This window comes from Cricetulus griseus (assembly GCF_003668045.3).
Source record: "Cricetulus griseus strain 17A/GY chromosome 1 unlocalized genomic scaffold, alternate assembly CriGri-PICRH-1.0 chr1_1, whole genome shotgun sequence".
NCBI classification, from domain to species: domain Eukaryota; kingdom Metazoa; phylum Chordata; class Mammalia; order Rodentia; family Cricetidae; genus Cricetulus; species Cricetulus griseus.
This window is the reverse complement of record NW_023276807.1, coordinates 4,688,893-4,829,809: the sequence shown is the minus strand read 5'-3', so window position 1 is coordinate 4,829,809 and position 140,917 is coordinate 4,688,893. Positions and strand designations below refer to the sequence as shown.

Genomic DNA, 140,917 nt, shown 5'->3' with positions numbered 1-140,917 from the left:
GGTACGGGGTCTCACACCCACAGCCTGCAGCCCAGGCTGCTCAGCCTGCTCACATTCCCAATCTGTCTTTGTTATGTCCTCAATGTCACATCCTCACACTAGATCAACACGTGCAAGTTGTCATCACAATCCATCTTGCACTTTCCGAATCACTTCAGAAAATTCTTCTCCCCTGTGAGAAGGCAATTCACAGCAAAGAACAGTTGCTGGAGGGGGTCTTACTAATCCTTGGCCCTTTTCTTTTCCTTTCTGTTTTTATTAACAGTATCTGTCTCCTTTCATAATTCTTGCCAATAGACTGCAGGTTTCTTGTAAGCTAGGACTCTTTATCTGGCTTTGGGCCTTCTCTGGTGCCTGCACAAGGCCTGACACCCACAGCCCATTTCACAACCTTACACAGTGAACACTTGTGCCTGTGCACACATAAACCAGGTGTGCACACACAAACCTGGGGTGTCCCCAGATGCCCTGCCCCAGAGCTGTAAGATGCCCGATGTTGATTTAATTCATGTGGTGGGCCAGGCACAGGAATAGGCCAGGAGGATAGGAAGGCATCTGCCATAGTCATGTGGATGATGCCTCGGGGCCAGTCAAGTTGTTACTTGCATATGACAGACACACATTTTACTTACCTTATAAAGAGAAAAATACTCAGGTGTAGGGTGTATTAAGAATGGCTCAGCCATTAAGTGCACTGATAGTTGTTCCAAAGGATCTGGGTTCAATTCCCAGCACGCACATGGCAGCTAACAACTGTCTGTAATTCCAAGAGCCGACACCCTCACACAGACATATAAGCAGGCAAAACACGAGTGCAAATAAAATAAAATAAATAAGATTAAAAAAGAACTGGCATGGTGGAAATTATAGATTATAGTAATATAAATTATTTTGTTATTATGGATTGACATGTAATCCATAATATAGACTATGGGCATATATTCCTTTGTGGGGGTGGCTCACTCTGGTATCCCAAGGCTGAATTAGCAAGAAGCTGTTATAACATTAATTGTCAATCACTGAAGAAAAGCCACTTAGAAAAAAGTCATGCTTTCCCTGTGTTTTTAGGGGAGTATGTGTGTTTAAATCCATTCTTCATCTTCCAGAAATTTGAAGATGATGTCAACTATTGGCTAAACAGAAATCGAAATGGACATGACTACTACGGTGACTACTATCAGCGTCACTATGATGAAGATGCAGCCATCGGTCCCCGCAGCCCAGAAAGCTTCAGGCATGGAGCCAGTGTCAACTATGACGACTATTAACCTCCCTTGATGAGGTGCCCCAGAGCCTGTGCCTTGCTTCAGTAGGCCTTCTCCACCCACACTGTGTGAGCATCAAGGGATAAAGGAAGGAATATGCATTTTATGCATGCGCTCAACAATATGTCTCATTTAAAAATAGAAATAAAAGCATTTTTTTAAAAAAAAGAGCAGTATCGGAATTCACTTGGGAGAAAACTGAGCCATGACAATTCTAATCACCTCCATGTTTGAAGTTGGCACACCACTGAGGGCCTCTACATTTCCTTCCAGGAACCCCATCAGCATCCAGGCAGGGCAGGAGTGAAAGCCAGGGAGTCTCTGTTTATTAAAATGCAGTCTGTGTTAAATGCAAGATATTGATTCAACTAGTTGATTCATCTAGTTGGCAATGACTTTTAGTTTTGGGCACAATTTGGAGAAGTCTAATCACTGGACAGGCAATTGGCGGGGGCTTTTTCTACTCTGGGCCACAGGCCAGAGCAGGGCCTTTTTAACAACCATGCAGGAAAGGAAGGGCTGCAAACTGACCTGAAGTTTGGCAGATCGCAGAATCACACTCACCTATTTTTTTCTAATGTGCATCAATCAACGAGGAAAAAAAATTGAAAATTACTTCCCACTGCCTGGAAACCACCTGAGTGAAGGAAAGAAGTGGTGTTGGGATGGGGAGAGGAGACGGTGGACAGAAAGGGATGGAGATGAGGCTGGTGATGAGAGCCAGGTGTAACACCAAAGGCCTGTAGGAGGTGAGACGGATGGGCAAGGACAGCATGGAAAGAGGCCTATCAGTCATATTTTCGTATATCACAACACTCTCTGACATCCTCATGAAAATGGGTTACCCTTTCCCAGAAAGTTTGTTACAATAAATCTTTCCGCCAAAAGCTGCTGAGTCCCACTGTCACGTGTGCACTTTACGCCAGCCGCCCGCCCGAGTTAGGCCCAAATGAATACACAGAAACTTGTATTAGGTTCAAAGGTGCTTGGCCAATGACTAGGATTCTCATCTGTTAGCTCAGTCTTAATTATCTTAAATCTATATACTTTATAAGACTTATATCTTATCGGATGCCTTATTGGTGTCCCTCCAATTGGTGTCGCTGGAGCAGGAGCGGAGGGGAAAAGAGGGCCCTTACTGTTTCTCCTTCGCTTAAATATGAGTCTCCTTGCTATGTCACTTTCTATGTCACTTGCTATGTCACTTGCTATGTCTGGATCAGCACTTCTCTACTACATTTCCCAGAATCCTCTTTGACTCCTAGTCTTGCCTAACTTGCCGTTTCATTGGCCAAACAGTATTTTATTTAACAATCAATAAGATAAACATACACAGTAATTCCCCATCAAAAGTTGTATGTCATTTTTTGCATATTATCTCTGAAAGACTCTGACTCACAAGCCCTAGGGAGCAAATCAACTCTACTTAGCAGAGTCTTGCCTCCAGGATGAAGTATGTCCTAGCAGTTATCGATGAAGGCTTTTCTTGGGAAACATGGCTTCTACAAACCAAGTGTCATATAAATATATATGACATAAAATTTCCCATTTAAAGCTGAGTGTGGTGGCTCATGTCTGTAATCCTGGCACTTGGGAAGTTGAGTAACAAAGATGGCTTGTGTCCAAACAGTGTGAGAAGCTGTCTCATGTAAACAAAAAGAAAATTAACACGTAACAATTTCTAGGTGTCCATCTCTGTGGGATCAAGGGCATCTTCATTGTTGCATAGCTACCACCACCTTTAGGAACATTTCCATCACAACCAACTCTGTCCCAATTAGACAGCAACTCCCCATGCCATGTCGTCACCAAGTCCTGACAAAAACCCATCTTTCCTCATTTTAAATTTAAATTCCTAAATTTAATTTTATTTACCATACACAGTGATGGGTTTCTTCATGACCTTTTCAAATGCAACCACTTTACTTGTGTTCACCCTCTCACCAACTTCTGATTCCTTCATCCCCCAAATTGCCTTCCTCTGTTTTTGTGTCTTGTATATTACATTGCTAAACTGAGATTCTGCTGGAAAGCAAATATGTACTGTTTGTTTTTCTTTTGCCCCATTCCCCTCCATATCCCTCACCCTCTAGACTGCTACCTCCCCACAGACAGTCCCCTTCTGTGACAGTCAACTTGCATGTCATATGTATGTCATGTCATATGTATGTAAATCATGTCTAGATTCCACTCTGAGAGAATACGTTCAGTATTTATCTTTCTGTTTCTGCTTTATTTTGTTTGCTATAACCATCACCAGTTCTATACATCTCCTTGCCAAAGACATAATTCTGTTATTTTATATACATATATGCATGTGTGTTTAGTATGTGTGTGTGCATACACACATGTGGGTGTGGAGGCCAGTGATCAATGTTTCGTGTCTAATTTGGTCTATTTTCACCATGTTTTTTGTTTGTTTGTTTTACATAAAGTGTCTTAGTTACTTTTTTATTGCTGTGATAATATACCCCAATCAAGGCAACTTAAAGAAAAGTTTATTTGAAGCTTACAGTTCAGAGGGTTAGAGGCCATGGCTATCATAGTGGGGAGCATGCCAACAGGAGGACACATGAAACTGAAGCAGTGGCTGAGAGCTTACATTTTGAGACACAGATGAGAGCTAAAAGACAGAGAGAGCTAAAGGAGAAAGCTATATGCTTTTGAAACCCCAGAGCCCACCCCCAGTGACACACCTTCTCTAACAAGGCCACACCTCTTAATCCTTCCCAAATAGTTCCACCATTTTTGGGCTAAGTATTCAAGCATAGGAGCCTATGGGGGCCATTGTCATTAAAACTACCACCCAGGGTCTCTCACTGATCTGGGAACTAATTAAATAGATTGAACTTTGAGCCCCAGAGATATTCCTGTCCTTGCCTTCACCCATGACTCCTGTCCCTTCATCACAAGAGTTACAGACATGCACCACCACACCAGGCTTTTACATAGGTATCAGGAAGTGGGGCCCTTACATTTGTGAAGCAGGCACTCCACTTACTAAGCCATCTCCCCACAGCCCTGTTCCCCGTTATAGCACAAACAACTCTGCATTAGTACCAAACACGAATAAAGAGAGTCTTCCTTTTGGAATAGGTTGACCAAGAGTGAACCCAAATTTGGATTCTCCACGGCTCTCTCATGTCTTCTTTCTACCTGCAGTTTGTGATCCATGGCCAGCCTGTTGTCTATCTAGTTTGTCCGTTATCATACCCCGTTGTCTCTCCCTAGCAAATGGCTCTGTTCTATATTTATTGAACAAAATGGAAAATACAGTATAGGAAAGGGATGTGGCATTCTTTTCTACAGAAATCTTTAACAGAACTTTGCAAGGGAAGAAGTTACTCGATTGACTCAGAAGAGCACTGAAAACCACACACAGAGGTTATCAGCCTGCATCCACATGTTGTTTTAACATGTAGGGTGCATGTTTTCTTTGTTTAAGGACTCATTTAACCCACTGGCTGTTTTCAGCAAATGATTACCACAACACACACATACATTGTTCTAGGTCAGGGCTATGGAAGAGCACATGGTTTAAGATTAAAGCTATGTATTTAGATTAGGTGGTAAAAGCCACGACACAGGAAATCCAGGCATGCAAGGCTGGTTACAGTGTTGATTGATGATAGTTTTAAAGGGTCTCAAGACAGCAGGCAAGGTCTGCCCAAGTTCAGTTTCTGAAGGTAAGGGGTATTTTCAGAAAAAGACTTTGTGTATTTATATAGCATTTTCTTATCAATCTATCCATTGATAAACATTCTAGCTGGTTGTATACCTTGGTCATTGTGTGTAGTTATTGCCACAGTCAACATTAATGTGCAAGGGTCTTTGTGACACGTTGATGTAAATTCAGGAATGGTGCAACTGGGTCATGTGAAAGTTTCTTTTTTCTTTCTTTCTTTTTTTTTTTTTTTTTTTGACTCCACACTATTTTTAGGACTCTCCACTGGCCACACTAGCCTTATATGGAAGAGTTCAGTGTGTAAAGGGCCCCTCACTTCACCTCCTCTCCAGCATTTGTGGGTGTGCATAAGGTTGCTTTCTGAGTGTAGGAATTTGACTGCTCTGGCTACTTCACCTACATAGAGTCTTACAGTGTTATGGTTTAAATATAAAATGTTTCCCACAGGATCACATGGTGAATACTTGGTTCTTAGGTGGTGGTGGTGGTGGTGGTGGTATATAGGAGTTTGTAGTAATTTTGGGAGGTGGGGTCTACATGGAGAAACAGTTTCTTAATGGCTTGTGACTTTGAGGTTTTCTTATGGTTTCCAGTGCCTTCTCCTATGTTCCTGACTGCCATGATGGAATAGCGATATTCCACCATGACCAGCCTATCACAATGGACTGAACCCTCTGATACCATGAGTCCAAATAAAACCTTTCCCTTTAAATTACATTTGTCAGATATTTCATTAACAACAAAATGACTAACACACACACACACACACACACACACACACACACACACACACACACACACACACACACACAGAGTATCTGTCTTTCTGCATGTGGCTTATATCACATTGTAGCATATACAAATTCTTCCTTTCATTCCAAGGCAGGATAGCATCCCAGTGTATCTGACACTGCCCTGCCCATCCTTCACCTGCCAGCAACACACAGCTAAGTAACTACCCTTTGGAGCTGGAGACTGATGTCACTGTGTTCCTGTTTTAGTTCCCTTGGGGCCTGGTGGAACACACAGTGATTCCATGTTTAATTATCTTTGAAGAAGGTACTGCACTCTTTCCTGTAATATAACGGTTCCCCTATTTTACATTATCACTTGGTTTTCTTTTTTTTCTTGACTCACGATGGGCTGGCTCAAATGCCAATACAATGTTAAAGAGGAAGGAGGCTAGATCATTGTGCCAGAAGACATCTTTTGTGTTTGTTCCTGACCTGAAAGAGGGTGTTATGTTCCTTTATGAATTATATTCTTTGGTTTTGGCAGAAGTCCATATTAGCTGGTATTCTCTAGAGAACAGAACCAATAGAACCAAAGAAGCTGTCAAGATAAACCCCAGTCCCAGACAGAAGGTCCATGGCCCCTGAAGAGACATTAATACAAGCACCTTAGTCCAAACGGCCAAGGAACCTGGGTTCTGTTGGCCATGCATGCTGGAAAGAGTTATTTTCTCATTTCTTCTGTCTGTCTTTCCCACCTGGACTCTCACCTTACCAAACAGTGCTTCATGCATTCAAGGCCCACCATGCCCATTTATGTCACTGATACACATGCCAACCCTTTTTTTTTTTTTTTTTTCTGATACAGGGTTTCTCTGTGGCTTTGGAGGCCGTCCTGGAACTAGCTCTTGTAGACCAGTCTGGTTTCGAACTCACAGAGATCCGCCTGCCTCTGCCTCCCAAGTGCTGGGATTAAAGGTGTGCCACCAACTCTCGGCTAACATGCCAATCTTTAGAGACACTGTAGGAAGGACTCTCTACCAGTGCTGTCATTGTCACCCAGGCCAGAAATGTTACATCACTGTGTACTTTCTCCAGTCAAGAAAATTTCTTCTAAAATATACTAAAAGACTTGAACTTTTCTTTCTTTTCTTTTCTTTCTTTCTTTCTTTTTTTTTTTTTTTTTTGGTTTTTCCAGACAGGGTTTCTCTGTGTAGCTTTGTAGCCTATTGCTCTGGAGACCAGGCTGGCCTTGAACTCACAGAGATCCACCTGCGTCTGCCTCCCGAGTTCTGGGATTAAAGGCATGCTCCACCAACGCCCGGCAAGAGTTGAACTTTTTAAGTGAAATAATATAAACTTTTTGTGGTGATATATTGTTTATGATCTAATAGAGCCACTGAAAATCAGAATGCAAAGTTAGCCAGAGCCATAAAGGCTAGGTGGTGGTGGCACACACCTTTAATCCCAGGACTCAGGAGACAGAGGCAGATGGATCTCTGTGAGTTCAAGGTCACCCAGGGCTAAATGAAAGTGAATCAGTTTAAAAGAGAAACAGAGCTCACACCTTTTAATCCCAGCACCAGGGAGATGGAGACAGGAGTGACGTGGCTGGGCAGAGAGAGGAATGTAAGGTGGGAGGAGACAGGAACTCAGGGGATGACAGTCTGAGAATTCATGGAGACAGGATCTCTCCATTTCAGTCTGAGGTAGAGGTAAGAGCTAGTGACTGGCTGCCTTGCTTCTCTCATCTTCAGCTTGAACCCCAATATCTGTCTCTGGGTTTTAATTATTCATACTATGCCTATTCTTTAAAAACAGAGAGAACTTCATTCATAAGAATTATAGTACTAGTCAAGTAAATTCAATCAGTTTAATTTCTGGGATAAATTGAACTTGACGATGATGGAGTTTTTGCCCATTGGTAGAAATGTTTTGTGATATCTGTTTGCAATTTCACATCCTGTCTGGCTTCTGCTTCTGCTGAATTCAGTTCCAATGTCAAGGTTACGTACGGGAAATGAATTGGGTGTTTTTCGTGAGACTCTCCGTGCATGAATGATATGAAAGAAACTTCTCGCTACAGAAAATGGAGACCATCACACAAAACCACAACTGGACACAATGCAGAAATCACTGGACTGTGGGAAGCCAAGCCCCAGTGGATATATCTACATCATGTCTCAGGGAACATCACAGAAGAGCAACACCAAGACTATAAGAGCCAGAATAGCAGGAAGACTGCAGTGAAACAGTTTCTTCTAGAAATGGCTGTATAAACAAGGTCAGAACGATGGCAATTATCAATAGACATGTTAACACAGAAGGGAGAAATTTCCCAGGATCCCACCACTAGACAAAGGACAACAAGCATCTATTTATTGACTTGCAGGAGAGGGACAATTAGCTTCTCCCAGGGTTAATCCCCCTTACTGGTTATCCAGTTCAGAGAGGTCAGCCTTGAAACTATGTACACACCATTTACATAAATGGTCTCAATTGTTGTTGTTATTGTTGTTGTTGTTGTTGTGTGTGTGTGTGTAACAGACATAATCAAATACAATGAAGCTACCAACTTGAGAGTAGGGGGGGTGGGAGAGGTTTGAAAGAGTAGTAAGAAAAGTCTGGAGAAAAGAAAGGGAGGGGAAGGGATGTGATTTCATTTCAATTAAAAACATTTAAAAAAGAGATGGATATGACAAACTTCAATGATGCATACACATGTATAAAAATACCTTAATGAAGCCCATTATTTTGTAAGCTAATTAAAACCAAAGATTTTTACTAATTAAAAAAAATAGCACAACAGGCTGTTTCCCTAGTGTTTGGTAGCATTCAGAACAAAGCTGTTTATGTACAATGATTTCTTCACGGGAAAATCCTGGCTATTGTTTTTGACTACTGATTTGACTCTTACTTTACAGTTAAAAGGACTGTTCTCATTTTGTGTTTCTTTTTGAGTCTGTTTGCCTAACTCCTGTCTTTCCAGGAAGCCATTCATGATCTCAGCACTTTGAAGTGTGTCTCAACTTCTCAATATCCACGTACCGGTTTTATCTGAATCCATGCTTATGTTCTGGTCCACTGTATTTCATCCATGCCTTTACAAATGAATCACACCCTTTGAAATATGAAGCTTTATTGTGTCGCTCTCTTCTTGTGTGGGTCTAGTTCATGATTATCTCTTGTTTTAATTTTTTTTTTCTGCCAGTGTGAGTTTCTGGCTTAATTGGATGTCTGTTCCATTCTGAGTTTTGTTGTGGAAAGACAAACACACAATGTTACAGGCATTGTTTCCTAACCATTTGAATGAAAAAGTAGATGGTAAAATCTTCTCATTTCAATTATGATTTGTTTGAATCTAGGCTATGAGTATTGTTAAGTTTCCAAGTAAATAGATTTTTCTAATTGTCATTGTGGCTTTATATTCAGGCCTCATTGAGCCGTGGTAAGCAGTGAAGTGGGCAAATTCTTTGACAGGCATTGCAACCAGCTGTGTGATAGGGGTCCATTTCCCAGCAACTCCTCCTGTGTGCCAGAAAAGAAAGTTTTTTCCCACATGTTAGACACAGCACAGTCACAATTCAAACTCCATGGATTTATGGTTTATTTTTTTACTGAGGTTTTTGGTTTCTGTTATTTGTTTGTTTTTGTTTTTGTTCATTCGTTTTTTTTTAAATCCCTTTTTACCCCGAAATTGCTAAGAGTTGTGTTAAAATCTACTGTTATTGTGGCTTGAGTAATGTATCCCTTTAACCTGTTGATTTGGCTTTGCATATATTATGTGATAAAACATACACTTGGGGACTACATACATGTTTAAATGCACACATTTCCCAGTGATTGGAATGATCTTTTCCTTATTTTGAGTAATGTTTCTTCCCAATCTCTCCTTTGTTGTGACTATTTTTATCCTTGCCGCTAGTTTGTTACTATTTTCCTGGCCTGTCGTGTCTAGTACTGGACATCTACTCTTTCCTTGTGCTTTAGGGATGCCTGTTGTAATAAATCCATGATTGGATTTTGTTTCATTTCTAAATGATAACAAATACTTAACTGGAGAAGAGAATCCATTTACCCTTGCTGTCAGTGTTGATTGATTGTTCTGGAATGGAACCCAGGGCCTCCTGAAGGCTGTGAATGGATCCTACCCCTGATCTGTATGTAATTCCAGCCCCCATTCCCAACACCACACTTGGGACTTCTGTTCCATTTTATTATCCACTTTCTTACTTTGTTTGGACAGTTTTGTTTTCTTTCCTGATTGACTTTTTTTTTTTTTAAATCCCTTTGAAGGTCCACATTGGTCTAGTCTACTAGCATTTGCTCTTTCTAACACAGATTAACAGTTACAAGCCGTGTATGGCTGTTGCCTTTCCCTGGACAATGCTTGGGCTTGGATCCTATCTATCCCTTATCTATATGCTAGTGTGCCTTGGTAGTTCAAGTGTAGCCTGCTTTAGTTTCCCCATGGATTGTTTGCTAGGTCATCTCCATTCTCTTTGAATCACGTTCCTCAGAAACTGTCCAGTGAGGGTCCCTTATGATATCATTTGACACTTTACTGTATGCTTAGCATGAAATTCTTATAGAATTATTCAGTTGGTGCTTTTGAAATATTACTTTCCTGCTGAAGTTAATTATAAATTTCACCCCTCACTTAATTGTCATTAGACATTGATACTGTCTTTCCCAACAGACTTCTATTGGCTCTTCTTTCTCATATGCCATTGGGTTTGCCCATGTCTGCTAATATTGCTTGGCTGAGCTTCCCAATCTGAAGATCTATGTCTTCAAAAGTTTAGAAAATTCTCACCCATTATTTCTTGAAATGTCATTTATTTCTGGAGTATCATCTTCAAATACGTACTTCAGCATTTTCTTTCTTTTCCAAATGTGCTTGGCTATGTTTCCTGTTCCCTGGCCGTGTTTTCTGCTCCCTCACCGAGTTTCCAAGCTTCTTTTTTATTTCTTTAAAAGCATATTATGCTTTTATATTTTTGTCATTTCATATTTTGTCATTTCCTGTCTCTGAGTTCACAGGTGTCATGTCACATCAACCTATTTTTAAAAGTACTGAGATTAAATTTTTTAGATTTATTTGTTATTTTATACAAATGGGTGTTTTGCTTCAGTGTGTGAATTTGCACATGTCTGGTACCTGTGGAGCTCAGAGGTACTGGAGTTATGTGTGGTGGCACAAGCTTTTAATCGAAGCACTGCAGACGCAGGAGCATAGACATGGGATCTCTGTGAGTTCCAGGCCAGGCTGGTCTATATACTGAGTTCTAGGGCAGTCAAGAGAACTTTGGATCCCCTGGGAAATGAAGTTACAGATGGCCATGTGCCGCCTTGTGGGTGTTTGGAATTGAACCCAGGCCCTCGGAAAGAGATATTCTTAAATGCTGAGCCCACTTTTCAGTACAGATTTTACACAGTTTATAACCCCTATCCATTTATTTTCTTTGAAGCCTGAGTTAATTCTTCCTGAATGTACCTGCATTTCCTTTCACTTGGGTGGCATAGGGTCCACCATACTGCAGTCACTTCAGATTCTGTACTTGTGAATGGGCAGTCAAGTCAGGCCCCTTGTGCTTTCTCTACACCCACTCGTCATAGCCCTCAATGACAAGTTTGAACAGACGCACCCACACTGCCCTCTTCTGTGTGATGCAGTGATTTCCCATTGGCTGCTACTTCAAGACAGACTCAGCTTGGTCTAACTGGCTCTGCCCGAAGCCCCATGCAGCCTTCAAATAGGTGTGGCTCTGTATGATATGTTAGAGTCCTAAAGGCAATGGTTGGTTGATTTTGGTTTTGTAGATGCCTTACTTTTCTTCATCATTGGAGGGATGCACCAAAAAGATCTTGCAACACCCAAAACTCGTTGCTTTTTGGAGGGAATGTGCTATGTTGCCAGGGTTACCTGAAATGGAAGACCCTCCAGCTTTGGTCCCTTGATTGTTAGTGTAGCTTGTTGCCTATATTTATAACTGAAAGGACCACTAAGCCTTAGTTAGGAATTTGTAGAAATATTTATGTTTGATCTTCATCCCCATTAATGAAATCCCTTATTTGAAAGACCACATGCTTTAATGCATCCTTGAAAGCAACCTGTGCTGCAAGCTGTATGCAGCAGCATTTGGAGGCAACAGGTGATTCACGCCATTCTTTTGAGTGTTTTGATGCCATCCTAGGAGTGAGTTTGTCGGAAGAGTGGTTTGTCCCTTTCTTTGTTCTCATACTCTCCTGCTCCTCTGTCTTCTGCCACAGGAGGCTGAAGCAGGAAGGCCCTCAGGAGAAGGCATTTCTTTGTGCTTGGATCTCCCAATGCCCCAGAACTGTAGCAAATAAATCTGTTCTAAGTTATCCATCTCTGGACTGACACAAGGGACGCTGGTCTAACTCCTGTAATACACTTAGAGTGAGTCCTTCTAGTAATCTCAGGAGAAAGATGCTGTGTGCTCTTGCTTGTCTCTTCAGCTTCCTTATTTTCTCCATTTTTTACTTCGTATCACAGTCCTCTCTGCTGTTTAGTCTCTCGATGTGCCATGCTACTGTTAGCTTCTGGAAGGTTCCTATGGGCCTACCCAGCTTCTAGACTTGTTGAGCACTCGCTGTTGTCAACTTGTCTCCCTGGCTCATCTATGCCAGCTTTCTCTCTGCACTTGAGAAAACCATGTGTCATTGACGTCACCAGTGTCTCCTACTTCGTTATATGGAGACCTTCCTGACAGGGTTCATACTCATCTTCTCACTGGTAAATCCTCAGAGTCCAGCTCTGTTTAGGACGTGCAGAATGGCTTGTGACTATATATAGGGAAGAAGAATTGTGAGTCTCAATGTTACACATGAAAATCTCGGCAAGAGAGATCTAAGATCAGAAAGTGCCTGGGCTATCAAGTGAGTTAGAAACAAAACAGCCTATTTCCCATATGATCTCATTTCCTACCCTCCCACCTGGCTGAGTGGTCCGTGTCAGCCCATCTATTCCTCTCATCACGGAGCTCTGATCGTCCTAAAGTGTACTAATTACCTTTCTGTTGTGGTTCAAGATGTGACTCCTCAGCCCTCGGCTTCCAGCTCCAGTCACCATTCCTACCCATGGTCACACTTGTCCACCATGACAGCGATGGACTCATAGCCCTCTGCAACCGTAAGCCCAAGGAAACCCCTTTTCCTGCCAACGGCACCGGAAGAATGCAGTGTACTGCTGCCCTCTTCTGAAGCTTCTAGCAGCTACAAAAAGGAGCAGATGTGGTACCTTCAAAGAGCACATGGAAACTCTGCTGCTACAAATGGCCATCCAGTGTGACTCGGAACACTGTTGCTGCTGCTGTTTCTGAATTGAGCTTGCTGTCCTACCTTTGTGATTTTCAGCTCCCTTTTCTTGCTGAGAAACAAATTTTGTAAAGCAGGAAACAGGATGTTCTAAATACTCTTTGTGGAAGAGGCCCTACCAGGTACTCAAGAGGCTCGGGCAGGAGAGTGACCTGAGCCCACGGGTTTGAAGCCAGTCTGAGCAACCCATTAATAGTCATATGAACAACGACAAAGGAAAAGAAAGATGGTAATGAAGAAAAATGCCAAAATGCTGAGAGGAATACTGCGGAACGTGGCTGGATTACACAGGTAACAGATGAATTTTAGTTCAGGCCATCTGATTGTGAAGCTGAGAAAGAAATGTGATGGACTGTCAAATCATGAACTTCTGGTGGGCCAGTAGACGCAGGTGCAGTTCTGCTCTGGGAAGTAAGGAAGGGACACCGTAGCCATCATTTCTCTCCACTGCCATTTTGTGAGGGGGGGGGGAAGCTAGGTGCCAGTCACCTTTTGTCATTTTTAGTTTGCATCTTTGTGCTGGATAATTTTAGCCAACTTGATGCAAGCTAAAGACAACTGAGAGGAGGAAACGTTAGGAAAAATTGATGGGCAGGGACCAGCACATTGTGGGTGGTGCCATCCCTGGGCTTGTGGACCTGGGTTCTATAAGAAAACAGGCTGAGCAAGCCAGTAAGCAGTGGCCCTCCATGGCCTCTGCATCAGTTCCTGCCCTCGATGCTTTTGATGAACTGTTATAGGGAACTGTGAACACAATGAACCCTTTCCTCCCCAGGTTGCTTTTGGTCATGGTGTTTCATCGCAGCAATAGTAACCCTAACTAAGACAGTCTTCGATGTCTTATCTTCATAACGTGGGGACGAGTTCTAGTGAGCCTTCTTATTCCTACACTCTCAACGCCGACTAAATTTCCCCCATTTGTTTAAAAACTATCTTTCTAATTCAAGTTTCCCCAGAAAGATGGCATATGGCACCCATCACAGGTAATTCGGCTACAATATTCAACATGATTGATTTTTCAACACTCAATAGGATCATGAGGCTTTTTTCTTTAGCCTGTTAAGATTAAATATTGCACTAGTTAAAGGTTTTCAATACTGAATCAGTCCTACATCCCAAGAACAGACCCCACCTGGTGATACCATGTAATTCTTTGCTTTTATTTTGCATATGTGTCCATGCATATGTGTGTGTGTGTGTGTGTGTGTGTGTGTGTGTGTGTGTGTGTGTGTGTGTGTGTGTGTGTATGCGTGCGCGCGCACCACAGCCCAAGTGCAGAGCGCAGGGATAACTTGTAGGAGTCAGTTTTCTCCTATGATTGTGTGGGTTCTATGGTCCAGACTTGGTGACTAGCACCTTTTACCTGCTGAGCCATTGCACAGTCCATATATTACTTTATTTCTGGGGTTCTTAACCTTCCTAATGCTGCCACACTTTAATGCAGTTCCTCATGCTGTGAGGACCCACCAACTATAAACTTATTTTTGTTGCTACTTCATAATTGTAACTGTGCTGTTCTGAATAATGTAAATACCTGTGTTTTCAGATGGTCTTAGGCAACCCCTGTGAAAGGGGTCATTCAACACTCCCCATCCGAGTTGTGACCCACAGGTTGAAAATCACCGCTTTCTTCAATTTGCTGTTTTAGTCTCCTTTCCTGTTGCTGTGTTAAAATGCCCTGACAAAACAACTTAAAGGAGAAAAAGGTTATTTTGGCTCAGCTCAAGTCCATCATAGCAGGGGAGTCAATGACAGTGACAGGAAACGGAAGCACCGGCCACATTGCAACCTGTGCCTGACTTGCTTCTTCTGCTTTATGAAGTCAAGGATCCCTGCCCTGGCAATGGTGCTACCCACAGTTAAAATGGATTTTCCCATATTAATGAATGAAATTAAGAACATCTCTAAATAATATTCTCAGCAGTTGACCTAGATCTAGAAAATTGCCCACAGATGGTCCAGAAAGAAACCTCTCAGGTGATTCTGGAGTCTTCAAGTTGGTAATTAACGTTACTTATCACACCAGTATTTCATTAAAACTTTGGCATCTAAATTATTGGCTTGCACTTCTTTTGTTGTTGTTCCTGCATAGTCTTTGGTTTTAGGGTGAGGTTGGTTTTATAAAATAAATCCTCCTCTTCCACTTACTGGAAGAATTGTGTAGGACTGGTGTAACTTCCTTTCATGTTGTGGGGATGGCACCGTGACACACCGGACTGTTGATAAAGTTTACCTTGAAGCAGAGACATGGAGCCAGTGACTAGCTGACCAGAATTGGAAATAGAGAAGCCAGAATTTGGATAGAGAAGATGCACAGGGAGGAAAGGGCAGGGAATAGAGTTTGAGCTTCCTTTTGGTTCTGGGACGAGGGAAAAGATGCATCATTTGTGGTGTCTCAGTCCAAAATGCAAGTCATGTCATGGCTTCTGTGATCTAGCAGGTTTTCACTCCCACATATGACTCCCGTGTCTTTGTTGGTAAATATGACAGAGACTTATTTGAGTCTACATATTGTGATACCAGAAGCCTTGCCAGGTTGCAGCCTTAGTGATGGCTGCTGGGTGCTGACTGTGGTATCACAGATGCTAATTAAAATATCAGTAGGTTCATGGGCAGCCACTAAGCCAACAAACAAACACCACTTTGGTATCTAGTAGAATTGTTCAGTGAATCTTTCTGGGTCTGGAACTTTCTTTTCCATTGGGTTTTAAATCATAAATCCAATTTCTAGTGACTATTCAAATTAGTTCCATTTTGAGTGAACTGTATAGTTCATATTTTTTTCCAAAAAATTAGTGCAACTTGTTTAAGTACATCGAACTGTTGGGAGGATCATCATTTTTGTGTTGGAGAAGTGGCAGCCTATGTTTGCTTTCTGTTTTCTGGGTCAGCCTCAACAGAACTGGGTGAAATTAGCTAATGTTTGAGAAGAGCCTGCTGGTTCTCATACTGAGTTTTCTGTGTTGAGACTTGACTTCTGATGAGTTGCTTCCCTCTACTTTCTGTTGGGCTCACTAATTCAGACTAAGGAGAGCTAGCTCCTAGACCATGCCCAGGGTAATGAAAGAAATCCATGGTGTTGGCATAAGCTAAGACTTCTATCTGAAGGATATGGGGAAAGAAAAACAGACACTCCTGATGGTTTCTCTCTTTATTCTCTCACATTAAATTCTCAAATTCTTTGTTCTTCTCAGCTTAATTCCCGACAAAATCTTTCAAGTGTTACATTTGAAGGTCACATTTTATTTCTAAGAAAATGGTAAGGAACAGAGTCCTCTCCACAGCTCTCATGCAATAAATCTAGATGACTTGTTACAGAGCAAGGAAAGAGCACTTTCTCTCAGTCAGCTCCCTAATTGGTGGGCTGTAACTTGCAGCTGTAAAGAAAGGATTTTAAAGGAGTTATAAACCTACTAAAGAATCTAAGAAAAATAAGGAAATTGTGTGTTATATCCTTTACATTTTGTGATTTAACAATTTTAGAAATATTGGGGAGAGAAATGCATTATCAAGGAGAGTGCTGGGATGAGCATCGAGGTGAACCCCCACTCCCCACCCAGCAGCATGAGTTGCAGGGCAGAGGGCGGGGGCATGAGTGACATTAAGTGTCTTAAATCCTAGAATATATTTTTCTGTCTGTATGTAACCCTTGACCATAAAAAGGGAAGTGTGTAGCTCTTCCACAGGGCTATGCAGCTAGTTTATTTTTTGTAGCCCTGGCCAGTTGGAGAATCTTTCCTCATGTTGTATCTGAACAAAAGCCATAAAACTGAGGTTAGGAATTTGTACAGAGAGTTAATCATTGCCCTAAGTTATCAGCTAGACCTAGGAGGGAGACTGGCACTGCAGTTTATTTCGAACTTTTTACCTTGGCTCAACAAACCAGACAGCTGGCTGGATGTCCTTGTAAATAAAATTGTATTTTTTTCTGGGAACAGTTTATTTTAAAATCCATTAATAAGGCACCTGGTCTAATCTAAAGCTACTTTGAAGTTTTAAATCAGCTATCTTGGCAGCTGGGGAAATACAGCTATTTTCTTTCTTTCTTGTTTTTCTTTCTTTCTTTCTCTCTCTCTCTCTCTCTCTCTCTTTTTTTTTTTTTGGTTTTTCGAGACAGGGTTTCTCTGTGTAGCTTTGGAGTCTATCCTGGCACTCACTCTGGAGACCAGGCTGGCCTCGAACTCACAGAGACCCACTGGCTTCTGCCTCCTGAGTGCTGGGATTAAAGGCATGCACCACCAACACCCGGCCAGCTGTTTTCTTAATGTCAGGCTGAACTGTAATCCAAGACAGCTCTTAGTGGGAACTCACAGCCCCTAACTTGGGTATCATTTCTTTGTATTCATAGTTACTCATCAAAACTCTGTATAAGTTAACAATATTAATATCAACTGGAAAATACAGTTTAAGTCACCTTCTTGATAATCCACAGATGAAATCATGAGATAAACACACTAGGATACAGGTAGTGGGGGACTCCCCGCATATAAATACATCATATCAGATACCAGAGAAGACCATATAGCAGCAACAATATGAAAGTGCAGTGTAAGCAAAAGACGTTCTGGAGTCTATATTATCATATACCTTGAATGAGATAATCCCATTAGAGAGTTGAACTTCTGGTGGGCTGACACCTGAACATTAATTGCCATCTGGTGTATTGAATGATAATGGCCTCTGGCATTTCACACTTTTAGTTTCTGAACACCTCATCACAACTTCATCAACTTTCTAGAACATATTTCTGAAGGGAAAGTCTAAATCATAACATGAATTTGGGACAATGCGATACAGCCCCTAACACCAGTACATTTTTCACCAAGTACTAGGTCCCTGTGAAGGCTACCGTTTCTCCTCACATTCTGTCTGATGCGTGTCATATATTAAATGTCCAAAATGTTTTACTGTATTAGTTGGAAGTATATGAAGAGTTCATTTAAATTGATCTCTTGGAAATGTTTCTACCTTATATTGTAAATATTTTAAATGGTGTAGGGTCAGGTATTTTTGGCTTTTTATCCTGGGTCTTTATAATACTAACAAATGTACATAAATCAAAAAATGCAGAATCCAGCAAGTACCCAAATAGACTTTTAAAAACACTAAAGTTTGTATACATCTTTTACTATACCAAAACACCTGAAGCAGGTATAAATTTTCTTTATTGATGTTTTATGCTGTTAAAATACTATAGACTTGAGTACCTTTTAGACAAAAGAGGTTTATTTGGACCCCTTTCCAGCAGTCATATGTGGCAACAGCTTCTCAACGCGGTGGTCCACGGCTTCAAACCGAGACAGGACCATAGGCATCTTTTTCCTCCTCTTCGTCACTGGAACTCATGTACGGGGCTGCAGACTGATCTAACCCTAATGAACCTTGGATGACACCACCTTGGATTACCTTCTTCTTAGGCTTGAGTTCCCACCCTCTCAGTACCTCATGAAAGGGAGCTGAACTTTATCACAGGAACCACTGAGCTACATCCCAGCCCCACCCACACCACAGCTCAAGCTTCCTGATAAAAATCTCTGTTTTCCTTCTTGCAACACAGCTGTAGAAGAAAATGCACACAGGACACAATCAAGAAAATGTGTGGGCTAACCTTGGTGATGGGATCAGCAAAGCTGTGCTGCCACCGGATACTGTGGTATCAGATTCTCAGAAAGACAGAATTCTCTAACACCCCATCAAAGGTACCAATTAACCACCAAGAAAGAGTAGGTCAACTAAACAAATGATTTTGATAGACCCATGGAAAATTTAACTCAAGTTTTGTTTCAGAAGAGCCTCCAAATGCCCCAGTCTTAACTAGACAAAACTGACAGCAATTACAGGAGTAATACTCCACCCAGTCCAGCTTTGGTCAAGGTCACATGACTTGAGGTCCACCCATCTGAGACCAGGGTCACAATCAAATACAATGCCATGAGGTTCCACCTGGCTGGTGGGCTGGGCTCGGTATTCAATTCCACAGCTGCAATCCAGTTCACTCAGACTATGACTGTACCTTGCTCAAGCCCAAGTGACTGTCACTCAATTAACAAGGGAACTATAGCACTCTTCCCCGTATAAGCCACAGCAGTGACACCCCAACAGGGGACTACTTCCAAAATGCAGGCTGTGCATTTCATCCAAATTCCAGGCTGCTCTAACAAAATGCTATAGAGTCAACAGTTAATAAACAGCGGGAAATCATTGCTCATAGATCTGAGGGCTTCAAAGTCCAAGATCAAGGTGCTGACAAAATTTGGTGTCTGGCAACGGCACTTTCTAGTTCACAGATGGTGTCTTCTCAGAGTAACGACAGAAAGCAAGCAAGAGCCACTGGCACTCCTATTGGAGTTCTTTCTGACCTCCTCACTCTACAGACACCTCATCTCTTAACAGCACTGCACCGGAGAGTAGGTATCCACAGATCCAGAGGGGCCAAACACTTGGACCACAGCAGACACTACCTGTGCATCCCCCAACTCATTTCCCTCTCTGCTCAAGATACTATCATGCTTAACTCAAAGCTCATGTTCTCCTTTACCCCCTTTCTTACAGGAAATTATACACATCTGTGTCTCTTCTTCTACTTGGAAAATATTTTATGGATATCAGAAGAATGAGTCTTATGAAAGAATTGCAGATATTAGTGAGTAATGAGCTAAGAGAATTCTGGGTCCTCGGGCTTCTGGATACTCCTAGATTATACCTACTAGCTTAGCAACACAAAGGGCTGAGCTATTTCTGTCCACATTCTTCTTTGGTCCAAATGCACCGTAACTGATTTCCAAGCAAGCTTCCACTTGCTCACCCCCACCTCTGTAAATGATGCATCACTTAGTTCAGTCCAAAATAATGGGAACTAAAAATAAGAGACTGGGGGGTGTAGTCAGTGACCGAGTAACCATGCTCGGGTGTGTGTGTGGTTATTCTCGATTCCTTTTTCCTACACCGTGTTTTCAATCTTAGCCCCAGTTCCAGAATCTTCTGGTAAATTTACCATGACAGGGTCACAGCATCTTTGGCTGGATTCCAGGGCCTTTCATTCTAAAACAAACAAACAAACAAACAAAACTCCAACAAACAAAAAAAAACATATCCTACTTTTTTTTTTTTTTTTTTTTTAAAGCCCAGCATGGTTTTGAAGGACAGATGAAGCTGAGATATCCCATGTGTTCCTGCCTGCAGATACTTCTACCACCTGGGTCTATACCTTTATCTCTTGGGCATCTATCTGTGCAGGTTTCTGCTGCTACCATGCAGGACCAATTTGCTTGGGGACAGGCTGCTGTTGTGAACTGTGTTGTTCTTCCATTTATTTTAAAGGGCAAAATTAAATCCTAGCACAAACCTTGACAGAGTTCTTAATGAAAATAATAACTCCTAAAGTTTTCATTTCACTCAGCCAAACTCACTTGAATTCTATACCAGAAGGGTGAAAGGTTTTGTTTCACCTGGTTTGTGCTGCTACAGGACACAAAGCCTATCATAGCCCTGGCTGAGTTCTGAGACCCTCACCATAATTAACAGAGCCTGAGTGCCCCTATGCTCCAGATCCCCAGTGCTGAAAGGGCACTTGGATTGCAGGCTTCAAAACAATCCAGGTTTGGGATTTAGGATGCTTAAACTATACTCTATGAAAATGTTCTGAAGTTAAACACAGTAAATTCTGAGATTTCAAACACCTGAGGCTCTCAAGCATTTCCGATAAAGACACATGCAGTGTGTAGCATATGCAAAGATTCAGACCAAGTAGCACACGCATGATTCCAACAGCCACACATGAAGTCAAGTCTGGGGTAAAATGGATGTTCTCAGAATTTTCTCATCTAAGATCTCCAACATCTGATGCAAAGCAGAAAGCCAACCTTTGTAGCTCAAAGTCGATGACCAGCAAGTTTCAATATTTTATTAAAATAGCATATTCAACCATGGTTAACCAAGAATACGTTAAAGTTGTTTCCCCCACCCCCACCCCACCCCAATATGCAGCACAACACAGTAGTGATTTCAAATATCCTTGATCAAGAACCAACAGAGATGTTTCAAAGTCAAGTCTGCAACTGAAAACCAGACCTTCAGAAATTTCTAAATTAAAAAAGAAACAAAACTTTCCAACAGTTTTCATTTGTTCCCAAATAAACGCTGGTGCACCGCCCACCTGACAATACCACTAGGATTTTTATTCTTTATGCATAGTGTAACATCTCATTTATAAGTACCCACTTTTATAAATAAAATTGGCATTTTCCACCCCATTTAATGTTTCTTTTCAGCTTCACAAAGAAACCAGTAAATAAAACTGTCAATGACAGTTACAGCATACACTCTAACAGCAAGATAAAAAACCTGAAAATAGCAGAGATGCATCTAGGCTGTTGTACATAAAAAGACAGATTTAAAAAGTGCAAGGCAAAGTCTGCAGGTTTCGAGGGAGCTTTTAGGCACATCCATGTCTTTAAAGCAAGCTTCAGAATGAAATTCCAGTTTGTTCTTCATGACACCTGTTTAAGTCTTTAAAAAAAAATCCCACAAAAGTTCATCTCATTAAGTGTAAAATGGAGTCTCATGTCCTAAGGCTAACTTAGTTGTGGCGCGTCCGGCCCTTCTTTACTCTGGCGGGCTTAGGCTTGGGGATGTACTGGTTATTGGCCTGGTACTCTAGCTCCTTCCGGAAGTAGTGAATGGCTTTGTTCAACCCTTCCTCCAATGGGACCTGGTGGAGACAGTGAGAAAAGGAACAAGTTTCTGTCAACAGAAAGGCTTCCTTGAAGCAAACATCAGAGTGCCCTGGAGATAGGAATTTGTAGTCAGCTGTCCACTTCAGGAGGACACTCAAAACCTCACTCTGCCAGGAGTATATCAAGGCCACTTTGGAGATGCCTGAGGTCCTTAGAGCTACTTTCAGAACACATTCTGCAACTTAGCAAGTGATACTGGCTATCAATGCCCTCACATTCCAAAGCCCCCAGTCCCTCTTGCAGGCATGCTTACTACAGTCAGCTGCAGAGACTGTTTCTGAAATGTGTGTGGGCCCACTCTTATGAGGAAATCCTCCAAGGACTGGGAGGAAGATGCTCTGAGGAGGCTGTCTACACTTGCCTCCCCGGGTCTCCCCCATGACACACTTGCACTCACACTGACAGCATAGGTAGGGAAGGAAATGATGACATTTAAGCAATCTTAACCTGGAGCTGGAGACAGGAAACAGAAGTCAATTAGCTGCTAAAGAGAAAGCTGTGGAAGGAGGCTGATGGGGGAAATCCTTCTGTGTATATGTTTGTCTTATTGGTTGATAAATAAAGCACTGTTGGCCAATAAGAAAGCAAGATAGGTGGGGCTAGGAGTTGAGGAGGGTTCTGGGAAATGTAGTAAAGACATCGGTTGCCATGTGATCCCGTGAGGAGAGGACGCATGCTGCTGGCATCCTCGATAAGTCTTTATAAAATATATAGATTAATGGTTATGGTTGATACTTAGGACAGAGCTAGCAAATGAGAAATCCTAGTCATTGGTCAGCAGCACTGTAACTAACATAAGACTCTATGTGTTGTTTGGGGGCCCTAGTGTGGCGTTAGAAAGTGTTATCATTACAGGAGGTATTGCCAGGAACTATAGTACATTTGCTGGTGTTTGTTTTGATTATGGTGATAGTTTTATCACAAAAGACATTGTATTATATGTTTTAAATCTGGGCATTTCATTCCACAAGACCCTAAAAGCAGAGGAAGCATAATTAGACAAACTCTTAGTAAAATAAAAAGTGTGCAGAGATAGCCTACAGCATGGAAGAGAATACTTGTCAACTATGTATCTGATAAGGAGTAAAAACATATAAGGATCACAATTTTAAAAAATTAGATTTAAATAGGTATTTTTCTCAAGGGAACACGCAGAAATGGCCAATAGGTATATGAAAATCCTCAGAATCGCCAACTATCAGGGGAACACACATGAAAACACCTCCTCACCACGTTAAGATGCTTTCTCTACCTCAATAAATTGCCCCCACTCACATGCATACACAGCAATTATTTTGAGATGCCTAGGTGTCTTTGGATGAGACTCTCATATATTTCCTATCAATTAAGCCTCCTATTACAAAGAATCCAATGGCAATGCCTCATATTCTGTATCTCCATGTCTTTTAGATGTCTCACAAAATACAAGTTCTAAACACATATCCTGGCTTTCCATACACCTCTAAAATGAAGAGTGCATATTTAGTAAATATACATCAAATATTTTCCTAAAACATTCTGTTTAAAACACATGCTTTGGTGACAAAAGGACAAATGACAAATTCTTGCAAAAACCTGGAGAACCTGAGGTGCTATAGATGGCTCAGCTGTTGAGACCATTTGTTGCTCTTTCAGAGGACCTGAGTTCAGTTCCCAGCACCTACATAGTAGCTCACAACTATCTGTAACTCCAGTTGCAAAGGATCGACTGGCCTCTGTGGGCACCACCTGCATGTGGCATACATGTATACAAGCAGTCAAAACACAAATATAAAATAAACCAATAAAAACAAAAACCCCAGAGAAGCTGTACCTCTGCTTCTGCAATTTCCATGTTCGGATGGGACTACTAGATTTTAAGTCTGAGCATACTTTTTATTTCATTTATTGATTTTCTGTCCTTTAGCAGATCCCTCGGACTCAAGGTGTTGCTTTGCAGCATAAGAGTTGGGCTAAGATTCTAACATCCCTTCAGATTCCATCCAGTTAGATCCTACCTCCTTGGCATTTACCCTGCCACACCTTCTAACAGGTAAGCTGAGCTCTGGGCAGTACTCCACCTCCGGTTGGGTCCTCAATTGCTCTTATAGTGAGGCAGCCCCACCTGCCCTGTGTTTATCTTCCATCTGATATCTGCGCCAGCTGTTAGGATGCCTGCCATGATATGGGACAACATGCTCTGCCCAAGGAAGGTCACTTCCAGGGGGGCACAGCAAAGAGCGAACAGCCAGTCACAGTAGATGGAAAGAGGCCTCTTGCTCCTGCAGCCTGGCTGGCCATAGAAATTATCTATGAGGAGGTGGGCCTGTACAGGACAGACACTTGAGGGGCTACATACAGCCCTGGGATACTGGTGTTCACAGACAGGGGGAGCTACCCCACCAACAGAGGGAGAGAGAGGGACTGGGGGTTCAGAGTGTAAATACAGCCTAACAGCAAGAAGCAGCTGGACAGATTTTGGTGTTCAGTCCAGTGTTTCTCAACCTTCCTACTGCTGAGCCCCTTTAATACAGTTGCTCATGTTTTGATGACCCTCCCCCAACTATAAAATTATTTCACTGTTACTTCATAACTGTAATCTTGCTACTGCTTTGTATTGTACTGTAACTATCTGATAGGCAACACCAAAGGGGCCGTGACCCACATGTTGAGAACCACTGGTTTAGTAGGTCAGCCAGTGGAGAGCCTGACAGTCTAGGAGCCCCAGGAGGTATGAAAGTCCACCTTCCTCCATGTCTTTCAGTCTTCATGCTTTCCGGCACACGACTGATAGGACAAGATCACTTCCCTCTATATGAAACCTCGCCCAGTCCAGCCCTGGACACCAGGGCCCTGCAATGAAGCTGTTGTCATTCTCTGATGCTCTCAATCTGAAATGTCACGACACTATCTCAAGGGCAGCGGAGCCCTTAGGAGGCGTGACCTTGCCAGCAGAAGTTAAGTGTATGGTGGGCCTCTGGAGGTGACACCCACCCTGGTTCTTTACTTCCTGCCCCTGTATTCCTTGACACAACTGCAATTGACTGAAGCTCTGGCTGCCATGCCTTCCCTGAAACCCTCTGACAATGTGAACCAAAATAAACCCTTCCTCCCTTTTAAGTTGCTTTGGTAGGCATTTTGTTACAGCAATGAGAAAAACAACTAATACAACCCGTTTTGACACTGCCCTCAGAGATCGACGTAGGTAGTAGTTAACAGTAACTCTCAACCTGACAGACTAAACTACCTGGGAAAGAGTCTCAGTGCAGGGCTAGAGAGATGGCTCAGCAGTTATTCTTCCAGAGGACCCGGGTTCAAACATTCTCAGCACCCATATGGCAGCTCACAACTGTCTGTAACTCTAGGTTAGGGGATCTGATACCTTCACCCAATGCACATAAAATAAAGATTAAATAAATTAAAAAGAAATCCAAAAAAGAGGAAAGTTGTTTCTTTTAGGGGGCTGGAGAGATGGCTCAGATGTTAAGAGCACTGACTGCTCTTCCAGAGGTCCTGAGTTCAATTCCCAGCAACCACATGGTGGCTCACAACCATCTGTTATGAGATCTGGTGCCCTCTTCTGGTGTGCAGACATACATGGAAGCAGAATGTTGTATACATAATAAAGAAAAAAGACTGAAAAAAACCAAAGAGTCTCAGTGCAGTAACGGTCTTTATCAGGTTCATCTATAGACATGTCTAGGAGATACTGCCTTGGCTGTCTTAACTGACAGAGGTCAGTCCAGCCCACTGAGGGTGGTGCTGTTTCCTAGGCAGTTTAACACCGGATGTATAGGAAAGCTAGCTAAGCATGAACCAGTGAGTGGCACTCCTTCATGGTACCTGCTTCCAGGTTCCTGCCTCCAGGTCCCTGCCCTGAGTTCCCTCAGTGACAGACTATGACCTGTAAGTTAAGCCAAATAACCCCCCTTTCCTCCTCAAGGTGCTTTTGGTCAGTGTTTTATCACAGTAATAGAATGAAATGAGGATATTTACGGACTCTCCTGAAGACAGCTCACAGGAGGCCTAAACCATTTTCACTAGCAGAACATGAGATACCACTGGATAGAGAAAACCTCGTACCTGCCTGGACACTCAACCCATCCTACTACCCTGGAACCCTCCCAAAATGGCCGCAGCTTAGGAGGAAAAGGCTATGGGAGGAGGATGCCTTTTTCCGAGGCAGCGGACCTCCTTTGTACTCACCACGGGCTCCCAGCCCAGCATCAGCTTTGCTTTTTTGATGTCTGGTTTTCTTTTTTGTGGGTCATCCTGGGCTTCAGAGAGAAACTGAATTTCACTTCCACTACCTGAGTTTTTTAAAAAGGGGGAAAAAGAAAAGGTAAGGCCACAAGAATCCCTTATCACTAGGGGGCACTCTTTTCCCATCTATGGCAGGAGAAAAATCATACCTACAATAGAACAAGAGCAAGGACCCTACACAAGCAGCTCTGACAAAGCCATTGGACAGTCCTCACAAACCTAGGTGTGTGCCTGAATGATCATTACTATGCAGTCATGTACAGGAATGGTTCTGGTCCCAAAGATTCTCCTAGGAGAACAAAGGGGCTTGTGCCAAGGACAAACCTCCATGTTAGGTAACAAAGGCAGATGTGCCTCCGGGGCACAATCCCACAAACACAAATATACGAATGTGGGTGGAACCTCCTTAAAGGTGGATACTCCCAGTGGGCCATAACTGCATATCTAGGATCTAGGAATCCCCTCCCTGGAGATCCTGTAGTCTACAAAGTTCTTAACCAACAGCATGAAGAAGGTAACTTAGATGACCTGACTATCAGTGGATGCTCTAGCAAGAGCAAACCCAGAACCAACACATAAGATGTCATCTCTGTTGCTGGATGACGCTTGTGAAGGACAGAAAAGCCTGGCCTAGTACCCTGAGCTGGGGAGCTAGACTCCATGGAGTTTCCTAAACTCTGAGGTGCACATGGATCACTGGTACACACTGTCTTCTGGGAGGCCAGGGCTCACATCTACAGTGCCATTATGCCAAAGCCCAAGGTTCCCATCTGCACAGCAAAGGTTTCAAACACATGGTGACTGTGGGCAGATGGTGACCGGAGAGGGCCCTGCCTCACCAGTGGGAATGCACAGCTGCGAAGCAAGCCTGAATTGGACTGCTGGAAGCATACAGCACTGTGCTTGTGTGGCAGAAGGACTTCTGTCTCCACTGTCACACAGAACAGGATTCCAGCTGTCCATAGCTGCTCAGTACAACCCTGATCCAGGAATGTCAACATGGAGGAGCCTATTCAGCCAATGGGGCAGCAGGGTCAAATCAGAGCAGTCCGCAGCACACATACATCATGGTCCGGGCCACAGTGGCATGTCTTGAACTCACATTTCTGGACTGGAGACCAGACTTCCTAGAGCTCTAGCAAGCCTGAGAAGAGGCTGGGGCGCTGGGGCTACCTCCTTGGCACATGTAACCCAAGGGCAGGGCCATACCCGGGAACATCCTGCTGCTTGATGGGAACACTGTTCCAATGTCACACAGCCAAAGCCAGCCTGGACAGAACTGATGTCACTCTGTCCTTGCTCCTGAAATTCGGTCTCGAAGGACGTAGCGCTCAGAAATCAGCGGTGGTCACCCACACAACATGTGCTAACCTAACCGTGCCACACCTGGAGGACAAATCTCTGACCCACGCTCCACCCAGACCTGCCATTAGACCTGAGAGCCAAACTCATCTCACTCCATCCTCTCTCTAATCTCAGAAGATCTGGAAATGTTCCTCATCAATACCGCTCTGATCCAGTCAGTCAGACTGTACTAATTCTCCACTGTTTAGAGACGGTACTACTAACAGACAGGGTAAACATGGAAGAGTTCATTCAGAGTCACCTAGCATACTTACCAACAAGGTTTTTAATTAACTGAGCAAATTCCAGGATCGTGTGTTCTTCTGGGTTCCCCTAAGAAAGAAATGGATTCACCTATAAGCATCATGACAATGGCAGTAATTCTCTACCTGGCCACACATAACTTCAGAGACATTCGCTACATGAATCGTCATTAGTCCCCAGACTAACCTGCCTCCGACTTCACCCCAGCCTCTTGTGCCACTGGAGCATTCTGGGATGGTTTTCATCCTGGCCAGCTGCAAAGCTATACTACCTTAGACCTTTAATCTCTTCTGAAGAATAGCCTTCAGGTAGGACAAGGCCATTTTAAGTGGGTCACACACACTGGGTGCGCTCCCAGGACGAGTTACTTTTTAATCTACTACTTTCCTGTTACTTTAGTGTTACTCTGCATGTTTGGTTTCACATTGCTGTCTCCTAGGGCAACAAACTTCCTCTATGAGAACTGTGCCAATACCTTTCACAGTGCAGGACCAAAGGTCCTATAGAGAAAGCTGCTGCCGAAATGGATACTGTCACAGACCAGTGTCCTGGGCAAGCCACAGGGACAGTCTCCATGGGCTTGATGAAGCCAGCTAACTGGGTTGGGGAAGAGGAGTTGCTAAGCAAACCCTTTCCTTCATCACATTTTCTAACAGTTGCCACCTTCATTTTTGCAATGCTAGAGACAGAACTCAGAGCCTTGCTCTTGCTACGAGCTACTTCATCACTGCTCTAACCTGCTACTCTTACTCCACAAGTACTACACCAGCACAGACTACAGAAAAGCCTAGCAGCTGTGAATTTTAAATTCCTCCAGCTCCCAATTTCCGAGGCTCTCCTGGACCCAGAGATCAAAGTATCAGGAAGGCCCAGGCTTAATTGTAGGCCGAAAGAAAGGCAGAGTGATGGAAGGAGCATGGGCGAAGGGGGCTATGGGAGGCTCCTGGCAGAACACCTTTCTCATTTGAGGGAAGACGTGTTTCTAAATGCTCTTGTGCAAAGCCTTCTAAAGAGAGTAAAGGAGTAAGATGTACAGAGAACATGCAGGCATAAACAACAGAGCAGGGCCTTTTATCACAAGCCTTTATCCATCTGGAGCTTTTATCCACTTTCCAAGTGTGATCTATACACAGAGCCCTTCAGGCAGAGGGAGTTCACTATGCTGCTTGTGCATGCCTCGAGAGTGTTGCTTTTCAATCTCTTACTCTGCTTTGTCTCACTTGAATACTTAGCAAATGCCCGACACAAGCTGGTTGTGGGCCAAGAGAGTCCTTCACCAAAGACGCTCCAGCTGCTGCAAGGGAGAGGCAGAACTGTACTCACCAAGTTCACAGGGCTGCTGACATTGCTGTTCATGAGTGCTACCAGGCCATTCACCAGATCACTGGAAAAGAGGGAGTGCTGGGTCAGGCAATGCTCGCCATAGCGCAGGAATGCCGAGGGCACACACCAAACCTCCCCAGACAGAAACAAAAACCCGAATGGAAAACTGGATGTGGAAACAAAACCCTGTAAATTAAGATGGTGTTTGTAATGCTAACATGTTCATGAATGAAATGAGTCCTGTAACACTGGGATTTGCTTTTGGTGGGTGTGGTGGGGTGGTGAACAGGGTGGATAGAATGGGTTAAATCTACCCTTTCTGTGCATTGCTGAAAACAACCAAGGACCAAAAGTAAGTTAAAGTAGGTATACAGCCCCTAAAGATGGCCAACTGCAGAGTCTCTGATGAAGCCCCAAGTTTAACGTGAGCCTATGTTAGTCAACCGAAACGAAAGTTAGGATTGATTTTTATAAAATAAGCTCCACAGAAATGAATGGACTTCAGTATGCAAACTCCATACTGGCAAATCACAGCGAAAGCCAAACAAACTGAGCACTGAAATCAATGAAGGCTGCCACCCCCTCTCCCCCAGCCTCCAGCCCACCCTTAGCACATCCTGTGACGCTCGCTTGCTCGCTGTCAGGGGCAGTTGGATGTTTCGGATGGATTGTGATCGGCTGAGCCATGAAGGTGAAGAGAAGTAAGCAAACTTCCGCTTACCAAGGTTTGGTTCTTAGTTTCAGAAGCGTTAAAGTGTGGCTCTGTTAAAGAAAAGTTACTTCGTAAAAATGACACCGCACTGGGAATGTAAGCACTTGTTCTATGCCCATGTTCAGCAGCTATGGTTCTGAATGAAGTCCGCTTGCGAACCTCTCCCTCTTTCTCCAGCTTTCCCACAAGGCACAGGCCACCATGGGCCATGATTGGCTTGCAAAAGAAAACCCAAGATACTTTTGCTTTTCTTTTAATTGGAATAAAAAAGATTTTTTTGTGTGTGTCATTTAATAAGGGTATTTCTGCATTTCCGGTTTCAACAATGGGAATTTTATATGAATATGCTTAATGTTCTGTTCTCACAGATCAAATGTAAATATAAACCACCATTGACCTTGAATGATTTCTTTTCTAAGAGAATCTGGCCAAAAAAAAAAAAAAAAAAGTCACTTCATCACCATGGCAGTAGTCACTACACCCACCACGCACTCTTACGGCATCCGTCTGTGTCTGCAACAAGACATTAAAAGCTGCCATTCAGTAGCATCCACAATGGCTCCTAACACCGAAATAAGGGCAGGGTCATGTGGGGTTGGAAGATGACTGGTTCTTAAGCAGTCATCCTCTTTGGGAGAGGAGGGAGGGAGGGCCATGCACCTTGTATGTAACAGGTTGGCAACTTTTAAAGTCAAAATTGTATAAGTCATACTCATTCAGCCTGAAGCTCTTGAAAAGTGTCATTTTGACAAAGTGACTTTTAAGAAATATATAACATGCCTTTGTTATGTGAATGAGGACACAACCCAACCATGAAAGTATCAGACACATCATGCCAGATGTCAATGCAGATGACCATGTAGGCCTTGGGTCCCCGTGGTGCTGCCGAGGCAAGTGAGGCTCTGGGGACAGTTTAACCAAGGACTGTAACTACGGGTTCAAACACTGTACCCTTTTACAAAATAAGAGACTTTCAATTTCTTAAAGTAGTAGGGGCTGTGTTAAAAATAGCAAGCCTCTGGTTAGTTCTCTGTGGAGACTTGAGTCACTAGATAGTGTACAGCAGGTAGTGTACAGCAGGAAACTAACCCACAATATCCCCAAGTCCTGGTGATCTCAGATACACTATGATAGCAGTACTACCGAAAGGGGCTCTGCTCAAAGGGTCCACTCCTATGCACAGGGAAACTACTGACATCCTCTTTCCAAGGTGTCAGATGGTCTGGGATGTGACCATGTATAGGTCACAGCAACTAGGGGGGTGAGCTGTGGCCAGGACAGGCCTGGTGCCATGACAGCATAGGCATTGTTGAATTCTTAAAGTATTTTAATTATCTACTCCTTTTCTCCCCACCAAATGTACCTGAAGTTACTCAACTTAATTTCGTATGAGATGCTGAAGCAAAGTGACCAGAAAGAAGGCAGGCTTCTAACCACAGCCCTTTGTATTACATCAAGTCTATTGATGGTGGACGATGAAGAAGTCTGGGACCCAGTTATGTAATTCAAGGTTGAATCTGTGTACTTGCAGACCTCCTTGGAAGTGCATGACTGGGGGTTGGGGGAGGCAGGGTGTGAAGGGGGATGGGATGAAAACGCATTGTTATTATTATTATGAAGAGGTGGTGCAATACATGGGAGGTCTGGCTAGTTCAGTCCAGCTACAGAAATTTGCCCCAATACATTTCTCCAAGCCCACAGTCTGAGCTCTACACTCTAAAACAGAAACTGTCCTGGAGGGAGGGACGGCCACTTGTCCCCTCCGAAACTGTCTCTTGGAATAAGCTAACCTATTTGGATAACACATGGCCAGCTAAATCTCACTTTCAGGCTTTCGGCCCTGCTTGACAAGATATGCACAGGTAAGGAGAAACAAATACTGACTGTGATAAACATGTATTTCCAGCTTCTTTTGGATCACACATAAGAATGTATATACTTCCAGGGGAAAATCTGTACTGGTTGTTTTAATTTTGGGGAAAAAATTAAAGCAGCATTCCCATTTTTCTAAGTGACTTCTACTGAGCTCCTCAGCTACTGAGACATGGTTGCTTAGGCCAAGGCTAGGGGCTACTCAAACCTGCACCCCGTAGCTATCATCTTACCCTACAGTACCCTTTGGATGGCTCTAAGACACCTGGGACAGCATTTCCTGGTCAAGAGGCATTCAAGTTATTTGCACTTAAGGGCAAAAGTACATGGTGTCAAAATATAGACTTGGGTTTTACAATGATCAAGGATGTTGGAAACTTCCATTGAATTTGTAAACATTACACATGTGTAGTGTGGTAACTGCTTATTAATACCAACTGCATTGACCAACAAAACTCTAGGTAAGCTTCCAAAGACAACAATGCAAGTCACCACGTGAAACTATGCTCAAGAACATGAGCCTGCCTCAGCTTCAACACAAGGTCACCATTAAGAAAGGCTTATCTCCTGTTCTTAAAGACTCTCTCCATGCTAGAAAGCCATAATTTAAAAAATTGGTTGGACAACAGAATCTGCAGGTTTGATGGGTGATTAATTGGCCTGCAGCATTAATTACCCAAGCTACCCTCACAGTGCAACATAACTTCACCTAAGCAACACTAGGTGGCAGTGAAGGATTAGCCAGGAATCACAGAAACGGTAGATGAAAACCAATTTTAACAGAGAAAAGCAAAGGGTTTCTAATCAAATATTAAAATTAACTTAATACATAGTTGAGCTGTGGAAATAACCAGAGTGTACAATATATAATTAGCTGTTATTGCATTCCTCCACTCAGAACCAAGGCTAAGGACCAGAGCCTTACCTGACATACTGGAACGCCCTTGTCTGAGACCCAGATCCATATACCTAGAAGGAAACCAAGAGTTAGATCTGAGAAAAACCACCCTGACACTATCAGTGGGACTCCTGACTTCAGAACCAATCCTCAAAGAGGCACTTACATGGACTTACAATGTCTAGGGGCTCATGAACCCTCTTCCTGATACATGTAACTATCCCCCACATCAAAGAAGCCTCTCTTGTCAGCAGAGAGACCATCCCAGAAAACCACTAGTCCAAACACAGAGAACTGATTATGGGCTGCTCAAGCCTCAATAGACACATCTGTAATACAACTCCTGTACCTAGGCTCATGGAACACTATGGAAAAGGAAGACTTTGAGAGCCAGAGGAACAGGAAACCTGCTGTGAGCTCAGATAGTGTCTCCTAGAAATGACTAGAAAGATAGATCCACAATACTGCATATGGCTTCTAAACAAGACCCAAACAGTAACAACACTGATAAACACATTAAGGCCTCAAAACCCTAGGGGCGGGGCGGGGGAGAACTACAGGCAACTACCAACTACTGAGAGAAGGAAAATTAGTCTTCCCCAGGGATAGGCTCTTAACTGGTTATCCAATCCCACGTGGTCAGCTATGAAATCATATCCACATAGCCACACTGAACGGACTCGGCAAGTGTATTTATCTATTTGTGTTTGTGTGTGTCACAATAATAATGAAAGGAGAAGAGAACATGAATTTGAAAGGGAGTGAGATATGATGGAGGAAAAGGACAAAGGAGGGGTTGAGGAAAGGGGAGGAAAGGGGAGGAAAGGAAGCAATTATATTTTAATTAAAATAAATTATTAAGGAAAATGAGAACATCGTGAGCCACATCTCATACTCTGTACTTCAGCACTGATACTCAGCATGAGCATGTATGTACACATATACCAAGTTTTTTCTCAAAAGATAACGTCCAAGAACTGGCTTCTAGCCATGTCTCAGGGGACTGGAGTCCAGTTGTGCAGCACACACTAATGTGAACATGTACTTCGTGGGGGCTCTACATATACACCTATGCACATACACACATACACATACACACATACACACACGAACATACACAAGAACAGTATTTAGTGGGGGCTCTACACATATGCCCACACACACACATCCACACCCACACAAACACACTAATGTGAATAGTATTCAGTGGGGGCTCTACACATACATGCACATACACAAATATCCGGGGGGCTCTACACACACACACACACACACACACACACACACACACACACACACACACACACACACACACACACTTTAACATGAATAATATTCAGTAGGGCTCTACACATATGCATGTGTGCACAAACACTCTAATGTGAACAATATTCAGTGGGGCTTTACTCTCTCTCTCTCTCTCTCTCTCTCTCTCTCTCTCTCTCTCTCTCTCATGTGAACAATATTCAGTGGGGGCTCTCCACCTATTACAAATGATAGACTTCTGCCTAGACAGCTCAGTAAACTATGTGGCAGGCTTGTTCATAGCTATATAGCTGGCTCCTAGGGAATGTCAACATGTGGCTAAGGCCAAACTGAGACCCTTTAGGAGAGTGATGGGATTCAGAGGTACAGGTTTGGAATACCCGTAGTCAGTCACTCAGAGCCAAGAACTGAGTTAGAGGAGCTGAATGCTGATAAAAAGCCCAGGATGGCAGAATCCAGCAGTTAAAACCGATTAACAATTGGAACCAGGTGGTCCTGGATGGTGGAACAAAACTACTCGTGAGGTCACCAACCCTTCCTATCTGGCTGGGGCTGTACAGCTGTGTTCTCACTGCCTTAAAAGTAATGCCTGAGCACCAGCCAGGATTTAGTTTATGCAAAGGAGATCAAGGTTAATATTCCTCAAACTCCTGTTAAGACTCTGAGGTGCAGTCCAGGCTCAGAACCACTTAGCACACATCCAGGGGCTCCCCAACTCCTGGGCTTACTAAAACATGTTTCACATCTGATCTGCAAGATCTTGGGGGTCGAGCCTGAGAATTCCCCTTTGTGAGACTTCTGATGTGTGGCATTGATGGTCCTGGGTTCACAATCTGAGAACCTTTGTGATAAATGATATGAATGCTTAACAAAAATTCCATACTGACAGAAAAGTGGCTACACCACCACTGAAGCAATGTTTGTCTTGAGTTTTAAATTTTGAATAATGAATACAGGAAAATGCTGTCCCAAGCATCTTAGGGACATCCAGGGCACTGTAGGGTGAAGTGGTGGTTATAAGGACATGGGCTATACAGATCTGGGCAGCCCTCAGCCCTGCCTCAGTTGGAACAACTATCGAGTTTTATTCAGATTAGGTGACGGGCCTGGTAGAAGTCCCTCAGGAAGATGAAAATGATACTTAGAAAATTCTAACAACCACTATAGATTTTTCTGGAAAGTAAGAAAAGGCATAGTTAGTTGATGTGCCTAGACTGTCTGTCATGCTGTAACACTGACCACACATGCCAAGTTCAGAGATCTGTGCTTTCAGATTCTGCTCAAGAAAGGAGGGCCTATGAAAAAAGGGTGAACTACACTGTGTATGGAGTGGTCTGTTGACAGAATACAACAGGTACAGGAGCAAATCTCAGCAAAGGAGCAATAGAGAAGCATCCAAAGTCCCGATGGTCCAGAGTGAGCATGCCCTCCTGCTCACACACCTGCCTGGGGACTGGAGGCCTCTCCTTGACCACGGGCCATGGAGAGGGTGCTCAGCCACACTCATGAGTCTCTACAGCCCCACACTCTTGCATCCACAAGAACCCTCTGACTTCACCTCACAGGATGAGAGAGACTCAAGGAGATTCTGGGGACACAAAGCTGCTCTCAGGGGACTGAGTGCTGTCTGTGTTCAGGTCACAGCAGTGCAGGTGACCCGGAAGTCACCAAGATGTTCAGCAAGTAGGGGTGACAAGAACAACAAAGGGAGCTGTCACAGCACTGCACTCTACCATGTGCACTAGGTACTTTAGCTGTGACAGCCTCTGCTGAACAAGCTTCAGACAGTATCCTAAATGTCTAGGCCCAGCTGGGCACTTCCCACAGAACTGTGTTAACAAAAGCCCTGCTTAGTAAATCCAGCCCTCATAGCTGCCTGGCCTCCTTCAGCAAGAATCTATGAGGTCAGTTTGGTCAGGACCCCCTTCCCCAAATGCTTCTTTCAATTCCTTTCTCTCCACAGACTCACTGCTCTTTGGCTGGGATTCCTCCTCGCTCTCTACTAAAGCTGCACTTGGCCTCCAGCATGTCTCTCCCCACTCTACCCCACTGACTTCTACAGAGAACCACCTGACAAAGGGAGCAAACGCTATCTCAATCCAACAGAAAAGCACTCAAAGTTAGTTCATCGGGTTCTTGATGGGCATAGAATTCTGTGGAACAGCAGCAGCAACAAAACACCCCCAAACACTCCAAATGCCTCCTTGGGCCTTCTGCCTGGGTGGCTAGCAAAGAAGGCGCCCTGGATTAAAGGCATTCAGATGGCGCCAGTGATCTCCCCCTGCATCTCTGGCACACAGTCATGCTGGGTCTGAAGACAACACATAAGGCATGACCTCCAACAATGTGTGCATTCTTGATGCTGCCAGGGGACTTGCTTTCCTCATTAACACAGGGCCCTTGAAGCCACCAAGGAGGCAATAAATTGAAAAGCTGTTTCTTGGAAGGCTGCTAACAGTGCTCTCTGCAAACAAGGCAACTCTGACCGTGGGTAAGCCACTGTGCTTGGTGACTGAAAAGGCATCAGGATGTCTTCCTTCCTGATAGAGATCATCTGAACACAAAATATAACTGTCCCCCAGTTTTCATGGAGATTGGTTCCAAAACACTTCATAGATATCAAAATCCAGGATGGCCAAGTCCCTTTTGTGAAATGGTGTAGAATTTGCATATGCCCACTCTGCATGTAAGAAAACATCTGCCCATGTTATCACAGGCACCATGTTTTCTAACACTTCCTACTTGCAGATGGATGAATCTGTAGCTGGGAAACCTGTGGAGAGATGCCAGATGCAGACACATTCACCTAGCAGTTACAGCTGCAAATGCTGGCTTCTGTTGGCTAACCACTGAACTGCTTTTCCCTCACAGCCACAGAGAGCAGCCACCACATACCTGACCATGAACTTGATCAGCATCTGTCTCACACTGCCTGTGTGCTGGGGCCAGAGACACAGCTGTAAACAGAGGGAACAGAGGTCCTGGTTTCCAGAGACAATGCTGTGCTAGGGCCCTGAAGATGCAGTGTCTCAGCTGGTCATCAGTTCAATGAAAGCAAAATCATCATGACTACCAAATGGTGCATTTATGCAGAGTGGTCCAGCCGGCGCTGTCTATAGAGAATGGAGGAAGAGTGCCCAGGAAACACTGCCAGAATAGGCAAGACAGAAGCTAAGGGAGTCAGTTTGAGGAGTAGTAAGTTGGGAAAGGTCTGTGGCATATGCTATCCCTGAGATGAGGGATCTTTGGGTTTCTCCTCTTCAGAAGGCTGGCTCTAGGCCAGACTGAGAGAACATGACTGGAGAACAAGGATGGGACACTGGAAAAATAGGACACTATGGTGGAAGGGTGGATCCTGAGCCAGGTCACCAGGGTGGACTGGTGGAGAAGCCAGGTATACCACAGAACCTCCATCAAGGGGCAGCAAGGTGCCACTTAGGTAGAGGATGAGAGTGAGTTTGGGCCATTAGAAGCCAGAGCTGAGGTCTAGAATGACCTCTTTCCTGGGATGTACTTATCAAAACTCACCAACCTAGTGTCTGTCTTGAGGGGCCACCCCACTATGGACAGGGGAGGCTGCATCCTACATTGGTAGCAGAGCTAACACATATGAAGGATAAACAAAAGACAGCAGGGATTCAGAGGAGAGCCCTATGTCCAATCCATGTTGTCATAGAAGCTTAGGCACTTTAATCTCTGCACCTCAGTCTTCTCACTTGTAGCCCTGGCTGAAATAGAGACCGTGCAACAGAGAACAGTGCTCGAAATCTGTTGATCACTCCATAGGTGGTGGACACATATGTACACACAGTTTCTGAAGCATCAACTTTACAGTGGGGTTACTTGTTGGGACCGTATATGGAAATCCATTCCGTCCTGAGTTCAGAAAGCTCAACTGGCTCCTATTGTCTCTAGGACATTAGCTTAAGGCACATACATTAGCTTAACCCTACAGGATGCTCTGGACTCGTGGTGAATGGGTCCTATCTAAATAACAATAGACTTGGGCCCAGAAGGTTTAACTTTCATCCTGAAGGCTAGGTGATACATACAGCCAAGTAACATGCAGCTACAAGTGTCTTTAGAATTAAGGGAAGTAATGAATCTTTGCCCCTTATACATGATAATAGAAGTCTTCTGCCTTTGTCCTCACTGTTTGGTTGAATGGTATATGAATAAACTAGAGGCATTCACTATGGACTGGAATTGCCCTCCTGACAGATATTCTGTGTTTCTGACTTTTAATTCTTTTAGCTAGCTAGTCTTTCCCTCATCCACACTCCCCTACTCAGGAGCGGACCCAGGGCTGCTTGACTGGTCCCGACCTCAGTCCCACAAACACCAGTCTGTGACAATCACCTGTGTCAAACCCCTCATGAGTCAAGGCACAAGCAGACCCACGATGGTCTGACATGTAATTTCTGACTTTTCAGTGTGTCTGTCAGGAGGGAACCTGTGGAATGTGGATAAACATGTGACTAGCTAAAATACCTTTTCCTCTGAGAAGTGATCAGTAAGTAAGGTTAGAGAGGTGGCTCACAGGGTAGAGTGCTTACCATACAAATAGAAGGACCTGAATTCAAGTCCCAGCACTCGAATGAAAATCTGGGTGTGGCAGTGTGCACTTGTAATTCTGTAGCACTGGGAGAAGGGGGTGAAGACGAGGGTTCTAGGGGATTCTAGAGGATTCTGGCCAGCCAGTCTAGCCAACTGATTAGTTCTGTGTTGATTGAGAGACCATGCCTCAGAAAACAAGACGGAGTGCAACGGTCAACATCTGGACTCCATATGTACGCATATAAACAAACGTGTGTGCAAGCACATGCATATACACACACTTAATAATTTTAAAAAGAAAATACAATAAAAGCAGTAAACTATTATGCAGAACTTTGAAGAAAAAGGATGTTTAACTCCTACAGAACCAAAGAGCAAAGAGGTGGAGGCAGACCAAGGAGAGACTGGGAAGGCCAGAAGAAAGAAAATAGCAGATCTGGGGAGAGCCAGGGGCACTCATCAAACAAGGGAACCCAAGCCAAGTTATATGCAGGCCAGGGGTGGAGGTCCCAGGGCAGGTGAGGTTTGTGGATAGGTGTGGGGTGCTTAGCCCTGCTGTCTAGATGATACCCTGGACTGATGGGTCTGGAACAGCATAAATTCAGACCACTGAGCTTAGACCATGGGAGTTCCACTGGTTCCAGGAGCCTCTTAGAAATGACATGAACAGTTTTGATCCTTGCTTGTAAAAAGTGTGAAGATCTGACAAAGATATGGCTCAACTTCCTTCCCACATGGACCTGAACATTCCTAGGAACACATTCATTCATATCTCTGGCCTTCAAGAAGAGGCTAAGAAAACAGTGGGAGTTCTAAGCAGGCGAGCGGGCACAGGTGGAGTCCAGGAGTACAGGGTGACTACAATAGGCACCTGGGCTCACTGGAAGGCTCTTCCTGGTCTGTGTTCCACCCGTGTACTTCTATTCCTTTCAGGTAGGTAGCAGAGATACACATGAACATGAAATAGCAACACTGAAAACCAAAGTCCCTGCATCAAGTCACCCGGGCGCAGAGGGCAGTACCCACCGTGAGCGGCTCCCCCTGTAGTGCTTGCAGGATGAAGTTGCTGACCACCCGCCCGTCATTCATGTGCATTCGTGGCCCAAAGGTGTTGAAGATCCTTGCCACCCGTACTTCCACACCTTCCTGGAACAGACAGAAGGGATGTCAGGCATGTGTCTTCTGCACGGATGGAGAACAGGCTGCTTTTCACTCCCAAAAGAAAAGAGCTCTTCTGTTCTGATTCTTTAATGTGCTCACTCTAAAGCACTTGGGTGGTGATGCAGAGCTAAATCAGAGCCCAAGCTGCCTTAGATTTCACTGCGGAAAGGCCAGTAGAATGTGCACTCTGGTGGGGAAGCTATGAGACTGTTGTGTGAGGGTGACTTTACGTAAACTGCTCTCCAACAGGTGCCTAGTTTCCCATGGGGGCTGGGTCATGCCCTAAAATTTATTAAGGAATCTTCTGTCTGTAAAACTGACGACAGAAAACAGACATGTTTGTTATGCACTTCAAGTTACAGCCATGGTGCATGCCAAATGTCTGGTTAAGATGAAATGGCATTAAATTACACAGTGCAGACTAGTCTGTGGTTTCAGGAATCCACCACAGATCTCAGAGCCTATGCTCTGGGGATGGCAGGATAATGTATTAAAGAGGGGAGGAGAGGGAAAGGCAGGGATGCTGCTCTCATCAGAGGATAACTCAAAGGTGTCCACTTGCATTTAACTGATGAGACTAGGAAAGAATTGGGAGATGATGATCAGAATATGGCACTGTTCTCTAAAGAGACTGGAAAACCTCAGCGATACTACATTAGTCAAACAGTGGAGGGAGCTCCAATTGTATGCTCTTGTCCTTTTGTTCTCCCTTCTCAGGAACAAGCATCCAAAGCATGGCCTTATGAACTGACCTCTGCAAACATGTACTGCCCAACACATAAACAGGCAGCCTTGCTGATTTTTCCATCTGGACCTGAAACCATTAGGGAAGCTAACTAGAGTCAGCAACAGACTCTTAAGAGCTCACTAGAACCACTGAAGTAGCTGGAGCCACTGTGCTATCTCTGCCCAGAGCAGCCTCATAGCTTTCCAAATGGGCACTCCTAAGTTTGGAGATCACATCAAGATTAGCTAAACTGAAGGAGATAAACCCAAAGCTCCTTTCAGTTGAGACCCATTCTCTCTTCCCAGACACTGGCATCTTGTGGAATTAGTATGCCCAGCTCTGTCTTCATAGGGTCAGCAGCTTTTGACTCGACACAAAGGCAACCCATGTACAGTTCATCTGACACTCACCCTCTACCCTTGCAGTGGCATATCGAAGGTATAGCCAATAGGTGTCAGCAGGCTGGTTAGGTAGCAGTTGGGCTGCTGCCCACAGAGCCTGGGGAGAGACAGGCTGAAAACTGGGGAAGTGCTTACCAGGGCAGTATGTCATTGAAGGCAGAGCCAGTCTCTGAAGGATCAATGGACAAGCACACCCCTGTGTTCCTGATCACGTGACATCCGTCTGCACAGCCAAGCCCTGCCACCTACCACATTCGAGAGTTTCCATCATGCTGTGGTGCAGGGACTCGGCATGGACAAGGATAACATTCACAGAACTAACTACTGACTCATTCTTAACCATAGCTTCATGCCACTGTGTGCTCTGTCCTTTATGGGGTGCCACGAGTCACGGACCCAAGACTCTGAGCACTGAGGACAAGAACATCTCAACAAGTATAAGCTAGGTCAGCATCAAACCAAGTGGAAGTTAAGAGGACACAGATTGTGTGAAGCCCCATGCAGAGGGCACAAACCTAAACACATGGCTACTGAGCATAAGCTCATGGGCACAGTGGGAACACTCTAGGTTTGTCTCACCATTCTCCAGCTGTATTTAATTTTCCAAGATGTCTCATCCTGATGTTTGAAGTGGGAACGACAGCCATTCTGCTGCCACAAGGATTACACAACAGTGATGCTGCTTTGAGAACTGACCATGTCACAGTTCTTAGCCCAAGACAGATGGATGATTTTGGGTATTCAGTATCCCCTGGACAGAAAAATCTGTTGATGCTCAAGTCCTGAGCAGGATTTGCACAAAACCTTTACAATTATACATGTCATCTCTGGATGACTTCAATAGCTAGTACAATGCAAGTGCTCTGCAGAAAGCTGGTTAGGGTATCAATCAAGGGAAGCATGCATGCAAATTCAGCACTTGCACCAGTTCCCTTGTGCTTTCACTTCATGACTGGCACTAAACACTCAGGGGAGGTGTAAATGCAAGCATTTGTACCTGACCTTTGTCTGTCTCCTGATCATGCTAACTTACCTCGAAGCACCAACCCAGCTACAAACCCTGAGGTCTACAATGGTGACCTGCCAGTATGACATGTTGGTACGATAGTGACACAAACGATGTACGAGCAACCAACATTAGATTTACAGTCCCACTGAGAGATGAAACCCAAGCCAGACAATGCTCGGGTGACCAAGATCCTGAGATTGGATAGGCTAGGGGGGTTAGGGTCAAACCAAACACTATTGTTCTACTAAGGGAACTCGGAAATAAAATGATTCCTAATGATATACTGTTATATCCATAGATCAGGGCCTTGCTCAACCCTCACTAGTGACGCTGCTTGTTGCAGTAGATGGAAATTAACACAGAGACCCACGAGTGTATAATGTGACGAGAGTGAGAGACCTTAGAACACTTAGTCCTAAATGGAATGAATGTCTTCATCAAGCCCCTCCTTTCAGGGATCAGGGAGCTATATGGAAGAGAAGGTGGGAAGATTGTAAGAACCAGAGGGGCTGGATGACACAAAGGACTCAGTGTCCTTCAGACACAACAGGACTGACATACATGTGAAATCAGACTGTGGCAGCATGCACAGGTTCAAGCCAGATGGGGTTCTGGTGCTCAGAGAGCAAAGTGGACATGAGCTCCCATCGTTGACCAAGAGGCTTTCTCCAACTTATGTCTCCTTGCAAAGGAAAAATTAGTTTTCTCCAACGGAATTTCCCTAGGTATATTAACTACACTTAATGGTAGGCCCCATGCCTAGCAGTAAACGACCAATACAAAATGAACTTGGTGGTATTTTTGAAGGCTTTTTTTCTCCACATTTGTTTAGGCAACTTTTGTCTTACTGGTCTTTTGCTTGTGTGTTATGGTTTCTGATTTTCTGTTTGTAGGGTTTTGTGTGTGTGTGTGTGTGTGTGTGTGTGTGTGTGTGTTTCTTGTGATTTCGCTTCGTTACTTTTCTTTTTTAAAATTCTGTTTTGTTTGCTTTGCTTGCGTTTTCTAAAGAAAAAAAGAAGGCATGAGTTGGGCGGTGGCAGGCCCTGGAAGAGTTGGGGGAGGGGAAACCATGATCAGAATATATTGTTAAAAATTATTTTCAATTATAAAAAAAGAGGGGGATCATATACAGTGTTTCTCAGGTACCCCACCAGGATGACAGGACTACATGGTGGAATCCCACAGTACTCTGGGAGGATTATGACAGGCTTGGGGAAGAGCAACTGGATGGGACTAGTGTGCCATCCCATAAGGGTAAGGTGACATCAGACATAGCACTGTTCATTACAGTGGTTAAGTTCTGAGGTAGGGACTCATATGGCTCTGCTCTCCCTCACGACTGCTCTTAAATGTAAGCTATGTCTCTATCAAGCCGTGGATGCTCAAGTATGATCACTGCTCAATGTTGGAAAATCCTCAAAGGACAGAGAAGCACTGGACAGGCTGGGAATGGGTCTACCCAGGAGAGTGTCACCCTCCACTCTACCAAGAGCCGTCCCGCAGGAGAAGCCTGGGGTATGCTGACCTGAAGCTCTACACAGTGCTCCCAGGAATGGCAGCCCCTACTCCGCCATGCTTCCTTAGTCTTCCTCATACGCTGCACATGTGTGAAGCAATGAGAACAAGAGGCTGAATCATCTTATTCTCTGCTGCCTCTCACATTTGTACCTAAGGACAAGGTCTTGGTCACTGTGGTATGCAGCTCATTAGGCTGGGTGACTCTCAAATTCACTGTGGAGGGTGGCAGAAGGTCACATAGGCTGGGTGATGGCAGATGTGAGCCTGTAGTTGCCTGACAATTCTCTTCAATAGATCTACTTTAGCACAGTGGATCCACTATACATGGTTTCAGTCACCCATAGTCAGCAAGAAGGGTGAGTGGAGTACAGGGAGGTATTATGGGGCCAGCATGTCTATGAGTTTTACCACAGCATGTTGCTGCATTGGTGTAATTTGTTTTGCAAGTAATCTCTTACTATGCCTAACTCATATATTAAATTTTATCATAGATACATATGTCCAGAAAAAGCATAACATGTATAGACTCTTGCACTTTCAGCTTCAGATACCTGTTGGGGTTTTGAAGTATGACTTCTTCAAAAAATAACAGGGGACTACTACATGAACAAGTGGGTGGACCCTCTTATGGTTGCTATGCATCAGGTTATTATACTGACACCACTGCAAAGCCAGGAGAGAATGAATACCACACTGCAGATGCCTATGTGGGGTGGCAGGATGTGGGCAGCGGGCACCCTGGGAACAAGGCCAAGGCCAGCAAACACAGCAAGCCCTCTAGAGCCAGTTTTACCCGTGGAACTTTGGGCTTTTTGGCAGCTTATTTTCTTTTGATTTAAGTGTAATATACATAGCAACTAGTATGCTAATGCCAAAAAATGAATGAAAGGCATGCCCTCAAGGTTATTGCCCCAGATGACTTCTGACTTCTGGGTTCTGTTTCTGCTCTGTTGGTCTGTGGTTCTATGAATGGTGGCCTGTTATGCAGACTCAGCTCAGAAAGTGGGTGGGCCATGACTTCAGAGGCAGACTCACAGGGGGCTAGGGGTGCAAATGTACCCTGATCCCTGACCACAGCCCGAGGGTGAGCCCCCACATTATAAAATCTCCATCCCACAGGCACACAGAAGCAGCAAACTAGTTCCTCCCTGACAAGTTCAAACTATTCATGAAGGATGCTCTGCTCTGCCCTTTAATCTCCTAAGAGGTGTTCAGTGAGACAAAACTTGATGTATTAGGGGCTTTCACTAATTATGACAGTATTAGAAGAAGAAAATCCTTAAGAAAAGGCCAAGTTTTATTTAATAAAAACAGCTATCTAGACTTCCGTTTATCTTGTTTACATTTTCATTCCTTAGATTTACTTACACACCATGTAGAGTCCCGCTAAAAGACAATTATTAACAAGTAGACAGGGGCCAAGGACTCCCCCAGAACCTTGTTTCTACATTTTGGTACCAGGTACTCCCATAATGCCCTCTGTTCTTGCCCACTGGCTAGATGTAGACAGCAATCTACATACAGCTGTCCTGAAATGAAACTACATTCAATACCCATGGTTATTTCCCATCATGTCCTGGTCAATAAAAAACAACTTCCCGAGGACCAGAGAGTGCTGGCCCAAGCACAGAAAAAAATTGGTGAGAAAATGCACGGACCAGCACAGGACCTCACCTGGCCATGCAACACTCCTTCTGCTGCTCTGTCCAATGCTACAGGGCAAAGCCATAAGTCCACATCAGAGGTCAAAGGTAAGAAGTTGAGTGCCCAATCATGTCCAACTCATGTTATAGTAGAACCGGCAAGGGAATCTTGGCCTCCTGCTCTGTGCGTGAGATGAAACACCCATGACGGAAGCACAATGAATAAAAAGTATGTAGGAGAGGACAGGGGAATATAACCACTCCTAGAGCAACCAGCAATTCCCTTCCACACTTAATAGATGACTAGAAGGATTTTTTTTTTTTTTTTTTTATCTACCCTGGCTAGGGAGCTGGCTCAAGGGGTGAAGTGCATGCTGTACAAGGATGAAGATCAGACATCCAGACCCAACAGCAAAACCAGATGGGCATGGCAGAGAGGAAACAGGATTCAAGCTGGCTAGCAAGACCAAGTGACCTGCAAGTTCCTGATACCTCCATGAAAGTGCGCCTGCACACACATGTACATGTGCCCCCCCCCCCACAAGAACATAAACGCACATATGTAATAAATAAAGATTAAAAACAAACCACACCATTCAGAGGTCTTTGATGTTAGATGCCAATGGGCAATATGACACTAGGGAAGCATGCAGTTCCCAGACCTCCCACAGTACTGGAAACGAGTTCATCTCATTTTGAAAGCAAGGAGATATGTAGAAACAGTTGGCAATGGCATTCGTCTGTAACAATGGACACCAAGCCTTCTCAACACCCACTGGCAGTTGTCACCAGCCCTGGGGTTTATCCTGTACAGAGAGTGTTTCATATGTGTCTAAAGCTCCAATGTGAGTCTCGACCAATACCTGCTTCATGTAGGCATAGCACATGGTCTCCGCGACTCGTTTGCCCTCGTCGTAGCAGGCCCGGGGTCCTATGGGATTCACATGGCCCCAGTAGTCTTCACTTTGAGGGTGGACCTCAGGATCTATAAGTAAGCATGAGAAAATGAGACTTTGTTTTTCCTCCCCCACCCAGCTCCCAGTTGTCACCAGGAACAATGTCTATTTACAGTGGGCCGAGGTAAACATTTAAAACGAAGAGACGTGCATGAGGGAAGCTCAGTGCTCTACCCCTCTTTCCTCAGTTTCGGGCTTCCTGGTATTCTCTCTGACTCAGGAAGTCACGACAGCAGTTCACACATTAAAAAGCAGATGGTCAAAGCCTCTTAATTTTGTCTTCCCTCTATTCCAGACATTATGTTAATTCCCTAAATTATGCTTAATGTTCAGATTGTGATACATCTGAAGATGTATACATGGAAGATAGATGGCACGGTTTTGTAAAGCATGTGATTAGAATAAAGCAGATACTCATAGAAAGGGTCTAAAACGAACTTTCTGTGGAGCATGATGGTTTTCACACTGGCCTTTTCTCCAACAAATCTGAGGCCCATGACTCAAGAGAGTCCTGGGCTTTGTGCAGGGCAGGTACTGGGGCATAGCATCCACTGGAAGAGAGAATTCCCCATCCTTGCTTTTCTACTGCATACATAAATCAATTCTTTAAGATGTATCCAAGGAAATAAACTATTTAAAACAACCAACCAAACTATTTAACTCATGTATTTGTAGCATATGAATACCTATTTTATCTAGTGCACCAAGACCTTCTTACACATATATGTGCATCCAACCATACTATAAAATGGATAACTCCCAAGAAATCTAGACAAAATCATAAGCAACTGTGTTATAAATCCACAGCTGATTTATTCTGCACATGGCTTGATCCCAGACTTGCCAGGATAAGGGAGAGGAGAATACATGGGTGGACCCAAGCTTGGCACATGGATCTGAGTGGCTGGGCCTTCAGGAAGTGGCTATGAGTCTGCAGTCCTGTACAGTGTAGAGTTTGGCTTGATTCTGTGAGCGGTAATTCCCCCAGCGAGAGGCAAGTTACACTCGAGAGAAGAGGTCTAAGACAAGACTCTCTGAGAAAGAAAATGAATAACTCATGTTCACAAAGATATGACCAAGATCAGGCTTTTCCTAGCTTCTGACAAGCCAGATCCCAGAGGTGATGGTCATACACTTCTGTCACGAGAGTAAGCTGGGCACAGCCATTCAGTCTTGGCACCATTCTGAGCTGGAATGCCTAGGACATCAAGCTTCTCAAAAAGTTCCTTCACACAAATCACTTCAGAAAACCATGTGGGCTGGAATGGGGTGGCGGGGGTAAAGGGCCGGGGCTGGGAAGGTAACTCAGTAAAGTACTCACTTTGCAAGCAGAAGGACCTGAGTTCTATGCCCTGCACCCACTAAAACAGAAAAAAAAAAAAAAAAAAAAAAAGGCTGGGCGTAGTGGTACCAACTTTGTAATCTCGGCATTGAGGAGGCAGAGACAGGTAGATTTCTGGGGTCTGCTGGCCAGGCACCCTACCCTACTTGGGAACTCTAGAGTAGGTAAACAACACTGAGGAACCAGACTCCAAAGTATTCTCTGCCCTTCATAAATGCAACCTGCGTGCACATGGAATACATACATCCTCATGCTCCTATAAGTGAGCATGTGTATGTGACCATGTACACAAAGGTTTAACAAAAATGTTTCTTCATCAGGTGTGGTGGTGAGCACCTATCATCTCAGCACAAGTGGAAGTTAGCCTAGGCTATATAGCAAACTGAAGCCCAGCCTGGGCTGCATTCTGTTTCAAAGGACCAAGCAAGGGAAAACTTTCTGACCCTTGCCCTCCTGGTCTGCATTCTGTGAGGCTGCCAAGGTAGGCAGATGCTCCATGAGCAGCACTGGGGACAAAGTGCCAAATCACAGGAATCACACCACCCTCATACTTAAGACTCCCAAAGACAACGGCTCTTACCAAACATGCAAATAAACACCGGTGGGGGAGGCAGGTGTCACTGCGCCTTTTAGACAGAGAATGGGGTGGCTAGGGCCCCTACTTTGTCCTTTAATTGCTCAGGACCTCAGAGATGAGGAGGATGTGTCACACACTTTCATGGCAGACACAACTGCTTTCTGTAGAATTTTTCTATTGGCTGTGTTGTTTCTTTCTCTATCTGGCAAACTTAATTCAAAAAATGGTCTCTTCCAATGTTATACCTTACCACCCTCATTTCCCTTGTTCAGAACAATAATGTAAAGAGAGAGAAAATGCATCACATAGGTCTGGTGCCCCACAGTACCAGGTGAGGGCTCTTCCACAGCCACCTGCAGCCACCTGGTTTTGGACTGTGTAGAAGCCAACAGGGATTGAAAGTCCAGCTCCCCTCCCCATTCCTGACCCATGTTCCCAGGTGCTGAATAGCTCAGGAGGGACCAGGAATGCTGCCAGCCTGTATCATTTACTGCAGAAGCAGCAGTTCATATTCTAGGTATCAACTCCAGAATATTTGTTGCTATGAATTTGGCTGTATATAGAATATATACTGGGTCCTTTGTATTCTCAAATAGGCCCCAGAGACAGGAATTCCCTTCTCACCAGGGTATCAGCAGTAGGAGCTGCAGCCTCTGGGTCTCACACTACATACCCTTAGTTATTCTCTTCGATATAGCACTGAGAAGTCCCCTCTAATGAGTTAACAGCACGTGTTGTAAGTCACATCCCCCACTGAGACTTTCGGCTGCCAGGACATTTTGCACATCACGTCCAGAGGGAGACGTGAGGCACCTGCTTTTCTCAAGACCTTATCAGCTTTCCTGGCACTAAGAGATATACATGTGCTATTGCCAGAGAGTGGTTAAATGTGCCTGTGGATATAAAAACTAGAAATCTTGTGGGATAAGAAGGAACTTTTGGAGACTTTTTAGAAGGACCTCAAGAGAATTTTTAGAAAGAACTTCTAGAGAATTTTTAAGAACTTCTTAGGAGAGCTTTTATAGAAAGAACTTTGAAGGAGAGAGTTTATAAGGAGAAATCTTATTTAGAGCATGAGAGAACTTTTGGGTACAATACATTTTAAAGAATTAAGAGCCATGAGAGAAACATGTGTGTTAGCTGGTTTATTTCCTTTTGGCCCCCAGATCAGAACTTTTTAGCAAGCCCCTGACTAACCTGCTATAAGCCTCCTCTCTGAACCTGTTACATGATGGTGGTGGGTAGATAAATGGGAACTGAAATTTGCTGGCGCTATCTACTAAAGGCTCTTTCAGCAATCTGTCTGTAACAGGTGAAGCAACGAGCATGTGTTTATCACCACCTAGCTCTCAGGTTACCCTGCAGGCTGTTGGTGGCTAGCTAGGCAGCAGTCATTGCTCTCATTGGAGAATAATGTGCCAGCAAAAGGTGAAAAGTGACTTCATGTTGGTAATCTCTGAGATGTCTTCAGAGCACAATGGAAAAACTTCACCTCATTATTATTGGACAGCTTACGCGACCCGGGTATCACAGAGTAGGTGCCAAAAGAGCGGCTGTGCCAATAGGCTGAGCTTTCTAAATGGAATCCTAGACTCTGATTCCATCTTACCAAGACAGGATGCAAACAGCCCTGTGGGTCAGTGGGCATCTTTCAGGGGTCCCACCACTCACCTCCATATACCTCGGATGTGGAGGCCAGGAGCAGACGGGCACCCACGCGCTTTGCCAGTCCTGCAGAAAGAGTACATGTCATCAGAAAAGCTATGAGCTTACACAGGCCAGGGGGGGTGTGGGTGGGTGGTGTGTGTGTGTGTGTGTGTGTGTGTGTGTGTGTGTGTAATTTAAGCAATGTTTAAGTGCTACAGGTGCCTCAATGTCCACCAAATTATCTACTCCTAGTGCATCTGCTGTGGAACCACAATGAAAACATTAAAAAAAAAAAAATGGCCAACAAGAAAAATTCAAATGGGCCCTTTAAAAAAGCAGCATTTAGGTGAAAAGTGGGAGCTCTAAGCAGGGCCAGATCCAGACTCTGCTGAGCACAGTGTGGCTCCAAGAGCTTTGCATATAGATGCCTAAGCTCCAAACATGTTACCCCACACCATTGTTTTTGTCTTTTTAATTGAAAAACTATTTTTATTCATGAAATATATTCTGATCATAGTTTCCCCTCCTAACTCCCCCCTAGCTCCTCCCCCCACTTTCCATCCACCGCTTTCTTTCTCTCTCTGTAAAAAGTAGGCAAATGAAAAGCAAACAAACCACAATTTAAAAATTCTGAAAGAAAAAGCGTAAGAAACACACAGGCAGATATCCATTCAAAAACAAACACATGCAAACACAAAATTTTGGCAACCATAATACATAAGCGAAAGATCTGTTCGACATGAAATGCCCAAACAAAGCATTATGAAACAAACAAACAAACAAGACTCTCTGAGAAAGAAAATGAATAACTCATGTTCACAAAGATATGACCAAGATCACATCTTTTGTGTTGAGCATCTCTGCTGGGCTTTGGGCCTACCTTTAAAGTCTGGTTAATATACCCAGTGAGAATCCATTGGAGAAAAGTAATTTTTCCTTTGCAAATTGATGCCAACTAGAGATAGCCTCTTGGTTAGGAGTGGGAGCTTGTGTCTACTGTGCCCTCTCAGTCTGGCTTGAACCTGTGCAGGTCCTGTATGTGCTGCACAGTTTTTGTGAGTTCATATGTACATCGGTCCTATAGTGTCTGGAAGACTGTTTCTTCTGAAACACCTTTCGTGGCTACCCTACATTTTACTTAGTAACACCCTAGCAGGTTACATAGCAAGACAAGATGCTTCTCATCCTACCTTCCCAAATGGCACACCTACCGCCTCTTCTACATACTCCACCTGGGCAACTACCTGCATCCTTCTGCTGTCCTCCAGGCTCCACATACAGGCTCCTTCCAGAATGTAGCCCACAATCCCCTGTCCTGCCCCCAAACCGCTTTCCTACACTCAGCATCCACACAAGAACAACTAGACCATCGCTAAGTGTGAGGTCAAGCAAATATGGAAAGTCCTCCAAACTTACCCAGACTCCCAACATAGAGACGAAAAGCCCATCACTTTTCCTCTTAACCCTGATGCTTCCTACCTTCAAGCTGAGGGTGAAAAGATCTGTACTAAGGATGAGTCTTCTATTGCAGTAGTTGTGAAGAAAAAAGAAACGTACTAGCTTTTGCTGGTGTAAAAGTTAGTGAACTGGGTTTGAGTGCTGACTCAAGATGAGGAAGATATTAAGTTACAGGATTTGGTACAATCAAAGTTTGAGCAATCACAGTGGTCTTGAAATACACATTATGGATAGAAGTCTCACTAGCATGCACATTTGGAATTGCTTAAAATATTCCCAGAAAGAAAAAAAAAACAGGGAAAACTTACTGACCCAACATATTCAATGTTCCAATTGTATTAGTCTTCAGAGTCTTGATGGGGTTGTACATGTAGTTTGGGGGAGAGGCTGGAGACGCCAGATGGTAAATCTGATCAACTAAAGGAGGCAAAAGAGAAGTGTGTTATTTTTAAGAAAAAACAGTTTTGTTTCTAAATCATGAACTCTTGGGCCGTGACAGTTTGGCTTATGCTGAAATTCTACTTGCTAATATATGGTTGCCACTAGACACCAACTACATTCTTAAGAACTTCAAACAAAGCAAACACTAATAATAAATCACAAAGAAATTTATTTTAGAAAAATGCTTTAGTATGTGTATAATTACACTAAAGAGATGGATGTGACTTTTCCTTTTACATAAAGAATCAAATCTTGGTTGACATTGCTACTGTGGGGCATAAGCACCTTCGATGCTTTTCAGAGTTGATGGAGATTCTGACTTCAGAATCATCCATGCTGAGAACATCTCTTCCTGGAAGTGTGTTTAGGACAGCTCCAAAAAATTCAGAAGCGCTGGCTGTTTCCAAGTTAGCAACCCACATAGCATTCTTTACAGAAATCAAACACCATAACATAATGCAACCCACAGTATTTGATAATTCTGTGCTGAGGACAAAAAAAAATATTTTGCCTTTGGTAAAAGAAACAGTTCATAACACAATAGTCTCAAATATGAGCACTGGCTGGCATGGCATGGCATGGCATGGCACTGCATTGCAGGAATTGCATTGTACATGTGCATGCTGTGTGTTCAGTTCAAGCTACAGAGAAGCTGCACAAGGAAACATGGACAAATACTGCCAGAAATGCCTCGGATTCATTACAAGTTTGATGTTTCCTTTGTTTGTTTTCTTTCTTTCTTGACAGTCTCATGTAGCCCAGGACCTTGAACTCCTCTTCCCCTTGCCTGTCACTCTGAAGTGCCTGGATTCCCAGTATGTACCTCAACTACAGAACAAGTTGAAGTCAGCCTGGGCTATATAAGACCTTGTCCAATGAGGGCGGAGCCAGGGAACTAAGAAGAAGAGTGTCTCTTGTGAGCCCACTGCACTTCTTTGACATCAAACAGAAGCCATGAAGCTGAGAGCTGCCCTCCTTCCCACCACTCAAGCCTAGCTCTTTTCAAGGCTCACGCTGATGCCAGTTTGTACAGGAAACTTCCTGCTGCCCTAGTCAGAAATAATCTCTCTTGGGCTGGCCACTCATGCCGCTTTAACCAGTGACTTCAACGGTCAACTGATCTGTCCAGCAAGCAACAAGCTACTTGGGTACTGTTTTCCTACTTCCATTCAGCAGTGACCTCAGACCACAAACACAGAGTCCCAAGCCCACTGCAGTGATCAGCACAACCCCTTGGTGGACCTGGAAACAGTCAATAGAAAACAAAAAGTCCCCCATGGTGCTTCAGTCCAGGCCCCTGGGAGCAGTACAGAGTTAAGAGAGCAGTGATATAAGATATAAACTTGGGCTTGTCCCTCTCCCTCCAAAGCTACTCTTTCTGGTTCATTTTTCTGCCATCTGACACATTGGACCTCCTGATTCTCCTGGAAAGATAAGGGGTGTCCTGCACAGTTACATCCGGACCCTGGCTTAAGCAGGATTTACGTGCAGTGGCCCAGTTAAGAAGAACTTTAACACTGCATGAAAACCCAGGTACTGCAGTGCCTGTTTCCCTGTGCACATGTGTTCTGCCTGTAACGGTGCCTGCAATACCCCTGCTCCTGTCCTAAAAAGGACATTGCATGGACTGTTGACTTAATGTGCTGAGGAATTACGAAGAGGAAAGGGAACCTTCAGAGTAGGGGCAAAACCAAGTACAACTGTGAGATGCCTCGAGCAGTATTAATAGCTGGCTCTGGAATGTAAATAAAGCTACCAAGTTAATAACACTCAGCATCCAGAGAAAAAAGCCTGAGAACATGTCAGCTGTGAGTTCAAAGCACAGTAAAAAACAAGCGTCACACTCAGGCTGGAAGTGGGAGTGGCCTGCCAACTCACCCACTGCATCCATTGCTCTGTGGTGTCTCTGGATGTGGGTTGCCAGTGCTGCTGCCCTGACCCTTTTGTGTTTACAAGGCTATGAGCTGTGGTCTTAGCTAGGAAAAAGAACCTGGAGAAAAATCCTTGAGACCTCCGATCATAAGGCATGCCTCCCAGAGGCAGGTGCTTGCCTGTGGGCTGGGAAGAGTGGGGCAGGAGGGCACTGAGGCTTGCCAGGGAAGAGGGAAACTGGCACTGGAAAGGAGCTTCCTATGTGCCCTGCAGATAGAAGAACTCCCAAGGGAACCCACAGCCTTTTTCAGAGGCCACCAGAGAAATCAGGAGTTGTCTACCTCCTGTCACAGATCCTTATGCAGCCAACAACAGAATAACATGCTCTCTTGGTGACCCAGGTGGTACCAAGGTTCCTGTGGGATGATGCCTGTGCTATTAACAGCACTGGTACACACCAGTTAAGGACTGCATCACGACACTGAGGACTGGCATTACTAGGAGTCTCTCTGTGAAAATGTACATAGAGAAAGTTTCTGTAACATTCTCTTTTCTATACTCCAAGTCAAAGACCTGGCAGAAATGTGGTTAGCCCCGTTTCAATAGGATCTATATCCACAAATAAGACCAAGCATAGAGCAAAACTATCCCCAGGATAGTTTTCTGTACTGAACACATGCAGCCTTTCCCTGTCATGATTCCACTATAGCAACTGTTTCACAGCAACCATGGTGCATATGATACACTAAGTGCCAGGTAGGTGTGCATAGCGTCTGTGTGGGACCTGAGCATCTATGGATGCTGTATCCATGGGGATCTGGGACCATCCTCCAAGGGCATTGTCTTAACTAGGGTTTGTATAGCTGTGATAAAACAAACACTATGACCAAAAGCAACTTTGGGAGGGAAGGTTTATTTCATCTTACACTTCCACATCACAGGTCATCACTAAAGGAAGTCAGGGCAGGAATTCAAGACAGGAACCTGGAGAGTGGAACTGATACAGAGACCATGGAAGAACAAGCTTAACTGGCTTCTTCTTCATGCCTTACTCAGCTTGCTTTCTTACAGCACCTAGGCTTACCAGTCCAAGGGTGGTACTGCCCGCAGGAAGTTGGGACCTCCAATATCAATCAAGAAAATGTCCCACAGACTTGCCCAAAGGACATTCTGGTGGGGATATTTTCTCAGATGAGATTTCCTCTTCTCAAGCCACCCTAGCTTGTGTCAAGCTGACAATGAACCAGCTAGCACAGGGAGGACTGTTTTGGATGTATTCCTGGCATGGGGCTCCACAGAGTAGCCCAGCCTCATCCTTGACAGCAGCATTTACAGTGAGAAGCAGGATTCCAGGACATGTGCAACCTGCCACAGTCCTCTCAGCTCAATGGAAGAATGGGATTGGGCCTTGCTTCCTATGAAACTGAACTTCATATGAAGGCTGCATATGCCAGAGGCCTGGCTCAGTCTGGGGCTGGGGCATTTCGGGGCTCCACACGAAGCTCTCTGCTGCAAATTAAGCAACATCTTCAGTAAAAATTTATTCAGTAAAATATATACTTCAGTTTGTATTTTACACTTCACCATAAAATGAAAGTTGAGACATTAATTCATCAATTACAATATTTAACTAAAATATTCTCATGAACACAACATGATGCTTACACCTGATGCTTAGGTCACCAAGGACCCAAGCCTCTCTGTAAGCACACTTTTCCAAGCCTGCTGTACACCTGGGTGCCCAAGAGATGTAGCCCAGCACCTCTTACTTCCCCTTCCCTGGTGTCCTTTCCCATGGCCTCTCCTAGCATTGAGGTGTTTGGTAAGGGGTTGCCGTGGCTTGGTGTAAATGAGGGTAACCACCGCTGTCACAGGAGCACAGGGAAAGTTGAGCTGGCAGAGCAGGTAGTGTTGGTCTTCAGTGCTGCTGATCACTCTCGCCCCTCCTCCCCTGGGCTCTCTCACGTGTGCTGCTGCTGTTGGAGTGAGGCATAAGTGTCGCTCGCTCTCCACATCTGTGCTTACCCACATGCTAGAAAACCAACATGGAAGAGCTCCCGGCAAGGTGTAGGCTCTTTGCCTCAGGAGCCTGAACACGAGTCCTAGGATGTATTCCAGGGGCACATAGGATGGCTTTTGAAGCAGGTTTCTGACAGCTTCAATTACCAACAATCTAACACCCGACAAAGAGAGTGAGACTATATACTATGTTCATACGATGAGTCTTTGTAGTATCATTGACGTGGGAAGTGTCTTTGTAGGGAGATCTAGGAAGGCCGCACAACAGACCACCAAGCACCTGCTGAAGACAATTAAGCAGCTTTCAATGGATGACACAGAACAGGGCTATATTATAGGCTGCTTTCTGAAGAAAGGAGAGGCAAGAATATCCACTTATATTAGCTGGTCACCAGCAGACACTGCCAATGGAAAACATTATCCGCAGCAGTTTCCAAGGTCCAGTCGGGACTGGAAATTTAAGAGACTGTTTACAGCATGTATTTTTAATTTTGCATAAATAATACCTATTTAACTTCACTGGCATTAAACCTGCTTTTAAAAGAATGGCGGGAGGCAGAGGCAGGCGGATCTCTGTGAGTTGGAGACCAGCCTGGTCTACAAGAGCTAGTTTCAGGACAGCCTCCAAAGCCACATAGAAACCTTGTCTCAAAAAACCAAAAAAAAAAAAAAAAAAAAAAAAAAAAAAGAATGGCTGGATGCTAAATTCAGCAGATTCATTTCTCAAATGAGGATTCAGGGTAATTTTCTTTAGCTTATGATTTGTTTCCAAATTTCCTTTAATATGTGCTTTATTTTCATCACTAGGAAAGAACGAATAATCATTTTTAAAGATAAAAAAATTATCTTTCATTTAATTCTTTATCAATTATATATCAGCAAGAAACTGAACTTCTGTTTAATCCAATAAACTTGTATGTTTGCTGCATGTACATATACAAACATGAGTGTGCAGGTGTGCAAATTGTGTGTGCACACACAGGCCAGAGTGGGTCCTAGCATGTCTTCCTACATCATGCTTCACCTTATTGCCTGAGTCAGGGTCTCTCACTGATCCAGAGGCATGCTGTCTGGGCTAAGATGACTGGCCAGTGAACTTCCGGGATCCACTTGTCTCCACCCCAATCCTGGGGGCAGAAGCATGTAACTCACACCCAGGATCTCAAGTACGCAGAGCAAGCACTTGTACTCACTGAGTGGCCTCCCCAGCCCCAGTTAAATGGCCCATGTGCCATCTTTGAGAACCCGGGCTCCCAAGTTATCTTTCTGCCATGTACTCTGGGTTTACTTTCAGTGTAAAATCACAGGACACTTCATGCGTTTTCTGGGCTTGTTGTACGGTATGTTATGGAACGGGAAATGATCAATCTTGCTGAATGCTACAAGTGAGCTCTTGAAGAATGCGCTCCTGCTGCTATTGGTTGAGGGAGATGGAAACTAGAAGGGAACAAAACTACCAAATCCTGGAGGAGCCCTTGGGTTGGCACCCAGGCTTTACACTACCGAGTAGAGAAACAGCTTCAGTTTCCCAATATTCATGACAGTCTCAGCAAAGGACTAAGGATGCAGCCATTTCTGTGGTCTGCTCAAGGCCAGCAGCAGTGAGTTACCTCCCACTGGCTTCCATGGCTCTGCAGGTCACCTCCTGGCAGTTCTGCACCCAGTCGCCATGCATGACTATTCCACTTTACCGTGCTCCTTTCAGGCATGTGGATGACTGGAGGATGACTCGACTGTCTCACATGGACTGTATTTTGCAGACCGTTCACGGCCACCTAGCAGGCACCTTTAGAACCCCTACTGCTAGGACAAGGCAAGCATTTCCTCAGCTGACCTACAGTCCCCCACAAGGAAACCCAGGGAGGGCAGGTCCCCTGATCCATTCTGTAGGAACTACAGTTCAGTCCCGAGATGAGCCACTCCAGGCCAGTTAAACAAGTTGAGTTTTAAAAGGACACTGGGGGCAGGAGGACCCAACAAAGAATGCCATGGCTATGTTTTAAAACACAGCAGATCACATAACCTTGTCGTCTTGAGATGTCCCATGCTGGCCTCCAGTCTCCCTCAGGATCACAAGTACCCATTACACAATTCAAAGTCCATGCTAGCATCCTAGCTCTTCTCATCCCCCTCCCGCCCCCCGTAACTCCTCTAGCACACAGGCTAAGCACCACTGCTCCCCCAACTATGAAGTCACCTCATAACCCTGCTATTTCAAGCTCTGCCCTCTCTCTGTCTCCCTGCTCCCCTCCACTCTCTCCTCCTGTCTTCTCCCCAGCTTCTCTGCCCCCTCCACCCATGTTCTTTGCTGCTGCTTCTCTCATGGCCAGGTCCATTCTGCTGGCTACGTTTAGCCTACTACTTTTTCTGCTCTGGACTCTTCCTAGATGCCTCTGGCTACTCTCTTTCTCTCTCATATCTACAATGAAAATCTCCCCCTTAACCGTACTATGGAGCAGTCATGTCAGTTTTTACATAAAGGAGATGAAGTATCATTTGCAGGACGCATATTTAGACTGTTGTCTAAACTGTTGTCTGAACTGAGGAGATGAAATCACAAAAAAGGTATTTATGAAAAAACACACAGAAGGACCTTACATAAGACTGCATAAATGCTGTACAGCCTCAGCACACTTCTTCCCAGGTAGCAATGTGAAGGCAGAAGCTTGCACTGTATCTTCAGTGGTGGTGGTGGTGGGAGTGGGTGTGGCTACAGAAGCCGGGACTCTAACCACCCAAGCAGGACTCTATTGACTGTGGCAGGCTCCAGCTAGTCTGGGGTTTCTGTATCCTTAAGGGAGGTGGAGTGTGACACCACTTAGCTCCTGTGCTACTGTTAGATTAACAAGGGCATGATCTAGGTCCCCGGATGGCAGTTCTCATCAGCACACTATGGAGGGCTTCAGAGGACGCTTTCAATGTTATCTAAGGCCTCTGGACTCATTTCCTTTGATAGATGTGACTGATACAACATAACTAGCGGGTAAAACACCAGGTGTTTACTTTCACACAGTTCTAGAAACCAGACGTCTGGCACAAGGTTCTGGCTGTCCATGAGCAAAGGCTGGAAGGGGAAACTTCCATTTTAGGGCTGGGGCTGCACAATGGCACTCGGCCTGGACCTCCACAGGCCCTTCTCCCCGGGGGGTCTGTGCCCTTCTTGATTTCTACTGTAAGGTCAGCCCCACTGAAAGTGAGAGCCAGACTGCGCCTCTCCATCATCTATGCAAAGATCTGCTTTCCTCAGAAGAGCTCACAATAGCTTCTGCAGAGCCACCATCCACCCACTACTGCCCCAACCACAATCTTGTAAGTGGCCAGGGTCCCTGAAGGCTTTATATATTTAAAACTGAGATTTTATTATTCAAAAGCTTTAAGAACAGTGTTCTGGCTGGGTGGTGGTGGCACATGTATTTAATCCGGGAGGCAGAGGCAGGTGAATCTCTGTGAGTTCTGAGTTTGAGGTCAGCCAGCTCTACAGAGTGAGTTCCAGGATAGCCAGGGCTACACAAAGAAACCCTGTCACAAACGAGACAAACAACAAACAAACAAAAGTCCTAAAACAACAACAACAAAAACCCCACAGTCTTTTGTCCCTGTATCAGAACAGCAAACATAGTTAACTTATAAGAGAAACGGGTTATTTTGGCTGACAATTCTAGAGGCTATAATCCAAAATCAGATGGCTTCGTGATCTGAGGACCTTGGGAAGGGGCCACATCATGGCACAAGCGTACAGTGGAACAAAACATTTTTATTATAAACCCTGAGGCAGAGAAAGAGTATGAGCTAGGTCCCACAGTCCTCCATTTAAGAGTATACCCCTGACAACCAAAGGGCTTCTATATGCCATCCACCCCAAAGGTCCACAGTGCTTGCCAATAAAACCACCTAATAAAACCAGAGCTTTATAGATGGACCTTTCATCCATTTTGTAGTAGTCAACTTACTGTAAGATACTTAAAATAATGACATGCAAGCATCAAGCATCGGCCTTAGAAGAGAGCAGGGATGTTGTCTTAGTTCACTCAGCCTACTATAATGAAATGCCAATATGCTGCTGGTATGTAAAAAAAAAGGAATCCATGTCTATTGACGCTGGGAAGTCAAAGACAGTGGTGCTTGAAGATATGGGGTCCTAGGACTCACTGTCTCACTGTGTTCTAAGGGTAGGGATGCTTTTAACATTTTAAGAGCACTAATCCCTTTATGAGGGAACCATCCCCATGAAATGATCATCCTCCAATGCCACCTGTTACAATAAATCTTTCCGCCAAAAGCCGCTGAGCCCCACCGCCACGTGTATGCTTTATGCCAGCAGCCTGCCCGAGTTAGGTCCAAATAAATACACAGAAACTTGTATTAGGTGTAAAGCTGCTTGGCCAATGACTAGGATTCTCATCTATTAGCTCAGTCTTAATTATCATAAATCTATATATTTTATAAGACTTATCTTATCGGACACCTTATTGGCGTCCCTCCTTGTCGGTGGATCACATCTTGCCGCTGGAGGAGGCGAACGGGGAAAAAAGGACCCTTTCTGTTTCTCCTTCGCTTAAATATGAGTCTCCTTGCTATGTCACTTCCTGCCTGGATCAGCATTTCTCTACTACATTTCCCAGAATCCTCTTTGACTCCTAGTTCCGTCTAACTTGCTGTCTCATTGGCAATAAGATAAACATACACAGCAGTACATTCCCCATCAGCCACCCTTCCCAGCACCATCACCCTAGGAATCAGAACATCAACACGCACACATGTGGACCATAAATGTCGTGTACCACACAGGCTACATCCATACACCACTTTCAAGACTTGGGAAGCCACATGACAGTAGACGGTAACCACCCTTCTTACGGAAACTAGGACTGTACCTTACATAGGACAAAACATCAAAAAATAAATTGTAATAGCAATCACCTTCAATGTAGAGGGGCTCCACCACGTCATGGTTAATAAGCTCGAAGTTCTCATGGCCAATCCAGTGTTCCACATTTCTCTTCCTGCCTGTGAAGAAGTTGTCCACCACGGTCACCTCATGGCCATCCATCATGAGTTTGTCAGTCAGATGGGACCCCACAAAGCCCGCACCTCCAGTGATCTGTATTGGGACACCCCCAGAAAAAAACAGTGATGACATGGAGACACAGCTTTGGCGTAAAACTAAAAATTTGGCAGCAGGTAAGGTGCAAACATGAAAGGCTTTGTGGCAGCATCTTGACATACTCACTCCAGAGCAAAGAGGCCTTACTACCTGAACACTGCTTAGCTGTCTTCGACTATTAAGACAACATTCAAGGACCAGCACACACACAAAAAAAAACAGGTACTCAGTTCAAACCATCTCTATCAGCAGAGTTGCACAATACAAAAGCCTGTTTTACAACACACAAAATACTATCTGCTGCAGCTGACCTTTCCATATCTTCAGGGTCCACATCCATTGATCCAATGGATCTGGACTGGAAATGGTCTATGATGGCTGTATCTGAACTGAACACAGGTGATTTCTTGGCATTGGTCCCTGAGTGATATGGTATCACATAGATGTGAGTGTAATTTACACTGTGTTAGGTACAGCCATCTACAGATAATTGAAAGTGCAGAAGGGGGGCACAGGTTCTACGTAAATACCAACCCGGGCCACATAAAAAGGCACCCATGGGGCCCTAGAAGCCATCCTTTCTGGTACTGAGGGACAATGATTCACAGCTATAAAACCATTACTGATAATGTTTAGAATCACTTTAGTAAAGTGTCAGCAAAGTACAGGCTTGGCTAACTACCAAAAGTAGTGTGAATTTCAGTTATACTTTAAAAAGATGTTATGCAAAACTAGCATTCTCCCAATTAGTTCTAGGAACAAGAGAGAACTATAGAAGTTCTAGAGGAAAGCCATAAGCAATGCTATGTTGCTGCTTGGTTACATCTGAGTCAGAACAGAAACATGAGTGATGGGGGAAGTCCTTCTGTATGTACGTTTCTCTTACTGGTTGATGAATAAAACACTGATTGGCCAATAGCCAGGCAGAGAGCATAGGCAAGGCTACCAGACCAGGAGAAAGCTGGGGAGAGGAAGAGAAAAAGAGGGGTCTCGGAGAGATGCCATGTTGCCGAAAGGGTAACATGCCAGATTATGAGTAAGCCACAGCGTCGTGACAATACATAGATTAATAGAAAGGGTTATTAATTAAGACAGAGATAGCCAGTAGGAAGCCCTAGCTATCAGCCAACAGTTTATAAATTAGTATAGGTCTTTGTGTGTTTATTTGGGCCTAATCGGCTACAGGTCCAGGCTGAAAAGAAACTCCAGCTACACATGAGGACTACAGCTCTCCTCTCCAGAGCCAATGAGGCACCAAAGAGGCCAGCATAGGAGGCCAGCAGCAACATGCTTCCTAAATCCTAACTAATCAACACAAATGTGCCATACTGATTATGTCTGAAAATGAAAAGAAGAATTCACTCAAATTCAATGTTCCCATGGGTGGAGGGTTAGCGTAAGGTTGCTTCCTTCTGGGCAGAGAACGGGATATGGGAATGCAAAGCACCAGCTCAGGAGGGAGATAGTGATGGCAGCCACTATCCGGTCCTGTTCTTTCTCCACTTAGATTCCAGTATAGTGATGTCCTAATTCTCTACTAGTTCTGGGTAGGCTGAGGCAAGAGAATTAAAAGTGCCCACCTTCAAGTATTTTTTTGCAGCAATATACTTATATTCTACCTATATAAAGTAAAGTACCTATAATAAAATGATTTTCTGGGAAAATATCAAGTACTAGACACACTGTAGTACCTGACTCAGGGAGTAAAAGCTCATTTCATTTAATCTCTTCTTCCCAATGGTTCTGGGGGTTGAACCCAGGACCTCACACATGCTAAGTAAATGTTCTCCTCAGAGCTGTGTACACCCAGCTCCATGGCCATCTTTTGCTTGCTGCTTTTCTTTTCACTCTTGAGACAGGGTCTTGCTAAGTTGCCTGAACTCACTTTGTAGTCCAGGGAGGCCCTGATTTAGTGATTTTCCTGCCTCAGCCTTCTGAGTAGGCAAATTGCCAGCCGGCCAGAGGTGCCATCAGCTCCAGCAAATTTTCAGCTGCTTTGCCCTGTTCTACTTCCCCAAAAGATCCATGGTTACAGACTTAAAAACTCTCACTGTTTTGACTGACACTCCACGTACCACTGAGCAAATGCTTCTGGGGTAAGCTTCTCTGTGGTACTCTTGTGTCTTTGCAGCCGGAAGACCTGCAGACCTATGTATATTATAATGCTCTAATCGTAAATTTTATTCTGTCAGACAATTGTTTCAAATGGAAACAGTACCAGCAGAAGTTTAGCCTTTACGAAGCTTCTCCAGGAAGACCAACAGTGAACCCAAACGTGGCACAGCTCTGAACTCACCAGCTCATCTATCTCAACGTGCGAGTACTTCCTGCTCTTCTGGGAACTAACGGGTAGCTCAAAAGTCTTGTTCAAGGTGAGCGTTTAACTTACGCTGCCCAGAAAAATCAACAAAAATAAATTTCCAGACAACCTCCTCTGTGTCTAAGGCTTCAACCATTATGCGAAAGGCCTTAGGTTTTTAGCAACAACATGCCAGACTCAGGCACCAAATGATGCTAAAAAGTCCTTAACGCATGAGATGGCAGTTGTACTGAACATTCTAAGTGCATTTGTGGAAGTAAGGTATAAAGAGCAAGAAAATCTGCAAGAAAACCTTGGCAAGACCACGTGGTATTTACCTACCAGTCAGTGTGCCTATGTCCATCAAGTTCCCTTGCCAGAAACTCACTTTGGGCTGGGCGTTGGTGGCACACGCCTTTAATCCTAGCACTCGGGAGGCAGAGGCAGGCGGATCTCTGTGAGTTCGAGGCCAGCCTGGTCTCCAGAGCAAGTACCAGGATAGGCTCCAAAGCTACCCAGAGAAACCCTGTCTCGAGAAACCAAAAAGATAAGAAAAGAAATTCACTTTTATATATATGAAAGAAAAACACTGCTGGGAGGTGGAGCCAAAAGCCATTAGGGAACTTCCCTCCTGGGTGCATCAGTGCCACTTCTGCAGTAGTAGGGCCCTTATACAAGCGGAGGCTCAGCCTCTGTCTTCCCTTGCCCTCTACTTCTGCCCCTGGGTGAAATGGTGACTGAGTCAGATGCAGGACTCTAGTCTCCAGAATCATGAGTCATTTCTCATCATCAGAAACGATTTACTCTGTGCCATGTAAATTACACATGCAATGGAAATTACAGCAACACAAACACACAACTGCAGACCTTCAAAACCGTGGACAGTCTGACACACAGCAACAGACAAGACTAGATAAACCTTTGCTACTGGAACCTTGAAGAAGACAAGAACAACAGAAAAGACATCCACAATCTCATCATGGGTAACACAGCCTAATGTTAAGACAGCAAGATGGTCTAAAGTGACCTACAGATTTAACAGTCTTTACCAGAACCACAGATAGCTTCCTGGGAAAAGGTGACAAGCTGAACCTAAAATTTCTAAGGAATTGCAAAGGGATCCACAATAGTCAAACCATCTTGGAGAAACATACATCTCCCCTACCCGCCCCCAAAGTGGTATGACATGCCACTCAACTTCAAAACCTACCACAAAACCACAATGATCAATACTGATCTAGAAGTCAGTGGACACAACAGTACAGATATAAATAAATACTTATATTCAAATGATTTTCTACTTTCAGTAAAGTTACCAACTTCAGCAAAGGACAACTTCAGCAAAAGAATGTAGGCCCCTCACCTAATACTATATTCAGAAATTAACTCAAAATTTAACTGTCAGGTCCAAAAGAAACTCAGGACAAATGGCTAACTGTAGTTCTAACAGCGTAGCAAAGTGCTTGCTGGACTCCGGGCTCACTCAGTACCTATGGCTCCTCTCAGTTCGTCTCGTCCCACCGCTACCCTAAACTTCTCCAGCTCATGTGCTTCCCTTCCCTTAGCTTCTCATTCCTATACAATCCTGTCATGCTGGCCATGTGTCCTCCTGGTCTTTTTAGCCCGCCCCCTTCTCTTCACTTTTCCTCTCTTGCTCTCCCCGTCTATCTTTCCTCTCATGCCTGGTTCAGTCTACTGGCAGTGTTTAGCCTCCTACTTCCTCTTCCTGCTCTGGACTCTTCCAGATGCCTCTGGCTGTACTCTCTCCCCATCTACAATACAATCTTCCCCTCAACCACACCTTGAAGCAGTCATGTTCTCACTTTTTATAATAATACAGACCTAAATTTAAGTTTCAACCTAGAAAATTCTTAGAAAAAGACATGGGAAGGCTTTGTGAATTTAGATTGGAAAATAGCTTCTGAACTACAGTATTAAAACACAAGCAACAAAAGTAAAAACCAAAAATAGATCACCTGAAGTGGAGTTGATAGGGACACACACACACACCACACACACACACACACACACACACACACACACACACACACTTACTTTTATGTACAGCTAACAAAATCAAATTATTACTCTACACTCTGACAGTTTAGTAGAAATCCTGCAGAAAGTTTTATTGGTGTACTGCATTCCACCTGCTGGCTTATCTGGGGAAGATAAATACTTGTCAGAAACTGCCTGGAGGAGAGATGCCTCTCTCTCCTCCTCTATCTGGCTCTCTGGACAGAAGTCATATTGTGGGTCTGTTGGCTAAGAAAGGCATACTTTTATTGCTACCTGCTAAGTCTATGTGCTTTTATTTGCTCCTGGCAAATTTTTTTGTGTGTGCATTTATTGCTAACTTTAAAACAGCATGACATCTGCTCTTGCCATTTCTACTCCTGCAAACATGTTTAACTGTGAGGAAAATTCCTTCTGGTAAGCAGAGGACTCTGGGACCACCCTCAGGTGGCCACACGATCACCTGACCTATTAAGGCAGTAAGGAATTGTGGAGGGTGCTGGACTTCTCCAAAGCAATAGCTTGAGTAACAGCCCATGAAAAAAGAGGAGCTCTTCCATCTCTCCAAGTGCATGCTGATTCTTTGCTGCTTAGAATTTTTCACAAAATGGGAAAACAACACACACACAAAAACAACCAAAAGCAGTGGTAAAGAACCTCCAAAAATATATGAAAATCTCTATTATGATCCAGTAATAAAGAAAATAGTCACCTTTTTAAAAAAAGTATCCAAAGATACAAAGATGTCCAATAGTCCCAATGTATCATGGACAAACCTTGGAAACGTGCTAAGTGAAAGGAGCCATCATAGCCAAACAAACGTGGCATCACCTTATCTGTATGATGGAGCTGATTGGTAGGCTTACGCAGATAAAGAGGTAAGCAGTTGCCCAGGGTTGGGTGGCTCTCGGGCATCATGACTATGGTAAACTGGATTTGGTGAGGGCTGCACTATTCTGGGATTACAAAAGAAACCAACAAATTACACTTTAACAGTGAATGTAATGTGTATGGTGCCCCAATAAAGATGTGATTTAAAAAAATACAACATTAAAATCTCTGTGTAGTGTCCCACAAAATGGTAAGATATGGCTTTTCTCCTGGAGAGCTCGAGTTAGTCAGGGACGCCCCCAGGGTATTCACCACCGCAGTCCAAGAACCAGAAAAGGTTAAAAGCTGCAACTATGAAGTTTCAAGGATTTCCACAGAGACTGTATCCTTCAACTCTGAACTCTGGTTAATTCTAGCAATTCTATTTGGGCTTTATACATACAAACTCGTGTCTTCTCTGACGACAGACTGTTTAATTTTGGCCCCTCGCTGTAGATTTCTTTTATTCCCGAGCACACAGGAAAAAAGCCGAATGCCTACACAACATCACCTATATTCACAGCAACACCATACACAGTAGCTTCAGAGTAGAAATTGCCCATGTCCATCAACTGAGAAACAAGGTATGGCACATCATTAAAAGACAACATTGTTCACCTACGAAAAGGAAGGCAGTGGAGTAACACTGGAAACATCACTCTAAGTCAAAGAGGCCAGCCACAAAAAAGACACAGTGCTTCACTTCATCACATGAAACATTCGAACAGGCCAAAGCCCTTGGGATAAAAAGCAGCCTTAGTGGATGCTGAGAGCCAGAAGGAGAAAGGGAAAGTAGATGCTAACAGCACAAGGTTCCTGTCAGTATGAGATGCCATGAAAACAACACAAGCAAAATATGAAACACTGAACTGGATATAAATATATATCCAATTATATATAATGCATACTATGTATACATATATATACATATATATTTATGCCTCACATTTATATTTTATATACAAAATATGAAACCTCAAGTGAGGAGGAAGAATTTGATAGCCTAGAAATCTGAACACAGAGCAAATTTCTTAATAATATAACAGTGAATCTGGTGTGCAAACTTACCAAAATCCTTTTCCGGTCCTTTTCTGATAAAAATTTTACTGGTGGGTATTTCTGGGTGAAACTATAATACAAAGAGATTAAAAGGAAAAGTCAGTCCAATGTGTTCCTGGGTCACTCCCCAGGCCCGGTACAGACGGCATAGGCAAGCACTCCTCAGAACCCTGGGGACAAAGCCTGGCTTGACAATCCTTCCAGGAAACAGAGGTGAAATGCCAGCCCTCCGTATTTTGGGACAAACAGTTTTAATCCTGTTCTTTAACTGACAGAGGAATGCCTTGTTTAAAAGCATATATACATGTCTATCTTTTTGCTAAAGTAAACCATATCAGGTGAGAGTATTCTTTTCCCGTCAGCTCTCAGAGCATGGCTGCCGCTCCTTTCTTCTCCAGAGAGGAACAGAGGGGACATTCCTCACCCATTCATGTTTGGATCTAACTGGAGACAGGATGAGGGGAAAGGGAACTGCTGCTGACTGGCTCAGTCAGGTAAGATCATGGAATACACTAGACACGGTAGTGCTGCACATTAATCCCCAGCCTGGGGAGGCAGAGGCAGGAGGATCAACACTTCCAGGCCAACCTGAGCAACAGTGAGACTCTGCCTTCCCACACACAGTAGTAAAAAAGAGCTGAGGACCTATAGTAGACTTGTTGGATAAGTTCAAGTTTAAGGTGGGGACCAGGCCATGTTACTGTGGGTCTGTCAACTCCCTGACATTATTCAAGCTGACAAACCCCAAATTGGGGAAGGAAGGCCCCTAAAAGATCCTTAACACCCCCAACTGTGGAGGACAGGCTAGATTTCAGGTATGTGAACTCCCACGTCCACGTGCTTTGCTTTGGTTACACATGGAAAAGGCCAGCAGTTCCAAGTCTCCTCCAGACGGTCTTTCTCTTTGTGTGCTTCCTGTGTGCACTTCCTCGCTCTAAAAAAGGCCGGCCCATCTGTCTGCAGTGTCTGAGATTCCCCTGCTTCAGCTGTGTGTTACACTCAAGATTTTCCCTGCCATTAAAGCCTGCAATCAGAAGACAGAACAAACCTGGTCCAGACCCCTAGACAGTAATGGCTGAATCCTCTCTCAAGTGGCTTCCGACACCAACACAAGGTGTACGCTATTTCAACAGTCATTATGCTGTATTGTTTGGGGAATAACAACCAAATTCTCTGCTCATTCTCACTACAGAGGCAATTTCTCTGCAAATATATTTTCAAACTATAGTTGGGTGAAAGCGATGTGGAACCTGAGGACATGGAGGGCCGACTACAGCCCCTTGTTATTTCTTCCAGGAAGAAAATGGCAAGTAGTCTGCCCTGCTATCCAAGTAGTACGCAGCACCTCACAGGAAAGCAACTAGGACCCAATTATCACCTTATCAATTATTGAGAGTCATTCTAGACTTCAAGCCTTAGGCTTTTAGGACACTCAGAGGAGTGGGAAGCACTGTCATTAGGAATCTGAGTCACCACTGGGGTGAGAGAGCAGCTCAGCGCCAGAGTGCTTGCAGTGCATGCAGAAGGAAGGCCCTGGGTTCTGACCCCCACACCACAATAAAGGAAAATAAAACCATCACCATTTCTCAGTGTATTCAAAGAACATGGAGAGGAACGGAGAGGAACTGAAGCAACGGCATGAAGCAGGCTCTCTGAGTTCAACCAACTGTGGATCAGAACTGCTTTTAGTGTGTGGAGTGAGTGGATACTTTTCCCTGTTATTACTTCCTACTTGCACAGCAGGCTCCCTGACCAAGGCAAATCATTAGACGTGATTTAAGTGCTCAAGTATGTCACCTTATGTAAAGAGCATTTATTTTTCCGTGGGACGTACTAGAACCACACCAAACACCAAGAATGACTGCAAAATCAGTATTGGTAAATGGGAACCAACATGCAGGCTCAGGACAGACAACAAGAGCTACAGAGTGAGACTGTCTGCAGAGAGGAGGGGAGAGAATGGGAGCTATGTGGGGAGGAAATGGGGATGGGAAGGGAGGGGAGGGGCAGAACCGGTTATGCTAAGAAGGTCACATATAACCCCTACTCAGGCTTGTGCAGAGCTACTGTCCTCACCTGTATTTCCCTATACATAGTCCTTAGTCACCTCGTTTCAGGTAGGCAGTTTGTACAAAGTAACAAACACATTTTTAAAAAGAGCACATTATTATTTCTAGAAACATTCTTATCTCAAGAGGATGTTTCAGTTGAGAAAGTGAAACCAGGGGTCCAGTGAATTCCAGCACAAAGCTTCCTTAGTCACATCTGAGCTGTTCTGGGGAAAGGAAGCGCTCCAGCTCTTCCCACAGGCCTCACTCACCAAGGAGAGCGGAGCTGTTTTAGCAAGAAATCAATATGGAGACCCAGAGGGCAAACCCCTGCCTCTTTAAGGCAGCTTTGTCTCAGATTGACAGAACTGCTCTGGTGGAAATGCTCCCTTGTCTCTACTAGTTTAAAAACACAAAGAACATCACAAAGGTGTCAACAGGAGCAACATCACCTGTCTTCTGAGGGATTCTGTTTGCAAACCGTTGCCTCTGGGAAGCTATCTAGCTGGGTTTTCTAAGTTAACCAGTGGGACTTCTTAAAGAAATGAAAACCTGTGATGGGTTATTTCTTCCCATGAACAATTTATTTGTTAAAACCTTGATTAAAATATTCTAAATTATGCTGTCTTATTGAAAGGTAGGATTTCTGGCTTCTAGCAAATGAAAATATACATAGCAATAGAACTTCTGTACAAAATGATGGCACGGAGATTATAAAACCACAAGTAATGTATTAATTGGCTGAGAGAAAGACAATGAAATACTCTGTATTTCACTGTGCCTCTGCTTCATTCCGCTTTCTGTTCTTCAGGGAATTTGTTAGCAATGACTTCCCCCTCAATAAGAGCTGGAAGTAAGAGTTTGCCCGACTGCTCAGTTGAAGATAAGAGGAAAATGAGTGAGCATGCTTGCTGGGATCTCTCTCCATTCGTATACCCCATTCATTAGTCATTTAAACATTTTAGAATCAAAGAGAAATGACTTTCCATTTCCTCCTCTTTGCTCTGGACTTGATGAAGGGCTTACAGAATGCTAACACAAATAACTAAAACATCCCAGGAAAGAGAAACTTTGTGTTAGCGTTTCTTATTTAAATTTCTAAGGATTCAACCCTTACTTTTTAATGATTTATTTTATTTTTAATAAAATTAGTAAGTGTGGATAGGTGTGTGGATATATGTATCTTAGAGTGTGAGTCTCTATAGTATCCAGAAGAGGGCACTGGAGTTATAAGTAGTTGTGAGCAGCCCAAATTGGGTGCTGAGAACTAAACCTAGGTCCTCTTCAAAAGTAGAATGTGATCTTAAGCACTGAGCCATCTCTCTATGCCCTCAACGGTTATTCTTGTCACAAAATTGTCACATAACACAGAAGGAATAAATCCTAGTGCCTGAGGTGTGACTGACTTAGAAGTGCAAGTGATAAAGAGAAATTATATGGCAGACTTGTGCAATCAGGGAAAAGGAAGACATTTGCTGGAAGCTGATTTACATGGAAGCTTCTCTGTTCAATTCTTCCCTTGAAGCCACTTGACTAGAACTAAATTCTGACAATCTGGGCAATTTTGATGGCAAAGGCAGGTGGATGACTAAGCAGACAAGATCACAGGCTCCACATTGCACTTTGTTTTATGCCCTCCAAATGACTCTTATTCTGAAACTTTATTAAGCTAAGCAATATATGTCACAACTATTAGACCACCTTCTAGAAGTGCAAACAGGGAAGGATTAGCCTCAATCTGTGTGCACTGAGAATTCAGGAATTCACACAGTTTGGATAAGGAAAACTTCAACACATCTACATTCTTCTTCCAATGTTTTATGGAGATACTGTACTTAATTGGAGGAAAGAAACGAAAATGTTTATATGGACATTTATGTAGATTGCCACGGTTTATAGAAATCAAGATGATTTTAGAAGGATTTTGTTCTAGGGTGTATGTGTGTGTGTGTGTGTGTGTGTGTGTGTGTGTGTGTGTAGTGTATGTTGTATGTGTGTGTTGTGTGTGTGTGTGTGCATGTTGTGTGTGTATGTGTGTTGTGTGTGTATGTGAATGTGTCTGTGTTGTGTGTATGTGAGTGTATGTGTGTGTTGTATGTGTATATGTGTGTGTTGTGTGTATGTCTGCTGTGTGTGTATGTGTGTTGTGTGTATGTGAGTGTATGTGTGTGTGTGTGTTGTGTATGTTGTGTGTGTATGTTGTGTGTGTGTGTGGTGTGTGTGTATGTTGTGTGTGTGTGGTGTGTGTGTATGTTGCGTGTGTGTGTGGTGTGTGTGTGTGTGTGTGTGTGTGTGTGTGCGCGCATGAGCATGCACATGCACATGTATAAGTGGGGTAGAGGCCCAAAGTTGATGCTGTCTCCAATGGTTTTCTACTTTGTTTACTGAGACAGGGTCTCTCACTGAACTCACAGCTTGCTGATAATTGGTATAGCTAGCCAGCTTGTTGGAAGGTATCCCATTTCATCTCTCAAGTGCTGATTGGTGTTAATATTTAGGCATTTGCATTGGCCTGCCTTTGGAGTTCTGACAAGATAACGCCCTCAGATGCTACCACTAAGAGCACCACCTGTGCCCATTCACTATGTTCTCTTTTAAAAGGGCCCTGCCCCTTTTTGCGATCCTTTTCCTTTAATAAAAAACCCCTCCACTTGAACTCCATTGCATGGTGTCTTTCTGGAGCTGCTTTTGTTAAATTACAACAATTGGTCCTTATTCTGCATCTCATTTGCATACTCACACTTGAACCTATATAAACCTGTGGCCAGTACAGCCCTTTCCACAGTATGGCTTTTAGCCAGTTGCCCTGGGGGTTTTGGAATTCAATCGAAGACTTCAGTGTCAGACTGCTCATCCACAAAAACTACTCCAGGTTTTGAGGCCTGCCAGAGACAAGACTACTGCATGATCTACTGCTACTACTGCAGGCTGGAGAAATGGTCATGTCTCAGGGCAGACCTACTATTCCTATCCTCTGAGGTCACTCACTGCCTATGTCGTTCTCACCCTCTGCAGACTAGTTTCTCAGCTCACTGTTCTCAGCTCGCTGAGGCACCTGCAAGGGCAGAGCTGCCAACGCTCTTCAGTAACCTCCAGACCCAGACCCTCAAAGGCGTAATGGTTGCTGAGAGATCCTGCTACCATCCTCAACTTCAGCTTCTACTTTCCTTTTAAATTGGCACTCTCACCTGCAAAATAAAATTCTCCTTGTATGCTGGCCCCTTACTGTCTGCCTACTCTATTCCTGGAAGGAAGGCAAGACAAAACTCCTTATGATACAACATGAATTCAAGAACACAGCAAAAAGATCATTCACCATGGTCAAGTCAGACTTGTTCCAGAGATGCAGGGATGGATTCAATACACAAATCAGTGTAAATGAAACTGTAATGTATGACGCAAATTGAATAAATGTTCTCAAGAACAGTGACCACATGGTCATAGATGAAAAAAAAAAAAAAGAACTTTTAGACAATATCCAACATTCCTTCATATTAAAAGTCCTGAAGAAACTCAGAATAGAAGAAAAATATCTCAACATAATAAACAATGAACATGATAAAAAAAAAAACCATACAAACATACAGCTAGCTTAGTAAATGGGGAAATTCAAAGCATTCCACTCAATCCAGAATAGAGGTGCCCACTTTGCCCACTCTTAGTTTTAGCTAGAGCAGTAAGACAAGAGAAACAGAAAACAAATAGGAAAGAAAGATGCCAAAATATCTATTGGCATATGATATGACTGTGAGATAAAAAACCCTAAACACTCCACCAGAAAACACTCAGACCTGTTTCAAGCAAAGGCAGGATAAAAATCAACAACCAAAAACTCAGTAGCATTGCTACATATCATTGACAAATACACCAATAAAATCCAGGAAACAACAACAACAACAACAACAACACAGTAGCTTAAAAAAGAAAAAAAAAAAAGCCAAAAAAACCCTTGGAATAAACCTAACCAGGGGCTTGGGCAAACCATGATGGTAAAAACTTTGAACACTGAAGAAATTTTAAAAAGCCATTAGAAGATGGGAAGACCTCCCATGCATATGGACCATCAGGATTAATACTATTCTACCAAAAGCAATCTACAGATTCCATATAATATCAAAAGTCTAATGGTATTCTTCACAGAATTGGGGGGGGGGTCTATATGGAAGCAAATACCCAGGCAGCCAAAGAAATCCTGAACAAAAAGAGTACTCCTGGGGTACTACCATACCTGATTTCAAGTTACACTACAGAACAAAGCTACATTAATAAAAACAGCATGGTACTGGCACAAAACCAGACACATAGACCCATGGAAAAGAACTGAGGACCCTGACACAAGGCCACAAAAGTACAGCCACCTGATTTTTAACAGAGATAAAAAAAAAAAAACAAACAAACAGCACACTTAGAGAAAACAGAGCACCTTCAACAAACAGACCTAGAGAAGCTGGGTATTTTCTGTCCTTGTCCCAAGAACTTACCCATGGTAAATTTAAAAGTGATGAATTTATTTTTTTGGCAAAAGAGATTTCAAGGTGAGCCCTAAATAGATCCTTCAGTGTGGTTATTAACAATCACTCTTATGTGGGTTGACAATTAAAAAAAAAAAAAAGGAGCAATTGGGGCAGAAAAGAATACAAACTGTATAGTCTGCAGAGAAGAGAGACGCCGACAAGCTTAAAACACTACAGTCAAAGCTTGGTAGAGTAGAGGCTGCAATTGTTAAAGAGATGAATGCATTAAGGGAAGGGCTTGATCTGAACTGGATCAATGGAAAGGATGAGATCCCACCCAGCTAAGCTTCCAACTTCGAATAAGGTATCTTCTGCTCCTGAAAAGTAACTGCAATCAAAGCTGCTGCTAATGTGGCTTCAGGGGATCAGGGTCCATCCCACATTGGAAGCTGTTGTCTGTATGGTGCTAACTTTAGAGCCATGAAGAATCTAAGAGTGAAGGGGTTGTAGAATCACCTACTGCAGTTTCAGAGCCCCTCCGAGGAGAGGCAAGGCACCAAGTGTTAGGGGAGTCCCTACACAATGGCCTTGAGAAGTCATTGTGTGAAGCTGTAAAGCACAATCTGGGTTGTGTTGAAGACCACAAGACATTAGAGATGCCAAAGCCATGAGTTATCTGCCAAGATACCAGCCCAAGAGAGGTGTCAAAGTTGGAGAAGTGGAGCCACCTAAGCCCTTTAAAGTTAAAGTACCAAATATCAGACACGGAGCTACAGGATCTAGAGTTTGCCCTAATAGGTTTCAGTTTTGCTTACTCCACAATTTCTTCACTATGCTCTCATTCCTTCATTTTAAATTGGTCATGTATCCTCTGTGCCATTATATGTTAGGAATATGTAATTTACTTTTTGATTTTACAGGACACTGCAATTAAGATACTGCATGGAATCTCAGAAGAGACTTTAGCCTTTTACACGGTGTAGTGACTATACAAGACTACAGGGACGCCTGAAGTTAGACAAAATGCATTTTGCTCTACAGAGGCCAGGGAGCGGAAAGTGATGGCTTGAATAAGAAATGCCCCACATGTTCCAGGTATTTGGATTCTTGTTTCCCAGTTGTTAGTGCTGTTTGTGGAGGCTTGGGAAGTGTGGCCTTGCTGGAGGAGGCATGTCACTAGACATAAGCTTTGAAAATCAAGAGACTCCCGCAATTTCTAGTTCACTTCCTGTCTCTGCTTCCTGCTTCAGGTGTAAAGCTCTCGGCTTCTGTTCTTGCCACTATGCCTACCACTTGTAGCCATCATGGACTCATCCCTCTGGAAGCATAAAGCCAAGCACACCCTTCCTTTTCTAAGTTGCTGTAGTAATGGTGTTCCATCACAGCAATCTCTAACTAATACAGGTGCCCTGTATGGGAGGTCAGTGATGCTCCCAGAAGACATGGATTATTTAGTTAAAATCTCCGTGTCTATGTGTTATTGATATAGAAGACCCCACAGCAGCCAAAATATTACAAGCTGTCACCACTGCACCATAACCAGGTGCCAAGACTGACACTGAACATGTAAGACACTTGGGTTGCTGAACACTGAGACATCAGGCTACAGCTAGCCTGATAACTTCCCCTTACTGGCTAGCCTTTACAGAGCCAAAAGGTACTGTGCCATCCGCTGGGGAGGAAAGTCATCAATGGCCTTCCCACTGGTACATCCAGAATGCTATAGTATCAATCACCAGTAAGATGTACCTACTAGTGCAATAGTGGTATAAACGTTACAGGATAGCCAACTGCTTTTAGATGGGATTGAGGTGCACTCCACAGGAAGGAGTTCAAGCCTGGTATTGTAACCCTGGTCAAAAGGCTGTCACTGGGGAGGTCCCAGGTCCCAGGGAGGAACATACAGCTGTTGTTTTACTACATAGATACAATGTCAAACTATCTCATGGACATATTGATGTATATTTAGATTAGCCCTTACCTCAACCTTGGTCAGAGTCACCTTTGTCAACAGTAGGCAGTAGTAGTTAATGCACAGACTCATAAGTTGTCAGAGTGCTGAGAACAAGTGACTGTTTAGTGCTCAGCCTTAAGGGTTAACCCATGTTATACCTCAAGGCTCACCGGGACTGCAGAAGTGGTAGAAAGAATCAAAGAGCCAAAGGATGGGAAGTTATGCTGTGAAATACTGTTTGGGGGACGTGACATGGCCACTGCACCCATGAACTCACAGCAGCTATGGATACCTGCACAAGACCAGACAGCATCCCAGCAAGCATCACTAACTGCACAAGACCAGACAGCACCCCAGCAGGCATCACTAACTGCAGAAGACCAGACAGCATCCAGCAGGCATCACTAACTGAACAAGACCAGACAGCATCCCAGCAGGCATCACTAACTGCAGAAGAACAGACAACATCCCAGCAGGCATCACTAACTGCAGAAGAACAGACAACATCCCAGCAGGCATCACTAACTACACAAGACCAGACAACATCCCAGCAGGCATCACTAACTACACAAGACCAGACAACATTCCAGCAGGCATCACTAACTTAATTCAGTGCATTGCAGAAAAAAACAATAAAAAAAGTGAGATGGTAAGGTGGAGACAAGAAGATATAGGTGTGTTGGGGTTTAAGGGGGAAAGGGGAAAATAGCCTTAAAAAAAAAAAAAAGAAAAAACAAGACAACAACAAAAAAACTGGGCAGGAGAATCAACTGTCTCACCAGTATTGCAGTAGCTGCACACCTATGGGGCTTTTATGTGGGTTTTGGGTTCATTCCTAAGGGTAAGCAGTTTATCCAGTATCACCCCAGCACCGATTTTAGGAGGTTTTTTTTGTTTTTTTTTTTTTTTTCCCCGTAATTTCTTGTTACAACTTAGAAAAATCACAGTAAAAATAAACTTCAAACAAATCTCAAACAAACAAAATCTCCCTTTTTGTTTTCTTAGTGGAACGCTATTGCTTTCATAGGAAATAGTCCTTAACAACAAAGTATTTCTAGATGGTTTAAAACACCACATCCAGGACTTGGTGTGGTAGTGTTTGCTTATAATTTCAGCATTTGAAGGACTAAGCAGGCGATGTGTGAGCTCGAGGCCAGTAAGGATAGAGTGAGTGAGATCCAGGAGACTTCACAACACAGACAGGTCTCTAAACAACCACAGCTACATTCCGACTTTAAACACTCGGCTTCTTAGGGAAAGGAAAGGTCTCTCTTGAGAATGCCTTAATTGTTTATATTCTCTAAGTTCACACGTAACTTTCCTATATCATGAACTCAACTGAGATGGACATTCTAAACACTGAAATAGCCTGTCACTCATCTAAGACATTTTCTTAAAGTCAAAACAAAAAAAGTGTGCATACCTTTTTTCCAAATCTCTGATTTTCTCTCTTAATGGTTCAACAATCTGGAACAAGAACACAAATCAGTTTTAAAGCAAGCAGGGCCTTCGATTACTTTTTCCCTAGCTTAACACTAGAGGGAACAGATTTTAATAGGGCAAATGGTCTACAGGCCGACAAGCAGAAAGTCCCCATACGGAACAGAATATTTCAGTTGCAGAAGCACAGAAGCGCATCAAGATGCTTTGGAACACCCCCCACCCTCCCAGGGAGATTGACAGATACATGAATGGAACAGGAGCAAAGCGGAAGACAGACTAACCTCTTCAATCTTGCTTTCGAACTTTAGTTCACCATTTTCCTGGATAGACCTGTTGAGCAAAAAGCTGCGGAACTGAGATCAGTTGAAAGATTTTGTGCCTTCAAGATTTGTTTCTGAACTAATTACCCGAAAGCAAATCCTACTTAAAGACCCTCAGCCCGTCTTGCTCAAGTACTGATCGCCACTTCCAGATCTCCCCAGCAGGGGGCACAGAAGAGGAAAATAAGACAGTGTGAGAGAATCTCCTCAGGTCTATGAACAAGTGGGCTGTTCCCCCTACCCCGCTCCTGCAACAGATTGTTTCAATTAAACTAAATAATCTGACTGCCATGTTACACCCAACAAGAAAATTTAAGACGAAGGATGTAGCATGTCTATAGGAGTCTGTGTTTGTCTACTGGGCTTTCTTAGGGATTTAACACAAAATGGAGTTATTCCAAGGAAAAACAGAGTACCTTTAAATGAGACCTGAGCACCCCACCTATCCACACACAGCGGCCTTTGTTAGGGGACACACACTGGCAGTGGGGATAAAATCAACACAGCCCCAGCAGCCTTGCAAGCAAAACCAATTCCACAAAAAGAGGTTGCTGGGGGTGGGGAAGCCAGCTTGTTTCTTGTGTGCATTTTGAAGATCCCAATGCCAACTTCCCCATCAGGAACAGCAGGGCTACTCTTCAATGTTCTGATACCAGGAGATAAAAAGTGGAGCAAAAGTCTCTTTAATCAGACAACTGCACTATTGTAGCTTATTTGCTTGTAAAATGAATGTGTATTACTCTTCAGCTGATTTTTTTTTAAGTGTTGCTTTTTAACTTGGTACAAAAGGATTCTTACTTGTACAAGTATCCCTACTGCCTATTAAAAAAACAAAATTTAGAAAGCCAGCTTGGTAATAAATGGCTATAATCCTAGCGCTCGGGAGGCTGAGGCAGAAGATCATGGGCTTGAGGCAATCGAGGCTACACTATAAATTCAAAGGCAGCCTGTGCTACACTGTAATATTCTGTCCCAAACAAAACCAAAACCAAAATAGGAACAACCACCAAACAGGCACACTCAAACTAGAGGGTCCCACAAGCCTTCACCCCAGACAGGAAGGAGGTCTAGACAACAGCATCTAGTGCAGACCAAGCCATCTTTAACCTAAAAATCCAAACATCTAAAACCCAAACTACGCTGAAATCTGAAACAAGGTGAGCACCAACAAGAAACTTCCACAGCTGACCTCAAGTGACAGGTCAGGATCAAAAAACACAGGCTCACCAAAAAAGTATTTCTAAAGTCACTTTCAGGCTACATATGTGTAAGAAACAAATGAATTCCATGTTTAAACATGTGTCCTGTCCCACACAGTTTCATTATATATGCATAAAAATTCCAAAACGTGAAAAAGAAAATAAACAAAACCCCTCTAAGATCTGAATGCTTCTGGTCCCAAGCAGTTTGGAGCTAAGGAAGGCTCAAGCTGCAGCTGGCTCCCACATGCAAAAAGGCAACCGTGATTACAAAGACATCACCCTTCTGGAAGAGCTGTGCAAAAGGCCACCCACAATACACTTTACATGTGAGTAGTAAAGGCGAGTATCCACTGTGTGCCTCTACGGGAGGAGGGGGATGGGGCAGGCAACACAGTGGCCATCACTGCCATCTGAACTTCACTGGGATAAAATCTAAAACCAGTTACATCCCTTGAGAACACCCACAGAAGAAATGAAACACCCAGATATGTGAACAGCATTAACAGCTTCATCAAAAACATTCAGTTAACTCATGATCCAACTGAGTTACAACTGACCCTATAAAACCCAACCATAATGCCCAAGCAATTAAAAACAATTACCTCATGTTAACAAAGTTGCCCCAAACAGCTGCAAGAGAAAGAAGAAAAAAAAATCAGTATTTAAGTCTATAATATCCAGGGATTCCAACTGATGGAACTTTAATTTTTATATGCTTTATAAAGTTCACTAAAAAAGAATTCACAAAGACAATAAAACATATACCATTTTCAGGAAAAGACTATAAAAAGTGGAAAATAAAGATTCCCATGTAGTCCTGCAGCTCTGGCATTTGGAACTCAAGGATGTGCTTTGAAAAACATTTTGTCCCCAATATTCTGCTTAAGAAAGACTCATTCCTAAAAATAAAAGTCAAAGAACTGCACACCTTAAAGAACCCAGGTTTGATCCAATCTCTCCCTGTGCATGTAGAGATGGCTGGAGCCCAGAGAAGCTCACGGGGGCCTGAAGTGGTGGCCCAGCAGCGGGAAGGGAGTCTATTCCTTCAGCACTTACAGCCTCCCCCATAACAGCTCTCCCCCTCTCTAGCAGGCTATCTACACCAGGTGACTGAACTGCATGGAATTAGTCCCAACCCCACAGTGACATCTTACCACAGATATCTAAAAACATCAAAATGTTAAGAATCCCTAACTCCAAGTCTAGTATCTGAAATGTGCCCCTATCTGAAAGTCTGAGCCTTACCATGATGCTACTACAATTAGGAAATTTCATGCCTTGAAATTCAGTTTCATGCTCAGAATTATTTAGATTAGTGTATAAGAGTGAATTCTGTGTTTAGGATAGGTTCCCTTCTCAAGACAGTTCAAAGACATACAAATACTCTTTAAAAAAAATAACCCTCTGGAATGGCTAGAGAGATGGCTCATCTGTTAACGGGACTGGATGCTCTTCTAGAGGATCCAGGTTCAATTTTCAGCACCTACATAGCAGCTCACAACTGTCTGTAACTCCAGTTCCAGGGGATTTGACACCCTCACACCAAAGCACATAAAATAAAATTAATTATTAAAAAAATAATTAAAAAAAAATAACCTGGAAATCTGAAACCCGTCTGGCCCAGTTACTTTGGCTAAGGGATACAAAGCCTTCTAGACTATGCAACATCACTTTACCAAGCAGAGGACAATTTCATGGACCCCTTTGCTGTGAGTTCTCAGTGCTGATGTTTTCCTACAGTCCTCGGTCTTCTCTCCTGCCGGGTATGGGGAATTCACACACATTGGGCACAAATGTCCTTACTGACAGGGCTGGGCACTGTGTGCACTTGGGGAGGCCTGAGGTTAGTATCCAATCGGCCCAGGCATCTTCTTGTCACTAGATACCGACTAGGAACATTATCCAGAGCATCCCTCACAAGAAGTCTCACTGTGGAGTAGGGGAATATTGCTGATGAAGAAAAAACAGTTCTCTCCAAGGAGATGAGCAAAGTACTTGGCGGGGGGGGGGGGGGGAGCTCAACTAGCTCACTAGGGGGAAGCAAGAAATGGGAGAAATTTAAAGAGAGAAACTAAATAGAGTAGTTCTAAAATGTCTGTTGTTGCCTGTTTTTTCATATAGCCTCATTATGCACACCTAACTGGCCTTACTAAACAGACCAGGCTGGCCCCAGACTCACAGATCTGCCTGCCTCTGCCTCCCAAGTACTGGGATTAAAGGTGTGCATCACCACACTCTGCTTGGCTTGGCTTGTTTTTTAAACAGGGTCTTACTCTGTAGCCCAGGCTGATGAGAACCTGGGGCAATCCTCCTAGCTCAAACTCATTCTGAGTGCTGAGGTCACTGGTGCAAGCTACTAACACCCAGACCGTATTAGTTTCAAAACTTTCTTCAGAGAAGAATGGCACTGTGCTCATTTCCACAACTGTCCCCTGAGCTGTCCTTCAACCCCGATGCCATGTGGCAAATGTTCCAGAGTGATAATAACTTCAAGGAAGTCCTTGGTAGACAGTAAGCCTACTTCCCTATGAAGGGCACTCAGCAGTTCAGGAAAATGAGCAGCTATTGTCCCCATTCATTGCTTTGGCCCAGAACACTTTAATTTAGAAAATATTCAAACCAGAAATTATACAAACAGAAGGCATCCTGAGCACATTTCAAGCATAACTGGCAAATAAAATTAGACAATGATGTTGCTGGACAGGCAAGTGCTTGCCTCTAGCTGTTCTGAGTGTGTTTAGTGAACTGAAATGCTTCATCTGACCTATAGCTATATCAGCTAAGTGCTCCTGGCAGAGATCTACGGTGTCGTCATGAAGGGACTATCTTAGTCACTGTTCTATCACTGTGACAAAGCACCGTGACCAACACAACTGCTTTAGTCACCACTCTATTGCTGTGAATGGACACCATGACCAAGAAAACGCTTATCAAAGGAAGCATTTAACTGGAGGATTAGTTTCAGCAATTTAGTCCATTATCATCGTGGTGGGGAACATGGCACCAAGCATGGCACTGGAGCAGTAGATGAGTTACATCCTGACCCACAAGCAGAGAGAGTGAGCAAGATGGCCTGACATGGGCTTTTGAAACCTCAAAGCCTACCTACTCTCAGTGACAAATCTGCTCCAATAAGGCCACACCTCCTAATCCTCCCCAAACAGTTCCACCAACTGGGAACTAAGTATTCAAACATATGAGCCTATGGTGGTCACTCTCATTCAAATCACCACAGGAACTCCAAGACTGCATTTTTAATACTTGTTTCAAGGGAGGGTGGCTCTGTGTCCCTCTCTGAACTCCATGGGCTTTGTGCTGCTTTGACCACAAGGAAATCAGAAATGACTGCTGGGATAGTCAGTCTGGTGGCCCCGAGTCACTGTGGAAGAAGGCTGGATGGTAACTATTGCGGACATACTAGCAGCCAGTGCTGAGTGTGTTGCTTCTGACCTAGCCAAGAAGTCACCAACTGGCGAGTCTTCCCAGTGGCTGCCCAATTTAAATCTAATCAAAGTCCCAGGCATTAGAAAACATGAAAGATTCACCCCCCTTGTGAATTTCCAACCCACAAAGGTCATGATACACTGTAATGGTAGTTAAGTGGTCAAGCAGCCTGAATCAGAACAGGGCTGGGTTCATCACCTTCTTTAACTCACAGATGTTCAGATACCAGTCTCAGCCCTCAAACAGAAGCAGGTATGAGCTGCATTCCAATCAGCCCATCTGTAGCATTTCCCTCATCAGAAGCAACCAATTCCCAGGGACAGATTTCCGTGAGACACGGGAGTGTACAGGATGCAGTTCTGAGGAGATCTTGACCACCCAGTGAACAAGGCTACTGACAACCTAACTGCACACCTCCCCGCATGAAACATCAGCTGCTCCTGGCAAAGACTGGCCTTGCAAACCTTCAAAACCCCAACAAGGCAAAAACTGTGGATGGGGTAAAGATGTGACTAACCCTAGATGGGCTCTGGGGTAGCCTAATTAAATCCTCTCTCTCCCTCAACAGACAAGAACAGTCACCAGCCTTGTAATAGGAGTAACAGTGAACTTCTGGCCTAATTAGCCAAATGAGAAGATGCTGTCTTGCATCCTTCAAATTCACAAGGGGAGGAGACATGCAGAAGCACTGAGGCGTCCCTTTTCCACTTCCCACTGCAGACTGAGCTGAGGTGCTGAAGGCCAGGCAACAGGAACCCCACTGAATGGACTGGCCACACTCTTCTAATTGCAGCTTCTCTAGCCTCAAAGGCCAGGTCTCAGGAGTGGGGGACTAAGAGATCACCCAGGATGAAAGCAAGTCCCCACTCATGACAATGGTGACTGATAGCTGTGAGCCTCAGGCACAGCAAGACTTGCCAGAACCCCCTCCCCGCCCCCGTGGCCCTAGCCCTGTAGGCCCCAACCTCTAGCCAGCCCCTGATGATAGGTACTGAACCCCAGTTACAAAACCCTTAGGCTTACATCATAAAGTCCTAGTACTCTACAGCTATGGTTTGAATGTCCCTCCAAAATGTGTGCTGTAATTTAACTACCACTGTAGCAGCAAGCAGCCTCCCTAACCCAGAGCACCTTCTGATTGCTCCCATCACACTTGCACACCCCATCCTCAAACAGTCCATGTCTCAACACAAATGGGTCTCTCCGATGGAAAGAAGGGAGATGCTGAGGCAGCTCGCTCTGCACCATCCCCAAGTGGTACTGTGCAGGATTCTAGGACAGCTGGCTGGTGATAGCCTTAACCTCCACACTCAGCCCAGCAAAGTCCTGCATGATCACTGCAGTCCAGCACCATGACCTAGGCAACTTACAGAACAAGGGTCTATTTGGGATTATGGTTCCAGAAGGGTAAGAGTTCCATCATGGTAGGGAACATAACATGTTTTCATGTTATGCTGAGAGCTCACATCCTTTACTATAAGCACCAAGTAGAGAAAGCAAACTACAGTGACTCAAGACTTTCCAGTGACACACTTCTTCTAACAAGGTTATACCACCTGAATTCCCCAAACAGAATTTCCAACTGGAGATCAAGTATTCAAATGCCCCAGACTATGGAGGACATCTTACCACATAGGTGAATACAGAATGCCCCTGCCCCATATTCCTGAGCAGGCTGCTGGAAGAACCCTTGGTAATGAGGCTCTGCCACCACTTCTCTGGACTTATCTCCAGGGCATCACACAACCCTGAATACTCTCTTCACAAAGGGCCATCAATCACCTGCCTCTAGCTTCTCAGATCCTGACTAACTGTCCCCTCCAATGCTCCTTTTGGGTCCCTCCTCTGTTCCACTGCAGAGCCCTCACCTGCACAGGGAGGACAGGTCCCTGTCCTAACTACCTGCACATACACAATGTAGATTACCTTAGCCAAGAATGGACTTAGTGTGGTGACTGCTTTTAAATGTCAACTTCTCTCAAGTTTGAATCACCTGAGCAGTGTCAACTGAGGAACTGTCTTGATTACCCTTGACTGATTTGGGGAAGGCTCACCCCAAATGCAGGCAGCACCTTCTTCAGGTAGCAGCCTAGGTAAAGAAGCCTAGGAAAAAAAGGAAATCACTTGCCTATTGATCAGTTGGCCTTGCCCCTTACTACCAAATTCATTTACTCTGTTGCTGTTGTTGATTCTTTCTCAGATATTAGAACCAACACTTCCTGCCTTCCAATGTGGGCTGAGGACCAGTGGCTCTCCAAGAATCCTCCAAGTCTTTGGCATCAGACAGGGACTGCTGAGGCAACAGCTTTGCAAACTAACCAAATACCAAACTCTTGGTCTTCTCTGGTATAATGCAACTGTTACTATTTCCAGAGTACTGTTTAAACTGATCTAATATATTCTAATATATTCTAATAAATATTATTAAATAATATATTCTAATAAATATAAATGAATGCATGTATGTGTGTGTATTCTATGGGATGTTCATGTGTGTATCTGTGTGTGTGTGTGTGTGTGTGTGTGTGTGTGTGTGTGTGTGTGTTCTATGGGCTGTTCCTCTAGAGTGAGTGTGTGTGTGTGTGTGTGTGTGTGTGTGTGTGTGTGTGTGTGTGTGTGTGTGTATTCTATGGGCTGTTCCTCTAGAGAACCCTAACTAGTACAGATGGCAAGGAGAACTTTAAAACAGCTGACTTTGGAACCCTGGGACAGTCTTTAAGCTATGGTTCTATCACCAGTCCTGGTCCCTGTAAGAACCAGTTTTCAAGAGCAGAATTCTCATGCTGAAGCTCCTCATTCGAAAGCTTTCCATTGAAATGAGGGCACAGTTGTTAGTATTCAGGCTTGTCCTCTGGCTTCTGACAGGACACACCCTCAGCTGCAGCCACTAAGAGCACCACCTGTGCACATTCACTATGTTCCCTTTTAAAAGGGCCCTGCCCACCTCCTATCCTCCTCTTTCTTTCTCTCCCTCTCCCTGTTTCCTCTTTCCTGCTGCTCCTGCCTCCGAGGCCAGTCTTCCCCCCTTGCTTTCCCCCTTTTTATGATTCGTCTCCCCCCACCCCCGCAAAAAAAACCCTCCACTTGAACTCTGCCCCATGGCATCTTTCTCAAACCACTTTTTAAAAAAACTACAACAGCAGGATGTACATGTACCTGAGTTCTGTGCAACCACCAGATGAATGGGATATGCTCTGCAGATACAGCTTTCCTCCATATATAAAAAGGGCAAATCACAGAAAAACTGATGGTCTAAAGCCACCAGCACATTAAAAGCATCTAAGTGTTGTTTAGAGGCACAGGATGCAAAGAAAGCTATTTGGATGATGAATACAGACACCTATGGGGAGGGCAACTGGGTTAGCTAGAAGGGGAAGAGTCTCTCCAAGCTTCCTGCGTTATTTGAATGTTAGCATTGTGAGCTAAAACTAAGTCTCAGAAGGCCATGTAAAAGTTCCATAAGCCCAGAACCTTTCTATCCAGCTGCAAATTGGCCTTAACCCCAGGAGCCTGGCACTCGGCAGTAAAAGGCTGACAGAAAAAAACTTGCTGGAAATAGGCATTCATAACAGTGATGTGACTAATTCTAAGAGCTGACACCGAGCTTCATTCTGTCTGCAGGTCTCTGCCACAGAGCCACACCATTCCTGCCACCTGCAGTAGAACCTGTGTGGGTCCTGTGTCACTCTCAAAAGTTCTAGTCTTTGGAATCTACTCCTTTTTTTGTTTGTTTGTTTTGTTTTGTTTTTTGTTTGTTTGTTTTTTTCTGAGACATGGTTTCTCTGTGTAGCTTTGGAGCCTATCCTGGCACTCGCTCTGGAGACCAGGCTGGCCTCGAACTCACAGAGATCTGCCTGCCTCTGCCTTCTGAGTGCTGGAATTAAAGGCGTGCGCCACCGGAATCCACTCTTAACACATACATATCCCAGTCTTTACAAGTGAAAGTTTGGGAAACAACATGGAATTTGGTGAAGACAGTGGGAAGAAACAGAAAGAAATACACCTAGCAACTTTTAATATCTAAACAGCAAAACTTCTTTGAAGAGCCAGGCATGGTAATCTTGCATAAAATCACAGCATTTAGGAGGCTGAGACAAGCGGACCATGAGTTTGTGGCCAGCCAGGCTGGATAGCAAGTGTCTGGGCTACAGGGTAAGACTCATTCTAAAACAAACAAGAACAGTTGACTTCACAACTATCAGAGACAAACATTAAGTGATAAGGAGTGTAAACTCTCCTTCATTTTTTTCAAGGCACCTCAGATACCAACAGAGACTGGATAGTTTTCAGGAACTGCAACCACACAGCTTTTGCATGTTAAACAGATGTAGGATGACCCTAAGGACATGTAGCAATATTTCTTCCCAAAGAATGAAATATACCTCCCCTGATGCTACTAAATGAGTATTGTCTCTTTAGATTTTCTTATGAAAATGGGATTGTCAAGAAGAGAACAAGAAAGAGAGAAAATTATCCCCCAAACCCCAGCATCAGGCAAGGCCTGTGGGAAAAGCTGTTAAAGCATCACTCTCCCCATTGGTCTGGTCCTCACGAAGCTCAAGTGCCATCAGGCCTCATCATTCAAGGGTGCAGACTAAAGAGGCAGAAGTGGAAGGCAGTACCCGAGGGCCCAGCACAGAGCAAGCCAAGCCAGCCTGTCTGTCGGGTTGCTGATGTAGAAAACAGACACCAGTATACTGCTGCAAACACTGTTTTCCACCTGCATCTATATCCCAGCACAGACAGGGCTTGAGCACAACCTCAAAGATTCATGCTTAGAACCATAGATCGGCTTCCCCATCTATAAAACAGAGCACAGTTCAACTCCCCACTGTAGGACAGCCAGATGACAAGTGGGGGCCTGAAGAGGGCATGGGATGCCTCACTCTGTGTGTGGTGGTGGTGGGATTTCCTGCACCACATTCAGAACCCAGGAGAGCCACTGTGACCTTTTAAGTAATTAAGGAGCACTGGGGTGAAGGGAGCAGGGATAGAAGTAAACTATGCAATTGCAAAGGAAACTAAGAGAAGAAAGATCCTAATTTGGCAGAGTCCCCTTTGGAGGACCTCTCAGAGTTCATGGCCATCCCACGAGGCCTGCCTACCACTAGCTCCCATGGGCATTCCAGGTATGGGTCCTTTCTCCTGTCTAGAGCTGAGCCGCCCCCACACCTCCGATCTGCTGTTGCTGCTGACATAACCCAGCTGCCTGCTCGCTTCTTTTAAAACAAAAACATAAATGAAACACAGGCACCTACAGTATTTATGTCAATGAGAACTGGCATGTTCTGTTTGCAATTTCTGAAATGCTATAAAAATGCTCAAAGATGTTAAGAATAGCACTGCAAGATCTCAGCACACTGACAACATGGTTTTTCTTCTCTAGCACATCCAGACTCCCTCCGAAAAGAAGGCTGTTTGGAGAAGGCCAAATGTTTTCTGTTATTGCTCTACTTTACTTATTTATTTTGGTTAAAGAAACTCAAAATAGCTAAACCAGAAAGGAAGAAGAAGAAAAAAAAAACTGGTCAATAAATCTGAAAGTCACTCTGAGCAGAGTCTCCATTGCCCTTCTGGTCTTCGAGTCCCTTCATGTCAAACACCCACCCAGCAGTTTGCTTCCATGTTCTTTACACACCAGTCTTTCCACACAGTAAGTTTTGAGTATTTATATCCTTGTAAAGCATAGAGCATAGACGCTTCATTTCCTAAGGGAAATAGCAAGACTTGTCCTAAATTACAATCTCCTGAAGAAGGACAGATGAAACCACTCTTTCCAAAAAGAGAGGCAGCCCTAAGTGACTGCTCCTTGCCTTGATGCTCCTCTGTTCTCACCAGTGTTCTTAAAACTGTCACATTTGCAGAATGTAAAGGACATTTTTAAAAGGCAAAGGTGGCAGAAATGTGGGTCCAGTGCACACCTGGTGACTAGTCTCAGTAACTAGACACTTATCCATGAGAGCTATGAGACTTCACAGCAAACATTCCTGGATTTGTGTGAGTCAGGCAGCTGTGACCAAGTACCAGACTCCATGACTTATAGAAAACCTAACTGTGCTTCACTCAGTTGGGAGACTAACAACTGTGAGAACAAACAGGCTTTTGTCTTATGAGAGCTCACTGGTTTGTGGATGACACATTCTTAACACGCGGTTACATGGTGGACTTATAAACCAGCCCTCTCTGCCATTAATATTCATGAGACCTCCAACACCATGACCCAATCACTTTTCAAGGCTCCACTTTCTCAACATTTGAATTCCAGGCATATGCCAGGTCTATTACCAACATGCAGCACCTTTGAGAGGCACAGAGGCAATGTTCAGGGCAGAGGGACCAATGTGAGCTTCTGCTCCAAGCCCACTGACCTTCCATGTTCTGCCTCTGTTGGCTTCAGACCTCAGGCTCGCTGTGTCCTGCCTCCTGCTGCTCTGGCTCATGGTTCCCCTTCACCTTCAACTACAATATCCAAATGCTATCTATCAGCTGAAAGCTGACCTTGTAATGGCAATGCCCTGTTCCTTCAGGTTCTGATGGCCTGTTTCTTGAGGCACTTGGCACTCTATCTTGACCAAGTTCTAAAGAATAACATGAGAAACAGGAAACTGTTAGTAATGGAGATACTCAGATCGTGAGCCCTGCTTCTGATACCAAATGTGTGGACTACTCCCACACCCAGAAACCCACTCACCAACTCTCGAAATGCCAACCTGGATTCCCAACAAGTGCATTCACTCTGCCACCAAGACCTCTGAGGCAAAGGGCTTTCTGCCATGGAGAGACGAAGCATTCAAATATATGAGCCTGTGGGAGCCATTCTCATTCAAACCACCATAGGTGGCTAGCCCAGCACTGACACAGCATTCCTGGAGACTAACTGGAGGCTAAAAGAAGGAAGTCTGAGCCCCATCTCTGGTTCTAGGTATAGACAGGCCTTCCAAAGGGCCCCCAAAATTATATATTACAAAGACACCATTGCTTGCTTTCTCAAATTAATTCAAAGGGGCCTGTCAATCACCGGGCCTGAAGACCACCCCTTCTTTCAGGAAAGTTGACAACAATAATTAACCCTTTAATGACAATATATGCACACATACATCCCAGAGCGCTTCCCTCCATGGAGGTGCTCACCCAGCCTCAATGCTAAGCCCTCTAAGCTGGCCAGCTTGTTGGAGTTCTACCTCAACTCCAACTTGTTTTTCCCTCTCTGATTTTTTGGATAATGTCCAAAACCCTAAGCGTGCTAACCCAGACACTCTGGGCATTCTGTCTTTAAAGGACCTGGCCCTGCCCCCACACTCTCTCGGGCTGCTTCACTGCTTTCTGCAGTCTAACTCATAAGCTATAACTCTCTCTCTTTCCACAGCCCTCTGCTGCTGAGCCCGCCTACTCTCATGACTTCCTCCTCTCTAGCCCTTCTCCCAGCAGCCATGGGGATTGACAGCTTGCCTTCCCTCTTGTTTTTCTCTCTCTGATAAGATGGTCCTCCAGCTTCTTTGCCAGTTTGTTTTTAAGTACTTCTGTCAATGAATCTAAAAACCCACAAAAGGGAACCCCAACTTCCCTTTTCACACGTGTGTAAAAAATAAGTATCTGCAAATACATTCTTTGGGGGGGGGCACTTCTCATGGAATATATGCTGGTGGAAGCCTGTACAGAAGCGTGCCCAAGGCAGGAGTACTTGGAAACCACACCCCTTCCCCATAGCATACTGGTCCTGAAAAATAAAACACTGCTCAGAGGGTACACACATCAATAAAAAGGGGTGGCCTCCACAAATCCTCACGCATCTCAACAAGATGATAGGTATGCAGACACAGAAGTGTGTCTATATTTGCAAAATCCAATAGAAGATGGATAAACAAGCTAGTGAAGGGAACTACATAGTGAAGCAGCAGAAAGAGACAATCTGGATAGTCTTGTTCTGTGCCGTGTACATGGCTTACACATTGTAAACACCCATCACAAACCGAAAATGCCTGCACAGGCTGGCCGAGCAGACCTGCACCTTATCTACCGTGAGCAGCTTCCCCTCAGGATTCAGATTGTGGGTGCTACAGGACTCTGCTTTGCTTTGCTGCTGCCCAAGAACACTGGAGGATTGTAGTGCATACGTGCTAGCCTGGAAAAAGATCCAAATTCAAAAATCTGAAGTCTGGTTTCTACCGAATTTAAATGCTTTTAGCAACACTATAAAGCTGAAAATTGATCATTGAAACAGCATTAGTATTTTACCTGCAGACAGAACAAATGAGTAAACACATTGATGTTGGCAACAAGATTTTCACTGTGGGCAAAAGGAAATGGAGGGAGGGAGGGATGGAGGGAAGAAGCCAGCCACACTGAAATTTATATTGGAAGTATCACCAAAAACTCACAGAAAAAAATAGCTGCATTTCTCAGCTATGCACAGTGACAGACTGAGGGAACATGTACTTTTAAGAGAAACAATGTGACAACTAGCCCTGCCAGTCCATCAGGTTTGGCATCACCAACAGAAGACGCCACTCAACATTACTTGTCTCCTGGTGTGATGATATCAGTTAGCAAGCATTAATTGTGAAAATTGGTTTTGGTGCTAGACAACCACTATGTCAAGTCTGTAATACAATGTACACCCAAATTTAATAACAATGAAGCAATCAGATAAACCCAAAATGGGAGTGTTGTGTAAGATGATTGATGTGGGCATTAAATTTCAAAAAAGGTAAATATCATGAGAAACGTGTGTGTGTACATGCAAGTGTGTGAATAAGGCTATTCATTCAAGAAATTTATGAGACACGGCAACCGAATTAAATGCAGCACGTCCATCTTTACTGGGTTCTACATTTAAAAAATAAAAACAGACTGAGGAGATGGCTCAAAGGGTCAAGTGGCTTGCCGCACAAGCATGAGGGCCTGAATCTGGATCCTCAGCACCAATGTAAAAGAGCTTATTCAGACAGCAATGCAGGTCTGTATAATCCCAGCACTAGGGAGGGACAGACAGGAGGATCCGAGGGCTTGCTGGCCAGCCAGTCTAGCCCTATCTGTGAACTCCAGGTTCAGTGAGAGCTCAAAATCAAGATGGAGAGGAAGTGAATTGCTCCATCGTCTTAGCTTCGGCTAATTGCCAAGTCAGAGGAAGAGAAAACCACAGCAACAACTTATCTTGCTTTCACATCAGAACACTAGCCCAAAGATGAGGGTCAGCATTCCTGTTCTGTCCTGGGCAGGCGACTAGGAAGAGAGCAAGTGCTACCAGAGAAAGGACAAGTAGACTGGAAACAGTGGCTACTAGGGTACAGGGCAGAGCCTGACATTTTCCAGGAACATGAGAACTGGCTTCACGCTTCTCAAACAATACTAGAAAGTTGGGAAGGAATGGAAAATGCTTCCAAACCCTGAAAAGATGCTTTTTTGGAATTCTACCTTCATTCAGTCCCTAAATACGAACATAGAAAAGGCACTTTGGATCAAGTGTCAAAGTTCCAGACTATAGGCAGAAGAACCAGGCCGATGGGAACATGGAGGCTAACAGCCTATCCCCAGGCACATCTCTGGAAGGTGCCAACACCAGGATGCCCTAATACTTACAAGCAGCCTGGACAAAGACAACTGGCAAAAAAAGAAATAAAAAAAGTCACACTGGTTCAGTCACAATATACAGAGAGAAAACACATTTAAAGGGAGAGAGGGGAGACAGCTAAGAATAAAAACACAGGGCATGGTGCCCACCGGCAGCATTTAGTCATGCATGTAAAGAACAAATGATCTCACATATATCATGTGGACACGGGGATGGGGTCAGCATGAGCATGGTAGAGGGGGAAAGAAAGCAAATGCCTGATCACTTTCCAAAGAATGAAGTCACTAGTTACAGCTCCATCTGACAAATCAAGAAGCGTAGAATTCAGAAGTACAGTAAGACCCAAACCACCAAAATCAGAATCCCAAAGTAGGGTGTCTGGTGATAAGTGCAGGGGGAATGGTGGCAGAGGAGGCTGCTGAATAATACCTTGAGGAGGTTATCTGACCAGAGACCTTGTAAAGACTCATCAGATCTGCTCCAATTCTATCCAGGTTGAACACCGGAAGCACCACTGGTAAGCATTTTGAACCTCTGCCAGGTATGTGGAAGGTTGTGGTGAATTTCAATTCACTGTGCACTGCCTTAAGTACTTCCTGGGTTGATGATGCAAAGGCTAGGGAACATAATGCAGATAAAAACACCTCTATCTGCATGAAGAAGAACTCAAGTGCAACGTTGAGTCAGTCTAGGGTAACACATACTCACAGAAGGTACATGAGGGTGAGGACAGCAGGTTAGTCACAACAGTCGAAAAGGTTAGGAGAAAGATGGGGGCTCAGAGAACTTGAGCTCTGCTGACAGAACACAAGGAACATTTCTAGAAAGCATACTGAAGGTAAAGGTGCTATAGTTGTGTGTGTTTGTGTATCATCACACAGAGGTAACAGGGATGTTCTATTGTGGGGGGGGCAGGATTATTAAAAAAGAGAAACAGAGATTAGAAATCAGAGGCATACCAGGACCAGACAATAAATCTTCACTGCTGAGGACAACACACTTTGGCTGCAGAACACAGAGAAATCAAGCTGGAACCAATATGAAAACATCCCCTCTGCTGGCCAAGCTTTCATTGTGGCAAAAGGTGTTACACAGGCCACTGGGGTGAAAATTCATTGATGGTATGTATCCTTGCAGGTAACCCTCACGCTACATATAATATCAACCTTCCAGGCAAGATGTCACAAAAGTTATAGAGGGCAACCAACTGCTTTGGATTGGTCTGAAACCTGACCCACAAGAATGAATTCAGACCAACTGCTATAAAGCTGGCTAAAAGCCCACCGCTCAGAAGGTCGAAGGTTCCAGGGTTGAACCAAATACTGTCATTCTGTTCTTCGAAAAGGACATATTGTCAAACTGCTTCTAAGTATGTTCAGACCCACAGGTCAGCATTGCTTTCAACCCTGGCCAGAGAAGCTTCTCTCTGTGTTAATGAAGAGATCTGGTCAAAGTACTGACATGAGTGTGTGTGGAGTGCTCAGTTCTAAACACAGCATCTCCATCACCCCTCACCAACACTCAGGGAACACCTTAGAAAACAGAAGGAAGGAACAAACCAAAGGGCTGATGGATGGGAAGGAGTGCTGTGAATGCTATCTTTCAGATATGACATAACCACTATACCCACAAACTCATTCAACTATGGTTACCTATGCACGACCAAGTCAACAGGATGGGTCAACATTCCAACCGGTCAGCACTAGCTGGACTTACATCATTACTAACAATAACAACTAACATAACAGGGTTGAGGATATCTAGGAGAGAGGGATACATTGTTTACATTGCTAAATTGCCAAAGAACAAATAAAAGTTATTCTATTGGAAAAGAAATGACAGATGCTTCATTTTCAGCATCCTCTGATGGGACCAATAGGAAGCCCTGTAACATCTTCCTGGTAAAGCAACTCAGACTTATCATTACTACTCATCATTAACACTGTCTCCAACCTAACATTTAAATCCTCATAACTACACTCAGCACCTGCTCCCTGAGCTGGACCAAGACCTCGATGGCCTGCCAGCTCTAGTCCTTGCCGGTCTAGGTAGTTTCTTCATTGTGCTGGGATTCCACACTCCCAGAACACTGCTCTTCCTTGAGTTACTAGACTACTGTTTGCTCTTCAGCACCACAGCACCTCTGCAAGTGCTGCTTTTTCTGGAAAGCCTTCCCTCCTATTAGCTCCTACATATCCTTCATTCTCAGCTCACATCCTGGTTTGTCAGGGAAACCAGTATCCTTGATTGCTCTCACTCGGGAGTCCCTGCCATAAACTTTGAGCATTCCTTATTTGCAGGAGTACTGGATCCATGCCCTTCTCTTCCTGGCCAATGGCTTTCAAAGCAGGATCTCCCTCAGAAGGACATCTGGGTTACCAAGAATCTGAGGCCACCCTGGACTACCGGGTGAAACCAAACCAAACCAAACCAAAGATTCTCTAAACCACAACAATAGGAGAAGCTATTAGAAATGGAAAAATTTCAGGCCACATCCCAGACCTGCCGAATAGAAAACAAAGTGTTTTCAAAAACCCACGGGGTAACGCTGATGCACTCAAGTGTAAGAAGCTTGGCTGAACTACTGGGTCCAGGTTCTGTACCACCAAATCAAAAGCCTGCACTCGTGCTGTGCCTTGCTGCCACCATGTTCAACAACTGACAATGTTCAAGCCCCGAATGAAATGTGCTGGTGGACTGAACGACTGGTAAAAACTCATGGGACACCTCCAAAAACTCCCTGCTTATTAATTCTAAACACCAATGCCTCACCGTAGAAGCCCTCCATAAGTAAATCAACACTGAAATTGCTGCCCAAGGACCTGAATTCTAAGCCCCAGATCAAGGTCTTTTGGGAGCTGGAATGAATCTTGACTCAGACTAATAAAGGCGCTAATTTCTCATGCTCTAAATTTTCTCACCGATAAGATGGTAATAATCACCCTATCACCCACATCTTAAGGTATGTGAAATAATCAGCTGTGGTGGTGGCAGGAGAAGAATCACACCTGCACATACAGTTAAGCACTCAGCTAACTTAGGCATTACTATTATCACAGTAATAATTAATCAGCAGGAAGGGGTCTTTTTCTTGAATGTGAGTTCTTTTCAACACAGATCACAGTTGAGGCTAGTTCTCCCTTCCCTCCAGACCTAAAACTTCTCCTAGCAACCAGAAGCCTTTCCAGAGCATCCTGGCTCCTCCTCCTGGATCAGCTGAGCTGTAGCAGGCTGGCTGCATCCTACCAGCACCTTCATCCCATCAGCTAAACTCACTTTCCTAAGTACCTACTCACCAGGGAATCAGAGCCTGGAAACTCCCATCACTTACCAGGTTTCATTTGGGTATGTCTACCAAGGTGGCCAGGATTTAGAAGCAGCTCCCACTGAGAGCTATTCTTAGCCCAATTTTGGTACTTTGTAAAGTATTAATAGCAGCTATTATATCCCCAATGTATAGCTCAAAAACAACAACAATAACAACATAAAATAAAATAGAACTTTGCCTCCTCTGAGAAACTGAGGGTCCCTCACCTGCCTTCACAGTGACTTTACCCCCTCTCCAGATAGCCAGGCTGTGAGGACCCAAAGGACGCGCGCCCCGCCCGGTTCTCTAAGCTGTGCCTCCTTCCCGCTTGGCCCTATTCCCACCACGCCGGAGGAGTACCTGGAAAGGAATGGGGCGGGGTGGGGGGGCTTGAACACCAGAACATGGCAACACAGGACATCCACTGGGGATGGCAACACTCGGCTCCCCCAGAGTTAAATGCTGAGTAATTTTCCTGCGTAGCAGTCAGAGCGGGGACCCTGCCAATGGCTACAGTATTTTTATCCTACTTAACCAGCACCGTCTCCAAGGGTGTTCCGGAGCGGCACTCTCCAGAATCGCTAACCCGGACCGAGCAGGCTCCCCGGACGCCATGGACACCGTGGCCAGTAAGAGCTGCCGGGGACAACGAGGTCGGTCGAGTCCGCAGTGTCTACGGCTCAGGGAGCGTGACCACCGCGTCTGGGGCAGAGGCCCCCACCACCGGCCACTAGGTCGGACGCCGGGCCTACGCGGAGATGGGCTGCAAGCAAAGCAACAGCGGCTCCACTGCACAAGTGCAACCTCGTGGGAGTGGGGACCCGGCTCCCGGCCCTGCACGGTCCGCCGCTCGGCCGCAGCACCCGTTCCCCGCCGCCGCCGCCGCGCGGGAATGAATGGGCTTCCGCCCACCGCGCGCGCACTCACAGGCGGCGTAGGCGAGCAGCGCGATGCCCAGCAGCAGCTTCATCCTCCTGCGGTTGACGGAAGAGACCAGGCGCAGCAGCCCCTTGCTCACCATGCCCGGGAACCACACGGGTCCAGGGCCTGCCGCGCCGGCCAGCAGCTGCACAATGCGCGGCGGCCCGAGCCCCGCCCCCGCGCCCGCCCCGCCCCGCCCCCGCGTGCTCCGCTTCCTGCCCGCTGAGCCACTGCGCTCGCGCGGCTCCGTCCCGGCCTCCGGCTCCGCCCACAACCAGACCCCGCCCTCCTCCTTTCCCGCAGGCGCAGTGCGCGGTGCCTGAGTTTCTAAGTGTCAATCAAGAAGGGAAGGGCGGGCGCAGCGGATAGCGCGGAGCCCGCATGCGCAGACCGATGTGTTTGCCAGCTCCGGTCCTCGGTTGGAGCGCTCTGGTCGCCGAGGTGCGACGGCCGCCCTTAAGGCGCTAGCGCGTTCCTATTCCCGCGGCGGGCGATGCTGTGGACCCGCGCTGTCCGAGCTGAAGAACTGGCTTGTAGCTGGTGGGTCTGTCAATGAACAGTTGCGTTTCTGTGAATGAGGCACGCAGGAAGTTTTCCCGGCTGTTCTTTTTGCGTAAGTTGCAACGGGATAGGAAAGTGATAAATCCCAAACATTGCCAGTGAATCGGCAACACTTTTCTTAGCATCGACTGCAGTTTCTTTCCTTTAAAGATAAAGTGCATATTATCATAAAGGTGTTGCTAATCATAGCGATCTAGGATAAACCATAGTCAAAGATGACGGAGGCAAAAGAGGGACCCTTCGTTTGGAGGGGGTACATAGCAGTTGACTATGATCGAAGTATACTGTATGTATGCATGTATGAATATGCCATTATGAAGGCCATTGCAATTATCTTGTGTCAATAAACTTTCCAGGATAAAGATAAAATTGAGAGGTTTGCCAGAGAAAAAAACAATCTTTGTTGTGTAGATTGTGATATTGTGCAGACGGCCTGTGAATCTTTATGCTGTTGGTCCAGAATTCAGAATCCTCCTGCCTTGGACTCCCAAATGCTGGCATTATAGGTATGCACCTCAGCCCTCTAGCCTGAATTAATTTCTTAGATAATGTTTATTGGATGCCTATCGCAAACACATGGGCCTTGGGGTCCACAAGTATCAAGCTCACCACCGGATCCAAAGAGAAGTTTGGCTGTGTTATGCCCACCTTCCTTCCAAAGGGACTGGGAGCTGCTTCAACCATCCCTGAGTATCAGGCTGGAGGGAGCAGCGCCTCTGACCTCTTACAACTCAACTATTTCTGCTAAACTCAGTCATTGAACAATCTGCTTTGGCTTTATTAAAATCCCCCAAGACAAAAAGCTGGGCATCCTAGAGCTCGCCTTTAATCCCAGTACTCAGTAAGCAGAGACAGAGGCAGGTGGATCTTGTGAGTTCAAGGCCAGCCAGGTCTACAAAGTGAGTTCTAGTGAGAAGCCCAGTCTCAAAACAAAAAAATTAAAAAAAATCCCCAGACAAAGAAATGGTCCAACAGGCAATAAATCAAATCATTTAAACTAGTCAACTCAAATGTATTTCCCTAATGGTCCCTCCATGTAACTCCATGAATCAGTGTCTCTAAGGAAAAGTCATCCGTGTTATCCTTACCTGCTTCTTGAAAGCCTAGCAACCTGCCTTTGAGGTAATCAAGGATTTTGCTCCATGACAAAATACCTGATTGCCTACTCCTGGGTTCCCAGAGAGTCCATTCCCTAGAGCAGACATGTTTGCAGCAACCAGTTGTTTTCATACTACTTTCTTCATTAATATTTAGAGTTTGGATTAAATCTATGGATTGTGTGTGTGTGTGTGTGTGTGTGTGTGTGTGTGCGCGCACACCATTGTGTGCATGTACCAGTAGAAGATAGAAGGCATCAGGCATAGAAACCAAACTCCAGTCCTCTGCAAAAGCAACAAGTTCATTTAACCACTAAGCCATCTCTCCAGCCCCAAATCCATAGTTTTGTTTTTTTTTCCCAGAAAGCAGTCGGGGTCAGAGATCCCCCCCCCCCACGCTATTAGGGTCCTGTGGTTATAGATTAAAGGTGAACAGAGAAAGGAGGAAAGAGTTTGTTGATATCTGCACTAGGCAGATCTCAAGTTGATTCGGTTGTAAGTAGGGTTTACTTGATTACTATGTATCAATTTAAATAGACCGGAAACTTTTATACAGACCGCCCTAAGCCTGGTCCTTCTCATTGAGTATTTTTCTTACTATGTGGCACTATTGCCAACTTCTAGCGGCTTGGACGAAGTGTATGGAAATACTATTAACATCGCCATCACTAAAGTTGATACTGTTGCCCTTATTAGCAAACAGAAAGTGTTGGTGTCCCAAGACCTTGGCAACACTCAATGTGTGCCCAGAGGAGGCAAGGCCTGAGGAAAGAAAGATGCAAAGAGGTCCTGGAGCTTTCCTGCAAAGCCTTGACCCTGGCATCTCTTTCTACGCTCCCGGCCTCCCCTTTTTCACCAACCACATCCTACTTCCTCAACAGGTCCAGGGCTCCTGTCCAGGCCCCACCTGGCCCCTTCATTCTTTCAATGATGTGTCCACAATATTTTTAAGCAATTAGTAGTTATAAGACAGTGTTCTTCACACGTATGCTAATTTTTCAAAAATGAGTCATAATATGTCCCCTTTCCTAAGGGGAACAAGCCTGGGACTTTTAAAGAGGGGGACTTTTAAAAAGCTTTTATTAAACTTTAACAGTGTCCTAAGGACACTAAGACTTCACCTGTTACCACATTTCATTTTGTAGTAACACTGTGGGATTGGGTACAGTTTTGCTATTTTTTAAAAAAGCACATTTTTTTTTCTAAAATTAATTTTATTGTATACAAGATGGTATTTTAGTATGTGTATTACTTTAATATATATATTGTATCACATATAATATATATAGTAGAACAGCTAAAGTAAGCTAGCATCTGTTACCTTAGGCAAAGGTCCAAAGACTCTTCTGCTCCTAGAAAGCAACTGCAAACAAAAACTGCTACTAATGAGGTTCAGAGGGGCCAGAGTCCATCCCAAGCTGACAGCCAAACTTGGCAGTATTATCCGAAAATTTGGCAGGTCATCCATGTGGTGCTGGTTTCAGAAGCATGAATGATGCAACAGTAAAGAGGCTGTAGATTCTTTGTTCACAGTTTGAGAGTCGCTGAGGTCAAGCAGTGTGTGTCAGGGTAGTTGCTGTATAAGGGTCTGAGAGGTCACTACCTCAAGCTGTGGAAAAGAAGCCTAGGCTGCAGTGGAGACCCCCAGGATGTTAGAGATGCCAGAGCTGGGTGATATTTGCCAAGGAGAGCTACATACAGGAAGTAAAACTAGGCTGAGAGAGAGAGAAAGGTGTAGCAGGAAGCAATGCTTGAGGGGTGAAGCCAATAAGGCCCTTGACATCTGACATTGAACTACAGGATTTGGACCCTACCCTGCTGGGTTTCCATCTACTTTGGTCTGTGATTTCTTCATTATGCCCTTTTGGAATGGTAATGTTTATTCTGTGCTTTTATATGTTATATGTGTCATTTAATTTTTTGATTTTATGGGAGGTTACAATTAAGTTATTGCCTTGAGGATCAGAAGAGACCATTTCCAAGAGTGTATTAGTTACTATGCATCACTCTGAGCACTGTACCCAACAGAAACAACTAAGAATCTAAAGGACTCATTTGATTTCATCCTGGTTTTAGTCCATCATGGCAGGAAAGGCATGGTATGATGAAGCCTCTCAGTGCCTGGTGATGGGAACATGTGGCAGAGGCTGTTCCCATTACAGTAGAACAAGAAGCAAGTGAGGAACCGGGGTATTATTACTCAAAGGTCTACTGTTGTGTTGGACTTCTTCCACTTGGGCCCCACGACCATAGGCGCTCTAGACCTCCAAAATAGCACAACTATAGGAAGAACAAGCATTCAAAACATGAGCATGTAGAAGAGATTTCAGGGTCACACCTTAATGAAGACCCTCTGAAAATTGAGTGTATGTGTTACATGTGTGCTCATGCTTGTGTTTAAGCAGGTTCACTTATATGTATGTGAAGGGAGGAAGTCAGTGTCAGTTCAACAATCTTTACTGTCACGGTTTTCCTGCCATGATAAACCATATCCTGGAACTGGGAACCAAACCGACCTTTCCTTCTTTAAGTTGTTTTTGTCACGGCAACATGTAAAGTGAGGCTTGTGCAAAACACCATACTGACTAGGCCATCTCCCTAGCCCCAAATCCTCTCTTAAAGAGTATTTTTTTACAGGAAACATTAGAAGGTATCTTTATATACTGCATTAGTAATTTTCTATCATTGTGATAAAGCGCATCTTTTGACAGAAATAGACCATGATGGCAGAGCAGAGTAAGGAAGCAGTGGACACTGGAGCAGCAGCTGAGAACTCACATTTCCACCTGCATGCAGGAGGCAGAGAGCACACAGGGGATGGAAGGAGACTCTGGCAGCCTTGAAGCCTGCCCCCAGTGACACACCATACCAACAAGGCCATACCCCCTAATCCTTCCCAAACTGTTCTACCAACTGGCGCAACTGGAGCCAAGTATTCAAACATATGACCTATGTGGGCCATACTCATTCAAACCACCATATAACCCATGCCCACTCCCCTATAATAACACCTCGCATTCATATGAGATTTCATTAGTCCACACCAAGGCTTCAGGCCATCACCATACTGTACAAGGTAAGTATTTATCAGATTTCTCCACTGTGAAGCCAAACTCTGCCTGTGGGCTCTAGTTTTTGGAAGAAACCACTTGTACGCCCTGTGTGGGAGGAGATGATTTCCCCTTGAGGCCAGGGAATCCACATAAATTATTTGGAAGTCACAGAAATTAACTCTTTTCTCCTTTTCTTAACTTATCCCAGTATCCATTTATGTTAGTATCGACTAATTCTGTCTAACAGTATACTGCTTTGTTTATTGTATTGCTCAGATTTTTCTAGATGATGTTACAGGGAACACCTTCAGTTGGCTTCTTTTCCTTTTAAATTACCTACTATGGTTATGCATCTCCACCCCTACCCCAGAAGCCTTTCTTTTAATTCCCTGCTCTGGTCATAGCCATGTTTGAAAAATATGGAAATAATTTCAGAAATGGCACAGTAGAAGCTCGGCTGACTGTAGAGATCAAAGGGAGGTCAGGTTAATCAGTAACTTCTCCAAGAGTGTCTCATTCCTTTTCTTGAGAAACAGTACTAGAAACCTCCATCTGCAGCAATGTGTGCTGGTAACGCTGGAGTGATTGCTTGTAGGCTCCTCTTAGTTAACTGTGCAAAGACATGTGCATGTGCGTACACATGTGCACATGCATGTGTGTATACATGTATGTCTGTTCTATCCTGCACTGATAGCAGTGATACATACGTCACTAAATATTTCTACAGATAACCTATGGTCATATAAATGAGATTTTAAACTGCCAGTCTCAAATGCTAATCTCTTGACTCAGGGATCAACATGCCCCATTCTTGTCTATAGTTTCTCATTCCAAAGGTAAAAGGAACCCACTCCTGACTTCTGTCTTCCATGTGTCAAATCATTCAGTTCTGATTCACATGTATAGCCACATCACTTGAGATGCTTTGCCTGGCTCACTATGGTTCCATCACTCTTCTGTCTCTCTCTTCTCCCCTCTCCATTGTAGACTCCCTACCCCACTCAGGTTTCATCACTCCTCTCTCTCTCTCTCTCTCTCTCTCTCTCTCTCTCTCTCTCTCTCTCTGTGTGTGTGTGTGTGTCTGTCTGTCTGTCTGTCTGTCTGTGTCTCTGTCTCTCTGTGTGTGTGTGTGTGTGTGTGCTCTCTGTCTGTGTCTCTGTCTCTCTCTCTGTCTCTCTGTCTCTCTGTCTCTCTCCACCATAGACCTCTCCAATGCTGGGATTCTTGTTTGCTGACCCCTTCTACAATCCCAATGGCAGTTCCTTTTACTATACTTATTACTAAAACCATCTTTCTACTTAAATTTTGTTCCTTCATTGGCTTTTCATCCTTAAAATTCAAATCATAAGTCATAAGTTTGGTTGGGATGAGAGTCTGGTCTTTCTCTGGAAAAAGAAGTGGCTGTCAGTCACTTGTTTGCTCTCCATTATCTAGGAAGACTGTCTGGCAGAGTTGCTACCAGATGTAGGAGGCAGGCCGCTGCCACACTGCGGTGGGGATGGCAGGGATGAGCAGGGATCATAGTACAAAGTGTGCTGTGTGGGAATAATTTTAGAACAATAGACACTTTGCCTGATCATAGTTATCAAAAGGGAAAGAGATTGCTCAAATAGGACTCTCGTGTCGCAGTCTGGGGATGGCTTTTTCTGGGGCATAGTTCAATGAGACCAAAAGTGCTTTTTCTCTCTGGTGTTTGAATGCTAATGAGGCTTAGTGCTGGCAGAGTGATCCACATGATAACAACTCTGATAGAAGATAGAAACAGGATCCCTTTGGGGATCCTCCGGGGATCATGGGAAGTGTTGCCATTTGTCCAGATGGTGTGAGTGTACTGTGATGCTGGATGTCTGCATGCATGCTTGAGAAGTGTGGTTTGAAAGAAAATGGCCCCCAAAGGGTGTGGCACTATTAGGAGGTGTGGCCTTGTTGGAGAAGGTATGGCGTTGTTGGAGGAATGTGTCACTGAGGGAGTGAGCTTTGAGGTCCCTTTTGCTCAAGTTTCACTCAGTGTGACCCTCAGTCTACTTCCTGTTGCTTGCATATCAACATGTAGCAGCTCGCTCTCTCCAGAACCAGGCCTACCTGCATGCTGCCATGCTCCCCCACTGTGATAATGGACTAAACCTCTGAAACTGTAAGACAACACCTCAATTAAATGTTTTCCAAAAGTTGTGTTACGGTGTCTTGTCATAGCAATAGAAACCCTAAGACAAGGCAGGAGGGACATGGACAGGAGACTATGACTCTTTCTGGGTTTTCATGTCTCCATCTATAAATCCTCTCCAGGGCAGGAATTTCCTGGTGAGTTTTAAGAACTAAAAACTATCATTGTCAAAAGGATAATTTTGAGCAAAGGTTCCACATCCTATGACATAGGAAATTCTTTCTTGTCTGATCTATAGCAGTCAAAAGTAATTATAGAATGGGGTAGAACCCAAAAGTCCCTAAAATGACACATGGTTTTGCTCTGAACAACAGCGATAAGAAATGGGGAGCTGATCATTGATTTTGGACTGTATCGGCCAGAACTGCATTGTACCTGTCAGACTGTCTATCTAAAGGGAGGATGTACAATGGGTCTTCAGAAGCACAGGTCCTGCTAGGCCTTGGGTTCTTAGATAAGAATCAGAAAAGTCCCCTTTTCTTCAGACATCTTACATCCATCTGTCAGGAAATTGTCATAATAAATACCTACTCTATTGTCTGTGACACTGTATGGATATACAAGTGTACATCTTAATTGCATCCAGGAAAGGAAATGGAGTTGAGTGATAAGGTAAAGGTAAAGGAGAAAAAAAGGAAGAAACTGCCTTCCCTGTGCACTGGGGGCTGTGGAGCTGGATAGCTGGATCTGCTCTAATGGGGTTTCCTGGAGCACAGCCAGGTAATGATTACTAAGGCAACTGCAAGGAGGCAAACTGCTGCAACATGAGAAGCATTCATAAAATAGTCTGTCTCCTCATGTCCTCCAGCTCCACTCCACTGACAAAAAGATACAGTGTCAAGGGCAGACACGGAGATAGGGGATGGGACTGAACTGAGTCAAAGGAACAGGGGAGGGGAGGTCTTCAGGAAACTATTCAGCTCATAACACAGACAGGAAGACAGTCACTTTGTGAAGGTGATCATCTTGAAGGACAATATTCATGGGGACCCATGCAAAAATCAAGCATTTTGCTATCATACTTCCTGTGCTTGTACGTGACCAGCATAAGGCCAAAGCAGAGACCATGATTCGGTGACAAGGTCTCCATCAGAAGGTAGTGTGTAGATTTCACCTGGGACGGGAGGGGGAGCTTTTAATGTCAGTGGGACAGAACTAAAACTCCTAGCAGAATGAAACTGAGTTGGTGGGGGCGGGGTGTGTGTGGAGCAGAAGGCTCCATGCAGGGACACCCATTCGTTAAAGCACAGAGGGCCCAGGTAAATATGCAGGATTCAGGGGAAGTTGAGTGAAGGGGGGGGGCGGCAGTTCCAGAAAGCACAGGTTCCTGCTCCCTTCGAATGCTAAAATAAGCTTATTCCTGAATCAAAATTGGCTCTAGAGACATTTACAGCAGAAGTGGGGAACTCCGAATAACATATCTTCAGTAGCATTTATAAATAACACTAAGGTAAAGTAGCATCACCCATATGATCCTCAGGCATGGAAAAGAAGAGCATTGTAAGTACATAATGGAGGACTTGGAGAGATAGCTCCCTCAGTAAAAGTGTCTGCTGTACAAGCCTGAGGACCTGAGTTCAATCCCAGACCTCATGGTAGGGACAAGAAAGCTAGGCATTGTGGCCATGGAGCAGTCACTACAGAGACTTCCAAATGGTCCAAGTCCAGAGAATAGGTGACAGCTAAAAGTGAGGCATCTAGGTCGTCCCTGCAAAGCTGGAGGACATCTGGTGGAATGGGGGCAGAAAGAGGACACTTCACCTTCCAACTCACTACAGGAAGTAGACCAGCATTTTATGCCAAAGTCTATGTGTTACAGATATAAAAGAAGGAGAAGAATCTCATTCTAATGCATAGAAACCATTTTTTTAAAAGTCATAACAGAAATTTTCTCCTGGAGTTAATAAAAGACATACCAATCCAGACACAGGAGGCATTTGTTCAGGGTACAAAACAGAGAAGATGAGAAGAGAAGCTCTCCATCCTATTGTAAGGGGAACCCTAAATATGCAGAATAGAACATTGTATTGAAAGCAGCAGAAGGAAACATCAAGTCACATATAAAAGAGAGCCCATGGGAAGAACAGCACTTCTTCAACCAAACTTTAAAAGCCAGAAGGGCCTGGAATGATGTCTTTCAAGTTCTGAAAGATAACAATTGTCAAACCAGCATACTGTGTCCAGCAAAGCTGTCACAATTGAAGGAAAAATAGAAGCTTTCCACTATAGAAACAGACTAAAGGAATTTATGGCCTTGCTAAAGAAGATACTTGAAATTTATGGCCTCGCTAAAGAAGATACTTGAAGGAATCTTCCAGACTGAAAAAAAAAAAAAAAACCAACCAAACAATAACAAGAAAACCAAAAAAAAAAAAAAAAAAAAAAAAAAAAAAAAAAAACCACAACAACAAAAAAAAAAAAAAAAAAAAAAAAAAAAAAAAACCAAAAAAAAAAAAAAAAAAAAAAAGACAGAAAGAAAGAAAAGAAAGAAACACACACACACACACACACACACACACACACACACACCACAACTCAAAACAAACAAAGAAACAAATACAAAAGTCAGCCAGGTAAGCCAGGTATATGATGTTCTGACTGTAATCCCACTTCTGGAGAGGTGGAGACAGGTTGATCTCTGGGGTTCACTGGCAAGACAGTCTAGCCTAAGTTATTATCCTCAAGGCCAGCAAAAGATCTGGCTTCATAAGCAAGGTGGATAGTACCTGAGGAACAATACCCCAGGTCAACATTTGGTCAAGAGATGCACACAATCATAGAGGAACACACCCAATATACAAAGGGAACATAATTCAGACTAAAAAGCTATGGCACATTCTGGGACATAGACACCTCAAGGATATTACACACAAAGAAATAACTTGCCTAGAGATAAATAGTTCATAATTGTATTTTCACAAGGAGCCTGGAGATACCAAATCGGTAGCAATGGAAAGTAGCATGGTGGTTGCCAAGCCTAGGAGAGGGAGAAGTGGAAAGCTAGTGATTACTGGGTGTAGAATTTCAGTCTGACATGATGAAAGAATTCTGGTGATGGATGGGAATTAGTTTCACAATACTGAGGATGTATTTAATACCACTCAACTGTCAACTTAGGAAAGATAAACATGATAGCTTTCATGTTGTCTATATTTTAAAATAGTAGTAAATGAAATGCCCTCCCTCACCATAAAGTGATGGAGATCTGGGCCCTGTACAGCTGGAACTCAGTAGCAACAATGTTAAAACTTTGGTCAGTTCCTTAACTATTTCACTGTATTTTTATGCATATATCTTAAAAACAAAGTAACATTAAAATTTCTTTCAAGGTCTTTTCTAAGGTGTCCATTGAAATCTGGAAGGAAACTCCTCTGGGTGACTTTGTTAATGGCAGTCATTAGCTCTGCTGTGCTGGGAAGAGGGCAGAATCACAGTGAAGCCTAGAGGCTCTGTGCACCACAAACTCCCAGGTGAGGTAAACTGTTACTTAGAGCTCCCTCTCAGTTGGCTTAATTCCCTTTATGGAGCTTTACAGAATGAAGATTTATGGCAATCTGATTGAGTTGATTAATTACACACATGTGCACAAGGAGTCCAGCATCAGACACTTTCTTTGTCCTCAAATGTTTTTCTGATAAGGACAAATTACTGAGACTGGGCTGGGAAGGTCCCGACTGCACTGGTAGTGGCCTGCAACATGCGAGCGTTTTTTTCTCTTCACCAAATAAATAACTTGTGTCATCTTTGACTGTGGGGAGATGTTTAAATTCATGCTGGCATAAGAAAATACGCTCAGTGCTTCTTTTGATACCTAGACTAAAGTTTCATATAGCAAACATCAATGTATTACCTAGAGAATAGCAAGCCACCTCGGGGCAGAATAAGCAGTAAACGGCACAATACTTAGCATTCAACATTGAATGACTCAGATCGCAGCTCTGAGCGCCAGACCAATGGAGCGCTAGACATATGACAGCCTCCTGGAACCTTCATCTGTGAGTTGGCTAAATAGCACGTACCTTTCAGTACAACTGTAAAATTGGGGGTAAAATACCTAAAACTGCTCAGGCCCTGTCACCTAATGAACACAAAATCAACACCAGATACTGTTTCTGTCTTTGGTGTTAATGTTATTAGTTTATGCAGAACAGCTGACAACAGTAAGTGTACACTGGTAAATAGTTTCTTTCTTTCTTTTTTTTTTTCTTTCTTTCATTTTTTTTTTTTTTTACATCATTGTGGCTACTAGGAGATCAGGAATAAGACAATTCTAACAATTGGCATTTTGGTTGATTTCAGTGATATCCTTCCCACATGTTAATATTGAACTTTGCTAATATTCTATCCCCCCCACCTTTTCTTAAAATATCATACAAAATGCAATATGAGGGCAAGCTGACAACTGCTTTTCTTTTTATAAATTATTTATTTTCAGTATGTGTGTGTGTGTGTGGGGGGTGACGTCAGAGACTAGAGATGTCTGGTCCCCTGGTGCTGGAGTTACAGGCAGTTGTGGGCTTCCCAGTGTGGGTGCTGATAACCAGGCTCTGATCCTCTTCAACCACAGTGTGTGCTCTTAACCCCTGAGCCATCTCTCCAGCCGCACAACTGCCTGTCTTAGTGAAGAAAGGAATACCTGTTTCAAAATTGTGTCACATTAGCTGGTAAGGACTGTCACAAACAACAGATGCTGTTAAAAAAAAAAATACAGGTTATGATTTAGCAATTAAGTGCCAGAAGACATTCACAGTGCAAGAGGTATCTCCCTACATCTCCTTGGCCTTTGGGCAGATTTTCATCGGATGTAGTAATGGAGCCTTCAGATGTAATGTTCTCAAAGATTCGACACAAACATTGCCCTAGAGTTGCCCTCAGTTTAGTTGTGCAGAGAACTATTTATAAACTTTCCGAAACAAATACACGTTGTCCCAAACTATTGTATATTCTTCAAGCCCCATGACTTCCCTTAAAGGTTTTTTTTTACTGTTGGTTCTAGTTTGTTTTCTAATGGTGTGATCAACATCACGATCAAAACCAACTTGGGGGTTTTATTTATTTCATCTCACATCTTACAGTCTATCATGAGGGGTGTCAGGGCAGGAACCCTGGCAAGCAGGAACCTGGAAGCAGGAACTGAAGCACGGACTATTGATGAGTGTTGTTTAATGCCTTGCCCCCACCCCCATGGTTCTTTTCATACAGCCAAGGGTTACCTGCCCAGAGGTGGCATTGCCCATAACTCGTTGGGCTTTCCCACATCAATCAAGAAAATGGCCAACAGATTTGTTCACAGGTCAGTCTGATGAAGGCCTTTACTCAGTTGAGGATTCCTCTTTAAAGATGAACCTAGCTTGTGTCAAGTTAAAAAACAAAACAAAACAAAACAACAACAACAACAATCCAAACAGCACATCGCTTTCCTGACATTTCCTGTATTTCCCCTCCCCTGGAGAGAATGGAGTGCAAATCTTCTGAATCGTGTTGGGCTATTCACACTGATACATTTATATGCCTTTCTCCCATTTAATGTCTCTTAGTCATTTTATTCCGGCAAACCTTCAGAGAGCAGAGGGGAAATTCCATTCACCCCTATGATATTCTACCCGGCTCTGCTGCACATCAGCTCAGTGGCTTACCAGTGGCAAAGTTTTATTGCAGGTTTTTTGTTTGGTTTTGTTTTAGCTCAGGGGTACAGCATTTCTGAACAAAAAGAACTGCACTAAGTCCATTATTAAGCGCTGAATAGCTCTGGGAATTACCTTTTACACGGGTTTGATAATGTTTCTTAATGAATCCATCCTAAGATTACAGGCTGAAAAAACACTTGCATTCAAAACTCAAAGGGTTGTGAAACCATTCAATAACCACTAATGTTTCATTCACCCCTTGCCAAGCTGCTTAGGCATGGCTCATGCGGTTATGTTTAAAAGAAGAAACAATGACTCTACTTCCACAAGAGTCACAGTGGAAACTTTTTTCCAAACTGAAGTTCTAGTATTGGCTGTACGCATGAGACCTCAAAGCAAGGGAAAGAAGGTGCACACATTTCAAACTCTTTAATAATGCAGCCAGGGAGCTTAAGTTTAGAAATGGCTAAGCTGAAATTTGATATGCAAAGTAGCAGATTCCAAGAAAAGAATCTGATAGGCTTTGGTGAGTGGCTCCTGAGCAACGGGTGAGCCCACTAAAATCTCGTGCTCATGGGTTCATGTCAGCATTTTGCAGTAACTGCATAAGAATATGTTTTTGTGATAAAGTGTGCCTCATTATCAGATAAGCATTTGCAGCTGAGTCTGTGTTTGGCTGTAAAGTAAACCAAGAAGTCTATTATTCTTCTTAAGAAACCTGTTGTTATAAGGAGTGTTTAGCCAGGGACAGCAAGATGGCTCAGCAAGTAAAGCCATTTGCCACCAAGTCTGATGACCTGAGTTCAACTCCTGGGACACACAGAATGGAGAGAAAATCAACTTCCTCAAGTTATCTTCTGGTCTCCGCATGCACATCTGAGGCTTACACACACACTCACACATGTATGCACACACAAATAAAGGTAATTAAAATTCAGCATACAGTTACAGAAATGTGAACTGGATGACAAAACACATAAAAAGAGGAGATATGGATATATGGATAAAGAGTTGCAGAAGAAAGATAATAGCAAGAAGTGAGTAGGAGCAATGTTTGAAGAAGCCAAGTCTTAAGATTTCAGAGTGAAAACAACATCATGAGTCATATATAAACAAAACTAAAATTTTAAAAAGTCAGTAGGGTGGGAGGCAGAGGCAGGCAGATCTCTGTGAGTTTGAGGCCAACCTGGTCTACAAAGTGAGTTCCAGGACAGCTAGAGCTGCTACACAGAGAAACCCTGTTTTAAACAAACAAAAATAAATAAATAAAGTCTAGAATGAGCTGCTGTTATCAGAAAAATCACAAAACATCAAATTCAAAGAGAAACTTCCAGAAGCTTCAAATTTGGGGGCGGGGCTAAAAATTAGGCTCCAAGTAAGTATATCCATTACAAAATATGGAAAGCAGAAGCCAATGGGACACATAAGGGAAAAATAACAACTAACCTAAATTCATCCATCTTTGTTTCTTTCTTTTCCCTTTTTACCCTCTGTATCCCCATTCTTTTTTTTTTTTTCTATCTACTTTTTGTTTGTTTTTCAAGACAAGGGTTCTCTGTGGCTTTGGAGGCTGTTCTGGAACTAAGTCTTGTAGACCAGGCTGGTCTTGAACTCACAGAGATCTATGTGCTTCTGCCTCCTGAATGCTGGGATTAAAGGCGTGCGCTGCTACCGCCCAGCCTGTCTACCATATTTTTAGTAGTATTTTCATTTTACCTTGCTCTGCCAGGTTTTGTTCAGTTTTATTATTACTATTTTTTAAAAACACACCCACATTTTTGGGCTGGAGAAATGACTAAGCAGTTAAGAGCAGTTGCTTATCTTCCAGGGTACCCGCACTCCATTCTCAGTACTCAGGTTGGGAGGCTCAGTAGTTTGTGATGATCAACAATGACTCCATCCTATGGCCCTACCAAAAGACAGTTTCTTTTCCTTCTCCTGATATTTACTTATTAGGGAGAATCATCTCATGTCAAGTCACTACAAAGATTCTTAACATAGACTGTTATCCCAATTAAATTAATTTAGACAACATTTAACTTTGGAAAAGCCCTCAATATTGTCAGTTTAGGGTGTTTATAAAGGCCACCTCAGAAACCATTTAAAAAAACAAACCAAAGAAAAGGGAATCCACTTGAGAAAGATTAATGATCAGTAGGTGTTGTGTGTGTGTGGGGGCTCACATTGGAAAGGTTGAAGTCCTGTACACAGACTTTAAGTGTCAATTAAGAAAGGGATAATTATTCAAATTCTGAAGATTATGATAGGATGAAAAAAATCATTTTCGTTTGTCAGTCATGAGGTGGAAGCCTATGATTTGAACTCATTTTTCTGGTTAATGGAAGCTTGTGCTTTGACCTTCTCTGCCAGTTGGCATATCACATGAAGGCAGAGGGCCACACCCCCTATAGACCAGAACCAAAAGCCATGCACCTTAAAATGCTCATTAGAGCCTCAACATCGACTGTAGGTATTATAAAAATAAATACCAGTAGTCAATAAATACCATAGTCCGTGAAGAGTTATATAAAATCGGAAACAAAAGTGGAAAATTAATATTATTGAATGAATACAATATCACATGCGTTTTATGATGCAATGTTGCTAAATCAATAAATAAATATTTATTAAGATTATTGAGTTAAACATTACAGAATCAAATCACTTTAAAATATTTATTTGCTCATGTGGGTAGATGTGTCTACTTGCACACATGTGTGTGAGCCAGAGTGCATACAAAGAGATAGGAGGACAACATGAGGAAGTTGACTCTCTCCTTTCACAGTATGTATTCCGGGACTAGAACTCAGTCATCAACCCAGTGAACCGACTCGCTGGCCCTAATTACATTGTTTAAATCTATATTTGTATCCCTCAGAGTTTCTATACTCAAGTTACCTAGAAAACAAAACAAAGATACTGAATATTTTAGTTTACTTATTTATTTTTTTTTTGCAATTATAACAACATAACAGAGACTGGGTACATTTTAATGTAAATAGGCTTGTTTGGTTCATGGCTGTGGAGGCTGGAAAGTTCAAGAACACAGTAACATTATCTGAAGAGGGCCTTCTTGCTACATAGTGACATGATGAGAGTATCATATGTAGAGACAGAGCAAATGTCCTAGCTAAGGTTTCTCTACTGTTCCTTGAAAAGTCACTGGTACCATTAAATGGATTCTACTCATGACCACACCTAAACTCAGTTGCTGGGTAGGTATTGAATACCCTGACCAAAAGCTCTGACTCTTAGCATGCAGCAATCCATATTTTCTTGCTTTGACTAGAAGAAAACTTGCTGCATCACACCACACATAACTTGGCCTTGAGAAGCAGGAGAACTGGATCCCAGCTTCTTTCCTGTGTCCTCCCCTGAAAAGGACTGTTGTGTCTGTGGGTAATGGTTCCTTACTGTACACAGAAGGGGAAGGAGTGGTAAGTTGTCTAGACACATTAGATGTTGTTTAATGTACCTCCTGCAGGTGGCCCTCCCAGTAAAAACAGAGGGCAAAAGCCTGGCAGTGATGTCAAATGCCTTTAATCCCAGTACTCAGGACGCAGAGGAAGAAGCAGAAGGATTTCTGTGAGTTCCAGGCCAGCCTGGTTTACAAAGCTACACAGAGAAACCCTGTCTCAAAAACAAACAAACAAGAGGGCAATGAAGGTCATTATCTCTAGGTTCTGTCTTCTTTTTTCTCTGGAGAGCTTTTGCCAGATCAAAGACAATATGGGAGAGCTCTTGGTGGTTTGACTCTGTGCCTCCTCCCCCGACACGACCCTGTCTAACCATACATGGGTCAGACTAATGGATATTAATAGATTTTGATCATAACCTTGGCAGCTTCCATAAGGAGTAGTTAACAGTCAACGTACAGTCAGTCCTGTTTCCATGGGATTTGGGTTCCAGGCCCCTCAGCACTATCACATCTAGGGATATCCAGGTCTCCTATATAAAACTATGTAGCATTAGCATAGAACCCAGCCACTTCCTCCTCATACCATAAATCAATTTAGATGTCTTACAGCAAGCAACACAGTGTTGATTCTATGCAAACACATTGGGTCACCAGGAAATCATGACAGGAACATAGATCTCTGCATGATCAGTATAGAAATTAACATCTTCTTAAATGATCTCTTCTTCCTGCTCCTCCTCTCTCCTATTTTCCTTCATCTCACTCCCTCCACATCCTCTTTCCCTTCTCTTTCTGTCTTTTTATCATGAGGACAGGTATATCAAGATAGGAATCTCACATGTATCCCAGGCTAGTGTTGAATTGAAGATACTTCTGCCTCTCCCTTCTGAGGGCTGAGATTATGTGTGTACATGATGCCCAGGGTTTTCAAGCAGAATCCATGGATATGGAGCCTCGAGTTATAGGTTGACTGTTTAAACTTTGGGAAATTGCTAAAACAGTGACAATACTGAGGGATAGACTCAGAGAGTATAGCCATACCTTGACTCCCTTTGGCTCCTGGAAGGCCACTACTATGGGAATATGGAGGCAGCCTAGGTATTGCTTTTAAAGCAGTCTGTGTCACCTGAGACAATAAGAGGCACCAAATGATGAAAGGACAGAGTGCGACTAGAACTTAAAGCACAGTAGAGACCTTCTCAAGCCAGGCTGAGAAGGTCTCAAGGGCTGATCTGACAGAGTCAATGATCCTTGGCCAGAGAGGATGAACCTGTTATGTTGGGAGGTGTAAGAGGGTTCTAGAGTGCTTACTTCTAGCTTCTGATAGTGTTTATTTTATGTGCAAACACAGCCACATATTGGATAGGGTAGAGACAAGGATCTTCAGTACGAGCATGCAGACTTTCTAGACTATCATGCCTGTCTGCCTCCCTACCATCCAGCAGAGCATCAGAACACAGGATTTGTGGCTGAGACATTGAATCATTGTTGAGTGACTAATGAGCATCTGAAATGTTTAATTCCAAGCTTCTTCATCTGGAAGGTTTGCAGGAGGAACACACAGTGACCTGCGTACTTTTGACTGTGTTCGTGATGGACAGGGAAAGAAAAGTCCTTTGGGTTTTTCTGAAAGTGTTCCCTCCTGTGGTCTTCTACATCATGCAAAGCGTGAACTGTGCTCTGTCTCTGAAGCCTTGCACTGTCTCTCCTGGGTAGGATGCTGGCTAGTGATCAGGTAATGAATTCTGGTCTCTAATGAGCACGCCCACAGTTGTTGTGGCTGCTCGGCATAACTTATTGGCCTCTGACTCCCAGGAAACACATTATACAGGGAAAGCAACTTTTCAATTTGTTATTTCATGAAGTTTGTACCAGCAAACATTACATTCAAGAGTGTGATTTCTCTGGAGTGTGCTCAGCAATTAATTTTGCATCAGCAAATTAGGAGAGCAGCCTTCAGATGCACATGTTCACTGTTGACAGTCTGCTTTTGAAAGCCTTTGTCAAGGGCAAGGCATATTTCTTCCTTCTAGTCATCTTGATCTACTATGAATCTGGTCATTACTAGAACCCAATTCATTTTAAGCACATTAAATCATGGACACAGAGATACTGGGCAATTGTATTAAGAGAGAAAACTCAAAACCCTTGTCCCCCATCCCCCCAAAAGATGTAATAGCCCATCTTGGGAGCTCTCATCACCTTCCCTAAGAAGGAAAGTGAAACTTATTTGAGCTGGCAATGGTTCTATGGCTGTTTGGAGAAGATGGTGTGTTATCCAGAGGCTTTAATTAGCAACCAAACTATGGATCAAAATATCTCCCTTCATGTGGGAGGAAAGTTGTGTGTAAGCCATGTGGTCGAGCAAGTTCACACAGTGAAAACTCTTTTAAGTTTAATTTTAACTTTCAAGTATTTTATTTGTATGTTATATATAACAAATTAAAATTTAAAATTATTTTTGAAACTTCATTATAAAAAATTTCAAATAGAATAAACGTCATAGATGAACATTTGTTTAAAGGAAATTTGTTGTACACAGTATAATGCCTTTCTCAGGATTAGTGTCTCATTGTTATCTTACAACGCTGAATCACATCAATGATAGACACCAGGGGTTGACCTCAGCACTGTTGTCTAATTTTGTCCTACTTAAGGTATCCTGTACACAAGGTGACCCAAGAGAAGAGACTTCTCCAGGAATGCTGCAACTTCTTAGACAAGTTCATTAGGAAAAAGCATAAACTATAACAAGGAGGAAATGAAACAGTGACGATGAGGCATTCATCAACCTGAGAGTGCTCAACTGGAGCCATCTTGGATAAGGAGTATTGTAGAAGTACAATAGAAATTGGGATACTGATGGAAACAAGAGACAGTGGATTCTCACACGGTATCCATCAACACTCTCTTCTACCATATCCACAATCTGTGAATGCCACTGTACCTATGTGTACAGTGATGTCATGACTGACACACTGACACACTGGCTGCTGGTCTGTGTCTTACGTGTGAAAATCTCCTATAGTCATGAGGAAGAAAATTATTTAAATAGCATCCTCATGAGGAACAAAAGTAACTAGGCTCCATACCAGTCCTGCAGTCAGCAACAGACCTGTTCTCCACTGGCAGACACTGTGGTCCCTTCTTCCATCCAAGTAAACCACTGCCAAACACTTCACACTCTGCACCTTAGGTCTTAGTTCTGTAATCACTGGGGTGGATGCCCACATGTGTGCAATATCAGAATCACCAAATGTGTTAGTCTTATCTTCGGAGATGCTATTTACAGGATGTGTCTGCAAGAATAAGGAAGAAGACAGGGCTATGTAAGCATACACCACAAGTCCAGAAGAGTGGTGTGTGTGTGTGTGTGTGTGTGTGTGTGTGTGTGTGTGTGTGTGTGTGTGTGTGTGTGTTTAATTTCTCTAGAATCCTGATTAAAATATCAACTGTGCATTTGAGAGAATAAGGACAAAGAAAGAGATATGTGGACATTTATAAAACTATTTACTTCAGAAAGTATTTCCATCTGCAAATCATCTCTGCCCAGAAACATTCATTGCCCTGGCTCTCCACTCAATGGCTAACAATCACACACATGTTTTCTTAAAGCTGTTGTGGTTTCTTCCTAACCCATTTGCTGTTGGGATGCTTAGAAGGGAACTTTATCCCTACCTCTCTTGTAAATGTTTTCTATGAGTACATTTTCAGAATGGATTCATTTACTAGCTGGTTTGTGTGAATGCTAGGGTTTGAATATGTTTTTTTAAAAAAATTTCTTTCAGAAACACAAAGCAGTAGCATTAGGAGGTGGGGCTTAGTCAAAGGGATTTTGTCAAAGGGCCGAGACTCTTCAGTTCTGAGGATTTCCTTGAATTAACCAAATAACTAACAAATCACCTACATACCTACCTGCCTGCCTGCCTGCCTGCCTGCCTGCCTACCTACCTACCTACCTACCTACCTACCTCTGTATACCAATCACAGGAGTTAGGGTTCAGTCTGTGGTGGGGATGCTGAGGAGAGGATGAGGGTGTTCAGTGTGTGGTAAAGGTGTTTAGTCTTGAGTGAGGGTTTCAACCTTTTTGTGAGGGACAGACACTTCAGGGTGAGGGTAGATTCTGAAGGGAGACTGATTAACCTGGGGTTGGGGTTTTCAGTCCAGAATATGGATGTTAAAGAGATGGGAGTGATCAGTTTGTGGTAAATGTTTTTAGTCTTGGGTAAGATTGTTCAGTCTAGTATGAGGATATACAGTTTGGTATTAGGGTGTTCATTTGAGGTAGGAGTCTTTGCCCTGGGCTAAGAGTTTTCATTCTGTACTGGGAATATTTGGTATGTGGCAAGATATTTACTTGGAGATAAGAATGTTCAGTCTGGTGTGAGGCTGTCACTCCAGGTGAGGGTGTTCATTCTGGAGGGAAGGGGTTAAGTCCAAGGCTAGGATATTCATTCTGAGATGAAGGTACTTTCCAGTGGTAGAGATGTTCATTTGGAGGTGAGAGAGCTGAGTTTAAGATTGGAGTCATGCTGATGAGAAAGTAATCACTCCCACAAGGAGGTGATTAATATGGGGTGTTCAGTTCAAGGATAGGGTATTAAGTTTGGGGTAAAGTTGTTTTTAGTGAGTGTATCCATTAAAAGGTGAGTGTGATCAGTGTAGTATGAAGGTGTTTTCCCCATTATGCCCTTGCTCTGTCTCAGATGAGTGATGGCGTCTATTCTGGGGTGAAGGTGCTCATTGCACAATGAAGGTTTTCAGTGTAGGAGACGGTGTCCAGGATATTGTGAATTGCCTCAGTCTTTAGATAAGGCTGTTGAGTGCCAGGTGAGAGTTCTCATTGCCAGATAGAGGTAATCTTTGTAGAGTAAAAGTTATGAGGTTGCTATCTGTGGTGTTCAGTTTCTTTGTCAACTCATTGCAAAATAGGGTCATCTGGGCACAGGGAACCTTAATGAGAAAATGCCTACATCATATTCACCTGAACTCAAGTCTATAGGGCTTCTGTTCACTAATGACTGATGTGGGAGGGCCCATCCCACTCTATGCAGTGCCACCTCTGGGAAGAGAGGAATGTGAACCTGAAGAGCATGCCGGAAAGCATCATTCCTTCATGTTCCCCGCATTAGTTCCTGCCTTCAGGTTCCTGCCCTGACTTTTCTCCATGGTGGACTCTAAGCTGTAAGGTGAAAGAAATTCTTTCTCAAGTTTTCTTTTGGTTGTGGTATTTATCACAGCCAACGAACACAAGCTAAGACATTCTCTTTTAAGTGAGAGAGCTTTCATTGTGGAATAAGGGTGTTTGTTGCCAGCTAAGGGTTTTCAGTCCTTTGTGAAGTTTCTCAATCTCAGATGTTTGGCGCCAAGTGAGGAGGTTCTTTGTCAGTTGAGGGTGTTCATTGCAGAGCAAATGTGTTTAGCGCACTGAGAGCTTTCTTGGTCTTGGCTGTGTGTGTTCATGATAATGGTGTGATGGCATCTAGTTGTGGGGGATAGTTTTCAGTTATGGGAGAGGCAGTTTTATTCTGTGTTGTTGTCAGTGTTCATTTCTGGATGAGAGTATTGAGTATCTGGTGAAGGTGTGTATTGTGAAGGTGCTCAGTTGTGGATATACATGCTCCCTATGGTATGAGGGAGTTCACGGTACATCATGGCATTGCTCTGTGTTATTTGTGGGTGTTCAGTGCCATGTGAGGGTGTGCAGTGATGGTGAGGTTCGTCAGTCTTGGTTGACCATGTTCACTGTAGTGTGAGGGTGTTTGACTGCTGAGTAAGGTGTTCAGTGAGGGACATGAGCATTTAGTCTTGGACGTTGGATGAGGAAAAAGTATGCAGTCCATTGTGAGGTTGTTCAATCTCGGGTGAGGGTACTCAGTGTTGGGTGAGGGTGTGTTCACTGTCAGGTTAGGGTGTTCTTTGGGAGGAGAATGTGTCCAGTCAGTTGTATATTGCTAAGTCTTCAGTAAGGTTAATCAGTTCTATGTGAGGGTATTCAGTGCCGCGTCAGGGTTTTCACTGCCCACTGATGGTTTTCAGTGTGGAGTGAGGGTATTCATGGCTGAATGTGGGTATTTTATGTCTGGTGAATGTGTTCAGTTGCTCGAAGTTTGTTCAGTGTGAGGTAAGGTTGTTCATTGATGAGTGTGTATATGTCTGTGTGTATATCCATATGCGTGCGTTCGTGTGTGTGTGTGTGTGTGTGTGTGTGTGTGTGTGTTCAGAGTGGGATGAAGGTATTCAGTTCATTAGGAGGTTACATACTGTTGTGTGTCTTAGTTACTTTTTTATTGTTGTGAAGAGACACTATGATCAAGACAACCTATAAAAATTTAAGTGGGGACTTGTTTACAGTATTGGAGGGAGAGTCCATAAGTATCAAGGCAGGGATCATGGCAACTTGGGGGCAGGAATGGCACTGAGCAGTAACTGAGAGCTTACATGTCTATCTACAGGCAGCAGACAGGAGGGGTTGGAGTTTACTGGCTTCTGAAACCTCAAAGCCCGTTCTCAGTGACACACCTCCTCCAGCAAGGTCATACCTCCTAGCTCTTTCCAAAATAATTCCACCCACCAGGAACCAAGCATCCAATATATTAGCCTATGAGAGCCATTCTCATTCCAACCACCACTTTTCACTCTCTGGGCCCCATAGGCTTGTAGCCATATCATCATGCCAAAGTCCCCAAAGTCTCTCATAGTCTATACTGTTTCAAAGCCCAAGGTCCCTTCGGAGATACAAGGCCATCCATTAATTCTAAACCCCTGTAAAATTAACGAGCAAATTCTAACATAAAATGGCATAGAATATGTATTACCATTCCCAATAGATCAGGGGCAGGGTGAGAAATGCTTGGAGGACTGCTTGGGTACTGAGTGAGACTTGTCCTGGGTCTGCAATCTAACATTCCAGCCTTTTGTTGATGATAAGGTGTGAAGTCATCTCTTCTATAACTACTTCCTGTTGAAATTGGGGTATTATCATCAGGGCCCAGGAAGGCTGAAATTATGGTCAAAGGATGAGAAAAGAGAGAGGAGTGCATGTTGGTGGATTTCTGCTTCATCAGCTGCCCAGGTTCTGTGGGACCACCTGGGGCTAGGGATAGTTCTACAGAGTTCTTTGACTGTTCTGCTCTGAATCCCTTGGACTCTCAGAACAAAACAGAACTCAGCAGGGCTGTGTTCTACTCTTACGTCTCTTTTTACTTGCTCATTTGCTTAGGTAACTCCCCAATCTGCAGGGATTGCCTTAAATGAAGCTGCTTTTATGTTGTATTACCTGTAACATTCTATATCACAAACACCAGCTTGCCCTCTCCCCTCAACCTTGAAGGCTTTTCAGGAAAAAGCCTCCAGTAGATGGACTTGTACCCAAGCTTCTGTTCAGTAATTTTGTGTTCTTCTATAGCCAAGAGTCCTTCCCTTTCTTTACACTATGCTACAGAGGAGAAAAGTGGTGAACTCCACTCCAGAAGACCTGGGTTTGAACCCTAATGTTGGAGTGTGAGTGGCTCTGAGAAGGGTTAACTGCATGTTTCTGAGCTTTACTGTCAGGTTCTCTGAGGACTGCTGGCAATATTAAGGGGCATATGTTTGTGAGATGCCAAGTGTCTGGGCGTATACAGGGTGTGCTTAGGACATAGAAAGGTAGTGGCAAGACTCCACCCCATGTTCTCAGGCCGTTTCAGTATAACTGACATGTGAAGTGGTAAACTTGCAGCCTTTAGGCACCCAGCCCAGTGCCTGACATTCAAAGAAAAGACTCAAGAGTGAATTTCAGAAGGGATGTAGCCATAAGGTCAACTGTGGGAGCAAATGACCATCTCATGATGCTGCCAGTTTTGGAGAAGAGACCACTATGACTTGTTCTCTGGGTGTCACAGCCTGTCACTTATGGTCTCACTTGTCAGTGTCTTCCTGTACCCCAGGTCTCTAACAGTTATAACATCTATACTAAAAGCTTTTGCATGCCTTCTTTTATGGTCTGGGTTGTGTTCTCTTTAAATTGATGTGTTGGAGCCCTAATCTCCAATGCCTTGGAGGGTGACAGTATTTGGGGATATGGCCTTTGGTTAAGCTAAAAGGAGGCCATTAGTGTAGGAATGCAATCGAATCTGTGTCCTTGTAAAAAGAGGAAATTTGAACACACAAGGAGACGCTCACACAGAAAAAGGCTAAACAAGGACACAGTGAGAAGATGACCATCTGTAAGTCAAACAGGCCACAGGAATGACCATATTTGCCTGCACCTTCACCATGGACCACCCCTTCTGTAGCTGTGAGGCAGGAGGGGATGTCTGTTATTTAACACACGCCCCACCCCACCCCCAGTCTGCAGAACTTTTCTTATGACAACCCCAGAAGACTACTATAAATACCCTTTTATTTAGTTAGCCCTTAGCACAGTCATTCATAGCAAGTATTTCAATCTCAGATGTGCAAACACAGGCACTTGCATGTAGAATGGTCATGTGACCAGCTTCAGCTTACACAGCTGACCCCCTTAGACCCTATGGCTCCAAATCCTCCATACTTTAGCATGTTTTCCAGTGGGTGCTTGGTCTTTCTCTGCTGTTCCAGTCCCAGGTGGGTTGTAAACCAGTTCTTATTACATGGCATGTCAATATAGACCTCTCATTTCTGTTCTCATTTATTTTTTCTTTGAAATAAAGACACCCCCCCATGTGGGTGTGTTGGGGTGGTTGGTGGGTGGGTGTGGGTGTACATGTTTGCTTGCCTGTACTTGTACACATGGAGGCTAGAGGTGAACACTGAATGTCTTTCTTGGTCACACTCAACTTTATTTTACTCATGGAACTCAGCAGTTTGGCTAGGCTGGCTGGCCAGTGAACCCCCAAGATCTGTCTGTCTCCATCCCGGGGCTCTAGGGTACAGAGGTATACCACTATACCCAATTGTGGTGCTAGAGATGTGAACTCAGGTTCTCATGCTTATGAAGCTGGAACTTTACCTACTGAGCCATCTCTCCAGCCCAAGTCAAGTTTTTGACAGTCAAAAAGTTGGGCCAGCTTTCAGTCTCTTAGTATACTAAGACAAATCCACAAAGCAAAATGCCACCCTCCAAATCACTAAAGGTTCCTGATTCTCATTTTCAGCATCAATGAATCATTTAATAATTTTATTTATTTTGTTTTTGAGATAGGGTATCACTATGTAGCTCAGGCTTGCACCAAGCTTGCAATCCTCCTTCGTCAGCCTCTTGATTGCAGTTATTATAGGTATGCAGCATCACACCTGGTTAGACTCAATAGATTTCACTCTGGAAGCTTCAAGGTTTCTGGACAAATGAATGGGAAATGGGCTAAGGGAGGATAAGTAGACCAGTCCTTGTTAGGATGGTCAATATTCAAATGGCACCATGTCATAGCTCAAAGATGGTTAGTGGTAGGCAATTGGGAGGTGAGAGATGGCCAGTGCAGGCACGTGGACAGCCATAAGAAGCGACAGCTTGACACAGTGAATAGTAGTGAGACAATTGTCAGTTCTGTTGTTAGCCATCTCTCACAGTCGAGCTGTTTTACAGAGGGGCCAACAACCCCAGAATTCCTGGTCACTTCCAAGATGTCCTTGTACTCATAGCTTCATTAAGTAATTAATGTTTGTGATGACTGTGAGCCATCAAGAGGGGTAAATTATACTCTGTTTACTCTGATCTAAGGCAGGCGCTTACATAATACACTTAATTAACATTAAAAATAACTAACACTTATTGAACTCTGTGTGCCAGGGTTTGTGCCCCATGCTTTATGGGGATTATCTCATTGCATAAATATCCCATATAAAATGGCTTTAACTAAAAATATTTTGGCACTTGAGCTTCAGTTGGCTGAAACTTGTACATATATGGAAAACATTCACTAAGGAGGTTTTGATTAAAGGGTGGCTTCCATGTTCTCCTTTTGGACTCTGTGTGTACATAAACATAGAAAGTTTGGTAAATATGTATTTTTGTACTCTGGTAGGTCCTTCAGTGGTACTAGCAGTCACTTACCCACGGGAAAAGCATAGGAGACTCCACTTGAATAGCATCAAACTTTCCAGTGGGCTAGCATCAAACCTGATGCATGCTATTCTTCTGTACATGAGTGCTGATGATAAAGTTTAACCTGTAAATTAGACACAGTAACAGCTTAACAACAGTGTTTAGCTATGTACTACAGTAAAGGTCACACACACAGACTGCTTCTCCCTTAAAATATTACACGCACTATTCTTCCTGTGACGATGTGGGATGGCAATCTCACTCCCTAGTGAGTTAAATGTAGGCAGATACTGCAAACACTGTGATAGCAATGGGCTGCTGTGGAAGGGTTAGCCAAAGACAGAACTGCAAGCTGTGACAGTGGGACTGAGACAGAGACAGTAATGGAACCAGACATGGATGGGTAATGTATAAAGACTGACAGACTGGATACAAGACAAAAGGGATGATTTACATCTTAGGTGAGATCAAGAAAGACAGCACAAAATTGTGCAGAGTCTCTTGGAGTCTCTTCCTAAGCTAGCCATACCTCAGATCTCCGACAGCCTCCCAGGGCTCCCCATACTGCTCAGGCTACCGTCCACATCTACCTTGGCCCCACTTCTTCCCTTCTCTGGGCTACTGCGGCCCCCACTTTCTGTCCATTGTGTGACAACTAGCTCTGCTGCTCATTCCTCATGCCGATAGAACTTGCTTCTCTGGATCACAGGCAGGCAGTACTCTGACTCCATTGTAAACTTCTCTGATGCTGGTACGTCATTCCTTCACCCGTCTTCTGAGAACTTCACTTTTCTCATGTGGACAATAATGGTTAGACTAGTCACGTCATGTTGGCTAATGTGTTCATTCATCTAAATAGCATGCAAAGAGATCATCACTACACAAGTGTTACTTACCTGCAGTGCATTTAGTGTAAGATCCAACGCACTAAGATTTGGTATTCATGGAACTTTTCTTTTTAAGGTTTTTGACAAAAAATTACTCATTTTTATTATGTGTATATTATATGATGTATGTGTGGGCACATACATATCATGGCACGTGTGAAGGTCAAAACAACTTTGTGGAGCTGGTTCTTTCCTTCTACCTTTACATGGGTTTGAACTGAGATCCTCAGGTTTATGCAGCAAGTGCCTTTACTCTCTGAGCCACGTTGCCAGCCCTCACATAGCCTACAAGTGTATTTTTTTTAATAAACATGCAACAATCTGCCCAGCCTGTGCCTTGATCAGGGCCCCATCTGTTGCTTCTACATGAGCAGCAATGGTCTCTGAGCCAGCCTTCTTCAAGGACCTAGACACTCAGATTTCTTTCTCAACTTTGAGACTGAGTCACCAAAATACTAGGTATTCTGTGCTGCAGAGTGAATGTTCATACCCTCCTGAAATTTGTGTACCAAAACTAGGGCCACAGAGTGACGTGATTATGAGGTGTGGCCTTTGGGAGATTATCAAGTCACAAGGGCAGAGCCCTCTTGGAGTCTTCATGAGTGTGATTCTATCCTCAGGAAAGAGACCCAGAGAACTCTGTTATCCCTTGGAGACATGGCAAGAAGACTGCAGTGAGTCCAGAAGTGGCCATCTATGGACCTCAGCAGACACCTAACTTGGCATCCTGACTTTGGACTTCCTGAATTTCCGGTGTTTCTGAGCCGCCCAATCCATGTAACTGTTGGGTTTCTGAAGTGGAAATACACACGTACCATGCACCATCTGTGAGCCGTCTGCAGTGACATGTGGATGGCAGTTTTGTAAGAGCAAGGTCTGCTTTGAAAAGACAGCAAATAACAGCACCCACATGGTCCTGTGGAGGTGTAATGTCCTTTGTTCCCACTTTCTTTTTTCTGGTTTTACTTCTTCTAGTAACCGTTCTTCTACATTGGAAGGCTCTATTCTTCTGTAATTCTTTCTGTAACTACATTTCTAAGACTATTATCTCCCATCAGCTATTTTTCTTTAAGTCTAAAGAATATCCATGTATTCTGTCTTCAATGTTCTAATAAAGCCATATATTCTGAACTCATAAATAAATATTAGTAGCATGAAACAAGTGCCTTTTTATTAGGGAAATCTCCCCCCACAAGGAACTAAGAGAACAGTCACATTATGTGTTCCCCAGGATTACTTTCATGAGTTTGAAGTGTTAAAAAAATGTGTTTTGCTTTCCAAAGCATATTCTGTATTTTACAAGCCCTAGTTACTGGTACTTGTAAAATACAGGCGAGTTAGCCTGTTCCAAGAAGTGGGTGGGGTCAAGCACAAGCCACTTTGCTTTTCCACCTTCAAATCCCCAATCTTCATTTAGCTTTCATGTTCTTGGCCTTTCTGTAAACTTTGGCACTGTTTGTAATTATTTGTAATGGTTCAGTTGTAAGAGCTTCCCCTACTTGAAAGCAGTCCCTTCCCCTACCCTTCCATCCTTTTCCTCCCTGTGTGCGCTACCCCCCCATCCCCTCTTTCTCTTTCCTGCTCTTTCTTTTCTTCCTTTTGAGACAGGGTCTCAATATGTGGCACAGGCTGGCACCAAACTCTCTCCACTCTTCCTTATCATCTCATAGGTTCATAAACATGGATGTGCACAAGGACTCCAGGAAGACTTGTTAAAGTTCTCCACTCCAGGTCTGCTTCTGTAGTTTGAGAACAGTCTGGTCAATTTGCATTTTCCCCTTTCCTTTTTCTGTTTTAGCAATTTGAATTTCCAACAGGGGATGCTGGTGCCGCTGGTCTGGGATCCTTTTTGAGATCCAGTGACCACTCCAAATCCCAGGGCTTGTTGTATATCTTTCAGGACAATAATGCTTTCAGTTTCACAGAGAGGAACCTATGCAATGATAAGGAAGAGTGGAGAGAGTTTGGGGCCAGCCTGTGCCACATATTGAGAAACAGAGGATGTTCACATCTTTAGACTTGAATAAGGATTATGTCAATAACTCATAGGTGACTAAATTGATAGTCTCTCAGTGCTTCTAAATTATTCAAATTGACCTCTTAGGCAGAAACACTAGACACATGCTGACTTGGGAAGTGTCTGGTCACTGCATCTCACCAGCTTGATGTAGTACTGTTGGGCTTGGTCTCCAGGCTAGCCTAACCAAGCTCTGCATCTTCCTGATGCAGGTGTAGGCAGATCCTCCTAGAGGTGGCCCAGACTTGGTCACTGGTGTCTGCTTTTGCCCAAGGAATAGCTCTCACTCTTGTCAATGATATTGGAATGATGGGAGGGGAGACATAACCCATGGGACAGCCAGGAGATACTGGATGCTGTTCCCTGCCATCTGTGAAACAACTGCTCCCTCCAGGATGGACTCGCCAATGAACAACAGTAGCTGACTGATCATAGCCCTCTTGGGAGTGCTTGCCTCAACCTTAGTTTTGTAGATGAGGAAACTAATGCTTATGGAGCGTGTTCAATGTCATCCCAATGATCTCAGGTGCTGAGTGCCAATGCTGGGCTACAAGCCTGTATTCAGAACTGAATAATAAGCAATAGAGCTAGAGAAATAATAATCTTTTATTGTCAAACCTCCAAGTCAGACGTCTTGTGGGTTCATTAACTTATTTATATATTTATTAGCACCCTCAATATGCCACCTATTTTATAAAGCCTTATACAAATGAGAAGTTGAATTATCTAAATCAGTTGCCTTAAGAAACCAGCCTGGTCTTATTTTCTCCCTAAACAGAAGGGTTCACATATATATCATTAGTGGAGAGTCATGAAAATATGGGGAAACCCAGTGTTTTCCAAACAAAACATGTCCATCTATTCAAATAGGAATCACTTGGTCAGTTTAACATGGTATGAGCCTGGTGCCTTACCACATATATTGCTCTCATTTAAATCCACTGAGAATGAATTCAAGTTAGTGAAGGATCATGACAGAGTGGAAGTCTTGGCAATATCCATTACTTGATAAGCAATAACTGATTTATAATATATAATTGGCATCACATTACTTAGTAGAGAAACAAAGGACAGAAGTGAAGAGATTGGGGTGGCAGCAGATCAAGGTTGATGTGGAATCATTCTCCTACCATCATTACATTTGATTCCCAAGGACACATAGGGTCATAGGTAAGGAGCTCTGCTATCAGGTGAGATGATGCTGTGTAAGAATAATCCCAATTCAATGGATGTAAAGGACAATGCGTGTCAAAATCCCTAGGAGTCCCAAGAAAGGGGAAGGCTCAGCAGTGGTCCCCGATCTCTCCAGTTTTATTAAGGAACAGATATCTCGGTCCTTGCAGGATGCTGGGCTCTAGATGGACTTTGTCCAGGGCTATGGACCAAGCATGACATGGTTGGCAGTAGATGAACTGTTCTTCATTACGGACATTTTAGAGCACCCAAGTAAAGAAAACCTCCCATAAAGGCTCCAGAGCAGATATCCATCCCTTCCAGACCCATGTGACCAAGCTTAGTCTGGCTTTTGATAAAGGATTGCCAAGTTTAGTGAGGACCAATCAACTGAGTGAGGTCCCGAGTCTCAGAGCACACTTGGGGTTTTGTCAACAGAGAAGTGTCTGTCTAGATAATAAATACCTACCTCAGGGACATGGCATTTAGGTTCCCTGAAAGAGGTGTGTTGCAAAATAACACATAAGGCAAATGGCCCTGAAGGTGACCCCCAGTGCATTACTTACTTTCAATAAAAATAGCAATGCCCTCTTCTTGCCTGTGAATCACAATATCAGGCACTGACATCCTCTTTCTGAATGTAGCAGACTGCGGCTTTTAGTGATTCATTTGAATCGATTCCCATCAACTTCCTGGAATCCATTTCTGTTTCTAATAAAAAAATTAAAAAATAAAAATAGATGGCAACTGACAGGAACCATGGTCATATTTTTAGTAATTGTGCTAGAAGCATTTCATAGCAGGTGGATTTTTAATGTGGAAGGCTATGAACTCTAGTGGCTGAACAGGAACTAAGACGACTTAGTGAGGGATGTGATGCTCTCACATTTAAACCAACTCAAGGTTTATACCGTAAAATGTCCATTAAACCAACTCAAGGTCTATACCATAAAAAATGCCCAAGTTATGACTGGGTTGCTTGTTGTGGATTTGGAACCCACCATTTCTCTGCCTGGATAGACTTGACTGAAAGAAAGTTTATGAAGTCTGGAAAAGCAGGAAAGTGTGGCAGTGGGTACATGGGTCTTTCCATACTGCCAGCTCCATGTGCCCAGAAGCTCTGACACTTTCCTAGGAACCCTCACTTTGTGGCCATGGCAGAATTCTAGTACTCCCTACTGTTAGCCCCTCTGACATTTCAGACAACTGTCTTGGTACCCATGCTCCCAGCTCTTGTGAAAGTCACAAAGCTTCTAATTTTATCTTATATATTTAAAACTCAGAATGGGTGGAATGACTCCTGTTTTCCTCATCAAATCCCTTTGCTTCTATATCCAAATCCACACACACACATCTTTCTCATTCTGTGAGACTAGTATCCAGTCATCTCCACGATCTGTCTGTCTTCCTCACTCTCCACAGTGCTGAGGCTATAGACATTTCACTACCCTGCCTAGACTTAAGGTAGGTTCTGGGTATTTGAACTCAGGTCCTCATGCTTGCACAAAAAGCATTTTATCCACTGAACTACCTCCTGTGTCCCTCTAATTTGTTGACCTAGAACAAAAGCCTGTCAACTTAAAATCAAAGCCTTGTAGGCTGTTTTCCTCCAACAGCAGGCTACCTGCTGATGGACTGGCTCAACAAGTTCAAGACAGGATTAAGACATGTTTACACAACAGTTGTGGGCCAGTCAACTGTCTTATCTTTCTTCAAACTGACTGGCCCTAAATTAGGGGAGGATAGCTCCTCAGGGACTTAAAAAATTCCAGCCATCTAGAAGAGATTGGGTTTGGGGGCTTTCTTAGTCATTGTCATCATTATCCCTGCTCGGCTTTGCAAAGCATCTTTTTTCTCACTGCACACTTGTGTTTCCTCTACCCCAACAAAGACCTTTCTTCAACTGCTAGTTCTGTCTGCTGTTGTATGAGGTGTTTGAGATTAACCACTGTCACCTGTTGCACTTGACATTTTTCCTTGCCTTTTGATTCTTCAACTGGCAGAGAACAGGAACCCAACAGAGACCCTGAAATAGTAACCTAGGGGTGTGGCTTACTGGCTTACTCACCATGGCTTTCTTAGCCTGCTTTCTTATAGCACCAAGGACCACCACCAGTTCAGGAGTTGTCCTGCCCATAAGGGGCTGGGCCCTCCCCCGCATCAATCACTGATGAAGGAAATGCCTTACAGGCTTGTGTACAGTCCGATTGTAGGGAAACATTTTCGTAAGTGTGGTTCCCTCCTCTGAGATGACTCTAGCTGGTGTCAAATTGACATAAAACAATTTCCAAAGAATAAACTGAGAATGAAAATCTGCCTTCTTAACTTCCAATCTTAAGTACTGCATTTATCATTTCTAATTCAGCATTCTTGGCTCCTAGCCTGGGACTCTGCTAAGAAGGAATTTATAAATATTTTTAGTTCCTTGATGTTAGACTGAGCCATATAAAATTAACATTTTTTGAGTGTTAAAAGTGGCTTAATATGTATAATGCAGGCTTCATACTAATATCAAAATATAGGCGGCATAGTCTAAACTGATTGAATAGTTTTTGTATACACAAGGCTCCATGTAGGATTAGAGATGATGTTAGGATGTTATAAAGACATCAAGAAGCATAAGAACTCCATGATAATGAGAGCGAATGACTAGCTGCTTGGGTCTCCTGTTGGGATTTGAACTGCTAACTTCCTCACAGATCCACAGCACCAAGGCCAGTGACAGTCTGTCCCTTCTTTGGCCTCCCCAATAGAGGCATTATAATGTAGTGGCCAATTAACTTATAAAAAATGCTCTGTAGTTTATATTCGAGTAGAATATAGATAACATAAAAAATTTAAAATAATACAGACATTGGCGGAAGCCATGCTGTCACCCTTGGGAACAGCACATAGGTGTGTTGCAAATGAAGCTCCTTAGATGGCAAGGCCCTTTGGAAAATCCCATCCATTTGGCAAAATCCCATCCAGTATTGTACAGGTACAATACTGGAAACTCCTGTGCTGATCTTAGGGAGTTCATGGGCTTCAGGTTTCTCTAACTTTTGCTATGCTTAATCCTATGGTAACTCTTAGTTTTGCCTCGTTTGTTGTGATTATGCCTGAGTTTACTGGGAACAAAAATCTTTATAGAAAAATTACATTTCTCTGATCTGTTAGAGAAACCAGTTTCTCTAGTTGTCCCTGGCTGCCTTTGCAGTCACGCTAAATAAGCAGGAGGAATTTGTTAAAGCTTAATGATTATTGCTTGTTCAGTACCAAAAAGAGATATACTTCAAAGAACATAAGAATCAAGAAAACTGCTTCTTAAAAGATGACACTGAAACCCTTATAGGAATACAGAAGGAAAAAGAGAAGCGGGAAGCATGGACTGCACATCATCAAATGTAACTTAGTGCAGATTTATGGGAATCAGCGTGGAGGGACCCCCAACCCCCAGAGCTACCATGTAACTGTGCTATAGTTATACCACCCCTGGATCTGTTGTGTACCTGGAAAGATATTTGCACATCCATGTTTATTGCTACAGGAATCACAATAGCCAGGAAGTAGAACCAGCCCACATGCTCAACAGATGAATGGATAAAAAACTATGGTTCATAAGCATAATGGAAATTTATTCAGCCATGAAAAGACTGAAATTGTGACAGGTCTTTGCAGGAAAATTGAGGCAAATGGAGATCATGCTAAGTGAAATAAATCAGACTCAGAAATATAAATGTTGAATGTTTTCTCTTATATGCAGAATCTATATTTCAACAGAAAGACATGGAAGTAAAAGGGTCTATGTGCGGAGCAGGGCAAGAGAGGGTCATAGGTGGATAATGTGCCAGAGTCAAAAGGATCCCTATAGAGACCAGGGAGACAGACCACCAATGAAATGCACGAGGTTTATTAAATTGTCCATCCTACCACGGGAGGGACCCTGTCTAGCAAGCTGACACAGCAGCCTCTGGAGGGGGTGAAGTTCCCTGTTGACTGCTAGGTTTTAAAGACAAAAGTTACAGGATTACATCAGTAGGTACGGGTTGGTGTTTGATTGGTTGACATTTGGGAACAATCAGGAAAAGTTCTCAGAGTCATATTTTCGCATGAAACACCTGTGTATCGGGTATTTTCATTGGTCAGTGCTGAGAGGGAACATTCTGTGGTCTCTATGGCTTTATCTTGTTACTTGCAGGTGCCTGTTGTTCATAGATAACAATAGTTTTCAGAACTATATCCTGTAGACTACAGGAGAGGTTTTGGTATCCCCTAGAGTTTCTTTTGTGGCCAAATAGTTCCCAGGAACCAACTACTTGGAGGCGGGGTGGGGGGGGGGCTGGAGTTTCTTTGTGTTCAGTTTTGGCCCTGGGCTCCAGGAGGCCAGAGGATCTGGAGTTTCCTTGTTTTACAGGCCTACGTGTCTTTTCTGTAGCCTGTCATGGCTTCTAAAGCAGGGGTTGAATGAGGGTCTGGTTCCTTCATTCCTAGAAGTGAAGCCTTTTAGTTTAGTTTACCCCTTTCAGATAATTATTATTGGTGCACATTGTCCATGTGAGCGCAAATATTATAGAACACACAATGCTGTAAGATTCATATATACTAGTAAAATGGTATTTTCTACAGAGCTGTGTCATTTTCATCTTATCACACTACCATAATTAATATAAATTAGAATCCTACTTAAGTCACACTGCCATAGGGTGGGAATAAAGGACGGAGTTCTTTATTTCTCCCTAGCCAGGGCATGCGACTGATAACCACCTTCTCCAGGCTTCCTTCGAAGGCTCTTTGCTTGCCCTCGCAGCTCCCTGCCGTTTTGCTTTATCACAGAGAAATGTCTCCAGCAGTCCCATTCCTGCTTGCAGGATTATGTTTGATCTACGGTGCATAGTTATTTATTCTTACTAATGCAACTCCAAAATGTTTGCAGCAGCGCCGTGCTCCCAGGCGATGTTTCTTGCCTTTGTTGTTTTTGCAACAAATGACAGGCTTTCTGCACTTAGTCACACAATTCAGCGGTGTTGAGAGTTTCCCACGGCTGAGTATTTTTACAGGAAGGAAATGATAAATGGATGCTTCTGCCTGCAGAGTCGATGCTATCAGTACAGCGTGTACACCAGAGGAGCCATCCCTTGAAAAGAGCCTGGATGATGGATGACTTATCTTTCAAAAGTATTTTTAAAACACCAACATTTGAAATAACTTACAGTGTAGAGACACGTAGGTCCATGCTCTAACCAGAAATCTTTAATTCAGTTATCAACTGGGACTTATTAGTAGTGGCAATTTGATCATAACGTGTGCCAATCCCTTTGGTTACTGTATAAACCACTCTATAGTCCGAATGGAGTTCGTTACTAGTGTGAAGTTTTTCAAGCTATTTTTCTTTTCCTTATTTATATTTTTAAATGGAGGTGAGGGTGGGGAGTGTGCATGCTGTGTTATTCATGGGGATGTCAAAGGATGAATGGGTTCTCTCCTTCCACCTTTGTGTGGTTTCCAGAGATTGAACCCTGGACACCAGGCTTATGTGACAGCGACTGCTTCTACCTGTTGGGCCATCTCACAGACCCAATTTCACTGAATCACCACCAACCCTTACAGAGTAAAGCTTTAAGGTAGTCTGGGCCTTTCCAGACTGAGAAATGAGTTCAAGGCGGGTTATAGGAATGTGTGTGCAGTGTTGACTTTTGGATAGATGAGACTTTTAGATATGGGGGCCTCTTAAGGGTTGTGGGGTCTCTAAGAAAATCCTCTTTCAATATGCAACAGTGGTGTTCTTGGTACTGAAAGGTTCAGGCATTATGCTAGCCTGCCCTGTCACCTGGCGGAATCCACTCAGGCAGGACCCCGGTCAGCCCAGGGTTCCATGGGAGCTAAGTCTTCACGCAGGTGTAGAGGACACCTTTAAAAGGCAGACCCCTGCGCATTTATGCTCTCTCTGCCCCTCTTCTCTTCTCTCTGCCTCTTTCTCTCTAGACTGGCCATGGCGGTCAGCCATTAACCCTGTTCCTCTTCTCTCTTAGCCTCTCTACTCTGCCGGGCCTATAATAAACTGCTTAATATGTCTAACAGTCTCATGTCTCATCTTGAGCCCCCTCTTCTTTATTTCTAATTTAAGCAAAAGAATAACAGGCACCATTTAGGAATGAACAATTCTTGGGAAATAATTGCATTTTGAACCCTTTCAGAGGTACATAGCCAAGTCAGTGCCTCCCCAGCAGGGAGAATTTCACCCCACAGAGGACATTTGGCAGTATCTAAAGGATATGTATGTATGTATGTATGTATGTATGTATTATATATATATATATATAATACATATATTCAGCATTAGAAATACAGGCATGTTGTCACTCCTATCTGATATTTATGTGGATTCTGGGGGTCTGAACTCTGGTCCTCATGTTTGTGTGACAAGAGCTTTAACCATCAACCTATTTTTCCATCCCCAAGTGACATTTTTGATTGCATGACACAGGAGGGGATGTTGCTGGCTCCAGTGGCTGGAGCCTTAGGAAGAAATGGGTTATGTTCTGCTCTGCTACTCCAGACGGAGTTAAGAATGGCTTGGTTCATAATGTCCAAAGTACTGCTACTTCTGCTGCTGCTGCTGCTGCTGCTGCTGCTGCTGCTGCTGCAAGACTGGTATAAGACACAGAGTGATGGAGAACTCTTGAGTTTTCCTCAGATAATGCAAGGACCTTTAGGGTCAGGGTTGACTCAGTCTCTTGAGGAAACATAAAACCCAGGCCATAAATGAGCAACAGCTGAGTGTGAGACATGGCCTTTCTGGGGCTCTCTCTCTCTCCCTCTCCCTCTCCCTCTCCCTCCCCCCCCCTCTCTCTCTCTTTCTCTCTCTCTGTAATACAAGTCTCACTGGAATCTGTTTGAGTTTCAGTAAAACTTAAACTGTTTCAGACTTGTTCTAAAGGTGCCTGCGTGTGTGTGTGTGTGTGTGTGTGTGTGTGTGTGTGTGTGTGTGTGTGTGTGTTTGAAGCCTGCTAAAGCTAAAGGAAATATTTGCTTTAGGCATCTACAAAATTTCCTTAATTTTCCTGTTCAGAGATTGCTCATGGAGTTTGACATTTGCATATAGTAATGAAGAAATAAAGTAGACTGAATGTCGGAGACTTTCCAGGCAGAGAATCTTTAATCAGAACAACTCATCAAAGGAAGCAGCAGCCATTTAACAATCTGTGTCATACAGGAGCAAACAGAGGCACATGAAAAACCCTGCATTGAGTAGAGTTTCAGATTCTCATTCACTATGGCTGTTTGTCCCCAGGAGCAAGAGCAAGATCACAGAAAAGGACCCACACTTAAGCAAGGAGAGGTGAATGAGTCTCCAGAGGCCTTGAGTCATTTTGGTTGTACCACTTCCACCTGGTGCCTTTAAAACACACAACAAAGCCATCAAAACCCCTAGGAACATTCCAAAAGCACTTGGGTTCCTTGGAGGAAGGGCCTTCACAACGCAGGCTGTGGCATTATTCACACTGGACTCAACTCAGTTGTGAAATAGTTAGGAACACGTTGAGCAGAGTTTTTGAGATGACTTCATCTTCTCCCCAGCTGATAGCTATCAGTAGCCCACAGAGGACCATATGGGGAGATTGTCACATGTATTATATTTCTAGCTTGGTATATTTGTCTCAATTCCTCTATTTTAAGCTGAAACAGAAAAGACAGGCATATGATTTTTTAAAGCATAAAACAAAGCCCCAGATATAAAAGCCTAGCAAATTGTTATCTATCAAAAACAAGTCACCTTTTTGTTTTTGTCTTTTTGAGACAGGGTTTCTCTGTGTAACACAGAATGTCCTGAAACTCGCTCTGTAGACCAGGCTGACCTGGAACTCACAGAGATCCACCTGCCTCTACCTCCCAAGTGCTGGGATTAAATATGTGCATCACCAATGCTCAGACAATTCATCGTTTTTCAAAGGCATTTTCTGTGTAACATTTTGATGCAGACATCAATGTCATACAAAACTGAGAGTATACAGGTAGGCACAAACTTGGAATGGTGCTCATCATGGAAATCTTTGTCTTACCTTCCTTACTAGTTATTGAATATAATTAAACATTGAACAGTTGTTAGATTTAAACTTAGATTCAATACAATGAAGATGAGAAAAGTACCCAATAATCAGAGACAAGAAGAAATGAAGAAAAACATCACATGGATGACTTTGAAGACAGGGACACATCTGCATGGAACACAGCACCTGCATAGGTGAGATTCTTTGTATATAATTTTTATGTGTGTATGAATCTCTGTCTGTGTGGACCACAAGTATGCAGTTGCACTTGGGGCCCAGGAGAAGCAATGCATAACCTGGAGCTGGTTACAGAGGCTGTGAACCTCTTGACCTTGGAACAGAGAACTGAACTCAGGCCTCCGGAAGAATAGTAAGCAATCTTAACCACTAAACCATCTAGCCCAAGGATTCTCTTTTCAATAATAACCTTTGATGTGGACAGAAAGAAATTGTGTCCCTTGGGCTCCTCCTCCTCTTCCTCATCCTCATGTCAAGGAACATGTAGTAATGAGCTTTCTGGTTCTTTGTCACTAGTGCTTTACTTGTGATTTAAAAGTTAATGCAAGGGTAAGTTGTTACGATAAATCTTTCCACCAAAAGTCTCTGAGCACCACTGCCACATGTGTGCTTTACACCAGCTACCCGCCTGAGTTAGGGCCCCAATTAATGCACAAAGAGACTTGTATTAGGTACAATGCTGCTTGGCCAATGACTAGGATTTTTCATCTGTTAGCTCAGTCTTAATTATCATAAATCTATATATTTTATAAGAATTATCTTGTAGAGGATGCCTTTCGCTGGCACCCCTTCTTGCCAGTAGCTCTCATGGTGCCGCTCGAGGAGGAAGGGGAAAAGGGGACACTTCCTGTTTCTCCTTGCTTAAATATGAGTCTCCTTGCTATGTCACTTCCTGCCTAGATCACTACTTCTCTACAACATTTCCCAGAATCCTCTTTGACTCCTAGTCCTGCCTCACTTGCTGTCTCATTGGCCAAACAGAACTTTATTTAACAATCAGTAAGATAAACATACACAGTACATTCCCCATCAGTAAGTCCATGGCCACCTAGCCATGAGCTTCAGGCAAGAAAAAAAGCTCATGTTTCCGATTTGTGAGTGGGTTCTAAATGTCCCACTTGATAACTGTGTGTCTCTTAGTAAGTCAACTCTGCCAAATTTTATCACCTCTCTTCCTTATAACACTGCTGTCAGTATTAAAAGTATGGATTTTAGCATAACTGATAATGTGGAATGCAGAGTGGAGAGAGGTTATCTGTTATTAACTTGGACATATTGTTCCCCTATGAGCTTGAAAGTATGAGGTACCAATTTAACTATTAACCACTCCAACTCTGCACTTTAAGAACAGTTTTGCCCCAGGTTAAAAACAGAGAAGAAAGGAGGAATGGGAGGCACAGAATGGCTCTCAGACAACCCTACAAGCTTGTTTGCAGGCACTTCAGTATTTGCCCAATTGGATCCACATGGTTATTTAGAGGGATAAGCAAGAGAATCCTGAGCTTTTAAATAAACACAGATGGCATAAAGACACCATCAGTGCTTCAGATCAAACCATTAATCTCAAGTTCATTGATATGAAAATGGAAGAATTGAAAGCTTATGTCTAACTCTCCCACAAAGCACTTCTTGTTTACTCCTGTCAGGATATTTCATTGATCAAACATCACCATTATTCTTTGTACCATGGGGAAAGAATCTAACACTAAGGACACTTCAGGTGAGGAGAGGGCAGTGCTGAGATTTGTTCCTATGCATAGATCTTCCTGGTCATTCATAATTTGGGCAGGCAAAGAATGTTGTCATCTTTCCTGTGTCCCTGTCTTACAATCTAGCACTGTTGCTATTATCTCCATATGATCCATCCTGTATGTCTCTTAGGTTCAACGAGGGTAGCCCTTAGTCCAGAAGACTTCCCTCCAACATCCTCCAGATGGATAAATACAAATATATCAAGGTGCAGTGGATCTTGAGAGTTCTGAGAAGTTTTTACAACACATCTCTTTGCTCATTCAACTAAACGTAGACCAGAGTAGAGTATTAGAGCAATTTATCTTGAGTTTGAGAGAGAAGTCAGAGCATACCAAAGGTTAGGAGTGAACCACTCCAGCTCATATCTCTCTCTCTCTCTCTCTCTCTCTCTCTCTCTCTCTGTATCTCTCTTTCTTACATACACAGATACACACATGCACACACATGTACAGACACACATACACACTCACCTATCTGTACACTAGAAACTTATTCCACAATTATTTAAGAGACCTTTAAAATGTAGGAAGTGTTTTAGCAGGAGAATGGATAATGATTTGCAGCTTAATTATATAATGTAACACTACAAATTGGTGAAAATAATGAGCCAGAGCTGGACACATACAATATGGACACATTTTAGTTACATGGTGGATATGTTTCAAAGAGCTGCTGTACATTGTATATGAATACAAGAAATGTAAACAAAGGGTGAAAACACTCAACAGTAAATTTCCAAGCAGGAGGTCTTGGGAGGAGCTTGGGGAGCAGCGTTTGCATTCAGGAAAAACTTGATTGGGGAGGCTTCTGTCCTGCATTTCTTCACTTCTTGTAGTATTGATGTTTAGCAGAAGCAAAGAACACTGTGCTACTGAGTGAGATGTAGTCTCAGATGACAAAGCCTACGACATTATTGGTTATTCTAAGCACACAACTACTCCACTGGGTATGGAATCTCCTTCCCCAGCAGCTGCTGTCTTGCCTCCTTCCCATTGATCCCTGATTAATTTCATAGCTCTCCATCTTTCTTTCCAGCCTAGTGCATAGGGAAAATCAAGAGAATGCTATCATCTACCAATCATCCATCCATCCATCCATCCATCCATCCATCCATCCATCCATCCATCTGTCCATCCATCTATCTAATCTATCTGCCTATCATTTATTTATCCACTGACCCATCTATCTTTTATCACCAATCTATCCATCCATCTGTCTAATCTATCTGCCTATCATCTTTTTATCCACCGACCCATCTATCTTTTATCACCAATCTATCCATCCATCTGATTTATTTACCTCCTCAACTTCTATCAATTCATCTCTTTCCCTAAATATATCTCTGTGATTTCTTTGGATAATTGTTTGCGCATCTGTTAATCCGTCTATTTCGCTTGTCTACCTATTCCTCTACCTCACAATCTATTCTCAATTATACATGTCCAACCTCTGACCCAAAGGTCATGTGTATACAATGGTAACGTCACAAATGAATGTGGCCCATCACAGATTCATAACTATAGTTAAGGCAGTGTGAGATTTTTGTGCTATTTTTAAATGGAATTGCATGGTTCTATAGCATAAATCTTGCAGATGATAAAAGATTGGAAATTCCATTATGAATGTGTGTGTGTGTGTGTGTGTGTGTGTGTGTGTGTGTGTTTGCTCTTCATGTATATGTATAAGTGTCTGTGTGTGTATATGTATGTGTTTCTGTGTGTATATGGTGAAATATCCTGAGTTACTCTATTGACCCCAGGTTTAACTTGAATGCCTAGGATCTCTCTGATGGAACTACTTCTAAAATGCTTTTCTGGGGAAAGCTCTCAAAATGTGGAGGAGGGAATGAAAACCCCTCACCCCTGCCCTGAACGTCCAGAAAGACTCAGCATTAATTAGAGTGAATTCTTCAGGTGCTAAGCCTTTGTGTTCTGTTCTGAGCAGCGTGACTGCCAGGCAGGTGTGAGTGACCTCCTTCAATTGACATGGGGGAGTCACTGGCTGTCTTCTTCATGCTATTATTTGCTACTTATTGATTTTTTTCTGAAAGAATTCAACATAGTACTCCATGAAGCCCTCACTCACAGCCTGCACCTGACACCCATGGAGGCTCTTTCTTTGCCTTTCTCATCATATGCTCCGAGTAAGTTAGAAGCTGAGTCTATGGGGGGAAATGAAAGGAAGTTAAATCCTGGGCAACTCATGTGCTTTTCCCACCTAGCTTTCCCCTAGAGGAGAGCAGCAGCTAAGGGTTTTAATCTCCTCTCTCTCTCTCTCTCTCTCTCTCTCTCTCTCTCTCTCTCTCTCTCTCTCTCGGTTTTCAAGAAAGAGTTTCTCTGTGTAGTCCTTGTTGTCCTGGAACTCACCCTGTAGATCAGGCTGGCCTCGTACTCAGAGATTTACCTGCTTCTGCCTCCTGAGTGCTGGGATTAAAGCTATGGGCCTCCACCTCCCAGCTAATCTTAGCTGTCTCTTTAAGGCTTGGTTCACAGCAATTATCGTGGGGGTGTAGATCAATACTAAACACCTATTTAAAGGAGAGAAGAAAATGCTTAATTTCCCCCTTTATTTGAACAAAGGATACAATCAGGGTTATTTGGTGACTCAGCTATCCAGATAATACAGCAGCTGTCAGGTTGCTCACATCCAAGGTGCAGGGGTTGGGAAAAGAAGTTCAGGTCAGGCCTGCATTGTTGCCAGACTCAAAGCAAGAAATGTCAGGCTGCGGCTTTATTTAGGGAAGTGCCACGCCCCACCCTGGGAGCAGAAGAATAAATGTACCAGAGTCCATATAGTTATTCCTTACTAGAAGGAAAAGGTTTGAGAATGCCTGGGATTTCCCCAAAGCCCTTAGCTTGCAACCTTATTCCATCTGCTCAAGAGGTGCTAAGGCCACTAACCAGTGACCAGAACCTTCTAGAGATGGGGACTTGAGGAAGCTCTAGGTGTGTATCAGAACAACACTCCCTGCCTTTGTCTTCCTCAGACCAGGAGGCCAGGGTGTTTTGTGCCATGTCTACGAAGTCAGAAAACGTGTGTGACTGGCACTAATGAAATCATCAGTCTAAATCCTGACACTGCATCACAAATCTTAAGTTTTAGCTTTAAATTATTAAAACATTTTGGTCCTGGCAAAAGAATAGTTGGAATAGTATACAAAGTCCTGAATTAGCCCCAAATGCTCAAGGGGATTTCATTCTTGGTAATATCTAAGCTGTTGGAGAGGAATGGGCTATTTAACAAATGGATGAGACTGGGGGGGGACCAAAAAAAACCCCCCAAACAAAACAAAACAAAACAAAAAACCCAGAAATCTCCCCTGAAATTGGAGCCACAGATGATTGTGAGCAGGCATGTGGGTGCTGGGAAGTTGAACTGGGTCCTCTGCAAGACCCGGATCATATGCTCATAAGCATAGAGCCATCTCTCAAGCCCTTGACTTAGAACTTTGCATGTGAAATAACTATCTGCATGGAAGAATGCTTACAGAACACTAAGAATCTGTAAAACCCCTTTGAACTGAGCACCAGCACCAAGATGGCACAAAGCGTAAATGTTAGTATATAGGACTATATTAAAAATGTCTACATGGATCTGCAGGAAATGTACAGAGGGAGGTACAGTAACACAGGCCAGAGTCGGCAGTGCTTGCTCTAAGAATTACAAGTGGCACATGGCTCTGGTGACCTGGCACTTGGTGAGGCCAGGTCTCAGGACACGTGAACTTCTGTAATGGAGCTTGTGAGTGACAGGAAGCAGCTGTGGATGATGGCTCCCTACTGGCCTTCAGGTTTATTCACTAAGCCAAGTTAGTCAGAATCTGCTTTTTGACTTAAGCCCTTCAAAGAGTTCTGTACCACCAGGGCTGTGTTCTGGACTCTCACATTTAGCTACGTTCCACTTATTCCTCTGTTCAGCAATCCATCCTGGGCTTCTTGTTGCTGTGAAACAAGCGTTGTCCAGGCACTCATGTCTCTTGGCTTTATTTTCCTTTTTGGAAATTTACAGTCTCGAAGATTGTAGAACCTGAGAGTCATTTCTTCTGGGGACCAGTTCAAAACGTATCTCTTTTTAAGGTGTCCCTGGCTCCACTTTTAACATGTGAGGGCAGTGCCTGAAACACCATCCTCCTCCTCAACCCATCTCCATCTGCCCCATCCTGCCTTAGTTTTCTTTGCTGTGCGCACCATACAGTAGTTACTCTTCTCTCACTCCGGTACAGCACCATGGCCAAGGCAACTTACAAAAGAAAAAAAGTTTAATTGGGCTTATGGTTCTGGAGCATTGGAGTTCATGAATGACAGAGTGAAGGCATGGTGACAGGAACAGCTGAGAGCACATGTAAACTACAGGCAGTGGGCAGAAAGCATACTGAGACTGGCAGGAGTCTTTTGAAACCTCAAAGGCCGCTTCTAGTGACACACCTCTTTCAACAAAGCCACACCTCCTAATCCTTGTCAAACAATTCCACCAACTGGTAGCGAAGATTTTAAAAGTAAGAGCCTATGGGAGCCATTCTCATTCAAACTACCACAATCTATCATTCAGAAACATATCTAGATGCTTGCTTGGTATTGGTTCTCTGCTCTAGAAGGCAGAGAACAATCCATGATGGAAGGCCCTTATCTCATTTTTCCCAGATCCCTCTTGCCCAATACAAGTGTTAGGTGCCCAGTAGGTTCTAGAAACTCATGAACATGTAAGTCCTTTCCCAAAAGGGTTGTAGCAGTTTACAGGAAGTTCTGTCTTGTGTTATTTTCTTCCCTTGTTGTCTGTTTTATTCTGACAGCTTAGCAGCAGGCAGTGCTGAGTGGGCCTGGGCTGTATCTTATATTATGATCCTATACTTGTGCTGCACCAGGAACATTCAATACTGGTGAGTTGATGAGGTGGGGACAAGCTTTCTTTTGACCATAAGCACACCAAAGGAAGTTCTATTCCATACAAGCCAAATATGCATCAAAGGAACATGCTCTTAGCCCTAACTGCCAAATAGAATTTCATTCTCATGACACCTGCTGGGCAAAATGGCTCTCCCAAGGAGCAAAGTGGAAAGAATTGTAGAATCCAGTTCTACTTTTCTGGCCTCTGGCTCCCTCCCCAGCATGGTGGGCTGGTCATTTATTAAGTGGAACCTATATGTACCTTTTAGCAAGTTGGAGGGGTCAAAGTACTTCCACAGTTATGTCATTATTTGTCTTTTGCATAAGCAATGGCAGCTCTTCTAGATTATTTTATGTTGCTATCACAGAATACCCAAAGATGCCTAGTTTAGAAAGTAAGGAGCTTTCTTCTTGGCTGAGGGTTTTGAAAGGAGACAGTGTATGCTCTGCTTCTCCCGAGAGTCATGCATGATCTGTGAACAGTAGGGAAGAAGAAGGGTGATGTGTGGATAAGGTCACATGACCATAGAGGAGGCCAGCAGAAGATAAAGAAGCTTAACTTTCTTTGCAACAACCTATGGTTATCATATTAGCTTGATCTTAAGAGAACCACACTCACTTCTTTGCAATAGCAGAACCCACATGACCTATGGTTGTGAAGATACCATCACCTCTGGATGTTGCTACATTGGCTACCAAGCCTCAACATCAATTTTAGCAGGGACTCACTATATTCAAACAACAGTGGTAGGCAAAACTACTGATACATTAGTACCAGTCACAGTATCAGCACTCTATGGCCGGATGTCCTTAGGAAGAGCCCCTAGATAGCTGATCTGTCAAACTCTGATTTTCTGTATTCAACATAATTTTTATTTGAAATAGACAAACCATGGCTACTTAATATTAACTATCTGGCAGAAATTTTCTCAAAAATAAACAGAGCATGTCACTTCAGAGAAAGAAGTAGTTATAATTGGCGCCAACAGCAATATCCAAAGTCTTAAATAAAAATGGGAAATTTGGAAAACTTGAATGGCTCCCCAGTGCTTGCAGATTTTTCTGGTGAGATCAGTGGTGACTTGGGAGACTCAAGTAACTCAGTGAAACAGCATTTTCCACACAACCAACGCCTAATGGTACAGCATCTTGTGTGGATAAAGAGTCTGCCAATACAGAAGACAGACAAGGAATTTTCATGTCATGGAATATGAA

At 43.7% G+C, this 140,917-nt stretch overlaps 2 protein-coding genes and 1 long non-coding RNA gene across 5 annotated transcripts in view; 2 read left to right on the top strand and 1 right to left on the bottom strand.

Annotated features, from left to right (window-relative positions):
* The window catches only part of Ecrg4 (ECRG4 augurin precursor), an 11,658-nt gene extending 10,257 nt beyond the window's left edge, over positions 1-1,401 (top strand). Inside the window, exon 4 of the mRNA XM_027386724.2 lies at positions 1,107-1,401. Coding sequence (XP_027242525.1) covers positions 1,107-1,268 — 162 coding nt within the window. The 3' untranslated portion in view covers positions 1,269-1,401. The remainder of the gene's footprint in view (positions 1-1,106) is intronic.
* A 19,777-nt stretch (positions 1,402-21,178) lies between these two features.
* Positions 21,179-95,192, bottom strand: Uxs1 (UDP-glucuronate decarboxylase 1). Of its 3 annotated transcripts, none has more exons than XM_027386721.2 (15): positions 95,025-95,118; positions 78,378-78,405; positions 76,535-76,598; positions 76,234-76,277; positions 66,364-66,424; positions 59,927-60,107; positions 50,987-51,091; positions 49,241-49,300; positions 45,558-45,679; positions 39,262-39,381; positions 32,440-32,483; positions 28,931-28,991; positions 27,619-27,676; positions 25,943-26,046; positions 21,179-21,732 (listed from the first exon to the last, which is right to left on the bottom strand). In XM_027386721.2, exons 1-15 carry the CDS (start codon positions 95,116-95,118, stop codon positions 21,601-21,603), a joined length of 1,278 nt encoding a protein of 425 aa, XP_027242522.1. In that variant the 3' UTR covers positions 21,179-21,600. The 3 variants fall into 3 exon arrangements, with proteins under 3 accessions (XP_027242522.1, XP_027242523.1, XP_027242524.1); XM_027386722.2 differs by having other exon boundaries at positions 21,601-21,732; positions 76,535-76,583; positions 95,025-95,192; XM_027386723.2 differs by having other exon boundaries at positions 21,601-21,732; positions 76,535-76,583; positions 95,116-95,165.
* A 198-nt stretch (positions 95,193-95,390) lies between these two features.
* LOC103163847 lies at positions 95,391-122,979 on the top strand. The gene is made up of 3 exons (XR_003479424.2): positions 95,391-95,631; positions 99,388-99,752; positions 122,450-122,979. It is a non-coding gene; the product is annotated as an uncharacterized LOC103163847 (long non-coding RNA).
* The last annotated feature ends 17,938 nt before the right edge of the window (positions 122,980-140,917 follow it).

Excerpts from the sequence above, each read along its gene's own strand:
- Uxs1 (XM_027386721.2), bottom strand. The coding sequence starts at position 95,118 with ATGGTGAGCAAGGGGCTGCTGCGCCTGGTCTCTTCCGTCAACCGCAGG. Across the intron at positions 76,278-76,534 it reads TCGAAAGCAAGATTGAAGAG|ATTGTTGAACCATTAAGAGA; the intron begins GTTAGTCTGTCT and ends TTCTTGTTCCAG. Across the intron at positions 60,108-66,363 it reads AGGACCGGAAAAGGATTTTG|ATCACTGGAGGTGCGGGCTT; the intron begins GTAAGTTTGCAC and ends GTCCCAATACAG.